This window comes from Xiphophorus maculatus, chromosome 6 (genome assembly GCF_002775205.1).
Source record: "Xiphophorus maculatus strain JP 163 A chromosome 6, X_maculatus-5.0-male, whole genome shotgun sequence".
Classification (NCBI taxonomy): domain Eukaryota; kingdom Metazoa; phylum Chordata; class Actinopteri; order Cyprinodontiformes; family Poeciliidae; genus Xiphophorus; species Xiphophorus maculatus.
The window spans coordinates 7617358-7761536 of NC_036448.1; the positions used below are offsets into that span (position 1 = coordinate 7617358).

The 144179-nt window shown below is 39.9% G+C and overlaps 3 protein-coding genes across 8 annotated transcripts in view; all 3 read left to right on the forward strand.

The window, feature by feature from the left end:
* The first annotated feature begins 1283 nt into the window (after positions 1–1283).
* On the forward strand, positions 1284–80961 carry slc6a9 (solute carrier family 6 member 9). 6 transcript variants are annotated; one of them, XM_023335466.1, is made up of 14 exons: positions 1284–1373; positions 17675–17985; positions 57797–57953; positions 61368–61499; positions 61721–61997; positions 63408–63540; positions 63641–63775; positions 63878–63981; positions 67511–67748; positions 68844–68978; positions 69070–69169; positions 71041–71141; positions 72309–72479; positions 73418–80961. In XM_023335466.1, the coding sequence occupies exons 2-14, from the start codon at positions 17956–17958 to the stop codon at positions 73679–73681; spliced, it is 1977 nt and encodes a 658-aa protein (XP_023191234.1). In that variant the 5' UTR covers positions 1284–1373; positions 17675–17955; the 3' UTR covers positions 73682–80961. The 6 variants fall into 6 exon arrangements, with proteins under 6 accessions (XP_023191234.1, XP_023191233.1, XP_023191235.1 ...); XM_023335465.1 differs by lacking the exon at positions 1284–1373 and adding an exon at positions 3970–4069; XM_023335467.1 differs by lacking the exon at positions 1284–1373 and adding an exon at positions 4119–4228.
* Positions 80962–91209: 10248 nt separating this feature from the next.
* Positions 91210–93763, forward strand: LOC111608843. Its single transcript, XM_023335221.1, has 6 exons — positions 91210–91400; positions 92209–92254; positions 92337–92428; positions 92859–92969; positions 93099–93381; positions 93511–93763. The coding sequence occupies exons 1-6, from the start codon at positions 91210–91212 to the stop codon at positions 93721–93723; spliced, it is 936 nt and encodes a 311-aa protein (XP_023190989.1). The 3' UTR covers positions 93724–93763.
* Positions 93764–131036: 37273 nt separating this feature from the next.
* Positions 131037–144179, forward strand: part of LOC102237300 (leucine-rich repeat-containing protein 24-like) — a 22739-nt gene continuing 9596 nt past the window's right edge. Inside the window, exon 1 of the mRNA XM_023334896.1 lies at positions 131037–131130. The gene's annotated coding sequence lies outside the window, so the exon portion shown is untranslated. The remainder of the gene's footprint in view (positions 131131–144179) is intronic.

Here is a 144179-nt window from a genome sequence, read left to right on the forward strand (position 1 = left end):
TTACGAATTTTATTCACTGCAAAGTAACAATAGACTCAATACAGACTCTAAACAGTTGTAAAAACAACAACAACTATTGACCTGTGTTACATGGTCAATAGTTTCATGACATAATCCTTTATTGTGAAGTTTTGCTTGTTTTTTTTTCAGATCAGAGGTTAGTGATAATGTGTATTCCTCTTTATTAACCCCACATTTCTTTATCATCATTATCATCATAAATTTCATGTTTCCATTAACTGTAAGCAGAAAAATCACCATTAACTGAGATAAAGGCTTGAGTACATGAGTATGTTCATATTTAAAGTATAAAACATGTTTTACTCAGCATATTAACTAAACTACATTAATCTTTGAACAACACTCTTATTTATTGAATATGTCCAAACATAGTCTTTACCTAAACTAGATAAACCTATTATGAACATAAATCAGAAATATTTTTATTTTATTTGGAATAACAAGCGAGATCTAATAAGAAAATTAATATTTGTAATTCTCAGGTATTTTATTTCGTATTTTGTATCACTATTTTTTGTTTGGTTACAAAATGTATTGTTAAAATGTCACCTTTTTAATATTTAAATGCTATTTAAGTGCAGTAGGTGAATAAAGATCACATTTCACTTTCACAGGTCTGTGGTACCATATCTGGTCTGTCACTTGTGTTGGAGCATCTTGATTATTAGCAATGTAACGGATAGTGAACTATTTAAAAATAAATTGCCCAAATAATTTATATTTGTAGACTATTTATTGTAAATTATTCAAAGTGAATTTTTTTTGTCGCAGATTGTTTATGGATGTCTGTCTGTTCTGATTAGCATTTTTGTTGTTTTTTTTTTTTTATTTTGTTTTGTTTAATGGTATTTACACTTTGTAATGTTTTTGGGGTTTTGTATGTACCTCACGGGCTGCCGTAGGTAATGAGGGCAGGCCCTATAAAAGCTGGTAGGATCATTGTGTCAATCAATGACTTGAACTGTCAAGTTGTTTGGTATGAAGAAATCAACACTTAGTGTTCCCCAGTGAAAGCAGCGAGGTACGTTTTGTTTTGCTGTTTGTACTGTAAGTTTATGTTTGTATTCTAATATTTGTATATGTTTTAATTTTCACGGTGATTGAGGTGATTCTGAATCACCCGTAAAAGAAAAATAAAAACGCCAAATTCACCCGTCGAGACTGGCTGACTAATTCAAGTGCTGGGGAGCTGCTACAAGCAATTAATCTGAATTGTTTTTATTTCAACAGGCACTTCTTCAGTTAAATCTTTCATTCCGGCTGCAACAAAGTCAAGTGTCGAGATCAGCTGCATTTCTCTCTGGATAAAAAAAAATAAAAAAATCGACAGGTGGCATCCTTTTAGTGGAAGAGTGAGTATTCTTCTCAATACTTAGTTTGTCCACTAGATGTCCCTCTTGATTTATTTCCCGCCACTGCAGCTGCTGTTGTAAGCTTCATTGACGTGCGTCATGTTTCGTATAAATCAATCAGTAACGAGGACAAGTTCTGATGTTTAATTGGGTTACACCGAAGAACAACTTGGTCCTGAGTTTGTTTGTTTTTTTAAGTCAATCGCTTGCATCATATGTCAACTTTTTTTTGGTGACTATTCGTCATGATTGATGAATAGTCAGAGTGTTTCAAATCTGGACTGTACAGAGAGTTTGTGGCAAAGGAAGTCACACAAAATCACTCATTTTCTGAATGAAGTGTAAAGATTTTTGCTCACATTTTTCAGTAAATGTGGCCTTTTAAACTTATTCCCATTCCCAGATGATATTCAGATTGTTTTCCATGTTACTTTCTACTTTGCTCATTTGCATCTCTTTGAACAAGATGATCCAGGTAAAGTTGAAAGTTTGTGGAGAAGTCAGGAGACTCCTGCTGTTTTGGAGCAATTAATATATATATGTATATTAATAATGGCAGTAAAAGGTGACTCAGCAGTGAAACTGGGCTTAATGGGACTTTATGCCTTTTAGTTTTCTAATTTAATGCTGAATCCTGAAGGCACCATTCCAAGATCAGCTGCTTGGAATGTGGGACTTTCAATTATTAATATCATGGGGAACAGACAACCTCCTTCTGTCATGTCATGTTTGCCAAAGAGGTCAGACTCTGGTCCGGGCAACAGTTCAGCAGGCAAAACGGGAGCGATTTCACAGATTTATCAACTAGTTAACATGTACAAAGTAAATGATGTAACCTTGGATCTGGACCCCCAGGAAGCCAGCTGAAGAATCCAGTTGAATAAGTGACTCCTGAGAGCTGTCTCACTTAAATCAATCAAGGACGTTTATTTGGTGAGCACATTTCAGCAACAGGCCAGTTCCATCATGAAAGCAACATAAACACAGTAACAAATGTCGCGTCGTTAGAATCACCAGTATGTTGGTCAATGTTCCAGTGATTATGGTTCAAGGGCAACTCTAGACAGGTGGGCTTTTACTCCCAACCTCAGGACATTGTCCGTCAGTGTCAGGACTTCACATCTGGGATTATGTGCTCCGACTTCCTGGTTTTAGTGAGAATGTGAGCAGCAGCGTTTTGGATCAGCTGCCGCTGACTTTTCAGGCAGAACTGTGAAGGTACTACTGCGCTCATCAAGGAAGCTAAAGATGAATGCATGTAGGCATGCAGCGCAGTAAAACCAACTACTTTCGACTTCTATAAAGCTTCGGTAACGACGTAAAGCATTGAAACCGTGAAATCAAACCATCATTTGCATGTCCACTGCGTTTCTCACTGACACCAGTTTAGAATTACATTTTTAAGTCCTTCTTTAAATCAAGACATTTTCGTCCTTGTCATGGCAAAAAAAGAAATATGAGGGAACATTTCAACTGATAGGCATCAAAACACGTTCCTAATTATGTATATATATTTCCTCGTATTTATTCTCATAGAGTTTAAGTACAAAATAAATGTAACTCCATATTTAGGGCTCCTTTGTTATTTCCATGGCTTTGCTGTGAAAAAAATGCCCTCCTGCCCTCTCAGCCTCTCCAACAGTTGTTATGCCGACGCATGTCTCCTCCTCCTCATCATCTTCTTCCTCCTCTGCGCTCCCCCTCATCCCTCCAACCTGATCGGTCCTGACAAAAAAAAAAAAAGGTAAAGTCCCCGTCTGCATGCCAGAACCTCCGAACTGTCTCCGTCCATTCCAGTACAGTTTTTATCATCATCATTATTATCATTACTCACAAAACCACTATTGTTTTCTCCACTTTTCTTTCTTTCTTTATATATATATATATATATATATATATATATATATATATATATATTTGTATCATTATTATTATTTATTTCCTTCCTCATCTGGAAGTCCCGAAGCTTCCACATCTCCCCACCGCACTGAGCTACCACACCTGTCTGGAAGCATCGCGTTGGCTCACAGAGAGCTGAATTCGCATCGTGGTTAAAGCGGATGTGATTTTATATATGGCCTATATATATATTTATTTTTTGTAGTAAGGATTGAGAAAAAAACAAACAAACAAGCAAACTAAAAAATAAAAAATCACCGGGGCGACGGGAGAGGAATGGTCGCGGCATGCTCTCGTCCTCTCGTGACAAAAGAACGAGCAGCGCGTGCATTTTGAACACGTGCGGCTCCACTCTTATTGCTGTCTGATGACGGTCGGGGTCTCGGCATCGTCAACGCGGCGCGGCTGCAGAAACGCCGGCGCAATTAACCCCCCTTCCCCCCCCCCTGTTTATTTTTATTTATTGAATAAATTTTCTTTGACATTCCGTCTCGCAAAGACACATGGAGGAGTTTTGTTAGCATTTACGAGGGTGTGGGAGGGAAAGGAAACTGACATCCTGGTTACTGCAGATCGATACCAGGCAACTTGACAACATTTGTCCTGGTTATTAGGAGCGTTCAGGTAAAGCGACGCAGACGCATCAGTTGGACGGAGAGCCCTCACATGTTGCTGACCCCCCGCCACGGCTGGTTTGGATTAGAGAAAGAAATGGGAGGGGTCTATAGCAGGAGGAGGTTTTCTTTTTTCTTTTCAAAGGAGGCTTGACGTTGACCGGGTAGGAACCGAAGACCAAGGTGATGCAACTTCCATCTTCCGTTTCTTTTTTTTTGTTTTACCGGCGGGAAAAAAAAAAACACAAAACGCCGGTTCCGCGTGTTTGAGCAGAAGTGAAGGGCGCGCCGCTCCTCCGCACACAATAACGCATCTCTGATCAGAAAAAGAGATAAAGGGGGGTAAGGTTGGACTTCAGCTCTGGTGTGTGTGTAGCTTTGTGGGTATGTCTGCACCAGTAACCGTAGCGTGTTAAAATCAGATCAGCATCGTGCTCGGATCACGTCTGTGTTGTCATTATTTGCAGGGTTCATGTTTAAGGAGGAAACACGTGGCGCTGTTATAGTGAGACCCCATTCATGATCACTGTGTTCACTATGCAGAAAGTGAGGGAGCTCTGAGGAGGGGGGTTAGTGATGAAGGGAGGGGCTTGATGGAAGATTTGTCTTTCCACGCTTCCTGTCTTGTCAAACACTTTGCTTAAACATCGAGTTCTGGCATAAGCGACACCGTTTTCTTCTGTGATTAACTACCAATCAGACTAACAGCATGGAATAAGTAGGGAATTAGCGCTATAGCAATTCCATATTAAAGTTACATTTATGCACTTATCACTGCTTTACTATGTGCACATTGCTAGAACCGAGTTTTTTTGTTTTGTTTTTGCCATTAGAAGATCCTTAACCTTCAACAATGAGTCTGTTTGAGATTACTGGAGCTTTCTGTATTTAGATGGTGGCACACTGTAGTCATGAAGTCACAGGTATGGCCAGCAACAATATTCTGGGAAGTTGTGGTGGTTAAACACCACACCCACATCAGAAACCCATCATCGGCCTGACCCAGTGATTGAGTGCCGTCGAAAATTCTGACCTTACTGTCTGAAGTCGAGAATTGACGGACCAGACAACATTTTGCCCATCTATCACTGTCATTCTTGGTGACCGTAGGCAAACCACAGCCTCAGTTTTCTGTTCTCAGCCGAGTGTTCAAGGTTTGCTGTGTTGTTCATTCAGCATATCTTAGTTGTGATAAGTAGCTATTTCAGCTACATGGTTTCATGTCGCGCTTGGTCGCCCGTTCTCCTCTGATCGTCAAACAAAGCGTTGTTGTCCACACAACTGCTTCCCATTGGATGTTTACCGCATTTGGACTATAGAGTGCACCTTACTATAAGCTGCACACACAAAGTTTTTTTTTTTTTTTTTTAAAAACTGGAAACATACATATATAAGCCTGGGCTATAAGCCGCTGGTATCTCCGCCGCTCTCGGTTGGTTTTCCACAAGGACGCAGCAGAGGGCTGCCTCCTTAAAAAAATCTACTATCAAGGATGCAGCCCTGCGTCTCCACACCATGGATTTGTTTCTTGAACTTAGATGCAGCCACTATCAATCTGTACTACCAGATGGATAGTCTTCAACTTAAAAGCGGCATCATATGGACTTCTTTGTGTTGTTTCCATGATGAGGGGGTATGAGTTTGAAGAAATTTCTCAGTCTTGCCTGCTGCTAGCATGTGCTTGTTTTAAATGAAAATGAGAACTTTCTTCTTTGATTTCTAATTTTGACTTCCAATGATTCACTTCCTCCTATATGCCCCCTGATGGTGGAAGAAAAATCCACAGAAAAGCAGCACAGTTCAAATGTGGCTTATAGCGGCTTATAGTCTGAAAATACGATACTCTTTTTCTGGCCGTTTTTATTTGTTTTACCTAGACATCGTTGTGCATTGAGAAAATCCAATAGATCAAAAAATTTCTGAAACATATTGGCCAACTGCTCTGGCACCAACAACCAGTGAAAGTTCAAAGAAGTGAAAGTGATTATTCAAAGTCACTTAAGTCTCCTTGTCTTTTTCTTTCTGTCGCTGAGTTTCATCTACCATGTTACTGGTTGATTTGGTATGTGTGGAAAGCAATTGAGCAAGTGTTTTTCTCAACGTTGGTGACGTTTTTGTGTTTTTTTTTTTGTTTTTTTTTAATGACCATAAAGCTCGAATGTGGGGAAGTAGTTTTGTTGGGGACACAAACAAAAGTTTGAGTATTTCCCTGCCGTTTCTATTTCAAGAACTCAATAGGTAAAAATTTAGTTCTAATTAAATTATAAATTTCCACCTGCGTTAACCGCCTGTACCAGACATGAACCATTTTTTAATGCAGTCAGGTGCCGCAAAAGTTGCAGGGGTGAAGATTTATTGGCATAAAAATTTCCAGTTCTCTAGTTAAAGTCCAAATTTTCTTCTGTCAATACATCAACCCAGAAGGGATTATCGCTGCCTCTGACGGTCGTCAATTTAACAAGCGGAGTTAATTCTTAATTCCTCTGAAAGTGTTCAGGACTGGATGTCACCCAGTGTACTTTTTTCCCATGACCTGGATCAGGACAGTTTTCACAGCATGGCTCTCAGACATTTCAGTGTTGTTTTTTTGCCCAGCGTTTGTCCAGACACGTCTGGACGTCTGGCATTCCCAAATGCTGCGGCATTTAGAGCGTTAGGAGGGAGGAGGAAGGGAGTCGTGTGGACAGCAAAGCAGAAGATAATTAAAAAGGACAGTTTGTGTGTCAGAGGTGTCAACGCGCGGCCCTGTTGTGACGGCCTTCGCCCGGGAGGATGTCGCTTTAATCTTCAGATTTAAGTGGTTTTCATTTAAAGTGACACTGCTGCTAGGTTATATACGGAAGATCTTAGTTTATAATAAACAGAGAAAGAGATGTGAGTGCAGTCACAGACAAGTGGTGGCTGGCGTTTTATCTCCAGCCACCACTAGAGGGCAAGAATGTACAGCTTAGCTTTGCCATTTGGTTTGCGCTCTGGACTGCAATGGCTCAAGGATGTTTTATAGTCTTAGCAAAGCTGCTGTCTTGTCAGACAAGATGCAGAAGTTTTTTTTTTTTTTTTTTTTTTTTTTTTACAGCCAAAAGGCACACCTGGTCTGAGCCACAGATGCAAATGTGAAGTGAAATAAGGCAGAGCTTTAAGTTATTTAGTAGTTTTGTTTTAAAGAAATGTGGAGTAGATTATGTGTATGGGTTAGACTCATTAATATGATTAATAGAAATGTTTTTCCCCAACTTCTTTTCATTAATCCATCCATCCATTCATTCATTCAAATAAAGTCCTGAAATCCCTGCTCGTATTTGACATATGTGTTGATCTTATGCAAAGTAGGGTGGGACTTTTAAGTTGAGACAAATGTGGGAAATATATATATTTTTAGCAATATGTGGCATTTAAAGAAATGAGACTGTCTATATTTGCAATCATCTATAATGTCTGTGATCTTGTCTATAAAGATGTAATAAACATCTCCATTTACTTTACAAACAGATAGAAAATATTTCTATTTGGTAGGTTGAGTGGAAAATGCCTCTAGTTCTGTCTGATGTTGTCATGCGTTTATAGTCTATGGGTTTTCTTTAGTTCGTACTTTTTAATCCTGTGTTTGGAATTTCCTTGTTCCCGTTTTAAATTTTGGTCGCGTTTCTTTTTCTAAATTTGCTTTTGCATCTGGATTCAGTTTCTTGTCGTCTTTCACTTTTACTTCATCTGTTCATCATTTTCTGCAGTGTTTAGGCTTTGCATTTTTTCTCTTGTTGACAAATATTTTTCTTATATCTAGATAATTTAGAATAATACTGAAAGGTACTTCAGCTAGTAAACAGATCCTCATATATTGCACAGATTTATTACACATAGGGGATATAGTTCAAGCTTGTTTTTTGTAAAAAAATAAAAAGGGTATCATTATGGCGTACAGGTAATCAAAACCCAAAATTGAGTTAATCTGATTGATGGGACAAAGAAAACAATTATTTTTATGTCAAGCACTTGCCCTCTGAAAACCCTGACTTACACAATCAAGAAACTGGTGGCTGTTCACAGAGTGCAGTATCGAATCAAGTTAATGGAAAGTCAAGTGGAAGGAAAGAGTGTGATAGAAAAAAGATGGCCAAGCAACAGAAATGACCACAGTATTGGAAAGATTGTTTAGGAGTTCAGGGAGATTCACGAAGTGTAGACGACAACTGAGGTGTGGTATTGTATGTGTTATATCATGAACCAAAGGCAATTTCATAATCTCCTTACCTGGGCTAAGGACAAAAGAGACTTTGTATTCAACTGTCCAAAGTCCTTTAGGTTCAGTGTGAAGTTTACTTAGTCCTTGATGATTCTGGATCAAATTCCGTTTCTAAGCTGCTTCATTAGATCCTACCACATCCACGTTTGGACAGGTTTTGGTAAGTTTTAGCCAGATTTAGTGTTTCCTTTACAAACATTTCCTTCTCTACTGTTTTGTCCAGACACATAGAATACATCCAACCAGTATTAACCATTATTCCTGCAACTTCTTTAACGTTACTGTCTGACTCTGAGAAGCTCTCCTGACCAGTTTTTTTTTTCTTCTTCTTCTTTTCCTTCTTTTAGTTTAAGGGTCTGCACACCTATGCAGTCAAGGAACTGGCTGGTATTTTTCCATGATGTCTTCAGTTGAACAATTCAGGAACTAGTTCATTTCAAAGGTGGTAAGGTAGATTTCTATTGGCGTTATTTTAGCAAGAGTTAGCAGTCGTACCAGGATATATATATATTTTTAATGACTCAAACAATTATATTTGGAGTTGTTTGAGTTGTACTTGTATTTGCCTGTCAGTCATTCACAGATTCCTTCTCTGACCACTGAAACTATGACTTGTTCTGTACGCTCTGATTGCCGCAGGAATTGGTTTCCAACCCCAATTTGTCTGATCGTTCTTCCTCCGGTGACTCAATTCTCAATGCAAGATATTTTTAGTTCCTCTTGTTTTCTGGTAAGTGCTCAGAGTGAAAGCAAAAGTTGCAAGCTTTGGAACTCGTGCAACAAGTTATGCATCTCATCAAGACAAATTTCTCCATATCTACTGTCAGAGAATTATATATACACTGTATATAAAGTAAAGCTTTGATAAACAAGATTGGATGATGCTGGCACTAAGCATAGAGAGAAAGATGTTTTCAGTGGCACTCTGTTTTGAATTAATTTGACTTTGATCGTGACAGTTCTGTTGTTCTGGTCTGGTTACTGTTTCAGGGCAAAGGGTTATTTTTGGTTGACATATGCTTGTGTTTTTGTAATAGCTCTATAGATCAGGTAGATTGTGCTACATGATTGCTTGTGATTTGAAACACCACACCTCCTGTTGTCTAAATGACATCTATCTCATTCGCTCTATCCAGTTGTTTTGTCCGCATGTGGAGATTGTTTGGATATATGAAAGGAATTAGGCTGACCAAACATCATTTAGTGGCGTAAGCACTGAAGAACCTAGCTAAACCGTAAAATGATTGTGCAAGTACTTTTTGTGACTTGGTAGAAATTGAAGTGTTGAGAGAGTGACAGAACAGATAGAAAGGATTTGCAAAAACTGGGGAGATACTCTGTCTAAAAACACAATACTCTGTCTGGCTAATCCCCTTAAGCCAATGCAGCTGAAGTTAGCATCTTCCTTGGAGCATTTTGACATTGCTAAGCTACAATGCATTTCAGTTTTGTGTTGAATCTGTGTGGTGTTTAAACATGCCAGTCCAAAAATATGTGTGTGTGTGTGTATATATATATATACACACAGTATATCCACCATATATAGTGGTGGAGAAAGTACTCAAAAATGTACTTAAGTAAATGTACAAATACACAGACAAAAATGTACTCTAGTAAAAGTACAACATTAACATTTTTACTTGAGTAAAAGTAAAAAAGTACTGGCTTTTAAAAATACTTGAGTATTTAAAGTACTTGCTGAATGCATTACCTAATCGCTAATACAATACCATTAAGTGTACCCATCGTATTTAATTTTAATACATCAGAAATGTGCCATTTTAATGAACAACGCCACAGATAAAGCATGTTTTTATTGTGTTTACTCTCTGTGGCAGTTTAGACTTGGATATGTGATTCTATGCATAATATTTCCAGGGACGGAAACATCTCGTCTCCTGAACATGGCATGACCTTCACTTTTTTTGCCACTAGTGGCATTTATTTTTTTTTTTTACCCCTCCAGGGGGTCTTTTGTGGGCTCTAGTGTCCCTTTTTACAAAAGTACGCTGACAGGAATGGGGAAGGAGAGGAGGGAAGACATGCGGCAAATGTCGCCGGGTCCGGGAGTCGAACCCGCAACGGCCGCATCGAGGACTCAAGGCCTCCAAATATTGGTCGAGCTAACCCCTACGCCATCACGGCACGCCACAAAAAGGGGATGGAAAGAAGGTGGGTGGGAGAGGACATGCAACCAAGGAGCCATGTAGCAGTGTTGTAGTCAAGACCAAGACCAGCGCCCCGTGCTACATGACACAATAAAATTAAGTGTACCTATCAAAATTGCTTCTCAAATTGGTCTGAAAGATCCACATTCCCATAAAAAACCTAGATATTAAATACTTAGAGCTGAAATAAATTTAACCAGTATCATTATCAATTCAAACTATTCTTCATTCTGCTTTGTTTCCATCTCTGTGCCACAATCCACAGAGGTCTCCTGCCATCCCTAAACAGATAACGCCCTGGGCAGTTGCCCATATCGCCCACGTCAGAAACCACAACTGTCTGCACCATTAAACATAGCAATTAAGGCAATGCATTAATAATAAACACTCAACTATGAACACTGTTCAAGGCGCAACAAGCAAGAAGTAACCAAGCAGAAGGACCATGACTGTTCTCACCCTGTCTGCCACCATGGCAGGTGACGAATCAAGTTTTTATTAAATAAAATAATAACAGTTACTGCAGTGTACGCAGAGCATTACAAGAACAAAGAACGGCTCTCAATGAGGCTTCAGTCCTATAGGACTTAGTAAAGATCCGTCCGGAAGAATTGGATCGTTCGTGAATGTTATATGACTATATAGCAAACTTTGGTCACAACGTTGTCCCATATAAGCGACACCTCAGTCAACACCTCCACACAATAATTCAGCGCATGAGTGGCAACTTTTTTTCATCGCAGATGCAACATATGTGTCTCTGTGTTAGCTTTGCTAACATCACGTCCACAGAGCTTACCTTTCTTTAAGCTTCCTTTCCAAGTGACGCTAAAAGTTGGACGAAGCGCTGCTGAATTTACATGTCGCCAAATCTTATGATTTATGTAGCGGGATTCTATTTCTGACGATTAGACAGACATCTTCTCCCGCTCAGAGGAAGCCACTGCGCATGATGGGTAACATCAGATCACGTAATTAGTAAATCACGTTACTGCTTGGTTTTTACAGCCCCACGTCAAGTCCCTGAACTTCACATTTTAACGAGAAAAAAAAAAGCGCAAAGCGACTTGAATCTAACGAGTAACTCGATGGTTTTGTAGAAATGTAGTGGAAAAGTAGAAAGTACAGATACTTACTGTAAAATGTAGTGGAGTAAAAGTCGAAAGTACCCATTATTAAATCTACTTAAGTAAAGTACAGATACACGAAAATTGTACAGTAACGAAGTACTTGTACTTTGTTACTTCCCACCACTGTATATACATCTTTTCTGCCACTCTCTCAACATTTCAATTTCTACCAAGTCCCAAAAACAAAACAGAGGGTTATAGATTTCCCTAGAAATATTGTTAAAATTCTGTTAAACCCCGTTCTCTTGAACCCAGTGCTGTGTGTCGTTTTATGCAGTCAGCTGGAATGCTCACTGTCCTCATTTAGTTTTCCAAAAGGCTGTCCTTATTGTAATTTTACAATTTTAAAATTAATTTATTTTTGCAACGGACTGCTGAAAATAAGCCTCACGTTGGCAGCCCTACTGATGTACACAAACAGCTTCTGCATTTTTCTGGTGGCTTCCCGGAGGTACAAAAATCATTACAATTTTACTTTAACGTCATTTTTATCTTTACAATGCAATGCATTTTTACAGTGCAATCCCGTAAGTTTCCCATTTCCGCTGTGCTGTTGACGGAATTAGTCCGTGGTTGTTTTTATTTATTTATTTATTTTTTGTCAGCTTTCCCAAAGTGATTCCAGCTTTGCCGCCTCTGTTTCACATGGTCCTGAACAAAGGCTCGAGCTTAGTTAGGGCCGCTTTGAGTGCCGCGTTAGTTGTACTTGGCGTCACGTACGTATACGGCTAAGGCCGTCTATCGCAACCAAACAGAACTTGTGGAGTCCCAATCTTGCTGCCTCATATTGACCTCATTGATAACAGACACAGCTGCTTTGTGAGGCCAACAATATGACGCATTGTAAACATGGCTAGCAATAAAAGGTGGCCGCTTTGTTTTCTGGAGGCTGCTTTGTTGCACATTGTGTCGGGGCCGGGAACCAGAGGCTCTCACACTGACTGACACAGTTCATATGCAGATTGCAAGAACAGAATGTATGACTGTCAGTACATTGAGAGCCACGTTGGATCTCTCTGGGAGACAAGTGCTATATTTAGCTTCACTTGCATGTCTCTTCGTTATTGTTGGCCTTGATTATCGAGCAGCAGAAATTAAAAATAGCAACAATGCTGTCTATCGTTCTGCTGTATACTTCTCCTTATTTACATAAAGTTACACTTGTTCAACTTTATCTTTTCTACAATTGCATTGATGTATTTCTGTTGTTTTTGTCATCTTCTGCAGGAGTTTAAGAAAGTACATAACTATTTCCAGCAGATTAATGAAAAATATGGCTTTCCCTGCCTTGCCTACAGTGTTGATTTCTGGTTTTGTCACCGTTTCTACAAGATTTATTCCATAAAGTTTCAACGGAAATGATGATGTATGTGGAAAGAAGAAGGTGTTGGAGTCGACTGTAATTTCTTTTTTTCTTGTACAGACTTTTTTTTTTTTTTGCATATTCTGCTTAAGTCAGCACATTGCATGGTTTAAACTCAGACAAAAATTAATGTGTTTCAAAAACGAAATGTTAATCCTTCCAGGAATGTTTTAGATATGTGTATACCAAAAGTACAGAGTATATTAAAAGTATTCACTTGTCTGCCTTCATACATATGAAGTGGAGTGCTATCCCTTTCTTAATTCATGGGTTTTATTATGTCAGCCCACTCTAGTACTTATTCTGAACTCTTGTGGAAAGCCTTTCTGTAATGTTTATGGGAGTTTTCGAGCATGTTTCTGAGGTCAGACACTGATGTTGGACAAGAAAAGGGCTACCTTGATGTTCAGCTCTAGTTCATCCCACCATAGGGTTGAACCATAGTTTACTTTCCAACACCGGACTTGCTCTTTCATGTCCGTCTGAGCCTTGGTTTGCACATTAAAGCAGAGGTCTGGTCAAATCAAGAAGACACCATCAACAAATGGCCCCCACTTTCCTATAATAGTTCAAAAGTAACCTGAAGCATTGGCTTTTCTTTTCGATGAAACTAAGAGACGAACCCAAAGATCCGTCCACCGTAATACCCTCTGCAACAAACATTACACCCGACACGATTCAGACAGCCAAGTGACTTAAGTTAACATAAGACGAGGTAACAAATTGTTTGGATTATTTTCAGTGGATCCAAATTTACAGCTATTTGAGTTTTCTTTTTTCTGTTCAAGTAAAACCAATGCAATTAGAAATAATCACTGAAGTCTAAGCATAAAACTCAATTTAAATTGACACCGTAAGTTATTTTTACTTAATCTAAGTTATTGTAAATCATTGATTTTTATTAAAATGTAACCTTGTTTTTTCAACTACAACATTTGACCCTAGATACATCAGTCAACATGACATAAGGTAGAATAAATGTTTAACTCAGTTTATGTCTTCTTAAATAGTTTAATACACAGTGGCAGCAAAATATATATATATTGAAGTACTCTTATTTTTTTCACTGTCTTTTGGTCAAATTTGACATTATTTTGAAGGTCCAGCCCTTTTCAGTCTTGAAGGATTTCTCTGTAGCTGGTTTAGACGTTTTCCTCCGCAGGTGAAAGATTCTGTCATTTCTTTGGTGGGAAATGCTTCCTATTAAATAGACAGGACTGTCTAAGCCTTAGAATCATTTTTATACTTTAGAATTTCATTTATGATGTTGAGATAGTAGGAGACAGAGAAAAAAGGGACAGTGTAGCTGGAAACTTTAAGCTAAAATATGAAACTTTTTATAAAAAAAAAAGATTAAAATTTTTTTGCCAGGTTGTGATGGTGTGCACCGAGTCAGATAATTAGACTCTGTGTGCACTGGGTACTGATCATTTGATCAGCACCGAGTAACTGATCAAATGATCAATCATTTAATACTTAAAAATATAAGGCTAAGTGGAAATTTTGGTATTTTAAGGAGCTAAATGACAATAATTCATACAAGTAACAAAATCAGGCAAAATAACCTTTTCATTCAATATAAAACTTTTGAAACTTTAACAGAAACTGCAGGCGTGTGTCTGTGTCTGGTAAATTTGCTGTTTAAATGTTTGTTTTTCATTCAGTGGGTAGAGAACCCAGAAGGTTTACTTTTAAGTAAAAGCAGCGATACTTCATGATAACATTTCTCAAGTAAAAGTGAACGGAACAACATAGCAAAAATACTCCTCAAAAAGTACATTCTTTCAAAACAAAGTTTCTGAAGTAAATGTAATTGAGTACTAGTTACTACCCAACTCTGCCTGGGTCAGTATTAATTGTGTATTTATGTTGGTGCCAACATTACATAATCTTCCTTGTCTGTCTTCTGCAACTTTCCTCACGAGTTCACTGAGGCGTCTTGATGTTACTTCCTGCTGCCACTCCTTCCAGGATTGCCCAATCGGCGTTCCCCGGTTCTTCACGTACATACGTTAGTGGAGTTTCTCAGTGGGATGAAGCCAGAGCTGTGTACTTTAATCACAGCATTCAGCCCTGGCCCCTGATCATTCCTGAGAGCCTGAGCCAGCTGCCCTCTGCTGATGTTGTCTTTCTCTCCCCAGCATCTCTTTGTGGACGGTAGGGCCCAAGTTTATAACCTAGTTTTCTTTCTTTCTGCCATCTTTTATCCATGTGCTGGGTGCTGGGTGTGATGCGTGTCGCTGGGCGTTTTGGAGTTTCCATGGGCTCCTGTATGTGAAGCAGGCGTACTGTTTGTATGTGGTGGAGTTTTTTTTTTTTTTTTTTTATGCGAGTGACCCTGAACGGTGGCTATATTTGGCCCCTTTTCATTGCTCATGCTGAAATTCTTCTTTTTTTTTTTTTTAATGACCTTTTTATAGAGTCAGATTAAGCAGGACATGCTAACCAGCCACTGTGCATCATTTACAGCCTGTTCAGCTGACATGAAACTTTTTCCTCTTACTATAAGGCGTAGTTTGATACTTTTCCCTTTTGGTGTTATTGGACATGTTGGATGCTGTATTTTTTGGTGTTGGGACCTCCATTGATGTGCCTTGTTCTTGTCCTTGTTCCTGTCTAATTTAGTCCGAATCGTAATCTTAACGTTTGGTATAAAAGTTTTTTTTAGCATTGAATTTGGGTATAGTTTGGCTGGTAAAGTGTAAAAAAAAAATAATAATAATTCTTGGCGTATTAGCTTGATGCAATCTGTGTCCGTCCTTTTGAAAGTCTACTGAGACTAAAAATGATCAAGACTTCAGCCACGAAGTCCCAATCAGAGCTGAAGTGACAGATTGTGGTCCAGACATTTTGTAGAGATCGCCGTTACCGGAACATACGAGATTCCTACAAAATTCAAACGTCTAATTGTTAATATTTACCACATTTTCACTGTACAAACACATTTACAATGCAATGCAGTTTGCACGGACTCACTGCTTTTATTTAAAATTAGAAAGCAACAGTTATTCCAGTTGCTGCTAAATTATTGTCACATTATCAGCATTATGTTATATATGACATTTGTTCAGATCTATTTAATTTAACTTGGAATTGGATGAGCACCGGTTGGGTTTTGTTTTGAGGCAGAGTGACTGTGATGTCGTTTATTTATTTTTTAAAGTTTCACTTTGGACTTTGGCTGCGTTTTCACTCTTCTGACCATTTTCAGACTAAATGTTTTGAATGGCTTGTCTAAACTTGACTCTAACTTATGAATCAATGAGCTAAAAAAGTTCCCTAAACTTTAGATATGAATGTGCGATAATCAGTAAGTTATACCTCACATAGTAGCGCTTCAATATACCTTACATACCTTCAAGGCTGCTTATAAAGATTATCAAAAGAAAAGAACACAATAAATTAGCTCTGCACTTGATTTTTTTTTTACCATATATTTCTTTTGATGTTTTTTGTTATTTATTTAAAAATGTATCCAGTTTTTCACTATCTAGATTACATACATATTGCTATTTTTATCTGGATTAATGCATGAGGAGTTTTTTTGTATTATTATTTATTTATTTTCAGAAATGAGGCACAGTTGTTCAGAAAACCTGGTGAGGCAAGAGAGCCTTGATGGGCTGGAGATTATGTCAAATTGATAATGCAGATTCAAAACACTTTTATAGATGTGATCATGTTTTAAGGAAACAGTTTCGGTAACATGAAATGCCTTTTTCACAAGCTTTTATTTCCCTGCTCTAACTGAAATGAATTGACAGATGAGACACTGAAGTTGGTGTTGTATTTGGAGCTTGAGTAAAGGGCCATTTCGCTGTTTTTGAAGCTTAGCTCAGGTGTTCTGATGTAACTAAAGAAAATGTCATTTTAAAGCCTTCTGTGCTGTTTTTTTGTAAACCTTTATTGGATTTCAACTTTATTTTTTTTTTTTTTTTTTTGATTTCCGAAATGGAATAAAGCTTTCAGAGTTTTAGATTGTGTTTGGAAGAATTTGTATTTAGTTTTAAATAATCCAGTCCAGTTTTGAGAACTTTAGAGCTTACTCTTGATTAAAGGCAGCCCGCATTTCATTTACTGAAGATAAAATCCTGATTCTAACTTCAGTGTTGTTCAACAGAAGCAAAAAAGTAAGGGAGGAAAATAAGTTTATAAAGACTTTTTGATGTCTGGCATTCCACTTGAGAAAAAAAACCCCCAAAAGAATTTCAATTACTATATTTAATCTTTAGTTGCAAAAAAAAATAAAATAAAAATTAGAGAAGATCTTTTCCGATCTAAAAAAAACAAACAAACGTGACTGCGTCTTTTATCTGCTTTAGTGTAACCAAATAGTTAGCCTTTCACTTCATGTTTTTCATGAGTTTTTTGTTTGTTTTATTTCCACTAAAATCTCATGAAAAGACATTTCGGACAGGCTCGGACTACAAAAAAATGTTTTGTTGGACCATAAATATTTTCCGCCACCTGCCCTCAAATCCGGGATCGGAGCCGTTTTCCCACTTTGGCCGTCTTACAGCCGTCTGAACGTTTCCCTAACAGTTAATCTCTGAACACAAAAGGCCACTTTGTCGTGCCAGCTGCTTTGCTACAGTATGCAAATATCTCGCTACATGCTTTAGAAATTCTTTGCATCCGCTGTCATTGATTTATATTTTTTTAGTTAAAATTCTTTTAGACGTTTTAAGACATTCGGATTTACACACACACACACAAAAACAACAAACATTGGCGCCATGTTAGATTTGTTTTACACATCCCGGAGAAAGATGGATCTGAATATTCACAAAAGGGGAGGGAACCTTACTAAAAAGTGTCTCTTTTTCCCCTCCACCCCTCTCCTCCCTCCTCCTACCCCTCTCTGCCTGTCACGTGTTCTTTTCACAGCTTAGAAAAGTTTCTGGATTAAGGCAGAATTGACACAAAGCGGCAACGCCACTCCAAGCAACACTTGCGAGCGGCACAGAAGCGGTGGGGGGAAACCGAGACGGAGAGAGAGAGAGAGAGATAGAGATAGAGCCCGACGCGACGGGGTGAAGGCAACAACCCGGGGGCCCCTCAGAAGACGCCGAGAGCTCTGGTAGCCAGAAGGCGGACGAGTCCATTCCAGGCAGTGAGTGAGAAAGCAGCAGAGAGGCAGAGGATCTTTGCCGACGAGGTCCCGAAGGATGGAAGAGAAGCCGCTCTCTGGGATCCTGGTGAGTTCTCCTCTCGCGCGGCGACACTCAGAACTTTGAAAGCACAAAAGGCACAGGGATGCGGGGCCGCGTCTCGCCGGCGTCACGCTGCCGAGATGCAGCTGCTGGACCACCAGTTGAGTTGCTCTCCGCTTCACTTTTTTTCAGACCTTTCTGTTTAGTTGTGATATTTGGGTACTTTCGACACATATTTCAAACTTTTCACACACTTATTAGACCTCTAGAGACTTTCTGAAATCATTCTGCTGCATTTTTCTTTTTTTTCCCCCACCAGAGGACTGATAAGTAATTTCTTGTTCCTGCTCATACTGAGGTGTTTAAAAGTAAAAAAGAAAAAGCTTGTTTCAATTCAAAGAAGAAAAGTTTTCCTAGGTTGCTGTTCTTGTTCCCTTCATATCTGATATTTCTCTTTTTTTGAGAGAGAGAGAAGGCCAGAGGCTGATAAGACATTGGGCCAAGAGGTAAATGTGTCGGTATTGGGCCTGCTCTGAAGCAGAGCGTCAGTAATGTGGCGTCATTGACAGTCAGGTCACTTCTCCCTCCACCTCTCCCTTCGGTCCAAGTCCTCCAGTCAGTCTTAAGACGGCGATAAACACAAACCCCCAGCTCTCCTCTCTGACGTTCTCGCTTGTTTGAACCGTTGCCTTTCTCCCCGGTGACACTTTTCCAACCGACTCTGTTGCGTCCTTTTAAGATGTTCCTCCGCGTTGAGGTGCACACCAACCGTTCCAACCTACCGGTCTTGCCCGCTCTCTCCCATCCTGCTCTCTGTTGGGGGGGGGTGAAGATTAGACTTTTTTTATTTTTTACAACTTTTTTGTATGTGTGGTGTCGCTGTCATGTTTCCATTTTAGTCTCAGTAAAGCCAGTTAGTGCTTTGACTTCTGAGCCACAGCTGGAGAAGCGCTGGCATTCATACACAATGGAGATATGAAGAGGTTTTAATGCATGCGTTTGAATTAAAAGTGCTGGCAGAAAAGTGACCAGATGAAGCAGTTATTCGCTACGATTGACAATTTTAGGAAATGTTCCATATTCCACGGCATATGGTGTGTGGAATAATCATAATTTAGCTAATCAACATTGATTTAAGGAGTTCTGGAAGATTTTGCTTTTGATTTTACTTGTTTCGTCAACTGTAAAGTTTATTAACGTTGCAAAAATGATCCACCAGTCAGGAAGCCCTGACTTTGACCATCCAATAACAAGCCAAGTTGATTTCTCTTTACGAAATGTAACAAAAGAAGACATAAATACGGTATGCAAAATAACTGCCGCCAGCATTTATTCATTCCTTATTTTGGGCAGCAGCAGGGAGAGAATGGTTGCTGTTAAAGTTTTCATATATTCTGTAAAAGCAAACTGTTCATGGAGAGCAGTGTCTTTTATTAGCAGTTAGCATGATTAGCATGAGTGGCATATGCGTATTCCTTGAAAACGTAGACCCCTTAGAGTTCTAAAAAACCTGCCAACATTTCCAAATCCTGTTTGTTTTATGACCAGGAGAGGTCAGAAGCTCCAGAAGACCAAACTTTGTGGAGCCTTTCTGCTGTCTGCTGAATGTCTTGCTTCTTCTTGCTCTTTGGCGCATGATGTCAATAATTCATAGAAAATAGAGCGTTCTTTAAAACGTCTTCTTACACTGCTGTGGTTAAATGCAGTTCAGTTTGAAGCGTCGCATTGAGACAGAAAATAGAGAAATGTGAGTCTTCTTCACTCGGTAACACAGAAGACGGTTACTGTCAGAGCAACATGGCGAAACCGAGATGGGTTCATTCATTTGTTGGTTGGTTGCCAATTATCAGCAAATAACTTAGTGCATCTGTACCAAAGTCTTATGGTAGAGATGCATTATTGCACAGTGGCGCAGTTGGTAGCACTGTTGCCTTGCAGCAAGAAGGTCCTGGGTACGATTCCCGGCCCGGGGTCTTTCTGCATGTTTGCATGTTCTCCCTGTGCATGCGTAGGTTTTCTCTGGGTACTCCGGCTTCTTCCCACAGTCCAAAAACATGACTGTCAGGTTAATTGGTCTCTCTCTAAATTCTCCCTAGGTGTGGGTGTGTGTGTGCATGGTTGTTTGTCCTGTCTGTCTTTGTGTTGCCTGTCCAGGGTGAACCCCACCTCTCACCCGGAATGTAGCTGGATATAGGCACCAGCACCCCTCCCGACCCCATTAGGGACAAAGGGTGAACAGAAAATGGATGGATGGAGGGGCATTGTTGTATATCTTCGATAGTATTTAAAAACCAATTTGTCTTCGTGTTTCAAGAGAAATTGTGGTAAGATGTGCAAGTTGTTGCCACTTTGCGGTAGTGGAAGGTACACAGCCAAGAAATCTAAATCTTAGCAAGTATTATTTTTGTCAAGCGTCTAATGTAAATATCTCAAAACTTTAACTATGGCAAAATGACCTTACAAGTAACTCATCAGCAAGAAATAAGCTTGTTTCAAATCAATAATTACTGATTGATGAAAAAGTTCAAGTTCCATTGGCAGTTTTTTTTCACCTATTACAAGACATTTTTCCCAGGTAATGAGTGAAATAATATGCCAATGGAATGAATACTTTTTCACCAATATTAAGGGTTTATTTACTTTAAAAAGTTGCTATATCTTACTGAAAAGTTATCTGAAAGTGAGTTTTGTCTTACTAAAGGTTTTCTAAAATATTTTTACAAGAACCTTGTCAGAAAATACTCTGTAAGATTTTGGATTTTTGCAGTGTAGGAGATTACTACCAGATCATAAGCAAATAAGAGTGTATACATTAAATGCATGTATATTTGTATATTTTTGTGATGCCAAGTTAACCAGAAATTCTTCACAGTCCAGTCTGGTCTACTGTCACCCAGTTCAAAAGGGAAAACCACAATCGGATGCCATCCACACTCGACCGTAGTCCCTTATCTAAACAACACTTGACTTCTCTTTACAAATTAAAGTGCAGATTTCTCAACTCAAAAGCCAAAAGTTCTAAAATGCCTTCCCAAAAATGTCCCATGAGAAAACGGAGAGGAGCGAGACACAAAAGTATGTCATCTCCTTCAAACACTGGCTCCAGCATCTTTTTCGAAAACTGTTGCACCACAAACATGGCTGCTAAACCCTGGAAAACATGGACTTTTGTAGTTCGCAGATTCCATCCAAATTTAGTCTAAGCAAGTATGTTGAAAGTCGGGCTTTGTCAGTCTGCTTGACACCCACTTACCACTTTTCAAGCCCTCTTAGATATCAGCTGGCGACAAACACTCAGCTTTGAGTTTTAAACGCAGCTTTAGAGAGAAGGCAATCTGATCTTTTCTTTCTTTACTTCTTGGAGTGTCTGACTTGGTGGGTCAAACACAAAGCTTTCTCTAATTTCTCCCTGCCGATGGCCGAGGCCGCTGTTCCCCCAGAAAGGATTGCACAGTGATGTTTGCCCAGTGGTGTCAGCTGTGGCTTCAAGTCATCAGCAACCAATCAAAGAAAGAAAGTGTGTGTGTTGCTCCCATTGCCAATCGCCTCTTTGTTTCCTCTTCCTCCGAGTGCGCCCACTCTAACTCCACCCTCTCCTTAAGTACTTTTGTCGGCCGTATCCTCCTCTCGCATTGTCTGACATCCACAAGGACAATTTGTAATTGTGATTTATTTGTCTAACCTTTTAGATGTAAACTACTCACCCAAACTGCCGTTTGAAGAGGGGAACATTGCCTTTTTCTAAAAAAGTTCCTGCTCTTTTGGTCAAGTTAGATTTATCTGTACTAGCCCAGATGGTTGGTGGATGAACCGGTCACCGTAAATCTCGCCACACACTAGGCGGTAGCTTCCTGCTACCATTTGGCTCGGCCTATAGCCTTCTGTCAGGACTCTCTCTCTCTTTCTGTCCAAACTTAAATCTCCTGCCACCGCTCACGGCTCTCAAAAAGAACCCCATGTCCCTCAATCTCCCCGTTTGTCTTTGACTGCCCTGGAAGTGGCGACTTCCACCAAGCGGATGAGCAGATGGTGCCCTGGCATTAGGCTTTTCACCGGATAAACGGAGAGCTGTCTCTTTGTTTTCACTCCTTGGTGACTTCTTTTTGCAGTCGCAGTCTTTAAAGTGTCCGCGCTTCGAGATGTATGTCGCGGGATGTGAGGGTAGGAGGAGGAGTTGGGACTGTGGCGTTGCTGATTTGTTGCATTCATATGTCAGGCGGTGTGGACCACTGCTGCAGCTCCATCAACCTCCGAGGCAAAACGGGCGGAGGAGGTCACCCAAGTTTGGACGATGATCAAAGCACACGAGGAAACGGGGCGGGGGAGGGCCGCAAGATTTTAGTTGACTTGATAATCACGTTTAAACTTCTTTCGTCGCCTCGTAACTCCAATTGATCCTGCGCATTTCGTACCAATAAAAGTGTAGGAAGTCTCTTGTTCTGAATTGCAGTTTGACTTCTGCTTTTACTGATGCACTGCGTGTCCGTCATCACACCCAGATGTGCAGTGGTGCATTTCCTCAAGTGTGGCTTGTTCATTCGCCGCTGTGCAAGTGGGGTTTGTCTCTTCCTCTAAGCTGACTGGTAACTGTCAGCGCACTGCCTGGCTGAACTCGCGTCAGAGAGCTTTTAGGATCACAAGCTCCTCTTGTACCGTTGAGTCATCTCTCAGCTTTCCTTGAGAATTAGTCTCTGTTATTTAGCAAAACGATAGAAATTAGAATTTTTGTTCTAATTCCTCAATAAATTGTCTTAGACAGAGAAATCTCAATGACAGGAATATATGAAATCTTGGGTATTTGGCATGGCAAAAATCGGAACAGGAAGAGAGAGGAACCAATAATGTGGTGCTTCCTGAAAGAGAGAACACTTCTGAGACATTAGATGTTTATGCAGTACAGAAATGTCCAATTTTATATCAAGTTCCTGTACAATATCGTTCAACATTTGCGTGTTTTGTCACATCATAACTACAAATGTCACTGTATTTTTTTTTTTTGTGATTTTAGGTGATAAACCAGCACGAAACACTGCATTATCACAAAGTAGAATACAAAATCTCCAAAGATCTGTTATTTATGGGTAGGCCTGTCACAATAACAAAATTTGCTGGATGATAAATTGTCCCCGAAGTTATTGCGATTGTCGATAATATTGTTGTTTTGAGATCATTTTAAAGTAATAATAATGCAAGAACACATTCTTACAGATCAATAAACTTTACATTTTGATCAACATTTACCACTGGAACTGGAAGGTCATATTGTTGATGTGCTCGAATTCATTTTGATGTTGTGTGTGTGTGTTGGCGTGCGTGTGGGGGTGTGTGCTCCATTTCCCAGGGGTTGTGGGACTAATGTGTGCTGTAAGCTGTGAACTGGAAACTAAACAGGAAGAAATGGTGGATCCTACAGCCAACACCTCCATGGGGTCAGGACCCGCACACACCTGCAGGACACATTAGAATGTAATGCAAACTCAAACTCTACAAAACAAACTTTCTTTTTTAGTTACATGGTTTAAATATCACCCCAGTGTCAGAGAATAATTATTCAGTGGCTTGTGTTGAGTCAGAAATTGTTCTTCTGACGCCCGACTTTGTTAGCAGTCACTCTGCGTGTGCTGACAGATGCTTTCCTCCTCGGCGTGCTCTGCACCGCGTGCTCCATGCCGACCTACAGGTGAAAGACAGACATTTCATCTCTCTCTCTCTTTTTTTTTTTTTTTTTTCTGCAGTTATGTAAGAAACATATTGAGTTGCCAGTCAGTCCGTTTAGCTAGCAGCAGTGCTCAGCAACCGTGTTGACTGCCTCTGAGGCAGAAAGCGCCGACAAGCAGACGTGAACCGAGCGCTAGAGATGAAGACGGAGCTTAGAGGGCAGGTGGAGGAGGATGAAGTCAGATATGATTTGGTCTCTTATTTCACTCCGCCTCCCGACTGGCCAGCTCGCTGAAGAAGATGGAAAAAAAAAACAAACAAAAAAATGATTTCTTTCAACCGTACACAGAGTCAGTCGAACCGCCGCAACGGTGGTGAGCGTACAATTGAGACACAAGTGCCACAAGTGCCAAACACGTCCACTGCTGGGCCATGTTGAATAGGTAGCTCTCACCACCCACTGACTTTCAATGTATGCTCACACAATGCAGATACACACACATGCTTCGCAAGAGGGAAATGGGGGCCTTTATTGTGTTTGGGACCTCCAGGTTTCATTAAGAGGGCCCTTTCAGGCTCAAAATTCTGTTTTCTGATGTTTCTGTCTTTTCCACTTTTATGTGACTACTAATGGGCCGTCCCTTGGCGTTCAGACGCAACAAAGAAATAAGACAAGCACGTTAAACAGAGGGGACTTCTCTTCCTTAATTCCACTTTCGTCCTCAGAAGTCAGAGAAATTATGGACAGCGTCTGGACACAAAAAAGGTCGTTTTTTTTTGGGGGGGGGGGGAAATTATCGTTTTTGGTGGTTTCCAGTTGAACTCTTTTCAAAAGCCTTTTCAGAGGTAATTTTAGGTGATTTGTTGCACTTGAACTGAACCTGCTCTCTGGCCATGCGGCCGTTGAATGGCAGCTGTGAGCCCCTTCGGACGAGGGCGGTCGTTTTCTTTTCTCGGAACAGTTTGTCCCGCCTGTCAGCGTGTCCTGCACGTTATTTATCACATTTTTTCATCTGAAGCCAACTTCAACTCAAGAAACTAGAAACGGGCCGATCGGATAGAATGAGGGCAGTTTTGCACCACCAATTTTGGGAAGTTAGTTGAGTTCCTTCGAAGATCTGCTAGTAACTAAATGCGTTTCTCTATTTTCTAGATCGGTTAGAAATTCAACAGAGTTTTCTTTCTTGTTTACAAACTTCAAATATCAGGTCCGGGTAAGTCGAGCTGAAAACCATCTGATTTCGTTCACCAGCTGATTTTTCTCTGCATTTCCTTTGCAGCTCGTGTAAAATTAAGCTTCTTTTGGCTTTTGCTGAACGATGGAAGATTCTGTTGATTCTGTTCAAACAGGACGGATTCGGGTGAAGTGCAGTTGGAGAAAAAAAAACAATAAGCAAACAGTCCTTAGAAGGAAAATCTTACTAAAATAAGCAAAACCCTCCAGATTACAGGACAGATGTTTCTCTACAGAGGTGTTTTTATATGGCTCAGGAGTTAGAAGTTTGTCCGGTAACCAGCAGTTTGCCGCCTTAAACTCCCTCTATGTTCGTCTCAGTCGTTTTACCTGGTGCTGATTGAGTTCTTCAAAGTCCTCTGGACTTGATAAAGTGCTGTACAAGCAAAGGCCACTTACAAAATCGAACACTGTGCGTTGCAGGAAGAAAAATAGTGTCATTTCTGAACTGCTGGTCACCGATCCGAGTCTACTAAACCATAAAACATGTAAGTTTAGACATAAATAGGCTTGTTTAAATTTTTATTTAAAAAAAATAAAATGGGCCGTGTTTATGACGTTGAAAGATGATGGAGCAGATTTTCCGACGCTGCATCACATTCATCGTCTCAGAAAAACTAGTGTTCAGATTTTCAGTTATAGTCAACTACAGATGATATAATGACGAAAATGTAATCCGTTTCAAAACCATGTTTTGCTTCTTTTTTTTTTTTTTTTCAACAAAAGCTTGAAAAATTGCTTCCTCTATCTCACCAGCTTTGTCATTTTAGAGATTCTCTTCTTCGCTGTGAACAGATTTTCACTCACAGGCTTTAATATCTTTGCATATAACGGAGAGCGGATTAGCCTCTGATCACGACGCAGCAGCAGCACCTTGGACAGTGCTTTGTCTGCTCAGGGCCTGTTTTCTCTTTTTTTTTTTTCTCCACTTTTTTTTCCTTCTTCGTCTTCTTCCTTTAACTTCTGTCACATTTTCAGCGCGACTGCGACTTTTGCCACGTGAGGCCAACTTTGCTCACGTGTTCCCCACTTTTTCATCCCCAGCAAATGGTCCCATATGTTTGTAAAATAAAAAAAATAAAAATAAAAAAACGTGTGTGCCGTGTGCTTTTCCAGCCCGATTTGTTCCCATGCCTTCTCTCCGATGAGCCCCGCTCTCCCCGGGGGTCCGAGCCGAAGCCTCACGCTATTTATACAGACTGAACAGCTGGGGCCCTCCCAGCCAAAACAGTGAGGGATGGGGGTGGGGGTCGAAGGGGTTGGTGGAGAAACTAACATGGAGAACTTCAGGTTTAACCAAGCGTTGGAAATGTCTCTCTGTTCTCTCTCTCTTTTTTTTTTCTTCTTTTTTTGCTTCTGTCATTTGTTTTGCTCTCCCCCCAGAGAGGCCAGGTCGTGTTCAGTTCAAGGCTGCTTGACCCGCGGACAAACATCACTCTGTGTCTGAGTCTTCATTGTCCCGCTTTCCATTCATCTTCAATGCGTCTTTCTTCTTGTTTGTAAGTGAGATCGTTGAACGCTACAAAACGTCTGTTTTCCTCTCCTATGTGACTTTGCTTGGTGCTCATCTCGTCCAGAAGTCCGGTGAAGTTTCGCCGACGCGAGGCTCTGTGATTTCAGTGCTTCCTCGCACGAAAAGCTCAGGGAGAATAGTGTGCACTCTAAGCGTGCTTCCTTCACTTCGAAGCCTCTCTCCCACAGTCAGGCGTCCCGTCGCAGGCATGCTGAGCTAATGAGAGGTGAAGAGAAATTAACCAAATTGCCGTAAGGGACAGATATATAAATTGTATTGGATGTAATGAGTGCAGATACATCCATTGGCTCTCTTCGAAGTTGGCTAATTGAAACAGATGAAGCCACACTGCGATTTTGTTTTTCCTTATTCATGTTCAGATGAAACCAAAAATTTACCATCCTTTTTAAAACATTTTTTTACCATAGCTGAAGCACGACAGCTTTACAAAGATCTACATGTGTTTGCAACTGTGTGCAGTGTTTGTTGTCCGCTGAACGTATCGTCATCTGTAACGGTCAAAAAGCTCCGGTTTCGTCTCCTTCTGCCTGACCATGGCTTTTCCCACATGCCTTTTGACAAATTCTACTCCAACCTTGATATGAAGTGCATTTCTCACAGGCACTGTTCACCGGTGAAGAATCCAGTCAACAGGTGTCGTATGCAGAGTCTCTCCCCTCTCGGCCGATGAAGTTTGTAACTCCTTTGGCGGAGTCATAGGTCTTCTTTAGCCATTTTCCACATGTAGCCTTTCATTTCTTGATTTAGTGGACTCCAGGAGGATGTTCAGATCCTTAGAGTTTCTTTTAGATGGCGCACATGTACAGCTAAAATCCGGTCATACTCTTGCTGATAACTTCATGTAGAAGTACTTATTAAAGTGTGAGGCTAAACATTTAGGGATGGATGATATTGGATTTTTGGGCGATATTCGATATACTGATACACTAAAACTCATTCGGTCGATAGCCGATACTAATACCAATATTTTTTGCCTATAATTCTCTACTGTGGGATTAAAATACTGTTATCTTTGTCACTTTAGCCTGCTACCAAAGGCAAATGCTAAAAAAGTAAAAAAGGAGGCTGAAAATTATGTAACACTTTCAACTTGCATTATGTTTAGTGTCAAATGTATTCATGACCTTTGCTCTCTCTAAGACAATGACAACACCCAAACAGTGCAAATTTGTAAACCTTCACAAAACTAAACTCAACCTGTTCACAAGCAGCAAGTGAAAAGTCCATCAGTTGTTTCTCTAATACTTAAGTTTCTTATGACATTGTGCTGTGCCGCAGGCATCGTCACTGGTTTGTCCTATAAAAAGAACAGCTTTTACATTGGTGGATTATTTTGACGGAATGACCGATGTCCCTAATGCCGGCTGATAATATTGTGCATTCTTATGAATATTAGCATGTTTGCTTTCTGTTTTCGAAGCAAATTTAAGTTTGGTAAGATTTTGGTTCCACTTTTCTGTGTTAGGTTTTGATCGAAACTTAAAACAGAAAGTTGGCTTCCTGTTCAAACTTTGCGCCTCGGTTTGAACGTCGCAAATTTTAATGACTCATGATTCAGCTGCTCTCTGCACATCTTCTGAGGGACATTTAGGAATATCTGACCAACCCAGAGCAGGTTGGATGACTTCCACAAGAGAGAGCCTCTTGTTCCTCATCGATGCCATTGCCAAGGATAAAATAAAAAAATCACTTGAACTCTTAAGAAAAAGTATTGGGAGTTGAGATGAGTTTTGCGACACATCAACAGATAGTCTAGCATGCCAAATATCCAACACTGCGATAGAAAACCTGCTTCAGCTGTAAAGCCATAAATAAACATTCATGTTTAAGTGGTGAATTGTAGTCATAGAGTTTTTCCTTCCCACTGAGCAGTGAGAAAAAAATGCTTAGACTGACAGCTGTACACACACACACACGCAGCAACCTCCAGTTATAGCAAGAAACACAAGTCACAATTTGAATATTTGCAATTTATCGCTCAACGTTGTTTATACTTTTTGCCCTTTAAAATCACAAAGCTCCTTTTCAGCAAAAAAAGACTTTAGAGAGATACTGTGTATCTGTGTCAATTATGCAGTGATATTTGAAACTGTTTGTTAATCCAGATAGGAATACTTTGAAAGTTAGCGAAAAACCACAAAAGTGGAGATGAAAGAGACAGAAAGAAAAAACAAACTGGAAGTGAGGCGTTTTCCTCCCTGCTTGTCCAAAGTGGTTCATGTTTGCCTTACCCTTTCCTCTGGCACTGAAATGTTAATCTGATATGAAATGTGCAATATAAGTCATTGACTTACAAGTTATTCAAATCTTGACAGTAACTTGAGCAAAGAGAAAAGGATGATGATTGATGTACATTTCGTCACTTCTTTATATTTTATGTAGTGCAATCAGTTACTGACGCAGAGAGTGGTCATATGTATTTGTTACTGTATAATCAAGAACAGTCCCAGAAAATAAATAGTCTTTTCAGTATGCCAATAGGTTCTTATAAAATTGCGCAACATCCATTGATATTTTTTTTTTTAGGAAGTGGAGGTTTGACTGGATTTACTTTCGTGTAAGTCAAACAGTCATTACCACTTTACTAATCGGATCAATAGTTGCCTTTTGGTAAAAAATTATAGTTATTATTTGTAGAGTTTAGTCATTACTTTTGTCAATGAAAAAACATGATCTATAACGAATTAAGTGGTTGCAACAGATGAGGGAATGACGGCCAAGGCATTTGCTTCGTGTTTCAGATATGTATAATATAGATTATGATACAGGATGCATGTTCAATAACTTTTTTTTTCAGCATTATTAAGAAAAGTAGTTTCTTAACTACTTTTAAGAAACTAAAGTAGTTTTGATAGAGCAACCAGCAAATACTGGTTGCTCTATCAAAACAAACGTCGTCATCTAAAATTAGTTTTTTTTTGGGGGGGGGTTAAATTAGACAACATAACCTCCTCTTGCTTTCTCTGACTGCTAGTAGTTTGAAACAAAGTGTTTGTGTCAGCACTATTTTTTGTCATCTTTAAACAGCAAGAAAAAGAAAATCCTTATTGTGCACATTATCATTCATGTCCCAGAAACTCTACGACCGTAACAAGAAATAATAGAAGTGGAAAGAAAAAAATCACTTGTTAGCAACAGCATCTGTGCATCTTTAATTGGAGGTAAATGACTCAACGCAATTAGACATTGGCTAACTAAACACCCTCGCAGCCCCTTCGCTAGAAACCAGCTTTAGTCTCACTTATTTTAGTAATAGATTCTCATTAGTTTAGCACAAAGTGAATTTTCCGTGACTCCTCCGATATGTAACGCCACAATAAATGAAGTGGTATGTATTGCATGCATGTGTGTGCTGAGGTTCAAGCACTTTGAAAACATTTCATCCATTTGACCTAATCTTGGCAATTGAACCTTAACAAAAACAAGTTTAAATGAGTCTTTCCTTGTAGAGGAAGTGATGGTCTGCTGTGAAGTGTTATACAAATGTTTCTTTTTAACATACTTCTTTACTTCATTGTCACATTTGACTGGTCACATCATCAAACGCATCGAAATATCAAGCAACGATAAAATGAACAAATAATTAAAAAATTCAAATGCTAACTTCATTTATCAAGGGAGAAAAACCCTTTCTAAGCCAGCCTGGTTATCATGAATGAACTGTTCATTTTCTCTGAACTTGTAGACAAACATGAAATACGCCTAAAGATTTTAAAAAGTTAGTCATTTTAACTCAAGCTAGACAAATTCAACAACAGATGAGAAACAAAGTTATTGATATCTATCAGTCTGAAAACGTCTTCAAAGCCTTTTTATGCCAGTTTGGCAGATGTAGTTTGTTCTTGTTTTAGAAAGATGTCGCTACTGCTCAGACCGCCTCAATTTTTTTTGTTTTTAAGAAATCGTAATAATTTTCTTAACTGTAACCAAAAGGAAATAGCAAAACCACAGCCGGTGCTGCTTCAAAAGCTAAATAAACAGACAACCTACTTTTTGTTCTGTAAAAAGAGAAAGTAACACAGCTAATGACACTTTTGATGTTGTTCCATCGAAAGCTAACCTACATTAAAGATCGACTTGTCTCCCGAACAGAGATTATAGCTTTATTATTCTGCTAGAATACTTTTGAAAAGCACACACACGCTACGGTAAATTTATTGCCTTAAACAACCAGCAGGGATGAAATACAAGTGACGGCAAAAACGCACAATTTCCTCCTATCAAACAGTTTATGCTTTACAAACGTGTCAACATACGCAGTCGTCTGTCAAGAGCGTTTCCTTTCTTTGCCCTTCAGTGCTTCCCCTCAGCGCCCTGAATGGGGGGGCTAAATGCTAATGAATCTTTTATTGCGTCCCCTGTGAGATTCTGTCGCTTTTAATTGATAGACAAATGAAAAGCATCCGGTCCGTGTTGCTTGTCTCGTGTTGAACATAACGGGAGGGCCTCCACTCAAGCGGCAGCAGCCATTGTCCTCAGCTATCAAACACCCATTAGGCCAGGCGCCAGTTGCTTGTCAACTCTGGACGTCATTCACCACCGCATTCACTCGCACAATTATTGCCAAGCGACTTATTGAGTGACAGCATCTCATACTGATTCTTTTCTCCGTGTTTTGTCAATCTCTCAATCACCCCTCAATTAACGATGCAGTTTTGCCCTTCAGCCACTTTGCTCTTTTTTCTTTTCGTTTTTTTTTTTGTCGTTGTTGTTGTTGTGGGCGGCCATTAGCCATGCGGTGGCAAACAGACACAAAAATGTTGGCATCCAAACGGCAGCCCAGGAGGGGAAGCGCTTAGATTTCAAAGAGTGGTCGACTCTGTGCACGCATTGCTGATGAGGCGAAAGAGGTGGGCTTTCTGGCGTGGGCCGGCCTCTCGGTGTGAAACGGTGGGCGAGTGGAGGGCATTGGCAACGTCAGGGTGTAAAGACGGACGAGGATTTGGAAGAGTCAAGTACCGCTGAAAGGGGAAGTTGTTGGTGGTCTGCGGCGTTGCATGCAGCTGCCCCTGAAAACAAATGGAAGAAATAAGGGAGATGGGGGGGAAGAAAGAGGGGTTGGGTGGTGGGGGGGCAGTAGAGTCCGGTGGAAGGCTTGCAAGCTCCTAACTTTTTTTTTTTTTTGTCTGCTTGCGTTAATCTGTTGAGAAAAAGCGTGAGGAAACTTGGCCGAGGGTCCACCCCCTCTACCCCCACCAGGCTTCCCCCCCCACTTTACTCCGGACAGCTAAACTTGAAGTTGAACACCCCCCCGCCATCACCGCCACCATGGGTCCTCCTCTCTCCCACTTGCTTGCTCTGTATTCTGTCTAGGTGCTGGAGTGACAACGAGCCATTCATTGTGGAGGTAGAGCAAAAAAAGACTCTGGATCTTTCCTGTGTCTTTTTTTGGGAGACGGTGGGAGTCGGAGGGGACGGGGGGGGGGGGGCTGGTAAAGTGGGAGGTGCACTGCTAAACAGGAGGGCAGGAGTATACTCCTGAAATGGAGAAATGTGACAGATAAGAGGAAATGTAATGAGTTAGAATGGGGGGAAAATAAAAGTAAGAGAGGGTTGAGTAAAGAGTAAGGTGCAGAGGGAGCGAGCGATGGAGGGAGGGGAGAGAGGTTGCGATTGAGGTTTGAGGCAGAACTGGAAGCACAGAAGGAAGGGAGAGAGAGAGAGAGAGAGAGAGAGAGAGAGTGGGCTACCATGCCGAATGAGCAGGAGAGGCGGAGAGGAAGCGGAGCTCCATCAGATGAAATGAGGTGAAAGTAATTCAGGCATTAATCAAGCCAGGGCAAAAGGGAGGGTATACTGTTTTCTCGCCCCCCCACCCCCACCCCCTCCCTATTTTTTTTTGCTGCGGAACTGAAAGACAAGGTGTGAATGAAGGAGCCTGCAGTGGCCTGCAGAGAAGCACCACCGGGTCACAGCATCAAATCATGTCCGAGTCGAACATCGTCACGGCTTCCACCGCAGACCAGGTCAGTTAAAGCTGTCTTCCTGATTGTATCTTTGTCTTTTGGCTCGCGAGCGGGCAGATATTCCCCCGCCGTTACAGCTGCAACCCTCACGCCGGCTCGAGGACCGGGAAACGGTCCCCACTTAGGGTCTTTGAAGAAATTCGGACAAAAAAAAGAAGGAAAAAAAAAAGTCCCAAGATCCGGAGAGATGTATATCATCTTTAGATCCTAAATCGGAAGTTGCGAGGGTGAGTCTCCAAGAGCAACTGTGAGTGAGTGTGTTTCTTGGACTTTCAAAGCAATGATTGTTTTTGCTCTGAGCTGCCTGGACAACGGTACAGGGTCCTGAAAGAATTGAATTCATCAAGACGAGCTATTGTCTACGTCGCCTTATTTTTCGGTGATCATTCAGGGGGTCGGTGACGACTCAATACCCCCCACACCACGTGAGGAGGGGAACGCAGCTCTTTAAAAACCCGACCACGTGTGGCGGCCCTGAAAAGTTTTATAAGTAATTGCAGTGGGAAGTCCGGGCAGTGCTGTGAGAGACGGGGTTGGTAAGGAAGTGGGCCGGTCTGCCGTGTGTTTTGGGAAAAAAAAAAAAAGACAGAGTGGGTTTGAAAGAGAGTAGAAAAGGCAGATATTTATCCCTTCCTCCCCTCCACCGCCACTTCCACAGGGAGCTTTAATTGCACGCTTTGGCACATCATCCCCTCGCTCCGCTTTCTTTTATTAACAGTCAACTTGACTGAAACAATTAAATCCTGTGATCTGTGTAAGATAAGACGTACGGTTACTTCCATTATGGCAGGTAAAGACAAAAAAGAAAAAAAAAAGGGGTGGGGGTGTGTTTGTTGGTGTGCGCATGCCGCTGTTGGTGTGTGTGTGAGCATCCGACCTCGCTGCCGGCATACATTGTTAGCCAAGTCCTTGTCTCCTGTTTCCGCCTGATACTCTCAAGGCTGAGTCAGCTTGCTGTAGTTCTGGAGGCACTCACTCACACACACAGATTCATTCTTACCTTCAAGCATTTACACAAATGCTTTGAGCCTTTTTCTGTGCTAGCACAACAAACATTATAGTACAAATAGTTGCCTGCCTGCAAATTGAAGGGATAAGTTGTGGGTGGAGGAATGATTTTTTTTTTCTTTAGATTTCCATAGTGTGTGTGCACATTGTACACATTGGGGGGTGGGCATGCGTGTGTTGGGGTGTGCTAATCCAGCAAATCTGGACAGTTTAGATTCGCTAACAAGCGGGCACCATATTTCTCCACAAGCGTTGAGTGGCAGGATCCTAAGTCTTTGAGACTGACAGGTAGTGCTGCCTGTCCATATGGATCCACATTTATATTCATAATTACTGACTCTTCCTATTCTTAATTTACCATTTAAAAAATAATCTAAAAGAAGTGTTTTGGGCACTAGCTAATCGCTGAGTGGGCAGTTATTCATGGCTTTTAAGATGACATTTACTCCTGCCTTCCTCAACTCTTTACATCAGTTTTATTTTTTTAATCATTCCAGTCTTTGAAAGCTTTAGAACAGTCATTCCCCCTCCATTTGTGTTTCACGCTTTAACTACAATTGAGTTGGTTCTCCACATAAGAAATGCTCATTAAACATTAAATCTGTAAGATGTAACTTTCAAAATTGGATGTAGCTGTTAGCGTGGTTAGCACAGCGAGCAGCATTTCCTAGAGAACCTAGATCCTTACTTGTGGGTTTTCTAGCAGACACATGCTGAAAGCTCAGATGTGTAAAGCAGAACATGTTTGCCGTGTTCTGCTCAGCCTCCGTGTTATCTGCTGATCGTCTTGCTCTCGCTCGCTTCACGGACGTCTCAACGTATCTCCTGTTGAAGTGGGGAATATATCACGTGTTTCTCAGGCACGTGGTTCCATTTTAAAGCAGAATGTCAACAATCTCAACGTTAGTTGTTATAATGTTGTTGTTGTATATATCAAACATAACCTAAAAGAATTTCGACTTCCCAATTTGGCGCATTGAAATCGGCTTTTCTAAGTCAAAATATCAAGTCTCCGCCGTAAAAAGTCGTTTTTATGTAATATCCTAGATTTAAGTATTTTGTTAAATGTCTGTTTGCATGTAGTGATACTATAAATAATTATTTTCCTTTAAAAGGTTCAGTCTTTGAACATTGCACTTCAAATGAAACTATTTAATATGTCCAAAATGCTTCACTCGACCGCCACATTTTAAACTGTTACGAAAAACTTAGTTTGATTTCTGACGCTCACCGATCAAGGCTGAAGTCTGGTTTTGGCCGTCATACAGTTTCTTGGTGTCTCTTTTATTTTAGCTTCATTTCCCTGCACATTATTTAAAATACATCAACACTGTCGAAACATTAAAAAAAACCAAAATACAATGTGTTTATCAATTGATTTGTTTAGCCAGATCCTAAACTCATCGCATTTTTAAAAAAAATTTTGTGTACATCTGTTCCATAAAGTATCAACCAGCTACACGCACAAATCATTTGACTTTCATTTGTTCAGTTTTGCCTTACGACATCTTCATGTTTACGTCAAGAATTAACAGATGCCCCTTTTTTTTTTTTTTTTTTTTTTTTTAAATGCAGAGTCAAAACATGCTTTGCTAAATTGCTTATGTTCTCTGCTTTGGGTGAATTTGTTGCATGGATGCAACACGGCTGGACTTGAAAGCGTCGTTTTTGCAGAGGAGTTGAGTTGGCATGAAGAGAAAATTGTGGAATTACGTATTATTGAGGAAAACCAAACTGCAACTCTGACTACCGGGCATTTCCTCCAACCTGAGGGAGTTTACAACATTTATCTCAGGCGGTGCGACATGGAGTAAGTCTGTCGTGTTTGAGTTTTACATATATATAGCTGTGTCGGTACTGAACGATGATTTAGCATCAAATAAAGATTGCTTTTCATTTGTCACCTTTATAGGTCGCTATATTCGGTGCTGCAGGTTGGGTTGGACGCAGAAAGCGTTGAATTGGAAAATATTTTTCGGTAGAAGTCTCCACTGGATCCAAAGATCACTGCGATCTCGCTTCATTTCCTGTCATCTGTCTTTGCCTGTCACGGTGCCACGCCAGGCTCCGAGGTTGCTGATTTTAAAGAACATCAAATCATTAAAAAGGGACGGTGTAAAAAAAAAAAAGAGCAGTCAGTCAGCAGTGGGTTTTAAAAATAAAAACACTTTTTACAGCACATTGTACTTAATTGGTGCTCCGCTGTGTTTAAATAGTGAAAAAGAAAATCTGATGTTGTCACGTAATTATCGTTTGGACATCGCCTTTTTTCTTATTACATTCCACTGGACTGATGAATGTAATCACGTTTTCTGCAGGTTTGTGCCGCCTGAGTTGATTAGGTCGAGTCAAGAGCAGATGGAGCAGATGAAGCTGATTGCTTGTGTGCACACATTCAGGCAATTAAAATCCAAACAAAGTGCGGCAGTGCTTCCTTGGTTTTTGCCGGAGATCATTTGATAGCATTTAACTGAACACCGACGATAAAAAAACGAAGATAAACTACTCCGTCCCGTCGGCAGCTTGGTGCGTCTAAGCTAAATGCTCTTTTGCTCTCGTCGTCACACGTGTTGCTCCATCTTATCAAAAGCAACGAGTGTTGCCGTGACGCATTTAACAAACGTGGGTCCAATATTCATAGTTTTACTTCATATTCCAGTGATTACAGCTTAATTTGTAATAATTGATTGGTACTGATTGATTTTTTTTTTTTTCTTTTGATAAACGGGCGTCAGTCGGTTTTAATCTCTGAGATGATGAAAGTATTGAAATTAAGAAAAAACCTTTTTTAACAGTCTCTTTTTGCAAATTTTTTTATTGGTTTTACAACAATCAAATGAATGACTGTGCATGGTAGTAACCCTTGCCACCAATGATTGTTTTTCTGCACAGCAACAGCAAGCCAAGACTCTTGAGCAGCGCGTACACGAGGTTGATTGGCAGTGTCGAGACCATCTGCTTGGCTCTGATTGATTCTCAACAGGAGGTTTTTTGAGGTTATGTATTCCTGCAGATGGCACAGGGAGAAGACAGGGAAGCTCAATTTTATTTATTCATTTAAAAAACAAAAAAACTTTCTGTCAGGACATTGTGAGAATTTGTAAAACTTTGTTGTTTTTTTTAACAAAAATTGCCTTCTGCAGCTTTAAAATATGAATTTAAATACAAATCCACAAGGGATATGCATAGCATTATGCTTGACTGTATATTTATTACTATACATTTTATTTGTTATTTTGCTAGTTCGTTGATTCATGCTTCAGTACTGAAAAGGCATCCATTAAGTGCTGATTGCTCACAATATAAGGATGATATGAAGTAAAACTGAGAAAATAAAAATACTCATAGACAAGTTTTAAAATAGTTTTACGGTGATGATTGATGAGAACTGGTTTCCATGCCAATTCTGAACTCATCTTCCATACTTTCTGTCGATGGATCGTAGAGAACCATTTAAATCCACGTTGTCAGTCAGAACTCCTTAGCCATTTACTTTCTCATGTGGTGAAAGCTGCTGGTGGATAAAATATCAAGAAATGTTTCCATTTTAATTACGTCATCACATAATTTTAAGCCTTTTTTAGGAGGAGCTAATGGATGAAGCAACGAGTTACCCATTACATTTAAAACTGACCTGAATCTATTATGAGGACCAGAGAAGATAATTACATATTTAAGACTTGTTAAACCTCAAAAATGAGTTAGACTTTTTTTTTTTAAAACTTAGCAGCAACCTCAAAAAGTAGATTTATTGATTTTTTTTAAAAAAATTAAAAGTATATAATTCGCTCAGTTTTCTCTACAACGCTTTTCCAACACGTCTAAAGCCATTAGGATTCGTGTCTCAGTAAGAGTCTGTTGACCAGGCTCTGATCAAAAACATGTTCCAGCGTCTCTTTTGTCATTTCGCAGCAGTAGCTGGACCTCAGCACGTCGGGACAATAGTCTGAGGTCATGTGTATGATTTTCAATATATGCTTGACTGGTAATTGGAGTAATAAGAAGCTCGGATGGCTCCGGTAATTGCTGAGCGAACGCCGGTGATTGGCTTTGACGTGCTTTATGCTGGGGGAAAAAAAGGAATGGAGGGGGGTGGGAGGTGGAAATAAAAAATAAAAAAAAATTAAATAAAATCGGACAAGCTGTAATTACCCTGTCATTAATTTGGAGCGGTGTCGTTTTTGAAAAGTCGCCATCAAAGCTACACGTGAACTTTCTTACACTCCGTTGTGTTTGAATTTCTGACTGACGCACATGTTTGATGCATTACGCCTCAAAGGAAAATAGTTTCAGCAACGAAACTGGTTGTTGTTTTAAACTGATTTTCAAACAGACGCATTAATGTAGGCCGTTGCTGCACTCCAGCGCTCGCCTTTGTGGTTAATCCTTATCCATACCAGTGTACCCTGGACGCATTTAGCCTCTCGGTGCCGCAGGCTGTCACAGTTTTAGCGAGGTGCGCTATAGCTTCTCCTATGTTTCCTTCCAGCCTAAACTGAATAGAGCAGAGACTGATGATCTGGCAGGAACGTTTGAAATAAACACGGCCATAAAAGTGACATGACTAATCAAATGCGAAGCATCCACGAACATCACACACACACACACACACAACGCTTACTCTAGCTTGCCGCTCATTCTCTGCTCAGCACATTACATCTGTCCTGGGAAGCCAGCAGCAGGGGCCAGCGCCCGGACAGACGCACAGAAAACACTCGGCTCATCTGGGGGCAGGTGTTGGCAGTTCATGGAGCGCAGCAAAGTAGCTCGCATTTACTCTGAGCCAAGGTTTGGCGAGCGGGGATAACCAACACATGTGGAAAAGGGAGACGGAAATAGACTGAATATAAAGCGGTTGTGTGTGGATGGATGTGCGTGTAGGGGTCCCCGCGGTGGCTTCCACCTCGGGTCTGCCTCCGTACTTCGCTTTAGTTTGGTTTCTGGGCTCGCAGCTGCCCTGCCGAAGCGTTCACTCTCACTGCGCAACACAAGGCAAACGATAAAGACTTGCGCTCTGTGGAGGGAGCACTAAAACTTTGATTTCAGGTTTAATTTGAGTCATAACCTACGGAGTCCCCTAGGGGACAAGGTGATTTTTTTTTTTCTTTTGCGTTCCCTCGACAAAGAGCAACTATTAAACTTCAGACTACCATCACAAAAAAGACACATAAAACTGTCAGATATGAGTTTATTACCCCGTGAACATTACTCAGAAATAGTCCAAATAGTTTGGATGTATTTCTTTCTTTCCTTCTTACGGAAACTTTGTTTTACATCTTAGCAGGGAGGTGGAAAGGCCGTGCTTGGCCTGTTCTGCTTTTGCACTTTGTACATAGGTTTGTGGTGCATTTCTTGCCTCAAGAAAAAGCTATAAAACTTCAGATATCTCTCAAACAAGATATTAACACATATGGAAAAAACTTACAAAAACCTTATATTATAGCAGGAAGGTCAGTGGCCACCAAAAGAAAGACTTTCAGTATTTAATTATGTCGAATGAACTTATCAGTACATTATTGCGAGAGAACGCAAAACCTCATGCGAGGTAACGTAAAATAAACTTTTTTCCCATGTTTCCTTGGGTGCTCCGTAATAATCTGCAGGGAGGATGAAGGGAGTTTTTTGGGGTTTTTTTACCCCATAAGATTTGGATTGTGATGGACTTTAAAGCGGATGGACTTGATTGTACTGTAGAATTGTAATAAAAATGTTCAATTTAAATGAGTTTTTTTTTGTCCGGTAAGCAATGATTTCTTACCGGCATCGCCAATAAAGTTAAATAAATATTTTATTATTATTATGGCAGTAGCATGTTCTTTTTTTCTAGGTTTTGTTGGCTCTAGTGGCAAATGTTGCCAGGGCAGGAATCGAACCTGCGACCACCGGCACTAAGGCCTCGATACTTGGGTTGTGCTTTCCCCCTGCGCCACCACAGCACCCCCGCTGTAGCATTTTCTTACACAAAGAAATGATTGTTTGAAAGAAATCAGTGGTACAACAGGTTGAGACGTCCAGGAAATGGACCAATGTCTTTTTTGTTTTTGTTAGAATTTGCTATTTTTGTATTAATTAGAGTATCTAGGTTATTACTTATTGCTTCTCTTGGTCATAAATATACAGAAGCCAATTTCTTGTCGGCACATTTCAGCATGGATTAAGCAGAAATAGCTACTGATCTGAACTTGCCCTTATAATAATATGAAGTCAGAGCAATAATTAAGACGTTTAAAGCAACTGGAGCCGGGACAGAGAAGGTAATTTTCCCATCACGCGCACTGAGAACGATGGTAAATTTACTGTTAAGAGAACGGCAGCAAACACTGGGATCCGGCGGTTGCCAAGTCTCCATAGCAACAATTGGCAACAATTTAAATTGAGGCTTTTTGTACACGTCAGCAGCGCCGCTGTATATGTTTTACACTAGCCAGCCTAAATTATCTTATAATAATGAACAAGTTTGTTTAGAATAAAACACACAGGCAGGAGCAAAGAGGTCAAAGGTAATAATGTATTTTCTCCACGTTTACCTTCTGAAAAAGCCTTTGCCTCAAGCGAAGGCATTTTGTAACCAGGTAACTTTACTGCTCAAGGAGCCCGAGACCTTTGACTATACCGCACTGTTGTGTGCACCCTTTTATGCTGATTCCTGGAACGCTTTATTCCAAACCAGAACTAACGAGGCCATTGTGGAGAGTTCACTTCTGTCTCGCTCTGTGAGACACTTCAGGCTCATGATGCCCAACATTACGAGACTTCCACTGTGGGAAATTGGTGGGGAAGGTCGGTGTCGCTAATTGCACCCTCTCTGGTTTAAAACCAGGTTTAATAGAGAGACTTTGGAGTCGTGGGTATGGTGGATATGGTACTTGCCCAAAAAACGATTGAAAGAGAAGGTGGTTTGAACGTCTCCCTCCTCTGCCTCCATGTAGTTCAGGTATTATTTGAGATGCTAACCAGCTGCTCCCAGTTTTGAAAACAATACCATGTTGGTACGGTTACACATAATAATCGTTGCCACCATGAGTGGTGAAAACCTTGTCTGTTTCAGGTCAGGAAGGATTAATACAATTAATCCAGAAGTTTACATCCACTAAGACTTCCAGTTGAGAAAATCCAGATGATGATGCTTGTTTGCTAGTTAAGAATCTAATCTAATAGGTAAATTTACGACATTTGAGTTAGTTGGAGGCACAGGTGTTGGTGTGTTTCTGGGCTAAAACACAATCAAAGGAATCAGAGAGAATCGCAAAAGTGTGGCCCGTCCTTGGGTATAATTTCCAATCGGCTGTACATACTAAGTTAATCTGTTGTAAAAAGTAGCAAGTACGCACCAACGAAACGTTCAGCCGTCTTATTCAGGTAAGAGTGTTGTAGGTGAACATGCCTTGGTGCAAAATGTTGATCACAAACCTAAAGCAGAAGGTAACAGGAGACAAGCTGGTAAGGGAATGTCAGTATCTCCATGGAAACAAGACCTGCACAGAAACAGACTAAAACGCTTCTTATTGAGGAACAAACCACAGCTCCAAAACAAAGATCTTTATTGGGGGTGTATGATGAAACTAAAATGTAAGTGTTTGGCCATAATGATCACTGTCACATTTGGAGGAAAGCGTAAAACGATATACCTGGGAAGTACCCAGGTAGCATCATGTTGTTTAGCAGTTTTGCTACAGGCCCCCACTTGCAGCACGTACACTGGTTCACTTTACAAAATGCTAATCTAAAATTTCCTATTAGAGCTACAGTAAGGACTGCGGGAGGGGGAGGAGCTTGATGCTTTCAAAACTGCCTCATATTATACTGCTGCAGCACAGTTTTAAGACGCATCTAAAAAGAAACATATAAAAGTTACATATTCCATCTTTAATTTGGAGAGACACTTCTACAGTGGGTGGATGTTTATGTGAAATGTATGCTATTTAAAACTTGATAGAGGGAAAAAAATTTGATAAATGAATATTAAATTGTTGTAAAACTTCAAAATAAATCCACTTTGGATGATGCCATTTGCAGTGCAATCAGGAATTTTATTATCGTATCGATTTTTACATGCAGACCAAGCTTTAAACTCAGCATTTTGCAATAAGGAGTAAACCAAAGCAAAGAACAAACTCGCATCAGCGTTTAAATGTGGTGGCTGTTTGCGTCTAATGAACCCTGCGGGTCTCCACAGAGCAAAGCTTAAATCGATCCCAATTACGTCGACGTCGCGACCGACTCTCCTCCTCAGCTGCCCTGATCTGGATGCATCACATTTACATTTCGTTGCGCTGCGAGTTTTTGAAACGGGGGGCGAAGAAGTTTAGGCAGAACTCTGAAACTGGGTGAGGAGAAAAGGCTGATGAGGCTTATTCATCAGCTTTGTCATGGATTTACAGCAGGCAAACGCCAGGGGAGAAAAGGAGCTGATGACGAGGCTCGGCGAGGCGGCATGTTCACCGTGTTAGCAAGGAAATACAGAGGGGGTTAGGGCTGATAATGCTTGTTGAGTCTGCATGTGTGTGGTGTGTGTGTGTGTGTGTGTGGATGTGTGTGTTCTCGGTGAAGCAGCACACTTGCTTTGCAGTATGAGGGATTAGCGGCGGCTCCATAGAGAGGATGTTTGTTAACACTGGCTCCAATGGAGAGTGCTGGGAGGAGAGCTAACAAGCGGGACGGTACAATGCTGTAAATTAATTAGCCAGGATGTCAGCTGCAGGGAAAGATCACTTTGATTAACTCTCTTTCGCCGTTTTCCTGTAGAAACTCAAATAAGTTGAGTTGGTAAAAACAACAGAAATTATTTTTGCCTGGATTCCCTTTTTTTCTTTTTTGGAATAATTGTTTGATCTTGGATCTAAAAGTTACGGTTATGTTTGCTGTTTGTTTCTTTCTTCTAGATTTGCTCAAATACATCTTCCTAACCTAACACAGTAAAAAACTAGCAGCATTTATACAATGTGAAGTTTTTTTTTTTGTTTGTTTGTTTTTTACATTTTTCTAACTTCAAACATTCGATAGGATTTTTAGTCACAAACCAACACAAAGTAGCATGTAATTTTGAAGTGGAAGGAAAAATGTGGCTGGATTTCTAACTTAAACAAAATCAGCATGATGCAGCCACCGCCATACCTCACAGTGGGGATAGTGTGCTTTGGGAGATGCACATTGTAAGTTTCTTTTCATGTTTTGAGCAAAAAGTGACCTTTTGATTACACCTTACAAAGCACCTTCTCCTGCATGTCTGCTTTTCCCACCGCATAGATTGACTGAATCTCAGTTCCATGTCATATTAAAAGCTTTTTCTTTGAGTTTGAGTTGTTTGGCTTCTTCTTCCTGGTTGGTAAAGAGTGTATCTACAGGTTGAGATTCCTGACGACAGCCTCATTGGGCTTCATCACGTTTTGTATTAGTTGTTATTTGGCAGCCATTTTGTCTTACACCTTGTGTGTCCATATGCTTTAGTTAAACCGGCAGTTAAGTTTCCCTATGCGCCATTTCAGCAGCTCAGTTTGTCTTTTGTTTGTTTGAGGTTTGGTTGGTTCTGATTTTTGAGTCTCGTTTCTGGAGTTGGGTCGCCTGATTAAATGTTGGCTTTGTTAGTCGTGTTTTCATATTTTTGGGGGTAAATGAAAAATCCACATTTTGACTTAAACGCCTGTGTCCTCCATGCTTTACTCCTTGGTCCCTGATAGGTCCACAATATCACATTAAATGCACAGCTAAAAAGTTACTTTTAAGTTTGTTTTGTCTTATTTCGAATATACTGAAATATTTGCACTAGAAACAAAGCCAAAAATACTTGGTAACAGTTTTTTTTTGTTTCTCCAATGCAAATTAAAAGATTTGGTGAAATGATCTGTGGTTTAATAACAATCAGGTATATTTAGTGGGGAAAGGAATGATATAAATCTTTTTTTTTTCTTCAATAGCTGAAAAGGTTGCACATGTCATCTAGCTCATGGTCATTTTCTTATAGTACTGCAACGCTCCATCCTCGTTTGGATTCGAGTCGGAGTCAAAGCCAGGTGGTAAAAGCCATTTGTTGCAACCTAAAAGAGACTGGCCGTTCTTAAGAAAAAAAAAGACCTTTTCCTTGATTTTTGCGACAAAGACTCCAGCTCTAAAAACGCAGGAAAATGCGCAGAAAATCACCAGAAGCTTCCATGATGATTTCTAAAGCAGTCAGTCGTCATTGCACGAACCGACGCTTTAATCAGCTAAGCATGTCAGCGCTACGATCAACAAAAACAAGTCTGTGAGCCTCCTTCAATTCTGACTCTACAGCCGATGTTGTGGAAACACTACAACTTGAAGACGACTCACACAGCACTTGCTCAGGCTCTTGGCAGTTCTGGATGCGGTATCTAACATAAACACCCTGCTTATGTCTGTGTGTGTTTGCGAGTGGAGGGGTGCAGGTGAACAGCTTGCGAGGGCCAACAGTTCCGCGGGCCAGTCTCGCGCATCACTTGACTCGCCATACCCCGATGGAGGCCTACACACATATGAACTTGTTAAGCAAAATCGAGAGAATACGAAACGGAGAGAGAGAGAGAGAAAGGATGTAGCAGCTCCCACTAAACCTGCCTGCTGTTCTGCACAAAATCAGGCCTAACCCCGAGCCCCCCTGACCTTTGGCCAATCCGTCCAGAACTCTCTTTCTGTGACATCTTCTCTGACCCTCTCAGTGTCTGTCTCTGTTTCAGTCAGCCGCTGCAGGTCTCCCAATCTCTCCTGCCGAGGCTCATGTAATGCCATTGTTTAATCCGAGAACATCCTATCTGTGAAGCGTCACGATGCCCCGACAGGCCGCCGTCGTCCCACACTTGTAGAAAAAGAGGAACGGAGCAAAAAGATTCGGTGTCTGCAGGCAGTCGTAGTTACTAAAAATTCAAGGGATAAAAGTCTTTTCAAAAAATGTTTCTCTTGTGCAATTTGTTAAACACAAAAAATGAAAAACTTTTCAGTGGTAAGAAATGACTATTGGTTATATATAGGTAGATAGACAAAGATTCTCATGGCACAGAAATGCTTCAAGATCTTGAGAAACGGATCCATGCATTGGTCTTTAGTAATAGTTTTTTCTTGCACTGCAAGATGAAAGCTATACAATTCATACCTTTCTTTTAATCCAGGGAGACCAATTATGATTAATCTGCATGAATTATGGTTTTTAATTGAACTGCTTCACATATAAACTACATCTTGTCTCATACTGTGAACATTTGGATAGCTGATTTTGAAATCTGGTTTTATTAATGCTAATGTGAATTTGTTCTTAGCATTAGTTGGTTCCTTATTACAGAATACTGAGTTTAAACCATTGTCTGCATGTAAAAAGCAAATCTTAATATGATAGTAGAGTGCCTCATTCCACTGCAGATTACTTTTTTTTACTCAATTTGCTGCTGCTGTTGACACCCGTTTCTAAAAACTATTTACAAAAACATTAAATCAGGACATATTACTGCGAATAAATTATGCAGTACTGATACTGAGAGTTCTGGTGTATTAAACTAAGTTTTGGATTCATATAAAGGTTTTTGTTTCTTGTTAAAGAGTTTCGTAACAGTTGGTTTAGTCTTTGTGTTTCATTAAGCATAAAATTACCTGGATTTATATATTTCAATATCACAGTTGTTTTTGTCAGTTTGTTCATAACTTAATATAATTTTGCAGCTTATATTCAATCCCCGCTTGTTTTGCTGCTACAGATTTAATCCGATTCCGATCGCTCCCAAACGTTCTTCTTCTCTCAGTAGCGACTTTCACACTGCAGATTGTTGTTGTTGTGATGGTGCATTGTTGATTAACTGATCAAATTGGGTTTTCGGGTTTCCAACTGACCAGTCATCAGTTTGGGCCATTCGACTGAAAATCACTTCAGTCACCTCCAGCCAAAACGTTTTGAACTGTCTGCATTAAAAGTCGATTCAGCCATGAAACAGATCGGTGTTGGATTGCGCAGGTATTTGGAGACGAGGTAGAATTTAAACTGGTGCTGTCGTTCACAAACCCATACTGACACTTCTCCTCGTTTTGATACAAAGATTAAGCCTGATGCCTTGGAGCAGTAAAATGAACAGATACCTGTACTTAGAAGTTATGCTAGATTTAAATGTGACAACATTTCAAGATGCTTTCTATGACCATGAGCTGGAAATGATTTACTTGGCGCGTGAAGAGGTGCGTCGTGTAAGTGACCCTTGGCCGAGCGACCATTCATTTTTCCCACCTTTTATCTAACAAGCACCCGAATCCCTCTCATCTTGCTCCTGACACCCAAGCTATTGGACTCAATTAATCAGCCATGGAGGGGGATTTATTCAATCCCTGCCCAATGGGATCCTTTGGTATGTGGCCCCAGTGGTAGCAGGTTGAGAAGCTACGGTCTACACTGTCTTTAGGCCCATTACTCACACCTCACAGCCCGCCGATAAAAGACGCTTTGAGCTGCCCGGTTTCGGGGGGGATCCGGTAGGCTTTTTGTGCCACAATAGCCAAGAGGGTTCAGTCGGCACAGACAGACATGTTTACTAAACTCTGCATAGGTGCAGCAGGGGAGATTACGTGTGCCATTTGGAATAAGTGGAAGGGTGACCATTGGCTGGGAATCCTGGACTAAATGGCAACATGTTTCCTGTTTCACGGGAATCTTTTCAGCAATTTTGGACCGGCTGGGTTTTACCAAAGAGCAGGAAGAGAGATTCACACAAGAGAGTAACAGGGAGAGCTTCACATTTATTGTCTGCAACATTTACATCTGCGCTGTTGAGGTTTAAGCACAACTTTATGGGAAGGACTTCACTAAGTTGACCTTATCTTGGATAAGCAGAAAACAATGGATGGATGGATTGATGGATGTTTTAGTAAGTGCTGAAATGGACATAAACTGCTGGATTTTTCACTGGCCCTGTTTGCTGCTAGGAATGATCAGACCTGCAAAGCATATTCCTATAGAGAAGATGTTGAGACTGAAAAATCAGATTTTCTTCCATTTATCAAATGCACCGCGCCTAAGCCTGCTTACTGCATGTCAACTAACGACAGTCTTGGAAGCATGGAGATTTATGAGACTATTTTAAAGCTGAGTTATTTCCACAGTCCATTCATGTTGTGAGAGAGAGCAGACACTATGAAGGCTGAATGTTTATAGCATTTTTAGTTTTTAAGTTAAAGTACAAATCTGCATCTTCCATAACGCTAACCGTGCTTTCTGCTAGCATAAGTGCAAATCCACTGCCGATATTGTTGCTTTCAGATTGTTTTATGGCAAGAGAAAGCAAAGAAATATATATTTAACTGACGATTTAGCTTAGATCATTCAGCTAGGAACAGCTGCACACGAGCCACATATCAAAAGTCGTGCACAAAAAGTCCGATTGCTGCGTCTCTCCAAGCCTCCAGACACTGTACAACCTTCATTGTCATTGCATGAGGTATGCAAACGCTACAAATCATCCAAACAGAAAATAAAATAAAAGCAACATAACAATGGAAACCACAAGTCATTTTAGGTTTTCCGTGCAAGCTATTCTTCTGAAGGCACACCCAGTATTAATTTTAGTTGTGTGACCTTTCTGCTTTCAACGTCAAGCTGATGTCGACGGTGACGACGTAGTTTCTTCACCTCCTTTCCGCATCCCCCTTTCCCTTTCAAGCTGACAGTTTGCCTGAGCAGCTCCTGACTTCTTAGTGCTCACAACTCTTGTGTAATTTTGTCTCAGAGTTAAAGATGGTGTAGCCTTGACAAATGATAGCTGTGAACCAGCCAGCACCTCTTTCACAGAAACGGGTAGCACACATGCTACATAACCCCAGATCAGATATATATGTATATATACTGTTTATCTCATAGATTATGGAGGATTCTTAACTTACGTTATACATTAGAAATGTGATGTATTCTGATACCAGGTTAGGTTTCTAACATTCCAAAAGCATCCCTACATTCCTACATAATTTGAGAAAAACAATTTTCTAACCAGAAAATTAACAACACTTACAGTTTAAGATAATACTTTTTTAAAGTTTTATGAATCCTTCCGGTCGTAAGTTCATCCATCCATGACAGAAATGTCCAGAAATTTGAGTGTGGAAAGAATTAGAGGTGCCTTCAGAAAGGCTCATGAAACTTTGGTTAAGTCTTTATAAGCAATTTGAAAATGCAAGCGGTTAACCCATGCTGGACTACGTCCAAAAGCTGTAGCAGATTTTTTGACCGAATTTTCTTATTTAATCTGTATATTTAGAATTTGAACCGGTGAGTTAAGCCCAACGGATGTTTGTTTTCAATAACGTCTTAATTAAAAAAAAGTCTGATACTGAGTATTAAGGATGGGTCAGAGTTGCATGACGGTCTGTCCCGTCATAACGTAAAATTTGTCCCTGGTTTAAATTTCCCAAAACAATGAAATGAACTTGAGGGTGAACAACACACTGTGGGCTGTAAGTCTGTGCTGAGAGAATGTCCTGAGTTCACAGGCCACAGCTGTGTAGTCAGGAGGCGACGGCAAAAATATCTGCGGCAACAAGCAATAAAAACAAAAACAGTTCCACAAGACAATCTTCTCACATGTTGATAAGAAAAATCTGATGGTTTTTGAAACAAAGGGTTTGGGTATTACTCAAGTTGCAGCTGCTTTTTTATGCACCTGGAGAAAAGCTTGTACTGTTATCCCTACGTGTTGGATACACCGTGTATGTTAACGTAGATTAACAGCAAGCCAAACTCAATTTTCATGAGCCAGGAAGCCGAGCGTCTTGCTCCTTTATTACGTTTTCTTACAATTTTCGACAATTGTGTAGGAAGCTCAATAGAAGCGTTGAGTGAAACTAGAAACAGAAAATAAATATGTATCAGCTCTAAATGCACAGAATAAACTTCTAATATCAGAAAACATAAATTACAATTAACCTTAGCTGTTGTTAAGAAACAGTCACGAACATTACTATGCAAAAAACTAGTGGGACATGGCTAATTACTGGAGTAAACACATATGAAAAACGATCTCTAAATAAATTCTTATAAAACATATAACACCAAACAGAACACAAATTAAACTTACAGCCATTGCTTTCGGAGGTGTTGGAAAAGATTAACGACACAGGAGACGAAGTTTGTACATTAATAGGCAGGCTTTCTTTCTGCAAACACCTGTTCCTAGCTGCCGCTGCCTCTGCTACACACAATGCACTGCCACCTCAAAATTCCCCTTCAAAATAAAATACAGATAAACCAATACTGTAGAAATTTACTAAACAAAATTATTAAGGCATATTTCTAACTTCTAGCCTTGGGCAGAACAAAGCTGATTACATTCCATTGTGCATTTTTATTTGCTGAACATTTGTTGTACCTCCAGTGAATGTATTGACTTCCAGAGAAGAAGAACAAATTGTTTTCACTGCAAAAACACACAATTTTATCAAGTATTTTTGTCTCACTTCTAGTGCAAATATCTTAGTAAACTTGAATTAAGACACAATTCACTTTAAAGTAACTTAGTAGCAAAATATAGAAGCTTGTTTCAGGTAAATAATTCCTTGATATTGACTAAAAAGTACGAGTTCCATTTAAAGATTATTTCACTTACAACAAGGGAAAATTTTCTTGTTATATGTAAATTTATCTCCTAATGGAACTAGCACTTTCTTGCCAACATTAAGGAATTATTGACTTAAAACAAGCTTCTGTATCTCAGCGAACATACACATGTAAGTCAGTTTTGTCTTATTTCAAGTGTAGTAAGATATTTGCACTATAAACAACAGTAAAATTACTTGGTAAGATTTGGTGCTTTTGCAGTGTTGAGATAAATGCAACTGAACATGCACTTAAGACTTTGAATCTACCAAAAATATTCCTATAGATGTATCGTAAAATTGTATTTCTAACCTTAAAATTCAAATACGTTTCTGACCATGTTTAAGCACGTCCACTTTTTAGTGTGAATGCTGTTACCGAGTGAAGACGACCAAAGCGGCTTCTCCACTAGCTGGTTTTAAAAATTAGATTTGGAGAACTAAAACGGGGCGGAAAATTCGGACTCTACAAACAACACAAACCTACATTCGTTTGCCTAAACCAGCAGTGTGAACCTTCACTGCAACAACCGTAGCTTCTTCAGAGAGAGAGAGAGAGAGAGAGAGAGAGAGAAAAAAGGCTTTGAGCAATCGGTAAAATGTCATCGCTCCACAGTGGGAACGTCTAAATAAAATTCTTTCAGACAGCAAATGACACGCACAGGGTGCAGTAGCAAATCACTTTTCTGTTGCAGAGATTATCAGGCCCGTGCAGAGCTCTGCGCGTTACTGACTGCTTCGTTGCAATTGTAGAAGAAGATGGGACTAATGGGTCGGAGTGAAAGCGGAAGTATTAGAAGAATCAGTTAAATAGGAAAAAGAAGTGCAAATAAGAGTGCTGTGTTTTAATATTGTCTGAACCGACAGTGTTGTGAGGTGCATGTGATTTTTTGTTTTTGTCGCTGTTTTTTACTAGGTGAAAGGAATCTTTCTGGTCCTGCTAGAATCAATCTTCTTCCACGTTAGAGTTGGCTTCAGCTGACTGGGAACTAAAGTGTCCAAAGTGTGTTCTGGTCTCTCTAAAACTGCCTTCCAGGGTTCTTGTCGACCCCTTTAGAACATTTTTTTTCATTTTTTTAGTTTGTAAGATTTAAATCTTGAAATATGGTAAATGTAGTGCATTTTTTGCTTGTTTGGGAAATTTGTATAAAATGTACAAAACAGCGTAAAAAGTATTTTAGAAACTTGGATACATTACAGCTGCAGCAGTGGTCTCTGGACTGTTAACTTAACGGGAGCGCATCTAACTAAAGCTGAGCCCGCAATCAGAAACAGGAGGCAGACTTATAGCAGGAGAGGAAACGAAGACGAAACGTTAACACTGATCTAAAGAAAGTAGATGGAGATGCACAAAGATCAAAATGAAGACTAAAAAGCTAAGAAAGAAAATACGAAGAGATGAATATATATGGCAAGACCTATCGAGCAATAATCAATAGAGGAGACTGCACAGAAATGTGGCAAGACCTGAACTGAGGCAAAAGCGCTGCAGGTCATGATAGGATAAAATGGAAAGGAATAGATTATCAGTAAAGGGAATACAACAACAAACTATGAAAACAGACATAATGGAACAAACTAATACGGCCAAAACTATGAAGCACAAATTACTCATAAAAAAGCGATCAAACCAAAAACCCAAACATCCAAGAACTGAGCACCGTGAAAGCATCACGAGGCTCAACGGTAACATGAGTGGCTCCGTGATGCTTTAAATATGTCTTGTGGATTTGATTTAGAACTTCCTCTGTTTTGTTTTGGGGGATTTTTTTGTTGTCATGTTTCTACAAAAAATCTGTGATCTATTGGTCGATAGACAGATCTGTGTAAAAATTATTACCCATGTTTCTGTCCTGCATTTGTAAGAGATTAGGAGAGTACCGGCACTTAATGCACTGGGTAGACAGTAAAAATACCTTGAGATGACTTTTGTCAGAATTTCAGTGCTTCATAAATAAACTGAACTGAATTCAATTTGTGGTTGACCTTTTCCCAGCCTGCTCACAGTTACTCCGAGCCAGACTGAAGATTTAAATGGGAGTAGTACGTGATCTAAATCAAATATCCAAAATCCCTGGGAAGCTAGGACAGCTGAAAACTCAAAAGACTAGCACTGACAACACTACGTTAGACATCCGTCATGAGCTTCAACGCTTCAGCTGCGAATCAGGGAAGAAAGTCTGAAAATGAACGAGCACTTAACTTTGTTACTGCGACCAAAGGAGCTTTAGCTGTGTATTTACTGAATGCTGCCATGAGACTAGTGAGAATTCAGTTTGAAGAGACAAAAACATGAGAAATTAAACATGAGGATTTAAACATTTCTTAACACTTTTTTTTTCAAACAGTGGATTGAATTTTGCTGAAAGAGGAAAAAAAAGACAAAAAAGCAGCTAAAACTATCTAACTAACTCAATCACTGCATCCTTATGTGACCAACCAGTTGAACTTTTAAGAAGCCGAGTTAAAAGTCCTGCAGTGGCTATTGAAAGCAAGCTACCCGAACGTTAACAGTGATCTTTAAGAGTGTGCAATAAGCACCTAATCTACCTGGATGGAAGAATTTGCATTACAACTGCAGATATTTGGAAAATGGCGTCCTTCTGGATAAACCGCTGTGATCCCAACTTATGTCACACCCTGCGCTCGGCGGCTGAGTCTGCACAGAGCCGATCAGCGGCTTTGCTGGCATTTCCATCCGAGGCACTGAGCCGGCATTCTTTACGAGATCAGCTCAGCGGAGGGAACGGTTCGTAACAGGACGCTTTGACGGAGTGCTGATCTCAAACCTGTGTGAATGCCCTGGCAGGATATTTAATGACAACAATCTGTTTAGCTTCTTTGGGGACTCGAGTCTAATTTTAGCGCTCAGAAATCAGTTTAGGAGGGGGACGAATCGCTTCTTTGAACGGCAGTTCGTGTTTGCAACATCACTTTCAGGATTTGTCTAGTAGGTGCTGGTGTTACAGCGCTTTGTGAAAGTTTTAACAGCCCCTTTGATATTTATACAATTTGTGAGTAGGCGGAAGAAAGTTGTTTGTTAGAATATCCCAGTTAAAGCCTAAACTTAAATCCGATTGAAACTCTATGATAAGACTTGATGGGGTTTTTTTTTTATTATCACCGTATTTTTCGGACTATAAGGCGCACCGGATTCCTCGTCTTCGGTGTCGGAATTCAACAGTTGGGCGATGGCGGCATCAAGCAAGCCCGGATGCCTCTCGTCATCATCCGATTCAGTCTCATTGCTGTTGCTTGGCTGTTCATTGATGATTCGTGAAAGCTCGGACCACACTTGAGACCCATACCTTAGCCCGGGTATTGATGATCCATTGGCAGATAGTAGCGTAACTAGCCCGGCGCACGCATCAAGAAAAGTGGTTCGCCACCCCAAAACAAGTCTGTCTAGCATAGAAAACTGATTCCACGAGGTTTCTAACCAGCAGCGATTATTCTTCGTCGCTTATCAAAGTCGTAATAAGACATACGGTACACTGTTCATACATAAGGCGCACCGGAATATAAGGCGCATTACCGATTTTTCTTTTTTGCAAATATAGGGATTTGATGTGCGCCTTATGGTCTGAAAAATACGGTACTTAAAAATGATTAACCTCTAAAAGTAGAAGTCATGGAAATACCACAAAAGATGTGCAGTTGTAATTACAAAGTAAAGATGCCAAAAGAAAGAAAAGGTTTCATCTGTATCTTGAAAACATTATCACTTCACGACGATGCTCCGCTTTGTGTCGACCTGGCAGATAAAAAGATCCTTATTAAAACATTCATGTCTGTAGCTCCAGCATAACAAAAATATTGTATAGTTGATGTTGATGTTTTTATTAATTAGCGAGGGACTGCAGACGATAATAAACGAAGCAGAAATTTGTCCAGAAAAAATTCTGCTGGTTATTCCTGAACTTTGTCCTATTAGCTGCTCTTAAGTTTTATCCGTTTTGCTCTTGTACGACGGAAGAAATGTCCAAAAGTGACATGGGTTTGAGCAAGGTCAGAGCGGTTATTTTAAAAAGAATCTGGTGAAAGCTACGGATTAAGACGAAGGACAGAAGAGAGGGGACTGATGGTTACATAAAGCCCATATGGTCCTGGAGAACCATGTGATGGAGGAGTGGATGGATGGAGGGAAGAAGAGCGTCTGCATGTCTGACAAGGAGGTCCAGGGAGCTAACGCCGCAGGCTAGTAACACCTGGGCACAGAGATGCTCCGTGGTCAGATACCGATGTCGCCCTCAGGGTTCAGCTAGTCGTCGTAGCTCAGAGTTAGTCATCACTTTGGGTCCGTCTTAATGAGATCCCTGTTCAACATGTGCCGCTTTTCATTTCATAGCAGTTAAGTAAAAATGAGTCATTGGCTCTTTATCGCCAGAGAATGAGTCAGACATATTTAAAGGCTCTTCAGGGTTTGTCAGCTGCACAACTTAAAGCCGTCTGCTTCAAAACAATCTGATGAATATTCTCTTTTCTCCTCTTTTCTCTTTTTTTTGTGTCAGACCCAATTATAGTATTGCCTTAAATACATTTATTTATTAACAAAAAGGTCCCAGTCAGGATTATGTCTCCCTGAGTTAAAATCTCAGTCATTAATCAAGAGGCATTTGCTAAAGTCCCAGTTCGATATTTCAATCAAGTCCATCTTTACTTCACTTTACCAGATTAGTCCACCTATGCTTTCAGACTAACTCAAAAGTTCAGTAAAAATAATGCAGTTGTGTTCTGAACGGATTTGTCTTTAAAGAAGCAGCTGCTTTGTCCCAAGTGGAATTTCTGCAAGTCACTGAATATGCTGCTCTAACTTAACTTGGGCATAATATCCAATATGACATTTTATAAAGCATCACCGAACACTTTGCCATCTATTTCCAAACTTTAAAAAATTAATTTAATGTCTTACTAAACTCACATCTTGTTTTCAGGTGAAGCCGTTCGTTTTAGCACTATGCTAATGTTAGCATGCCTGCTCTTTGCTTTGACATCATTTTGTGATAATGTTGGCTTGTAGCAGATTTTTACAGCTAAAAGTTCAATTTCGCCATAAGCAGACAAAACCTGCAGAAAAAAAAAAAATAGTTGTCTTGAACGTTACAAAACTGTCTAGTGTTTCAGCAGCTCTTTGTTGCAGCTAGCTTTCCTTCACCATCACTTTTTTGAAGACATCTGAGTGCAGGAACGTGATTGTAAAGGGGAAAAAAGGATTTGGATATCTTGATTTAGCTGTGTTGCAGTATTGTGGGCCCTCTACATTTAAACAGGCAGTAACTGATAAAAAAAAAAAAAAAAAAAAGACTGTATTACACAGCTCTATGTATTGCTGGAGATGGGCAGAGATATGGTCAGACTGGAGACCAACAACAGATAAATGGAGTGTAAAGACGTCCTACAGCGATCATTCAACTCTAGCTTGATGAAGGTTCCAGAAGGTTCTATTTGTACGGTCAGGTTGGAGTTTCACAATTCATCTTCTGACCAAATGGTGTCTCAGTTTTCCAAACAGTGTGCCAGTGAAGATGAGCGTTTCTAATATATAGCTTGTGTTCATGTTATGAAGCAAAAATGTTTCGCATACGACATCATGGCTGTTTGGAGAAACAACAGTGCAGTCACCAGATTAAATTGATGTAATATTCAGCACAACTGTCGGCCATTTTTGGCCGATTTGCTGATTGTGCGTCAGATTTACGGGAGTACCAGAAACGCGCCAACACGAAGGTTCCACCTGGAACGTATGATTTAATTAAACTTCTGATTAATTGATGCAGGAATAGCTTACGTCAAATATTACAGATTAAGAAAAACTTATTTCCCTGTTTTTCTAGCTGCTTTTCCTTTTCTGTCGCATGTTTCAGATCAACAAGCAAACTTTACCCTCAAATACAATTGGTAGGTTTCCACTCTGGAAGAGTTCTGGCCAACTGTTCTTTGCAAATCTGTCTAACATACAGTCACATCACACAGGTTTTTCAGCCAGCATGAATTTTTAAGGTCGCATTGGAATAACTGAAATGGATTTAAGTCCAGATTTTGATTTGGCCTTGAAAAGCCTTTATTTTAAGTCAACCATTCACGCTACAATTTGAATTTCTTCAAGAAAATAGAGCGGAGTTCATTGTTTTGTCAATTAGAAAACGTTGTCCAAGTCCTGGAGCATCAGAGCAGCCCCAGACCATCATACCACCTCCTCCATGTTTGATGGTCTTTTCAATGTTTTTTTAGTTTTATGCCAGATGTAGCGCAACTTTGCCCTTCCAAAAAGTTTCATTTGAAGTGGTGGTTTATTACATATTTAAGTCTACTTCATCTTGTAAGACTCTTGTCTGATTCTATATGCCTTCCAGAAATCAAACTTTTGTTTGGTTTGTGAAACGGAACTAAATGTAATGAGGGTAATCGCAGTAAACTCAAAATTCTACAGGTGGGGCAATTGCCAGATTGGTTTGGATTGAAGGAAATTCTTGTTTGAAAATTTGAAGTTTTTACTCAACTTTCCATTGTCTGTTAGTAGTATTAGTTTGATGACATGAAACATCTAAGAAGAAATATTTCAGAATTTTCTTGAAAGCACTTTTATGACTTTTAGTCATGAAAGTGTAAGTAAAAGATGTTTGCTTCAGAATTTATAAGCTGAAATGTCACTGTGTAGCATAAAATGCCCACCGATACTCAACATTTTCTTTCTGTTCTGTCCCTGTGGTACTAGTTTCAGATTCTAGACGCACACTGTGTGTGTGTGTGTGTGTGTGTGTGTGTGTGTGTGTGTGTGTGTGTGTGTGTGTGTGTGTGAGTGTGAGTGTGCGCCTGTCTTGGGCACATCAAGTTGAGCTTTTGTAGAACAAACACCAGAGATCTAAGGATCATTGCTATTCCCCGAGTTTCGTCTCCCGCTCTTGTTTGTCTTGTCGCAGAGTCGAGCGCAACCTGCCACGGCGCGTGTTTGCACATCTGCGTGTGTTTTCCGTGCACGCCCACACCTGGTTGCTCGCGGTACGGCACAAGAAGAAGCACTGCCGACATGTTGACGGGAGCGCGCACACAGCTGCGCACTTGTGCTCCGCCGCTTCTTGCTCTTCCAAAGTCAACTCCGGGGACGGAGATGCTGTAATGCGCCACCCGCTGCGACGGCGGCGTCTCTGCTGGCGGTCTCCACCCACGCACCGCTGCAGCCGCCAGCTCGCTCGGAGGCTCCCCCGAGCGACGGGGCTTGTTTTGCTGATCTTTTCTGTCTGTCGCACCTGCAGTACGAAGACCTGTGGAAACGGAGGTCAAGGAAGCCGGAGAAATTGCGTTTGTTTTCCCTCCAAACATGCCCGCACATCTGGACTCGCAGACAAGAGGGGGGTTTTTTTCCCCCCCAGAAAATATGGCAGCTGTTTATGTGGTGGTTGCCATTTTGTCTAATTATTATTTTCATGCTCATGAACATGATGTGTCTGTAGGAGCTGTGTTTGTTGGGAAAAGGTCTTTATCAGCAAAAATGTACTACTTCTGCGTTATGTGTGAGCATGCTCTACAATAACACTGACTATATGAAACCACAGTTTCAAGGTATCTCTGTGTTTTCACAGAAAATGTGAAACAATGACCTCTAACTGTGTTACTTAGCAAAGAAAGACAGCATATCCTAACTGATAGAACATTCTGATTATTACACTTACGTTAACTTTTAATGTTTTTTTTAACAAGACAAAGATATGAGCAGAAATGCAGAATAAACGTACATGTAGTCGTCAGTACTTGCTGTGGAGAAGCAAAAAGTATTTTGTTAATCTTCTAGCACTGCTGCTACTGTTTTGCTAAGTTATTCTTTAGCAACTGCAGCAACAGTTCCTCCTTTTCTATCTTAAAAAGTTAAATGATTTTATGAATATATGCGTAAATACTATTATAGTGGGTTATTTTTACCCCAGTGATATGATACCTTGACAACACCGACACCTCCGCATTGCAGCTGCAGCCTGACAACGGCTCTGCGCTCACATCGGTTTTCTTTGACACGTCGTCGAGCCTGAACACCGTGAAACTGAAAAGCTGAAATTAGTGTTTAAAAATGATGGGAGGAGGAAGCAGAGATATTCGAACATGTTTTAAGCTCTTCCCCACCTAAAGTACTAAAGTCAAAAAATTTCGCTCATGTACTCCGGCCCACCGTTTGGATAATTTCACCTTTTTTTTTTTGCCGTTTCGCCGCTGCTTTTGCTCAACTGAATCGGCAGAACTCAGTCAGTCGAATGTCGGATTACTTCCAGTCCGTGCGCGACACCTCGAGCTCTACCTCGGCGATCTGAGTTAGCAGTATTTATCTGTCATGCAGCAGCGGCACAAGTGCCTTCATGTGAGCAGCGCGCAGACACAAACAGGGCCGACAAGACACACAGCTGAGGGTCTGGGGCGTAGGGGTCACGGGAGAGCGGCCATCTGATGCCAGCAGATGGAGCGATGGAGGGAGGAGAGCAGAGGAGAAGTTGGAAATCAGGGCGGCACAAAGTGAATGCTGGGAGGCTTTTCTAAAGGCACTGATTTCACTTCCCATCCTTTCTGCTCCAGCGAGCCCACCTTATGCTCCACTTCGGGGCAGAGGAGATAATAATAACTGATGATAACCATGACACTTGAATAACCGAACTTCACATTCAGCTGAACAATCCAGAGAAAAAGATAACTCCTTCAGATGCTCCCAGCAGAGTCTTGGAGCTCTTAGAAGTGAGGCTGAGGCCAATTTACGGGATCAGTAAGGTGGGTTTTTTTTTTCTTATGTGGAATGTGAAACTGCTGGTCTCACTGTAGCAACACTATCTCGGAAAGCCACTCGCGTTCGCTGCAACCTGTAGTCACCTGTGTGCCTCTCCCTCTCTCTCTCTTTCTTTGTTACAGAATGGAGCCGTTCCAGGGGAGCCCGTGAAGAAGGATGAAAACTCCCGGCGGGGGAACTGGGGCAACCAGATCGAGTTTGTCCTCACAAGTGTGGGCTATGCAGTGGGCCTGGGCAACGTCTGGAGGTTTCCCTATCTCTGCTACAGAAATGGAGGAGGTACGCGTTCCAGCTGCCTTTGGATAAAGACTGTAGTGGCGTTACAGAGGATGCCCGTGCGTCCTTAAAAGGTCTTAAAAGCATCAAGACCTTAAAATGTCTTAAATTCATTTTTAAATGAATTTAAGACATTTTAAGGTCTTGATGAATTTAAGACAAAGTATTTGCCCTTTATATATAAGTATAAGAGGTCTTAAATTTTGTGGTGGCAGGAATATTTAATCTTGTACATCATATGTAATTTATTTTTGCTCTTGAGACTTTTCTGTCAGGCAAAAGTTTAGCCATGGCCGACTTTGTAAAAATGGCTACCCTTCTTGGGGTCCACATCATAAAAACAACATTTATTACAAAAGCAGTTTCACACACATAACACGTTATTAGAAACATCTTCATTTTGCTCTGTTAACTAGGTGGCGTGTTTTTTTCTTTGTTTGTTTTTTGCGGGGGTTTTACCACTAACTAGCTGCTGAAAAAACCCATTGCTAGCTAGTTAGCTTTTTTTTAGAGAGAATTTCTTTGGCTTTAAAGTTTAGAAATACCTTTTTTTTTTCAACCCCTCCAGGGGGTCTTTTGTGGGCTCTAGTGTCCCTTATATGAAAGTGGGCTGACAGGAAAGGGAGAAAGATATCGTCGGGTCCGGGAGTCGAACCTGTGACAACCACGTCGAGGACTCAAGGCCTCCAAACATGGGTCACACTATCCTCTACGCCACCACGGCACGCCCCAGAAATACCTTTTTTGAAATTATTTTTTAAAGACGTTTTCAGTGCCAGTGGCTTCTACTGGACAGAAATCTGTCAGGAATGTTGCACAGAGAAGAGGAGAAGGACCAAACTGTGGAGTAAATCTATGGCAGAAGATTGAAAGACATTTAATAAAATTTGCCTAATTTCATTTAATCTGTTTTCATCCTTTACAATTTAATCAAACATGCCCAGTGTGTCAACACTATTGCATAAGCATTGCCTTATAAAAAAATATATACACTTTCTTTCTTTTTCTTTTTACGAAGCATGCCAAATAAACCCCACAAGCTTTGGATTTAATATTTTGTTTGGATTTTCTTGCTTGACCAACACACATTTGTTTTTAAAGTGGAAGTAATACTGCTTGATATTCTTTTTTTTTTTTTTTACATAAAAAAAAAAAAAAAATCTGAAAAGTGTGGTGTACATGTGTAAGTAGCTCCCTTTACTCCGATAACAGTAAACAAAACCCAGCAGAACCAGTTCAGAAGTCAACTAAGTGGTGAATAAAGTGAATTGAATCACAGTTACAGCCACAAAATGTCACTCCTAGATTGTTTAGCGGTTCTACTTCATGTGTCTGACGCACAGGTGGGATCCTGGTAGAGAGCTGCATTCACACGCCGTGACTCTGCATCCGTCGGTAGATGTTGTGTAGCATGCAGAAGATGGCTGACTCTTTAGCCGTAGTGACGAGGTCTCTAACTTTGCCCTGGATCAGCTGGTACGACAAATTACGCCCGGAAACACACATGCAGATGTTTCTCACGGTTGGCCGTCTAATTTCTGCTTGAGCACGGCTGGACGGCCTCAGCTGGACGTTTACTGACCCCTCAGCGAACACATGACATGTTCTCACCACAGATGAGGTTTATCTTTGCTTACTTGTTCTTTTTTTCCTTTACTTGGAGTGCTATGTATTCCTGCTAAGTCGAAGATGCAGGTTTGATTTCTTTTCAAAAGTAAAACCAGCCAACAGAAATTCAGAAATAGGATTAAAAATAATAAATATATACTGTATATATACTGTATGTGTATATATATGTTTTTTTTGGTTCCTGTTTGGATTCTGTTTTTGAATTTGGATCCTGTTGAATTTGTTGTCACAAACATATCTCAGAAATGTTTCCAGGGAGATGCATGTCAAGAATAGTGCTTGAGACCAACAATGAATTTTATTATTCATAAAGTGGACAAAGCATTCACATTCGGACATGTAGCTCTTAATCCACTAAAATATGCTATTAACTCCACATTTCACTATTTAAATATGAGTTCCTCCCACAAATAACCAGCTGCAAATTTGCAAAGACAAAAATATTCCCGACTACAGTCACCATTAAGTCTGCAGGCGTCACTGAACTGTGGAGGAATCCTGTCTGGGTTGGTATTTCTAAATCAGCAAGTGATGTGAATGTTTATGCAAAGCTGTTAAGTACAAAAGATGGAGAAATATTCCTCCCCTATTAGTTTTAGTCCAAGAAAAGACTTTGATAAAAATAAAAATTTATCTGATTGCACACAATTATTACATATGTGGATACATATATTCTGTACAAATTGTAATGGGTTGTAAAAATAAGAATGAAGATCTTGCTTTGGTTTACAGTCATTTTCTAAATCATCTTGCACTTGACATGGACGGTTTTTACAGCTGACATGATTAGAGGAAAAATCTAATTTGCAAAAATATCAAACAAATTGATACTTTCTGTCATTTTTTTTTCTTGTTTTTTCACCATTTTACGGTATTTAGTAAATATTTCACACAATCTGTGTTGTAAGCAGCGATGGTCTTGTAGAATCTGACACTTAGGGTGTCATTTATAGAAATATATGTTAACGTGGGGAGGCTAATATCCGATTCGTAGCAAGAATGGATAGACCTCATGTTGTATGACCCTAAAGGATGGATGAAAAATGTGATTCATTGTTGTACAATAGAAACTGTAACTTTTTTAGTGTCTTAAAATTATAATGCTTTCCAATTAGTCCTCTCTGGGACCAATTAAAAATTGATTCCTGTGGTAATTGTTGGTTGGTGGCCTTACAAATCATTATTGGTTTTTCTCTGAAGTCAGAATTGCTCTGTCCTGCAAAGCAAGAAGGAGGCAGCCTATCCATAATCAGCATAAAGTTCTGTGAACTCTACCGTGAAGCTTACAGTTTATGGAGAAACGTATTCTGTTTTCAACTTTATGTTCAGACATGAGCATGGCTCCACCTTTACACAAATAGGCATAGTCATTTTCAGGTCGCTCTGAAGCTTTCTGCTGCAGTTTGATTGAAATCTGCAATTTTTGATATATCTTTGATTCATTCTGGTAACCTAGCAATAAGAAAAATAAATAAATGGAGATTGGGTTTTGTAAAAGTCCCAAACTACCAGACTTCCACCTGCTAATTACGAAGCTTAGATTGACTCATAACTAAATTACTTTATTTTAACAACAGTTTTCCCCTCCCCCCTCTTTCCACTTATGCAATGTTTAATGATGCAGTGCATAATTGCCTCTCACTATTGCCCCCTTCTAGATCCCTCTGCTTTTTGGATAGCAATTAACGTGTAGATGGAAAATTCCCTCGCAGCATTTAGTTCTTTTTAATTACCTGTGAAATCAGATGAAACGTCGTACCTTGAGTTTTTGCCCGTGTGTCTCCCCAGGTGCCTTCATGCTGCCATACTTCATCATGTTGGTATTCTGCGGCATCCCTCTCTTCTTTCTCGAGTTATCCTTCGGTCAGTTCGCCAGCCTCGGGTGTCTGGGTGTCTGGAAGATCAGCCCTATGTTCAAAGGTAAGCGTTCAAATGTGTTTTCGTCCAACTTTTGGTTTGGTGAATGGACTAAGCAAACGGCATGAAAGAAAAGTTGTGAACACACAACATTTCTAGTCGGTAATAAACCGACGGTGCCTGTTTTTTCTTGCAAAAATGTCGAGCGAAACGTTTGCAGGACATTTCACGCCTTTATTATTATTATTTTGGGGGGTTCTTCTTCTTCTCTTCTCCCCGTTCAGGTGTTGGTTACGGCATGATGGTGGTGTCCACCTACATCGGGATCTACTACAACGTGGTCATATGCATCGCCTTCTACTACTTCTTCATGTCCATGACGAACCTGCTGCCCTGGACGTACTGCAACAACCCCTGGAACACGCCGGACTGCAGCGGGGTGGTCGGCAGCGGCGCCCAGCTGAACGGCAGCCTGGTGAACGCCACCGCCAGCCTGGTAGCCGGGGTGACGGAGGTGGTCAACCGCACCAAGAGGACCAGCCCCAGCGAGGAGTACTGGAAGTAAGATCAAGTTGCTGCGAATTCAAACTAAGCTTGCAAAGTCTTTTTCTGAGGCAGAGAGAGAAATTACGTTTTTCTTTCTTGTCTGTGCAAATGTAATTGCACACAGCCTTGCTAAGCAACACACAGTTGGTATGCCAAAGACGTCTTGCTGACTGAACAACTTTTATCTGTACACATCACTACAGTAAAAGACATCGACCAGCTAACCTCAGTCGACTGAGCCCTACAGGATGATTCTACTTACGCTGGCCGAAATGAAATTGGCAAGATAAGCTTGCATTAAACATGGCTGGTGTTTGCGGACAGCCGTCAAATATTTGAACAAGATGTGACTGAAGGTGCGACGGCATTTGAACAGTGTTGGATTGCACCAGCACAAGTGGCATGCAGCATCTCACGAAAGTATTGAGACCCTTAGAAATTATTTCCCACTGCTTCAGGCTACAGCCACAAATCATGTGAACACAAACTGAAAGTGGCGCATTATGTTGAATTGCAATTGCAAATTAAAGTATGAAATGTTAGGCGGTGGATTTGTATTCAGACTCACCAGCACTCAAACAATTTTATTTACATTATAAGTAATCAGTAATAATACATCTATGTGATTTTAATCCTTATAGGATAAAGACAAGAAGGCCGTTGAGTAAAGAAATAAAGTTTTATTAGAGTTAACTGCAGGGTCTGTACTTAATTAATTAATCAAAATTAATCACCTTTTCATCAAAAACTTAAAAGAAGCAATGCTTTAGAAATGTGTACTGTTGCAACATTAACATTGTAACATTAGCATCGGGGACATCTGTGTTGCTGCAATACGTTTTGTATTGAGATGTGATTTTAGCCTTGATTTTAGCCAAACTTCTTTTTCCACAACTTGCACACAACAATAATTCTTCTCCAGCATCCCATCAGAAAGTTTTTCGTAGCAAAGGTGAACGCCCAGCGGACCAAGAGAAGCGACTTTGTCGTCAATCGCCGTTTGTGCGTCGGGTTTACAGGAGCACCAGAAACACGCAAATACAGAGGTTCCAGCAAAAAAAGGGGGGAAAAAATGATAGTGTTGAAAACATTTTAACATGTTCAAATCTATGTTAATAATCCATTGAAATTAATGCATTAAACTGCTGGCTCTAGTTTATATATAAACATTAACTCGGGGGCCTGGGTAGACAGCCATGCCTAGTACCAGGCAATAAAACAATTACAATATTCTGTTGAGAAACAGAAAATGTCAGTAAAAAGTGCATAAACACATTGAAGATTCTGGTTGTTGAGTAACAAAATGTGAGAAGACATGGGTGAAGAAATGCTAATTTGTGGTAGCTTCCTTTCTTATTTTACAATATAAAGATTTGGGGAATAGTAAATGAAACTGTTTGATCATTCGTTGGCTTTTCCTTTCAGGCACTACGTACTGAACATCTCCGATGACATAGGAAACTTCGGGGAGGTCCGCCTCCCCATCCTGGGCTGCCTGGCTGTTTCCTGGTTCGTGGTTTTCCTCTGCCTCATCAGGGGCGTGAAGTCTTCAGGAAAGGTCAGGTCGCAAGTACACATTCACAGCGTTTCCCGTCTTTGCAGGTGAAGCGTTTCAACCGATTTCAGCAGCTTTCTGTGTTGACTGTGTCCGTGTGCAGGTGGTGTATTTCACAGCCACGTTCCCTTATGTCGTTTTGACTATTCTGTTCATCCGTGGGATCACATTGGACGGCGCTATAAACGGCATTAAGTACTACCTGACTCCACAGTGGCAGAAGGTTCTTGATGCAAAGGTATGTACTGATCTAACTTGGAAAATATTTATTTAAAAGTTGAAGTGTTTTATTTTTTTCCCCTGGCATTGCCTCTGTTTCTTTGTGGTTTTGTCCCTGCAGGTGTGGGGAGACGCCGCCTCGCAGATCTTCTACTCCCTGGGCTGTGCCTGGGGCGGTCTCATCACGATGGCTTCTTATAACAAGTTCCACAACAACTGTTTCAGGTAAAGACTGACGAAACATGTGATTTGAAGGAGTGGTGCTGTAGTAATTAAAAAAAAAAAATTATTCAAAGTCCACCACAAGTGCGAAAACGGTCCAAGGAGACTTTACCTGAAGTACTAAAAATGCACTTGCAACTGCGTTAAAGGGACATTTCAGGATTTTGAAGGTTCTCATTTCCTTTTGAGCTTGGATTTTTACCGTCCCAAAATAACCATAATTGGTTGATTATAATTTAAACAGGAAATGGAGGTTGGAGGTGGTGTACCGCCAATCATCTTCCTGAGTGAAACGCCTACTCGGTATGAAAAACATCTCCTGTTGTCCTGCCGTGGTGTGAAAAAGTGTTTGCCGCTTTCTTGATGGACTATTTTTTTTCTCACGTTTGTCACACTTCCTTATTTCAGAACATCAAACCAGTTTGCATGTTATTCAGCGACAACACAAGTAAACACAAAAGTCAGTTTTTAAATGTATGTGTTTTATTATTAAGGTAGGAAAACAATCCAAACCTGCATGGCGCCACTGCCCCACAAACCTTATAAATGTCTGGGCCACCCTTAGCAGCAGGTTTAAATATTTTGTAGTATATAAATGTATTTATTTTGTAACGCAAACCAGCTAAGCTCCATTTAAAAAAATGGATTCCATCTAATTAGATACAGGACACCCGTAAAAACTACCAGACTGGATCTGAGGATTTGTAGACGTTCTCCATTCAGAGTCTCGCTGTGGAAGAATGACCAAAGCAGAGGATGACACGATAAGTGGCGGCCCACGTCTCTCCTCATTATGCAGGGTGACATGTGCATCTTTTCTCTACGAGTCTGGAGTGTTTCTCTTTTGTGCTCTGCGCGCTAAGTTGTTAGTGATGTTGCCGTGGCAACATGTACATTTAGGGAATATAGCTTCTGGTAATCATTGTGGGAAGGGATGGATTTATTCAGCTTTTCAGTTTAATGTTGGAGGGTTTTTGTTTCTCTAAAATAAGACCTTCCCACTTTAATTACTTACATTCTGATACTTGTATTAATAATTTTTCTACCAAAGGCTCACTGATTATTATCAATGTTTAATCTTATAAAAAATATTCATACACATTGAATATATATTTTTTAATTTTTACACATTTTGGCATTCTTCAACCACAACCTTAAATGTATTCTATATGGCCCAACAAAAATATTAAATTGAATGGTAATAATTCATAAAAGGTATTATTACAAATGCACATTTGAAAAGTTTTGCGTGCATTTGTGTTAATATCCCTTCACTCCCAGTTGAACCAGCTGTCGTTACTTAATTAGTAAATAGGATCTACTTATGTGTATTTTTAGCTAAGAATGCTGGGAAAAAGGTTTGATGGAAAATGTCCGGTGATTCTGAAACCGTTCTATACTGAATGCTCTAGTTACATTTATTCAATTACATTTACTTGAGTACGTTTTTTTGGAAAAATCTACGTTTAGGAATATTTTACTACCCTGTTCTTTTTACTTTTACTTCACTAATTCTATTATTAAGAATCGCTACTCTTACTTGAGTACAATTTTTGGTTTCTCTAACCACTGAGTGAAAAACAAACATGTTTTAACCAAACATTCACCAGACACTCATCTGCAGTTTTTATTAGTTTCATATGTTTTTATTATTATTATTATTATTATTATTATTGAAAGAAACTGATTTGGAACATTTTTAATTTGCCTGATTTTGTTATTTTTCATTACTTATGGGAATTATTTTCAAAATACCAACATTTTCACTTAACTTTGTATTACGGTTTATTTGATAATGTCATTCTTAAACATTAAAAGATGGATAATTTGATCAGTTACTCAGTACTTGAGTAGACTTTTTACCAAATACATTTTTACTCCTACTTGAGTATTTCTCGGCTGGTTACTTTTTACTTTTACTTGAGCAAAAACATGTTAAAGTAGTGATATTTTTACTTGAGTCCGGGTTTCAGGTACTCCACCCACCTCTGCTCTATCCAGCGTAAGTAAGTAAGAATAACTTTAAAACTATTTGACTGAGCAAGGTAATTTTTTGGCCTGTGCTTAGAGACGGTTTGCTCTGTGCTTGGTCAACAGAGGAGAGAGAGCAAGCAGCGTTGGAAAAGGTTCAAACATAGGAAATGGGCAATAAAAGGATCGGACTTGTCATTTATTTCCAAAGGTTCTCCCCACATGTTGACAGTGACGGTGCCAACAGGCTCCAGAGGGCAAAGAGGACGGTTGAAGATATAATTTGTTCCTCCTCTAGCAGCTTGAGATAGCATTATCTGCCCAGGCAGCTGCACGGAGGTGCCAACGAGCTTCTGTTCTGCAGCTCCGGCCCCATAGAGACACACACCACCAGTAAGCACATGAGCAGAAGTGCAAAGTGAAGGAGAGGGCAGTCGCAGGGGTGGAAAATAAACAAATAAATAAAACGGGCATTTATGTTCTGAAAGACATCCTCTTCAATAACCTTAGTGGAAAATAGAAGGGGAAAAAAAATCTCCCTGTTGGACCTGAACTGCCGGAAATTTTGAGTAAATGCACTACAGAGAATGGATGAAACGAAGAAGAAGTCGGTGAGCTGTCACCAGGCGTCCATCCTGACTCCTGTCTCGTTTCATCTCACTACACGTTTACACAGAGGAAACTCAACTCTGGCATTTAGGATGAAAGAATTGTTAAACTTAAAAAGTTATGATCGATCCCTACCAGCTCAGCTTACTCCAAATTAGGGACGCACCATGTTATTGGCACGATATCGGCCGATATTAGCTGTAAAATGTAATATCGGACATCGACCATTCTGTCAAAAGAAGTCACCGATATAAAAGGCGTGGCAATGGTGCCTGCAGCACAGCATAATGTCAAATGTGCACTGCTTTAGTGCTGTCATTGTCTAGACAGAGTAAACGTCATGCACAAATTTGACATTAAACTTAATGCAAGTTGAAAGTCTTACATCATTTTCAGACTCATTTTTACCATTTGCATTTGGCAGCAGGCTAAATTGACAAAGATAATACAGTATTTTAATTCCACAGTAGAAAAAACCATATAGTTTCAGTAAGCAGGTTTAGGGAAAAAACGGTATCGGCATTGGTACTGGTTATCGGCCAACTGAGTTTTAGTACATCGGCATATCGACTCCGACATTGTGCATCCCTACTCCAAATTTCTTTCCAAGAGTATGCACAAATCGGGCCTTACCTGCTATCTGTCATTTTTTGATTCAACTCAAAAGGTTCATCAAAGCAAAAGCTGTTGGTGTGTTTTGTTTGTAGATTAAAAATGGTGGAAGTTTTTCGATTTGATCCATTTAAGGAAACTGAAAAATGATTGGACAATTCGGAGCTTCTCTAGTTGTTTTGTATTTGCTTTACAACCAAATAAGACCGTTTCTTGATTCACCCTTAGTGTTTGGCATGGACACTGAACTGCAAAATAGTGTTATCACCATCAGAACAACATGTTCCCCTGCGGTTTACCAAAAGTCTCTGCGTCTTTTCCTCCCTTTTCCGACACACAGAGACAGCATCATCATCAGCATAACTAACTGTGCCACCAGCGTGTACGCCGGCTTCGTCATTTTCTCCATCCTGGGCTTCATGGCGCACCACTTGAATGTCCCGGTGTCTGAAGTGGCTGATCACGGACCTGGCCTGGCCTTCGTGGCGTACCCTGAAGCCCTCACCCTGCTGCCAATCTCACCTCTGTGGTCGCTGCTGTTCTTCTTCATGCTCATCCTCCTGGGGCTGGGAACTCAGGTGAGAACAGGCTAAGGTTTTTTATTATTATTATGAAAATATGAATGAAACTTAAACAGAACTGAAAGGTAACGATGGAGTCGAGGACAACACTGGTAAACCAGCAGATTAGTATTTTTGTTTGAGTCTCCATTTTTCTTTTTGGAAGATTTACTTTGGCCTAAAGCATTTGCAGAACCTTTCCTCATACAATAACAACAGTGTTTATTTTCGCCCATTAATATCTTATTTCTTATGATGATTAAAGTAAATATAAGGTGAGATAAAGTCTCTTTCAAAATGGGAAAGATAGAAGAACAAGAGAAAACACCAAATGTAGATCTTAGTTTATAGAGATTTCATTTCAGGGTATTTTTATTAGTGGAAGTTGGAACTTTAACAGAATAGAAAAGATGTTATTTATTTATTTATTTATTACAAAACCTCATAGTTTACAGTTTTATACAAACTAGTTGGATTATTGTCCAGTTTTACCACTAGTTGTGTCCAGCATCGCTAACTTCTTCACTGATGGTTTAGCTGGAAAGTCCTGAAACATTATTTATTTGATTTGTGTGAAAACTATCCCCCAACATAAGACGTTCACTGCCTCTCACTGCACTGATTCTTATAATATTAATCATATGTTAGTCTTTAATTGGATTTATACATTTTTATATTTATTTTTTTTTACAATTATCAAACTCATAATTGTGAAATTTTGAACACAGTATCAGGATATATAAACATGCATTTTTAATAAAGTTGGTTTTCTTAAGTGTTTTTATACATTTAGAGCTTATAATTAGGTTGTTTTTTTTTATGTAGACAAAATACTGGTATTATAAATCTCCATAGTCAAACTCACATATTTAACATTAACATTATTCCCCCACCAAAATGTCAAAGTCTGAATGACATTCTCCTGCTCAGCGGGCGCAGAAAAAGCCAGCGTGTGAGGACCGTCCATGAACTGTCCAGGATCAGTTTGCTCTCCTCTCAGTCTGTTGGGGATGAATTTGAGCAGGAGCTTTTCCAGTTCTAATCCACAGTTTGAACTCACTCCCTAAACCTTGTTCTTGTATTTTTTTGTTATTTCTTTTTTTCTTGCAACAGTTCTGCCTGCTGGAGACGCTGGTGACGGCCATCGTGGACGAGATCGGCACAGACTGGATTATCAGAAACAAGACCGTGGTCACACTCTCGGTGGCCGTCGTGGGTTTCCTGCTGGGCGTCCCGCTCACCACGCAGGTGAGACATGCCGCCGCCGCAATGTTTTTAAACATTTTCTCCTGTTTGGGACGCGTTTCAGCGAAGTCTTGCTTTTTGGTTTTTTTTGCAGGCAGGAATCTATTGGTTGTTGCTGATGGACAACTACGCTGCCAGTTTCTCTCTGGTCATCATCTCCTGCATCATGTGTATCTGCATCATGTATATCTATGGTAAGTAGGGTGACAATCAAGCCTATAATGTCCAGCATGTTACTGTTAGCAATATATTTTTTTGTTGTTGTTATGCAAACCAACCAAAATCTGACTGAAACGGACCAATTTTCTTTCTATTTAGTTATGCTAGGCTAATTGTTGCTACTCAGGTCTCACGTTTCAGAACAGACGAGAACTCGTCAGCACAAGCATGGAAGGTTTTAAAGGATGCCGTTTATTGTGTATATAAGGTCATCCTATAAAAATGTCTAGTGTATTTTGTGTTTTTGTTATTTTTTGTAGTTCGGTGGACTTCTAAAATATTTCAGCAGAAAATTATATATTATTTTATATATAGTTATATATTAAACCCTTAACTGTTATATTAGGGATTTGTCACAACACACAATATATTTGACAATACCTGAGCAACCTGAAAATCCACTGTTAATCTGTCCTAGTGTTACACAAATTGGAAAACCGACGTAACATGAATTTTCCAATTTTGGACAAATTGGCTCATTAAGACATACTGACTCACTAGCAAAGAGACAGTGTGGCTGATGGGGACCGAAAAATAGGAAAAGAATGGCACAACTGGAAACCTACCAAGACACGGCCGTCCACCTCAACCAAGTTAAGAAAGCATAATTATGAAGTTTCGCTAAGACTTTATTTGAAGTGGTGTGCATAAGACTTTCATGATACTTTCATAAACATAACACAACTCCTGTTGTGAACATGAAGGAGTTGTGAGGAATGTCTGACCGTTGTCATATAGTGTCATTGTGAATAATGAGACTTTTAATGCAACGTTGTACTAAGACGTGCATTATTTATTATTTACTGAATGACATTTCACGTCAACAGTCGTAAACATTTGTGAAGACTCCTTAATAACAAGTGTTATATCATGATTATGACAGTATTATGTCAGTATTATGCACACCCCTTCCAATAAAGTGTTACCAAAGTTTCTAAGAAATTCATTAGGAGGAGCTGCAGAAGTCTAAAGCTGAAAGAAAAATTATGTTTTTTTGTTTTCTTCTTGGTGTTTTTGTTGCTACAGGCCATGTAGGACACGGCAAACATTTTTAATAAGCTGCTCTAGTCCCCTAAGTCCAAATCAGAACATTTTGCCCTGCATGCAAAACACACACTTTGTTGTTCAAATGGGAGGAAGTTCAAGGTGTAAAAGTATTTTTGCAAGACACTATAAGAGCAGAACCACTGTGCTGAAATTGTAAGAGAGGACTATACAACAAAGAAGCTAGTGAGGTATTCTCTTTTCTGCTTAAAACACACAGACAGCAAACATCTGACTCCTCGTTGTAATTTTGACCATGAACAATAGTGTGATTCCTGGAACAAAAGCTCTAATTCAGCACACACACAAGTTCCAACTCATGAACTGATCCGGCCTATTCAAACATTCCAGATTTCTGAAACAATTAATCGCCTCATCAGAGCCCTTGTTCGCGTAAATTAACCTGCAGTCACTGTTCGGTTGTTTTTGAAGATGACTCATCCGCCGGTTTCCAGCGGGGGCATTTCCCCTCTAATTAGGACTGTGATTCCACCACTAAACCTGTCAGCTGAGCTAAGCAGAAGCGTCAGGAGAATCGTTGTTATTCTGAGCAAAGGCACCGAGGGTTTGAAACGCTTTCAGCAATATACAGTAGATCAGTTAAAGTCAGAGTATCAACAGGCAGGAAAAAAAAGGATCGATGCATCAAGATTTTGTTCCCTGAAAAACCTTTAAAAAAAACCCCACAAAACACACAAATGGATGTTAAGAATTTTGTAAAAAAAAAAAAAACAGGATGAAGGACAGGAGTCTTTGTAAGACTTGTCTTCCTGGATGAACATTTATTTCCTCTTCTTTCCAGGTCACAGGAACTACTTCAAGGATGTTGAGATGATGCTGGGCTTCCCTCCTCCTCTCTTCTTCAAAGTCTGCTGGAGATTCATCTCACCTGTCATTATCTCTGTAAGTTCACGCACACATACACACCCCCGCACACACACAGTGTGATGTGAAGCCAGGAACGCTGTGGTTCAGTAGAGTGGATGGTTTTTAAAAAATAAAAAAAAAGCGAGAGAGAGAGAAACGTTTCTTGACTTGTTGACCAGTTGTTGGGGACCTGGCCTACATTCCGGATAATCTCCTCGCTCACTGCCTTTCTTTGCAGTCTAAATCTCTCAAAGCATGGAGCTACAGTCAATAGTATTTCCCAAACAGCCAAATTAGTCCTTTCATTCCCACTCTGTCAGCTCAGAAATGTGTTGTTGTTAAAGCTTCCTCTGACCTCGGGTGTTGGGTTTGTGATTTTTTTAAGTTCCTGCAAACTGCGAGAGAATGAAATGCTTTCTCTTGCTTGTTCTTGTGTGTTTTTGTGTTACGCAGCAGGTGAAATAAGTATTGAGGTATTGAATGTGTCACAATTTTTCATAGGACATCAGGTGTTGGTAAAAAACCAACAACAAAAAAACAAAGTGAAACAGTTTGTTACAGAAATGATTCATGGCAGAGTTAAGTTTCATGCATTTACGTCTATTTGATTTTATGTAAAAACTCATATTGTATACATGTGCCTTTAAATTAATTATTATATACATGATCTAATCAATTCTAGAACATATTGAATGTAATTAGCTAATATATACTAACAAAGTCTAAATTATTAAAGTTGTAAAACAAACAAGATTCTGGTATTTAAACTTTATGTGAATGGTTTTCATTGACGTGAAATGGGGAATCGGACACAATGTTCATCACCAGTAGGACTTAAAAGTCCCTTTAAGTTGGCTGCCATCTGTCTTAAGTCGGTAAAAGAAGAAGAGGATGTACTTTCCCCAACACTCATTACCAACAAAGGCTTTTCTAGAAAGTATTGAATGAGCATCAAGTGAACGTGTTCGTTACGTTTTCAGCGCTGAAAATCAATTGAACAGTAAAGTTCCTGCACTTCTAAATCCAAATGAAAAATCATATTGGCGTAATATGTAATTGTGTGTATATATTTCTAAGGACATTTTACAAAAAAGAAACAACATTCATGTGCAGTTTATGTTGCGTTCCTTTAAAACTCCTTGAAATGTGAAGGTGCTGCTATAAGATGTTGTTAAATGTGTTTTTCTTTCCGTGTGTCTGCAGTTCATCCTGATCTTCACGGTCATCCAGTACAAGCCCATCACTTACAATGACTACGTGTATCCCGGCTGGTCCCTGGCTATTGGCTTCGCCATGGCCCTGTCCTCAGTGATTTGCATACCCATATATGGCCTGTACAAGATTTCCAGGTCTCCAGGGGCCACCTTTAGAGAGGTATAGTATGAAACCTGTGCTCAAACATAAATAAAAATTTTTTTTTTTTTTTTTTAAACATATTTTTTTCAAGTTAATACGTTTGTAAAAGTCATCAGAGTGCTATTTTCTTCAGCTTCAATCGGAAAGTTGTCAAACCTAAAATTTTATCATGTGCGAAGCAAAAAGTTAATGGAAATACACAATTTAAATTTTAAAAGGAAAAAAATAAAACCTCCAACAGTTTTGGTGCCGTGTGATGCCTTGTAGCTGCAGAGGTTTTGCAGTCCAGAATTGGCCAAATAAATTATTATTTTTTTGCTTGGGGGAATGCTGTGATCTTCTACTGCATCAGCTTGGTGTGTTGATGACAGCAGGAAGCCTCGGTTCTTGCCGGTGAGGCCAGCGGAGGCTTTTCCTGAATAGTGATGTAACGTTGTTGGAAAACAGAGGTTTTAATCTAGTTTGTTTTTTAAAAAAAGTAAGAACAAAATGTGCTCAACAAAACCTAGAGTAAAGCCCTCTGCAAAATCTTTTGCACTCTTCAAACTCTTTCCAACTTGTAAATATTTTATCGCAATTCTATAGGCCAACAACACAAAGTAACCACAGACTGATGTGATAAGACATGATGTTTTTGGATTTTTATGCCTAAGAAGACGGTAAAATGTCATGGATGTACAGCTGCCCTAGAGTTACCATGATCTTCATAGCTGTTTCTCTGATTAACGCTCTCCTCGTCCAGCCTGTCGGCGTACATAGACGGGGTATCTGAGTAAAAGGGGAAAAAAAGACAAAGCTACATTTGAGGTTCTTATTCGTAAACAATCTGTCACTTTCCTTACTGTTCTCGATTGTAGACTATTTTGTGTTGCACAGACTAAAAGCGATGCGCTAAAGTTTGCGGTTTCAACTTGACGTTTGACGTGTACGTCCCTCTCCACCTTTTTTCCTCCCAGCGGTTGAAGCACGCCTGCCAAGCACATCCGAAGTGGGGCCCGGCCCTGGCCGAGCACAGAACAGGCCGCTACGCCCCCACGGCCCCCGCTGACACCATCGAGGCCCGGCCCATGATGGAGAAGAAGGAGAAGGAGGAGCTAAGAGAAGAGCACAAGGAGGAGGAGAAAGCGAAGGAGACGGAGAAAAAGGATGAGATCAGCCTCACCATCCAGGGAAGCAACGGCTCCACCAACACACACAACAACCCCAACCCCAGTGCATAGACGCCGCCTCTCTCTGTCAGCGCTACTGGGCCACCGTCTCCTCCTTCTCTTCCTCCCTTCTCCTCACTTCTCCTCCATCCTCTCCCTACTTTCCCACAGTCCTCTGTGGGGGAGATCCCATTCGCTGGAGACCTTTACATATTGTAAGGGCTTATTATATCTATCCTAACCTCTTCTATCTGTCTGCGTGTTATCTCTAGACAAAAGAAGAAGAAGAAAAAAAATGAAAGGACCAAGGAATTTGGGTCATCATCCAAAAGGTCTGCGTGTAAGCCACAAGCGTGTAAGCGTGCGTTTATGTGGGCCGGGAGTGAGTTGTTGATTTGTACCGCATAATTTAATAATGGAGTTTGTTCTTCCTTTCCTTTCTTTTTTTTCTTTTTGGTGTAAAACTTGTAAATGTCATCCTCATCATCAGCAGTTAGAGGTACAGTAGATCGTGGAGCTGCAATGTGCTCGTTTTGTGCGCGCAGTCGCAAAGAGATGCGCGCCGTTCTCCGGTATTCAGTCGGCCAGGTCCGTTCGGGACGGACGACTTCGTAGTGGCGGCGGTCGGACAGCCGGAGACCTGATGTGGTGCTGTAGCGTAGAGGGGCGAGGGGGGAACAGCGAACCGTGTCGGCACTGGCATCTGACACGGAAAAAATGGAAATAAGCTTCGTTCTGCTGCCAGAAAAAGGACACACCGAATCGCGCTAGTAGACGTGAAGGATCGAACCTGCTTTACTCAAACAGAAAGAAATAAATGGCCCAGTGAATAAACTAATATGGCACCAAATGCACCCAAACATATGATGGCGTAAGAAGTCGCATAAATTGGATTTTTGTATTTTGTTTTTAGCTGTCAAAATATCCAATATTTGTAATAATTCATGTCATTTTATATATATTCATTTACACACTTGTGCGTTGTTTTCATTTCTCGATTCATTTACTTGTTACATGCATTTAGTTTTTCTCTCTAAAATGTTGAGTATGATTACATTTTTTAAAAATATATGGCCACCAATTTTATTCTTCAAAGATTTATCATTAACATATGACCATTTATTTCCTTATTATTTTTTTTCTTTTGTGACCAGTGATAAGAAAAAGCAATCAATGAAAATGGAACCTTTTGAAATTAAATGAACAATAATATAAAACATGAAATAAGCATGTCTTAAAAATACAAATAAATAAACGAATGATAAGGAATAAATAACTAAGAAAATAAGCATAAAGTGAAAATTCTCCTTTTTATTATTCTGTAAAAGAAATGTTTCAAATATCTCAATCGTTTTTGTTGGATTTTTTTCAGTCCAATAATTGCTCTATTGAGCCATTTATCAATTTCTGTTTTCACTGACTATGGCAGGTTTGGCCTTCCGTACGTAGACTCTAAATAGAGCATTTTCCACAGCACACAGTGACCTCAGATTTAGTTGATTTCAGTTTAGGACTAAGCCTCTTGTTCTCTTATGCTGCTTATTCTTCAAATGAACCACACAGAGCACAAATATTTAACTGCACCCAAGAATATGAATAGCACTTGAGACTGATCTTCTGCGGGAATTTCCCCAGTAGTTACTTTGTTTTTCACTAAAGCTGCTTAGATTTAAAAATAATAATAATAATGAACTGTACTGTAACGCTGTCTTTTCATTCTCACAAGCATTTTTGCTTCATTTTTGATAGAAGAGGTCCTATTGCCCCATTTCTCAGGGTCCAAGTGAAGGTAAACTCTGCGGTTCCTTGCCTGTGGAAACTGTTACAGCGACTAAAACCACAGAATTTTACCCGTTGTATGAAAACACCCACATATGCACGCAATGTGAGTGGATGCAACTCTCAGCAGACAAACTGAAGTGCCATCTCTTCTTAAGTCTTCCAGGCATTGTTTTGGAGTGAAGTGCGTGTTAGGATGTGATCTCTGAAGGAAAAACCTGTGTACTATAGTCGGTGTCTAATGGTTCGTAGTCGTCTGCCCCCATCTGGCATGCAACCTGAGTTACATGGGTGTTGCACATTTTACGCTTTAGAAACAGAAGCAGTACGTGTTGGTCCTTTGCCGTCTGTGGAACCCTTAAGTGTATTACGAGACTCTTTGTTTTCGAGCTCTGAGCCAAGCCGTTAGGGAAACAGAAGGCAGAGAGATGCCGCTTGTTTCCACAAGACAACGGACTTAAACCTTTGCAGCGAAATCTGTAGTTTTCTATGTAGCTGCGACGGTTATTGTTCTCTCTGTAGATGTCGTCTTTTTACTTCTCATTGTAAAGTAACTTAGTAAATAATAATAAAGACAGTATATGTTTATTTTGTACAAAACGTAAAAGCTATAGATTTGTGATTAACCATGTTTACCTGGTTTCCTCTTCTTAGACTGGAGAGACCTGCATCAGAAATACCTTTCTGATGCAGGTTGTTGGGCTGAGTGTTGACCGGGAACTGTCCGGTTCAGCGGCGTGTCGCGTGGCGTTTATAAAGACAGAACTGACCCTCGTGGGACTTATAATTATACCCCATCCGCACATCTACATCAGAAACTTTACAATGTCATTTTGTGACTCCGCATGGTGAAATGGTTTTGGTTTCATTGGCAGAGACCACTTTTTTTAAAGATTACATTCACCGTGACGTCGTTTCCTCAGGTTGACACACATGTTTTTATGACTGCGATGCTTCAGCGAGAACATGTTTGAACTTCAAGTGGAGAATTATACTGCACATTCCAACAGTATGTAGAAATAGACTACTTCCTGGTTGGAATTAGCTGCAAACATTGCACTGCCAGTTAGCTGAATTTAGCGGAAGAAGTGAATAGGCTACGGAGCAAAGAACAGAAATTGGGTGACAAAAATTTTGACACTAGCCAGTAACATTTTCGAGCAGTACTGTAGTCTGAATTCCTGAGTTCCTTGTGAGAAAAATCTAACCGAATACTCAAATTGGATTTATGACATTAAATATCATAGATCCCCAGCCAACCTCAGATTTGATTGATTTGGCTGCTGTTCATATGAAACGTTAAATTGCTAGGGTAAATAATTTACATTTCTAACATTCCCTATAAATTCACAGCGCACTTAATACGCGGATTCAGGGATTCACTTACAATCCCTGTAAGTGAATGTGACATTTCAGTACTTAAACGTGTCAAATGGAGAGAGAAATGTTAGTATTAGCTTGCTTTGTTGATAGAAGTTGCCCTAAAACAACTTGCAAAAACAATTTGAAACAGGCCACAAGTTCAGAGCTATATTTCGGCTACTGAGGCGAAAAGAACTCGAACCATTTTGCTCCTTCGCTGTAACGAAGCATGGGCCGGTTTCAAAGTACACCTAGGATTTAAGAAATTATGTTCAAAAACTGTTTAGCATTCCATTCCTGCAGTAAAAAAAAAAAGTTTTTTGTAGTGCCCAAGAAATTCCCAGTGACTGTAGAGTGTATGAAGCAAAAAGTAACACAGAGGTGCACAGTTTTTAGCTAGCTGGGGTAAAAAAGCTACTACCCTTACTTGTAAGGCCAAAAAATTGTCTGGAAATATTTCTGGCTGACAAAACATGAGACTGTTGGGTTGTAGGAACTAAAAGTACACCATTCTTCACTCTTTTTAAAGTTTTAAGCAGCCAACTGCAGGCTAGCTATCAAACGAGATAGCTAATTAACTAGCTAGCTAAGATCAGCTTGCTGTTTTCCTGTTTGTTTGTGGTTCAGTGTTTATAGATTCACATATTTACGGATTATTCTGCTTAAGATATTTTTGGTGCTTAAATAAAAAATAAAAAACAGGCAGTTTTAAGTGGAGGTCCACCATATATAAAGAGCAAAATGCTAAAAAAGTTATAACATTCTTCTCATTAAATAAGTACTACTGCTAAACTTAGTTGGTATGTTTTATATATGTTATGGCTTAAATCTGTGTATCAAAATCAAACTAAATTAATGTTATAAATAATGTTAACGATGCATTAAGAATCAAAGTAATTTTATGTATTTCTTTAGAGAGAAAAATTTTATCTGTTTTAAATGAGAGCGGTTAGGCCATGGTATAAACTTATACTTAAATTAATACCGTGAAACTGTGGCATTTTTAGGTGAAGGTTTTAAATGCCATGAGAATCGCATAAAGGCTCATTCCCAGTCAAACCTTCTTTTATTTTTGTTGTTGCTTAAAAAAAAACTGTGTTGTGAACCGAACCGACAGCCTAGCAGCACTTAAACTACCTAACAGTTTTGCGTAACAAAAATATAGAATGATCCTTTTTAAAGGCGTTTTGGACATAAATTATGTGCCTAGTGTTAATCTTTTTTGCAAAGCTAATACAATCTCCTTATCAGAAAAACATTTATTTTCATCTTTGACTGAGTCTAGCACAACTAAGCACATATCTAGAAACGGTGAACCTCTCTGAGAAAGTTGCTGTTTTGCAACTTCTGGAAGACATCCGAAAGCACTTCTTTGGACTACATTTGCACATACGCATAGTTTTAAATTTGGTAATGCAGTTGCTCCAACAGACCACAAGATGGAGTAATGCTGACAATATTTAAATAGAGGGAGAAACACAAGACCGATATGCCCAAACAGAGGGGAAAAAAGAGAGACCTGTTAATAGAGCAACAATAAGAGAAATAAGAGCGCATAAAGTTAAATGCAAAGAAGCACAGCAGACATTCTGAAACAAGCACACATTGTGATCCAGCCTTTTAACTTGCCTTTGTACAGAAAAGCTTGGAGAAATGCTCTGGATATTTTAACACCAATCATTCCAGCCATATGGGGTATTTTATTACGTTTTTTGTTTTTTTTATATTAAGGCAAAGCAAAAGCAGGTGCCTTTTGACCCCAGGAAGTATCATCCTCTTTCTAAATCTCTTGATTAGCGTCATTATATAAATATAAAAAAAATCATTAAAAAATAGGGTCTTGCTTGCCGAAAGATGAAAGAAGAAGGTATTTTGCTCAGTATCTAGTGGGAAACATGTAGCTCAGGCATCGTCCTGTTCGTTTGTCGGTCTGTCTTCTAGTGAACACCTTACATACCGACCCCCTTACTAACTCTCCTGGACCCTCATCTCCTCCTGCTATTGTACAGCAATGTAAAAAAAAAAAAAAAAAAAGACAAAAAGAAACGACATAATCAGACTGTGTTTGCTTTTGCTTCAGTGCGAGCGGGTTTGTGTTTCCGTGGATCCTAGGGAGAGCGGGCTTTGACTGGCTCTCACTTGTCATGTTTCTGGTAGTGTGATGTAGACGATGTCAGGTGTGTTATGTATTACATGTGTAATAGATTAGCTCTCGCTGCAGAAACCTGCATGTAGAGCAGGCTGCTGTCAGCGTCGATGTCCATGTACCCCGTAATCCACAAGAATTAACTCTGTGCTATTCTACTAACACCCAGTGAAAACCGTTAGTGGGAAAAAAAAAAAAAAAGAGAGAAATGAAACAGATTTTGTGCTAGAAGTTGAGAGAGAAGACTATTGTTATCTTCGGGTTTTAGGAATTGTTTATCCATCTTTCATGACACTTTGTTTTTGAAATTGTTCCCATTGAAATTTTTTTTTTTTTTTTTTTCAAAAAAGCCAGCTGATATTAAAAAAACATTGCCAAACGAAAAAGCTTTGGATTGAAACTTGAACTGCAACAGAGTGGAGACACATGCATCACAATGCTTTTGTTTTCTTGTTGTTGTTTTGTTTTTTTTCCCTTAACAGTATTACATCTTGTAAGCTGTTTTAACAGTGCCAACAATATTTCCTTAGTTTTGAGCCGTCTGGCTGTTCCTGTTGATGGGATTGTGTGAAAAGCAGAACATAAACACCAAAATCACTCTGCAGCCGAGGCTGGATCCGCACTCAGAACTTCACCTTCGCCTTTCTGTGCATGTTGTAGGCGGGAGGTGTTATCTCTTTGGTAACATTGCAGTCAAATGATCCGAGACGTAACGTGTCGGAAACGTAAACTGTCGTGTGTTCAACACGGAGAGTCGCGTTTGCCACGATCAAGAGTAAATGCAGAAATAAATTGAACTAGTTTGACTGCAAAACCACCAACAAATGATTAAAAAAAAGAAGACTTTTAACGATTATCCTCGCAATATGGAATAAACTGACATTTGTATTAAAATTTTTAACTGCACTAGATTATTTATTGTATCCTTCTAAATTTACATATATATTTTTTCTTTCATTTGTATTTACTTATATATGGACATATTTAGTTTTGTATTTCTTTTCTTTGATTTTTTTTTTTCCCTCCCAGCTTTTTCAATATTGTCTTTCTTTTAAGTCTTTTTGTTTATTACGGTCAGTTAAGTAAAAAAAAAATAGAGTAAAGAATTTTTAAAAATTTGAATCTAAAAGTGTCAGCTTTCTGACAAAGGGAAGCACAATATTGAAAGCCTTTGGGAAAATAAAATCAATAAGAGTAAACCGGTACAGAAATAAACATGGAAGTGAGTAAATAAAAGCATCATCAAAAACAAAACAGTAGGGATGATTACTGATTATTTATTCCTCTTCATATGCCAACATAACTATCTAGAGCTCTTTTTTTGTTGTTGTATGTTTTACTTTGCATAAAGGCTGAGTTATTTGTGTATTTCTTTCTGATTGTGGCAGGCTTGGTGCTCCACTGTTCCAAATGTCCTAAACTACTTCTAGAGAAAAACAGAATTGATCCAGGTCTCCAGCTACTATTAAGTAATCGCTGACATCATCTCTCCACAAACACTGTTGATGAAAAATATACACACTTGGGATTTTTTATTTTTCTTGAGCAGACAAACGGAAACGTGGCGATAAGAAAAGCTCTAAACTGTGACCTTCTGCATCTCTGTGGTTTCATGTAAGCGACAGAACTTTACCTCTTGAATTTCTTACTACTCTTCGTACGAGCACATTCGTACTGCAGCACTTTAGTTGGGTTTTTTTTTTTCTCTCTGTAAGAACAGAATATAGAAATTTTCCATTTGTTTTCCTTAAACAAATAAAAGCACAAGAACAGAAAATGATTTGTTTTCCAAGGTTACGGCGGAGAGAAATTGCAGTGTTGCATTTGGTGGGATGGAGAGGTTGAAAAGAGAACACAGTACCTTCTATCATATATATATATATATATATATATATATATGATATATGTATATATATATCTGTCAGTGTATTTATCTAACCATGTGTGTTCTTTCTTGTTCTTCAACCTTTAGGGCCAAAATCCATTGAACTGTCTTAGTCTCGTCACCTGTATATCGTAAACTGTTGAATTACAAAATGGTAAATAAAATCTATTTTAAAGATCACTTTCTGTGTGTGTTTTTAATTAATAGGACACGTGAAGTTAAAATGCGTTTCCTTGTGTTAGCTTTTTTGTTTCAAGTACTGAAATAGCTTAATTTCTTAATAAAGGAGCAGAATGGAAAGGCAGAAACATTTTCCTCCAAAGGAAACATTCGAAATCTCCGTCCTTCTACATTGGTGGAAATAATATTTTTCCACAAAAAATAAGTGTCATACAGTGTAAAACACAGCGTGCTCTCTGTTACGGCGGGGCATCGAGAACTCTTTGACATTTGAGTACTGATGGCCAAAAATTGAAATATCGGTGGAACATGAAGATATCAATTCAAAATGTATACGTTCAACGTGAATCATATTTATTTCCTGGCACAGCTCTACGTGTTACAGAAAACCTGAGTGCTGAGCTGAAGGCAAGCGAGGATAAGAGAGGAATCTGGACATGCGTGCAAATTGTAAAGAGAGGAATGTTCGAAGGTCCCTCTTGAAACACAAGGAAACATAAGAGTCAGTCTGAAGAACGAAAGTTTAAACAAATTGAAGCAAAAGTGACTGTGTCGAAGAAATTCAAAAAGAAAGCAAAAAATGGATTGGCTGGTGGCAACAGAAACGGAAACTCATACGTCGGCTGAACTCTCCTGAGCATCGACGTAATTAAACCACAGCTCACTTCACTTCCATTTCACTTCGGGCCATAAATACTGCTTTTCCGAAGGGCAGCTTCTCTTGATTCCTGCTGTACCTGAGAGAGCTTTGCATGTAAATGAAATATATATTCCTGGACTAAACCTGGATGCAAAAATACAAGCCTTTTTGCTTGTATTACAGCTGTCCAAACATTTCTGCTTTCTGAGGGGAGAAAAACACATTTTTTGAAGGTGTAGATCTTTATGTGTCATGGTTGTAAAACTAGCTTTTAAGAACTAGAAAGTCGTACCAGAAGTCAGAGATGAGGGTGTTAGTGTGATGGTCTGTGGCCGCCTTGCTGTTTTTGGACCTGGACGACTTGCCGTAGTCGACAGAAACATGAATTTTCCTCCTTAGCAGAAAAAACCTCACAGGAGAAGGTTGTTAGTCTATGACCTTAAGCTTAAGTTCAGTTGCAGCAAGATAATGAAACAAAGCACACCAGCAAGTCTACCTCTGGATGGCTCAAAGGGAAAAATATGTAAGTGTTGGAGTGACCTAGTCAAAGTATGAACTCCAATTCAGTGAAATGACCCTAAATAGGCAAGAAAACCCTTCAATGTGGCAAAATAAAAACATAAAAATTCATGTAGTGTACTTTAAAAGACTCAAGGTCACGTTTTAATTGATGTCAGCTGTTATCTTCAAGGATGGCACCACGAGTTATCAGGTTTAGGGTGTAATTACTTTTCCACACAGAGCAAGGTTTGTTTGGAAAGGCTATTTTCTGAATAATAATAATAATTAATAATTAAAACATTATTGAAGAAGTGCTTCATACTTTCTTTGTCAGATATTAACATTTATTTGATGCAGCCATTCTTAACTTTGTCGATGTTCAAAACAAAACAAAACACATATTTATCTTACAAACTTAAAGACTGTCTCAAAACAAGGCTCGTTTTTTAAATGACTGCATTTCATTGCAGTTTGGGAGAGGCATTGAGTTGACTGCAATCCGTCACTTCGACGCTAGGTGTCACTGTAACGCCACACGCTGGTCCGTAAAAGAGGTGGACGCTTCTCACAAATGACTTGCGAGCTAAATTGTGTCTTTCCCCCCACCTCACAATTCATCATATGAATTTAAAGCATTCGGGAAAGTGTTACTAAAACCCCGTTTCATGAAATGGATGCTCGCTGTGTTTCCTCCACCATCAGTGAACCAACTTCTTTCTGGACTGTCCAGGTTTTATCCTCGCAAAACAAGGATTGCAGCACAGGAAGGAAGCTCTACTGCGTGTTGTACTGTGGGTATAAAAGCGTAATGTACGTTTCCGCCCACTGACAGCAATGCAGCAGCATCACCTCTCTGGCCTGTTTGTAATTCTGTGCTGACTTAGCCTCAGGCAGCAACTATACAGGAGGCTGGTGGAGAGCCATCTTATTGTTTTCCCATTAAATGGGGTCGGAGAAGCCTTTTTCTTTCTTTCTAAACGTAAGCACAAAATGTGTAGTCGCGCTCCTAAGCACGGGTTGGTGCTGCAGGTGTTTGCCACAGCAGCTTGCGACTAATTACAATATGCAGAGCAGGCCTGGAGGTCAGCATAGGACGACACTTTCTGTAAACGCAGAGCAATCTGAGCGGGCAATTGAAGACGTTATCACCCTCACACACAAAAACAAAACAAAACGTGAACTGTATCAAAGAAGCTTCCATTTAAGTCAGAACAATACCGGCGAGAGTCAACGGAGGGCAGCATGGCCGTACAGAGAAACTCATCTGCATGCACTGGGATGGAGTAAATTATACACATCTTTAAAATAAAATCCAATCTCATGACTGTTATTATTATTATTATTATGAAATACCTTTTCGGCTTAGATGAAAAAAAAAGAGCAGCAAGGTGTTCCATTTGCTGACGTGAAGATACTAATGTGAACCCTTTGCCACCTAAAAGGAAGAATATTTCTTAAGATCTGCCGTGATGTTTGGCAATTTCTGACTCCAGGGAGTTTGATTTTATCCCCACGGTGCAAATTGGACTCTTTGAAAAGCTGCTTTACTGTTGCTCTGAGTGGTGTTATTCTTCAAAGCAGAGAAAATGGAGCGAAATCATCCATCCATCCATCCATCCATCCATCCATACTATGTGTGTTGTTGATATCAAGATCTTATTGTTGTATACTAAAAAGAAAAAAAAATTCATGACGACAAAAGTCAAAACCGTATGTACTGGAACAGATCGGATATAATGAAAACCATGATGCCACGTCCGATGTGCTTTGACGTTTGGGTTCAGACGTCGAAAGAAATTACAAGTTTTCTCTTTTTTTTTTTTTACAGTAAAACACTTATAATTAAAATGTTTATTTAAAACGTTTATTCAAATGTTATTTTTATGTGAGAATGCCGGGTTCCTTGTCTGGCAAACAGCAGCAGGGTAAATCACTTAGGTTCCGGTTTTTCTCAACAATGTTTTAACTTTAGCTCCACAGGAAGCCCAACCGTCTGTCCTCAAATACGCAGTCACAATCATGAATCATGAGACATTTGTTTGGTTTAATTTCACTTGCCAGGCTTATTCAGTTGTAGAATAGGGGGGAAAGAATCACTTAAACAGGACACGTCTGACAACAGGAAGTAGGCTAAAATATTTTAAAAAGTAACAAATCCTGACCTGACCTATTGAAATCTGATCATCTACTAAGCCATGGAGGATCTCATAGTCTTGTTCGCAACAAGGCGGGTCAAAGTCTGAACGCCTGAAAAAGAAAGTGAACGTTTTTGTAGTGGCCTAGTATGAATAGTTATGGAGATTTATGGATTTGGTGAAAGAGGACATGAGGGTAGTTGGAGTGAGGGGAGAGGATGAAACGAAGATGTGGCAAACACTGGAGGGAAAGGCTGAAAGAGAAGAAGACGAGCTCTGGTGACTTGACCTTAAAAGGGCTCTTCAGGCTGAAAACCTCTTCAATATGGCCGAATCTGAACAACCCTGCAAAGTCAAGTGGCCCGACATTCCTCTACAGCGGTGGAGTGAGATGTACGATAGCGCTGCTCGGTTTTATAAGTTATGTCTGCGACAACAATGGCTCAGTCGGGGGTTAGGGTCACCAGCCTAACCAATGCTAAGCTTGGTTAGCTTTTGTTCTTAATCAACAAAACTATTATTTTAAAACAACTTTTTTGTATTTCTTCTGGTTCTTCCAGACATGACAAAAAGCAAAAAATAGAAGAAATCCATAAAGTGTGAATGACTTTTTCGCAGCACCGTCTCTTTTCCTTTCCCTTCATGTAACGCCACAGACCTCGGGTTTCTGTGCTGCATCCTCGTTTTGCGGAGCGAGTTCGACCCGTCGCTTAACTGGTGTCTCCCAGGTTTCGTCGCCTCTACACACCTCGTTTGAGTTTGATAATGACTTGCACTTAGTTTGGCCCTTTTTGCATGGCTGCTGCGTATACAGTCCCCCAGTGGTCAGTTGTCCTTTCGCCCATCCAGTCGGGCGTTTGTTGTGTGCTTGGAATTCCTGAGCCGTCCGACCCCGGTTCTATTTCCAGAATGTTTTCCTGCCTTGTCTCTCAAGACGCAGGACACCAAAACACGCAACTGTGCACCGCTGCATCCTCAGAGATGGAGATCTGTACGACTCTCTGTGTCTCAAGGACATTTCTTAGAATTCTGTATTTTTATCTCTGAAAAATGACTCATTTTTTGGGGAGGGGAAAGCAAACTTTTATAACCTGAAATGCACTCTTTAATACTGTTTATTTCTGCCTGGTTTGACCAAAAAAATTAAATAAAATAGAAAATGAATGAAAAGTAATAATGAGCTCAGTCCTTCCCGGCCCTGAAAGGTTTGCTGCTTGTCTTTCCAAAACTACCAGGAAATCTAACGAGAGGACAGTGAAACGACAACAGAAAACTACTAAAGAGATTACTAACTACTAAGCAGAAATACTTCATAGCACATACAGGGAAACAAAAACTCTCTAGATCACGATGCCAGCAGTATAATTTCAAAAATACTTACATTTTTCTTGTCGGGAGGCGGGGGGTTAATCTATAATTAATCCTTGTTTAAGCCGGAATCCACTTGTGAATCAGTTATTGAGCTGGTTTACGTTTGAACAAACACCAAAGATAGAAATAATCCAGGAGCCCAGTGATGAATGCAAATCACTGTCCGTCATTAATCATCAGTGTTACATTACAATATTTCTCTCCATATCACTAGATTCTGTTTTATTTCCCTGCGGGGTCCCTTACTGCTTAGATAACCAAAGTTACGCTGTCAACAGTACGGAGGAAATATCGAGCAAATTTGATGCTAAGATAGTTCTGTTGTTGGGAACCGTTAATGGCGAACAAAGTTAAATATACGGGCGTGCTATTTGAGTTAAATGAGGTGAGGAGCTGCTGATGAGAGGCTGGGTGTAGAGCGTTTCACAATCTGTGCAGGAGACATTTACTGTAATTTTCCACAGCAAATCCCAACAATGAACGTGAAACTTAAAGACCCGGGGGAGCCAGAAACAAAAGAGCAGTGACTGTGGGAAGGGGGGGGTTCAAGCTGCGGAGAGTCCAGAAGTCTTTAAACACACAGATACATGTTTTTTTTTTCGCCCCACACACACACACACACAGAAAAAACATGCTACTTTTTTTTTTTTTTACTCTGCAGCATGAGAAAAAGGAATGTCACGCTATAAAATTATGGAGCAGTATCAAAGGAAGGCACACGTCTGGCTTTAATTCACCGTGCAGAGATAAGAAGTCGTGCAGATTTCAACCACCCTAGAAAAACTGAGCTTTTATTTATTTATTTTTTTTAATTTTACTAAAGTGCAGCGAGTATGAATGTACTGGTTATCAACAAAGACCTCTGCAAAAGAAAGAAAAACCCGTAGTATCATCATCCTCCCTATAAAATCCGGTTGGGCGGATGAAGAATTTGTCCAATCCGTACCGAGCTTTTTGAGTCCCAAACATAACCCAAGAGTTACAGCAGAAAGCCACAAAAGTTTGCAGACCTTTTAGCCTTTAAAAGTGGATTTTTTCCTCATAATTACTATTAATGAATGACGTGGCACAAATCTTTTTTCACAAAACTGATAACAGGCAGCAGAAAAACACGTCTATGTCAACATGTGCTGCTCTGTCAGCTGCTAAATCCTTCGTTTCCAGGAAAATGTCTTTTGCCAGTCCTAGAAGTCATTAGAAACTCTTACGAAATTTCATTGAATCATCGTCATCTTGTTCCTCCAATCGTAATGGAGGCTGTAAGAAAGGGAAAAAAAAGTAGTATGCAGTATGCTAAGAACCACAACAATCATTTTCTGTCTTTACTTATTTATTTTTTTCCAGTCGACAATTCAGAAATAAGGCTAGGGTTAGAGTAAGTGTTATGGTCTAGTTTTAACTAACTCATGTTTATCTAGAGACAGTAACAACCTAAATGGACCAAAAAGAGTCAATAGAAAAACAGCCAATAGCATTTGTGATTTTTTTTTTTTTTTTTGCTACCAGGTCAACGTGAGGTCAACATCTCCGTCTCTCACTGCAGCTGGCACACAGACTCAGTCATGAGGACTGGGAGACCTGTGAGTGCTTTCAAAAGAACCAGAATGAAGTTGCTTCCCAGCTCTGAAGAGAATTTGGACCTGAAGAAAGTCCTTGTTACTTTTTCATGCCCTGGCTTAAGGCATACTACTTTGAATAAAGTTATTGTCTTGAACAGTAGATCCATCCATCCATCCATTGTTAAGAAAAAGGATTAATTTTAGTACTTAATACAGTTAATCTTACGCATGTGTAAAAAGGGTAGGTTTGATACTCTTGTTTTGAACCGGACAGACAGGGGTTAGAATGCAGATCACTAAATGGGGCCTTTTGAGGCCCAGCTAGAACACAGAGCCATAAATTCGCATTCCTGCAGGCAGTTGGGGGGAGACCTGCCGGAGGCCAGCATCTGCGATGGTGTAAAACTAATGCAAAATAGAAGATTGAAACCCCGTAACATTTAATTTCTAAGTATTAATACCATGTTTACTGAAGATTGTATTATCTCATTTTAAAACTACTATAGGATGAATGTATTTGAAAAACTGTATTATCTGTGACGATATTAGAAGCAAATGGAAATTGTTTGAATGAAAATGTTTTCTTTACTATTAGAAAATGGCTCAGGAATTATACTTTATCTTGTCCTGTGGATTTTATGTATTATTTTGGCAGAACTCAATCTTTTGGGGGGCTGACTGTGCAAAAGCAAAAACTGGGGTTTGCAAAGATAACATTTCTTGAAAAATTACCAGATGCAAGTCTCTTCGAGAACGTTAGGAGAAATAATGGAAGAGACGTCAGATTCCGAGGGTGTCTGCGAAATCTTATCTTAAGACTCCCGGCGCCGGGGACATTCGTACCTGGTATCCTCCAAGATTAACTGGTCCGCCCTTGTCTCTCGACAGAAACCAGACGCCTTTGGAACTTCGCTGTAAATTAGGAGACTTCTCAAGTTTCCCTTAGTCCCTATGGGAGTTTCTAATTGGTTAAAGAGCGGAACGCCTTAATTGAATATATTAAATTGAAGAAACACCCACTCAGTATAAAAATTTCATGCAAGCGTTAGAAATTCAGAATGCTACCACTGTTTTGCTTTTTGGCATAAAGCTTTCTCCAAAGACGCGTCTTTGCCCCCGTTTTCTTTGTGTTTCTTTTTCTATTTTTCCTGTTACAGGTAATGAATATATATCTCTGTACCTCTGCAGCTTTGTTAATTGATTCATGCGTTGTTTTGTGTGGAATTAAACTCTGTGATCTGTGACGTCAACGCGCAGTGTTGTGGTTTCACTTCCTCCAGCCGCAGCCCGCCTGCCAGAGATCCCGGGACTCTAAGGAAGAAGGAGCCAAACTTTTTGTCCAAAGTTAATGATAATTACTCTTCCTTAATACCATCCATCCATCCATCCATCCATTCATCTTCTTCCGCTTATCCGGGGTCGGGTCGCGGGGGTAGCAGCTTCAGAAGGGAGGCCCAGACTTCCCTCTCCCCGGCCACTTCTTCCAGCTCCTCCGGGGGAATCCCGAGGCGTTCCCAGGCCAGCAGAGAGACATAGTCCCTCCAGCGTGTCCTGGGTCTTCCCCTGGGTCTCCTCCCGGTGGGACGTGCCCAGAGCACCTCACCAGCTGGCTCCTCTTGACGTGAAGCAGCAGCGGCTCTACTCTGAGTCCCTCCCAGATGACTGAGCTTCTCACCCTATCTCTAAAGGAGAGCCCAGCCACCTTATAGAGAAAACCCATTTCGGCCGCTTGTATCCGCGATCTCGTTCTTTCGGTCATGACCCAAAGCTCATGACCATAGATGAGGGTGGGAACGTAGATCGACCGGTAAATCGAGAGCTTCGCTTTTTGGCTCAACTCTCTTCACCACGACGGACTGGTACAGCGCCCGCTTGACAGCAGATGCTGCGCCAATCCGCCTGTCGATCTCCCGCTCCCTTCTTCCCCCATTCGTGAACAAGATCCCGAGATACTTGAACTCCTCCACTTGGGGCAGGACACCCCCCTGACCCTTTTCCGGCTCAAGACCATGGCCTCGGATTTGGAGGCACTGATCCTCATCCCGGCCGCTTCACACTCGGCTGCGAACCACTCCAGCGAGAGCTGCAGAGTTTCTTAAATTTCCAGGTGTAATGAATCAGCAGGTTCTCCTCGGCACGTCTCTCCTTAGTGCTCACGTAGCAGACCTCTCTTCATTTAAGCCACCTGACCTATGGAAGTAAATATGTGCCATCAGAATTTGAATAAAAAATGCCTCTGAAATTTGAATGTTGTATATTAGTGCTTACTTTTTCAGTGTTAAAATAAATTCAGAATATATTTTTAACCTAAAAAAAATTCAGTGTCATTATTTGTACATGAAAAAAAAATTCAGTGTCATTATTTGTACATGGTTGCAATTTTCATTTATTAAAAAAATTCACATTCCTATTTCAAAGTGATCAAATTTTCAATATACATATTTTTCACAGTTTAAATTTTCAGTGTTAAAAAATTCAGCATATAAAAAATTTCAACTTTTCAAAATTCGAATGCAATAATTTCAGTGTCCTCCAATTCAACTTGCTCAAATTCGCTGTCTCAAATTCAACGTCTAAAAATTCGCTGTAAAAATGGCGAGGTTACTTCAGGTCACAGACATTAGCAATGGATGTCAGATTCCAGGACCCAGCTAATCACGTGACACAACCGTCATATTGAAGAAATACCAGCGTCACCGAGGCTGGCGACCATGGAGGCGAACGCAAACCCAACGGTGAGTTTAATGCTTTCATATTTCTGTAGTATATTTTATTTTGCGCATGAAGTTTGATACATTACCTTAAATCTTGATTTAAAACACGGTTTTGGGCCGTTGTTAATCTTACACCATGTAGTGCTAGCATATTACCTCTCGTTACCTACTAGCCCCCCCAGCCCCTCCCCGCTGCCCCACACCCAATTTACCCCGTTTTATTTCAAAAAGAAATACCACTTGCGTCAAGTCTAGAATCTTGAAAGAGAACTGATGGGTGGCGACTTTCTGGGTTGTTTGATGTTGTCTTAGGTGAGACTGAGACAGGCAGTCTTAGTAAAGTGTAATTTTTCAGGAGATGCTACCGCTAATGTACTAAGCTAATATGGCTGCCTTGTGTGCTTCAAGGAGGGGCTGTGAACACTACCGACATTAATTATAACCACAACCCCATTCTGTTCAGCTACTGTATTGTTCAGGTGACTTCATTTATGAATGAATTAAGACATTTATTGTCATTACAACATCATCCAAAATACTGCTTCTCTTATCTGACAAGTGTTGATATACAATATTAATTTACATTCTTTTTACTTTGCGGTATAAAACCTCGTTCTGTTACTTAGCAACACTATAAACAACTCCCTTTGTTTTTTCAATTGATTTTAACTCATTTTCAAGAAAAATATATGCTTGTAAGTACATCTGTTAACTTGTTTTAGACTAAATATCATAATTTAATTTATATTACTGTGATGTCCCAATACTGACCTACTGATTTCAAAATACTTTTTTATTTTACTGACAATTTTTTTGACATGTTTTTTTTTTTCTCTCTTTTCAAGGAACTTTTGCTGGATCACATTTTTGATAGACTCCGTGATCGTTTGGAGCATGTCCTTGACCGTATGCCCCTGGATCTGGATTTCCTGGACTTTATCTGCACTCAAGAACTAGTTTTTTTAAATGCCATGTCTTGTCAGATAGATGTTCCTTCAAATATTTTGGATGCGCTGGCTCATTTGCACAGACTAATTAATTTAGAAAAACAAAGTGAAGAACAACAAACAACTGTTGTGCATATTGAGCAAGGACCAGCTGGGCGACAACGGATGGTCATATCCTCAGACTACCTTTGCAGTCTTTTAGAACTCCATCTCCCTGTCCCATGCATCGCCAAACTCTTGGGTATATCTAGACGGACTGTATATCGACGGATGGCAGAATCTGGTCTTTCAGTGAGGGCATTATACACCACCATGTCAGATGATGACTTAGACCAATGTGTGAGAGACATTAAATCCAGGCAGCCTCACTCAGGGTACCGAATGGTAAAGGCCCTTCTGCAAGCCAGAGGACTGAGGGTGCAGTATGATAGAGTCAGAGCGTCCATGCATCGTGTAGACACCATTGGAATGGCATCACGTATGGTCCAGCTAGGATGCATAGCTCGACGGACGTACTCAGTTCCTGGCCCTCAGTCTTTGATGCACATTGACACCAACCACAAATTAATACGGTAAATCATTTATCTTTTTCAGTGAGGGGCTTCTAACTTTGAAGTGTGCTTGTTAAATAGATTCAACTCATGTAGAATTTTTTTTTTTTCATAGCATGTCTTATACCTTTTGGAAATAAAAGCACAACTTTTTTCAGTATTATATACATTGGTGTATAATGTGTGACCACACCAGCCAGTGTCCTGCATGTTGTGCTTCAATATAGCCAAATATAAGCAGTACCTGATCTTCCTCTGCAGACCTCGCTTCAAATTAAATTCAAATATTTTCTTATTCTAAAGGAAAATTAAATGTTGTAACTCATTAATTTAGGTTATTCAAAGAGTTATTGCAGATGGTGATGACTGCTGGCAGGAAAGATCTCTTGTAGTGTTCTGTATCACAGTCAGTCTAAAGAAGCCTTTGACTGTAAATACTCTATTTTCTCAAGATAGTTTCATGAAGATGTTGTCAGAGTCAGGGTTGCCCAGCATTTTCTATTTATGAAGAATCCTTCTTTGCATAAGTATCTCCAGAGGTTCCACATTTGTCCCCAGAACAGAACCAGCTTCTTTATTAGCCTTTTTAGTTCCCTGGTTCTGATATTGCTGCCCCAACAGATGACGGCTGAAGAGATGAAGCTCTCAACAACAGACTGATAGAAGATCTGCAGCATCTTCCTGCAAACTTTGAAAGAACTTAACTTATTCAATAAGTCCAATTTGCTCTGTCCCTTCTTACAGACATGCGTAATGCAAGAGAAGCAAGCCTTTTTAGTGATGATATTTAATGATGATGATGACATACTGTATTTTCTGTTCTTTTTAGGTACAACATTGTTATCTTTGGTGGCATTGATGGTTTTTCTCGAAAGGTGCAGTATCTTCTATAAATTCATAAATGCAGAATTTCATAAGCTATGAAATTGACTGTTACATTTTTGCTGTGTTGTGCAGATAATGTATCTTGGTACAGCTCCCAACAACCTGGCATCTACCACACTCGCTTTCTTTCAAGGTTCAGTGGAGGAGTTTGGTTTCCCCCTCAGGTAAAGGTTTACAGTCCATCTTAATCCTTTTGAGCCAAGGAAGAAAGATTAAAAGTCAGCATCAACTAACTTTTCTCCAAAATATAGGAGCTTGTTTTATATCAATAGGTTTTGAGTAATGATGAAAAAGTGAAACCTTAGCGTAGAACAAGACATTTTCCAATATTATAACTTAGAATTTTGGAATAATATGTAGTTCCACTGTCAGATTATGTCGCTTATAACTATTACTTTTTCATCAATATTAAGAACTTATAGACTTAAAAAGAGCTTGCTGAAAAGTTACTTGTAAGTTAGTTTTGTCTAATCCCCACTATTTTGTATCTCCAAAATATATTTTTGGTTACAAAGAATGTTTGAGCTATGCTAAAATTTGTCATTAATGTTGTAATTATAGGCAAATTATGAATACGTTACACACTTATTTTAGGGTACGTGCTGATCAAGGGGTGGAAAATGTGGACGTGGCACGACTTATGTTTATGATTCGTGGAACAGGAAGAAGCAGTTTCATATCTGGAAAAAGTGTGCACAATCAAAGGTTTGTACAAATGACAAGTTTCAATATGTGATGCTTTTCAATGTCTATAGTAACATTACCTTTGTGTGGTTTTCAATATGACATGATTTGAAGGGCAGTTTTTAACCATTTATCACTAAATAATTTAAGGATTGAGCGACTGTGGAGAGATCTGTGGACAGCTGTAACGTGCATCTATTATGATGTGCTACACTACCTTGAAGAAGAGGGATACCTGGACATTTCAAATGAAGCACACCTCTTCTGTTGCCATTATGTCTTCCTGCCACGTCTGCAGGATGATCTGGATACTTTCCGCAGTGGCTGGGACAATCACCCACTTCGAACTGAAAGCAACATGACTCCTAACCAGCTCTGGGTTCTTGGTCGTACACATCATCCAATTCCTGAACCCCACGGTGCCTTGACAGAGGTACATTTTAATTTTACAATTTAATGTGTAGCATGTATACTACCATTCACTTAATTTGTAAAATAGTAATCTACAATGTCTTACTAAGTAAATTTTGAGTTCTCTTGATCCCTTCTTTGTGTTTTCCAGGGTGTACAGATTCCCGAAATTGAATGGGAGGACAGCGGGCTTTCTCTTCACGAAGAGTCAAATGTCACAGTACCAAACTCTAATTTGCAACTGACTGACGAACAAATGGCAGCCTTAAGAAATGCAGTAAACCCAAAAGCCACATCACTGTCATCTGGATGTGACATTTATATTGCTGCAATTCAGTTTTGCGAGCAGTTTTTTACTATGTGAAAGTTATCCATTTTACGGAAGCGTATTGCTATCACGCAGGGAAAAAAATTCGAGCTATCACATTGAGACGTGATAGTTATCTTGTTAAAACGTGATAATTTTATGTCCAGGAAGTGGCGGTATTATGCTAGGCTAGTACAGTGGCTAACAGGACTTGGTCAAGTTTCCCTTCATAATAGCATAATACCGCCACTTCCTGGACATAAAATTATCACGTTTATACAAGATGCGTATTATGTTTTAACAAGATAACTATCACGTTTTAATAAGATACGTATGACATTATAACGTGATAGCGCTTGATTTTTTCCCCCTGGATTATAGCAATAAGCTTCCGTACCAGTTTCAAAATTCACCATTTATGAAAGGTAAAGCAAAATGCTGATCATGTTACCACAAAGGTGAATTTTAGTGTCTTTATGTTTAAGAACATGTTTAAGAACTAAAATGTTCTAAATTTGTAATTTGATTGTTTTTTCTTTACTTAAAAGGAACCTAGTAGGTACATTTGTACATTGTTGTAGGACTTTAAATTTCTTGCATTATAAGAATCAGAAAAAGCTTTGTTTGTCTTATGCAATTTATTTTCTAATACTTCAAGCATATATGAACTCATCTAAGTACAATCAATAAAATTTTGCATAAAAAACAATTTCAGTTTCATATTTAAAACTGCCTGTACAAACAGTACTCAGAGAAATGAAATACCTACTCTGAACATTGTCACTCTAGTTCCTCTAGTTTTGAATGTGACAAAACTAGAGGAACTAGACTAACACAACGTTACTCTCAGTAATACATATGATTACTATGTATCATATGTATTACATAGCAATCATTCATTCATATGAATACATACATATGAATACATTCATACTGTATGTATTCAATTCATATTCAATTCAATACATTCATATGTATACATTCATATGTATTGAATCACATGTTGAATTCATATGATATGTAATCATCTGACAAAATCAGAAAATTGAACTGATTCTACATTTCAACAAAACTGTTTCATTTGAACAAAGCTGCTTCACAAAGAACTGCTACAGTTTAAATGTAGATTTTTTTTTTTTAAACAGCATTCAAAGCAAGCCAAAGCCAGTTTGAGTAGAGGAAATGCATGCTAAAAACTCATCACTGAAAGATTTGTAACTCCTGTAGTGACAAGGAATTCTTAGCGTTTCGTAGCATGTGGCAGCTGTTGGGTATTTTCCAGGAACAATCTCCACAGACAGACTTGCTGGCAGATTTTCCCATCCGGTCCAGAATTTCATCATTTCTTTCAGTTCAGGTGGTGTAGCTTTGGAAGAGAACAAAGCCACAATCACATTTTCAATTCTAATTTACCATACGTCCGCAACTTATGGATAACTTTGTATGTTTGTAAGACTAAAGTAACTGGAAATATTCAAGACAGTTTTACTTTTTATTAAAATCCACATCAGTTCTAGAGCCACATGTTGAGATAGAGCTAGACTGCACAGAGAGAACACACAAACATGCATGCAATTCAACTGTTTGAATTTTGAGCTAAGATTAAAACTGAATTGTGAGGTACCACTGCAAGCAAGTAAGAAAAAAATTCTACAGGGATGTTTCATTGAAAAGTTATCTGAAAATCTCCAATCAGACACTGGTAACATTACCATTTGCAATGAACTGTTTCAGATATCCTGAAATGCGGCATCTGGTTTCCTTTGAGCAGTCGTCATCTTCATCACTTCCGTCATCTGTTTCTGGCCAAGTGATATGCTGAAGTACCACCTAAGTTTAGTAGAAAAAACTAATTGTGTTGTGTTTAACAGAAGTTTGCAAAGAAAATCTTTTATATAAAAGGCATTTCATTAAAACAATAACAGATGCAACACCATAATTCCCGTTATTTAAATATACCTCTGGACACAGGGAGGCTTCCTCCCTTGGAAAAAGCAGCGGTACAGCATCAGGCCGCCGAGTTACCAGTGACCATATTGGGGTTTCTTTCAAGCCTCGTCTAAGCTGCTTTATTTGTCTTGCGACGCGTCCAAGAACCTATTTTAGAAAATGGTAATAGTTTATTTCTAAACAACTCATTTCATTACAGTCATTGTGCTGCTCTGGTAATTCAAACTAATAACAGGGAACAAAGCAGTATACAGTAAAACACAATGTGTATAAAAAAAATGTAATTCATGTGACACTGAAGATATGACAATCTTTACAATTAACAACTAATGTAAAAAGATTAATCTTTAAAAGTGAATCACTTGAGTTTTGCAAGACCTCAGAGAAAGTATGAGACTGTTCCTCAGGATAGGAGCTAAAGCTTAAAAAGCTGTCATTTGTCTGAGGCAATCTAAAGAAATTGAAATCTCCACAGACAGACAAGAGGTAGAATCTTCTTCAAAATATTCTACCTCTTACCTTTGATTGTTTATAGAAAACACTTAAGATAAATTGGTGCCAGACTATTTAAAAATGTAAAAACAATGGTAAATCTGCACAATTCTTTATCCTTCTGTGTATCAAAATTGAATTTTAAATAAAATGTAATTAAAAACATAAGTTAAAGAAAAAAATACATGCAGTGGAAATGAATGCTGACTCACTGCATGAAGTAACAGCTTCTCAAAAAGCCACTTCCTATTGTTCTCTGTGGGACAAGGAAGGTCCCATGAATATGCCAAGCTCTGTACTCTTTCCATTTGAGTATCAGAGAGCCTGGATTCTCCTTCGAGCTGCAAAATACATCACAAAGAACTCAGAGGGGAAAAAAAGCAAGAAAGAACTAGAATAGCATAATACACATGAAATTCTATTTTTATTAATTGGGGGGCATACAGGACTGATGGTTTCCCTGATGTCTAGGTCTGGGCAGTCCTCCAGGGTGACAGTTGCTGTTTCTGGACTGCCGCCAAATAGAACATGAATAACAGCAGGACTAAGTCCTGACAGGCGTGGTCCTCCATGAAGGAAAGCGTGGCCTATCATTCTGCCAGCCACTAAGAACATGTCACTTTCAACAAGAAAGTGAGAGGCTGATGGGACCCAGTGGCCAGGTTCTCCTTCGAAAAGTCGTGTAACAATGGAGTTTCCTGTTCAATACATCAACAATATAAGAAAATAAGTAATACAGATGCATAAAGACCAATGTTTAACCCTATACTGCCTCACCTATATTTTGGCTACACAGTGATTTAATTGATTTTTAGAAATATTGTACCTTCTTCATATCAAAATGTACAACAATACATGAAACTGAATGTTTGAATTATCATGATTAACCAACATTGAGCTTTTACACATGACAGATGTTTGTGTAATATAAAGTGAACACAAATGACATACCAAAGTTTATAGAAAAACCCGACTTCAATTTTTCCAGTACGGTTGAAAAAAAAAAGCGGTTTACACCTAGTCCAACAGCAACATCTCCTGCAAGGTAAATGTTTTCACAGGTCAAACATACTTCGAAATGAAAACAAGTTATGTGTAAAACCTGTAACTTTTAATTACTTTACCTTCAAGCCTACAATTAAGGGGGCATGCCCATTGCACATTTGGTCGCTTATAGAAGGAAATCAGAGCCATGTCTTTTTCTGCAGGGCTGTCTCTTAAGTCCATCTTCAACAGCAAGGGGTTCTCCATTGCATGTATTTGGAGGAAATGGTCTGCACAGCGAGAAATGGCCTTTGAAGCATCGCATATGGTATACCAGTCTAAGAGGGAAAAAAAATAAGTTAATGTAGTTACAGAAAAAAGTTTAAATTTGACACAATATTTGAAGAGCTTGGGCATCAAAAACAAAAACCAAAGTAAGGTCAGGGTAAAAAAATAAAAACATAAAATGTAACTTATTTTTTTTCAAAAGTGGTCAATACCAAGTAAGCGTTAGAACACATGCCAAATTGGAAGACAATTTCTGTGTAGCTGAAGTCAATGCTTGTGACTACCATTATTTGTGTCCTAAACAGATCTACATAAGCACTTGCTTTCAACCACACTCACCATCACTGCCTGAAGAATATAATGTAGATGGCCCAGGCATTGTTTCATTCATTTCTTCTGTGGAATGAGGTCCTGTACTTCTGAGACAGTATTTATTATTACACTTGCTTTAGACAAAGAAAACCGTTTTGACAAAATTATTATATAAAGTAAATACATACATTTCTCCACAAGAAGAAGCATGTACTTCTATGTCCTCAGTAGGATATATGTTTGCACACACCGGACACTCTTGCATTGCTGCTGTCACAAAGTAATTGGGATATTGTTGTAGTGAAGCAGACATCTAAAAGGCCACTGTATGATATGCAAACATTTAAACATTTCTTACATATGTCCTTTGCAGGGTTGCAAACATCAACACCAGCCACATCAGAGGGCAAGTCTGTTTCCACACATGACTTTATGTGGTCAGTCAAAAAATGCAAGGGAACATCTACTCTGCATTTCTGACACATGGCCTTTGGCATGTTTGCAAATGCCTCGTCATTCAGCTCAAGAGGATCCGTGCAAAGTTGTTCCTGAATAGGGACTATGAACAGGGTTTTCCCGCCGCGACTCGCAACCTTCAACATTGTCCCGGTATAGCCATCATCTTCAGGACCAATCAAGGTCAAATTGCGTCTTCCCCATCCACCTACAAGAAACTGTGCATTATGACTTTGCTTCAAATCAAAGCACAATATCAATTTGCTTGACAACCACATTCAGAACAACATTTGGTGATGAAAAAAGTATTTCTATAATTACAATCATTTAATTTGTCAATGTTCCATGTTTTGTAAAGTTAATATATCATCTGCCCACTTGCTCTTTTATGGATGCCTTTGTTAACGAGCTGTTCTACTGCAGCAGAGAGTCTATAGATGGCATGTAAAAGAGTTGCCTTTTAGTCCTCCAACGTTGTGCGCCTACACAAAATTTAAGGATATATGCAATAACATGCAGAGGATCCGTAGATATGGGTTAAATACAGCCATTGATGGGACCAGGAGAGCATTTTGGAAGGGGTGAGGGGGGCTCAGATTGTTGCTCTGAGACCAAAAGTGGTGTAACTATTTGAACAGCATAACTTGTCTGCCAGTTGTATTTCTTTAGAAGGAAGAAATATTTTAAAGTCTCACACTAACAAAAATAATGAAAAGAACATTTTTAATAATATTAACCTGATATCAGCCACTTCATCACCCACCTGCAGATTTGTAAAGCAGCCAACCCCCTGTAATAGTTTCCAGCTTTGGAAAAAGAACTTTAAGCGTCTCACCCAGCTGTAAAAGAAATATGTCAAATTAAGACTCATCAAAAATGCAAATATACAGTGATTGTTCATAATACAATATTAATACATGCAATGACAGCCCACTTCATCAGATCAACTTGAAATGTTCAAAAATGCAAAATGACATAGCCAATCAGAGAGCAGCATTATTGTAATCAGGCTTCTAGATGAGCTGCTTATGTTCAAATAGAGAATCAGAATGGAGAATAAATGTTATTGAGGTGAATTTAATGGATCCTGCATTCAAAACATAAGCCTGAGTAATTTAGAAATTACAGGTCACCAGTGATTTTCAACCACATACATCTCCAAGATTTCAGGCTGGTGGAAGACAGACCTGATATTTAATGAGTGGAAGTTCTGAGTGGAAATATCTTGTTGATACCAGAGCCTAGTGCAGACTTGATTGACAAGCATCAGACAATAGAAAGGCAACATGAACTCAGAGAAGAAGTGGTCCCAACCAATGTTCTGCTAAGACGGAGAGCAGAGCTATCTTTAGGGCTGACACAATAGATTTATCAGACTAGTCCACTGTTTAAATAATTGTGGCATTATGAGGAATTACCTCGTTGTGCGTTATGCTCTCATCAATGTGAGCTGTTTTCCGGCCCAATCCCGCTTTCATGTGTATCAGTTGATCATCTTCTTTTGGCGTTTTTTCATAATGTTTTGGTAGTAAATAAAAAACCACATCTAAAGGTTTCATCTTTTTCGCCGGGACCAGGCTTGTTGGAGGAAATCGTCGTTTTCCTCTTCCCCTGTTGTAAAGTCCAGGAAAAGATCTGTTGTACAGAAATTTGAAGATAACCAAATTATATTGTTTATTTCATTTCAAACATCACTTTGAAGACATAAATTATGACAAATTAGACAGTAGATTCAAAGAACCACTGAGTAATTTAGACATACATTGCATAATACAAAATAATAAAATACAAGGATTATTCATATGACCCAGTTCAAGAATTATAATAGTAAGTCAATTTTGATAGAAATTGACTTACTATTTCTATCCCAAGTCCCAAAAATGTAATATCTTTTCTGAGAGATTTACATTGTGATGATTAGTTGGTGCAACAAAAGGTAATAATATTTTATGCCATATCAAGACATACAAGTGGAATTTTGGAAAACAAATAAAGGTCTTTATAATAAATGCTTCAAAATTGAATTTACAATAAATAAAGTTGTCATTTACCTGCTCATTTCCATTTGGACAGATGGTTCAGTTTGAGGTACCCTACGACTGTTGGATGACAGAATATATTAGTATACTGCTATGATCAACATATTCGAAATATACATATTCATTAGGCATAAGGGCAACAGTTGAACCTGGCATTCTGGTTGGTGAGGTCTCCTCTTCCTCCACTTCGTGGTCTTTCAGTTAGTAAATTAAGCAAGTGCCTTGCAGATTCAACAATAGCATCCTGACTACTCTGTAGTCACAAAATGTATAAAAGAGAAAAGTAGCAGTTGAAAAAGGATCACTTAAAAAGGAATTTACACTTTATAAGAATGATCACTTTTACTCAGGAAAACTCTGTGCTGTAGGGTTGCCACCTTTCAGAAATTAAAATAAGGACGCATGCTACGCCCATGTCACCCTTCTTTCATATGGTGGGATGGCCGGTGGAGTGAGACAGCAAGAAATAAAGTTATGTGCAAATATGTATGTGAAGGCTGGTTCCAGATCAAATTTACCACGGGGGCCAGTAGTCAATGTTTTTTCATGGGGTTATTTACAAAAGGATGAAACAAAAAACAGATGTATTAAATGATCCCTGATCTAGCAGATGGAAAGTGTCATTCTATTTCACTAGAGAAGCTAAAACTGCAGTACCATAAGTTTTAAAGAACAAAGAGACAGTATAATTTCTTCAGCTCCCCTCTTAATTTTTTTTTAAAAATTGCTAGCATTCATCCTCACTGACACTGTTCAGCCTGGGATGTGTGTCTTCCCCCCTCAGGTCTGTATCTTTGCTAGGACATGGTAGAGTATCGGTTGAGGACGTTTTAAAAAGACGCAGGTTGAGAGCGGCTCACCACGACTGCTAAGCTCCTTTTGTACTGCACCGCTGGCCGGGTCGACCCAGGTCCAGCGGTGCAGTACAAAAGGGGCTTAGTGTCCGTCTCTAGGCAACCGTGACATCATCATTGGTCCGAAGCGTTCTGGGGTCCTTGCTAGCTCCCGCCACAATTTAGCTGACCTTAACATATCTTGTGCTTTATTTTCGTAATTATTGTTACACTAAATGTTTATATGTGTGTGATAGGCGTTACTGTCGGACATACAGAAATACGGTACAAATAGCGTCTCGTATACGGGGCGATTCGGTACTTTACGAAAAGGATGGCAATCCTACTGTGCTCTTCTCCCATTAAAACTGTAGAAACTATATCAAACACAAGTAAATCCACAGTTTGGTAGGTAACTGGTATTTTGGATGATGTTGTAATGACAATAAATGTCTTAATTCATTCATAAATGAAGTCACCTGAACAATACAGTAGCTGAACAGAATGGGGTTGTGGTTATAATTAATGTCGGTAGTGTTCACAGCCCCTCCTTGAAGCACACAAGGCAGCCATATTAGCTTAGTACATTAGCGGTAGCATCTCCTGAAAAATTACACTTTACTAAGACTGCCTGTCTCAGTCTCACCTAAGACAACATCAAACAACCCAGAAAGTCGCCACCCATCAGTTCTCTTTCAAGATTCTAGACTTGACGCAAGTGGTATTTCTTTTTGAAATAAAACGGGGTAAATTGGGTGTGGGGCAGCGGGGAGGGGCTGGGGGGGCTAGTAGGTAACGAGAGGTAATATGCTAGCACTACATGGTGTAAGATTAACAACGGCCCAAAACCGTGTTTTAAATCAAGATTTAAGGTAATGTATCAAACTTCATGCGCAAAATAAAATATACTACAGAAATATGAAAGCATTAAACTCACCGTTGGGTTTGCGTTCGCCTCCATGGTCGCCAGCCTCGGTGACGCTGGTATTTCTTCAATATGACGGTTGTGTCACGTGATTAGCTGGGTCCTGGAATCTGACATCCATTGCTAATGTCTGTGACCTGAAGTAACCTCGCCATTTTTACAGCGAATTTTTAGACGTTGAATTTGAGACAGCGAATTTGAGCAAGTTGAATTGGAGGACACTGAAATTATTGCATTCGAATTTTGAAAAGTTGAAATTTTTTATATGCTGAATTTTTTAACACTGAAAATTTAAACTGTGAAAAATATGTATATTGAAAATTTGATCACTTTGAAATAGGAATGTGAATTTTTTTAATAAATGAAAATTGCAACCATGTACAAATAATGACACTGAATTTTTTTTTCATGTACAAATAATGACACTGAATTTTTTTTAGGTTAAAAATATATTCTGAATTTATTTTAACACTGAAAAAGTAAGCACTAATATACAACATTCAAATTTCAGAGGCATTTTTTATTCAAATTCTGATGGCACATATTTACTTCCATACCTGACTCTAACTTCCCAGAGGATCCACCACTCTGTGTTTCTGAGGTCTGAGGCCAGGGTCCAGATTTTATCTTTACACATATCTTCCTCCAGAATGTGTCTGGCCCCCCGGCACAGCAAAACAGGACATTACCTGTCCGGATCACTACAAGAAAATTTACAAAAACCAGAAATATAAAATAAAACTGTCCTAATTCAAACATCAAACTGTTCCCCTGCCTAAAGGAACCTCAGACTGAAGAACTTTTGGCCTCAAAAGGCACTTAAACTAGCTCTTTTAAATACCAGATTTCTCTGTGCTAAAGCTCTGTTAATTAATTAATGATTTCATCACTGTTCACGACTGTTCATCACAATGTTATGTTTCTGACAGAAACATGGTTGAATGACAATAATGAACCAGTCATACTAATTGAATCAGGCCACGGTGAGAACCAATGTGCTCCTGGAACGGACACAGAAGACTTTAAAAATTAAAAGATCCATGATGACAACCAGTTTCCTATCGTTCCCGACTCGTATATTTCCAGAAAAGTGCGCCCGATTCTCTGAAACATTGTTCTCTTTGGTGTTTCTTCCAGCAACAGCGTCTCATCCTCTGATTTTTTTGCCATCCTGGATTTGGCTCTGTCCAGCTTCACTTTTAAAGCAACAATCTCTTTGTTTAGTTCCTCATTTTCCGCTTCCAGGAATTCAATCTTTTCTGTCATCTTTCTTAGAGAATCCTGTGCGTTTTCTTTTATAGTTTTCTGTGTCCGTTCCAGGAGCACATTGGTTCTCACCATGGAGTCGTAGTCGGTTTGTAATCGCTGTGCCGTATTCCTAGCTTCGTCCAAATCTGAACTGAGTCGTCTGATTTTTTGTTTGCAATGTTCATTGCGACTTAGAAGCATCTCCTTCACTGTTTCATAGCTTCTCACGTCACTGGTGTTCTGGCTACGTTGGAGACGCTGGATTTTTTTCATCAACGTTGCCACCATGTCTTTGAGCTGCTCGTTTTCGCGCTCGTACTTTATGCAGCTCCTCTCCAAACTGTCTGTTCCTTCCACCAGGAAAACGTTTCCTCCCATTGAAGTGGTTTTTACTTTTGCCAAAAAATAATCCTTCTCTGCCATGATACTTGTCTCTTCGTGTCGAACCTAAAACCGCAAATGAATTTTTCTGTGGAATCTGGGAATACAGAGACAGTGACCAGTGATGTCACAGACAGAATGAGTGACATCACTGCTTCACATCAAAGCCACAAGAAGTCTGTTGCGTGGGCGGGGGGAGAGGGGTGGGGGGGGGGATGTTTTTTTTTAAACTTTATTCTCAGATACACTGTATAATGACAGAGTGAAACATTTGTTATGCCTCAAGAAAAACAAATACAGATAAACATATTAAGAAAAAGCTAAGGGGCTTCGGTTCCCAACTCAAAGCAGTACAGATTTCAATTGTTTTAGTGGCTATTTTTTGTCAGAGTCTTTGATAGTCGGGATATAAAACTTAACTTCATTGTAAAATGCAGCAAGGCATGGCTTTCTCTACCTGGAACAATGAATATGATATTTAGCTAGTGACAATAAAGGATTTATGAGAAACTCGGAATTGTTAAGAATGATTTCAGTGAGGCAAAGTAAGAAATCTTCCCATAACAGAATAAATTGTGCTTCTATGTTGTTGTGGATAAAGTCACACAGATTCTGCCAAAAAGCATCAACAAAGTTACAGCGCCAAAACAAGTGGACAGCAGTTTAAGGATATGAATCACAGAACGTATAATTTATATCAAATTCTTTCTTGAATATAGAGTTCTCATAAAAGGATTAGTGCAAACATCTGCGATAGCTTTTACATAGAACAGTAGATGGCGCTGTAAATGAAATCTCTTTGCATTCATGAACAGGAAGCAGGAGAAAACAATACAACTCCAAACTTTGACCAAAAACTTTTCAACAATTTTTTTTTGACGTCTATTGAACATTTTCAAATTGTTATTCTTACTATTATTTTAGTTCAGTTACACGGTTCTCACCACTTGTTGTTTGCACATCTTAGAAAACACTTTTTCACTTTTTCTTTTTTTTTTTTACAGCAGTAAAAAAATAATCTCCAATAGGCAGACAGGCCGCTGGCACTGGGCTTCAGTGACACACACCACCTGTGTGTTTTAAACTTTAAGCAACCTGGCGAACCTGAAACATCTGCTGAATGTACTATTCACGAGACACTGAGCATATTTTATTTACCCCAAGAATGTGCGGCTCGAAGGTAAAACATTCAGAGTATAATCAGGCAAAACACGACCTGCAGTAAAAAAAAAACAGCACTGTGCCATCTTGAATAGTAGAGGAATCTGTGGCCTCAAACCAAAGAAATCCATCCAAGACCAAAATCATGTTCATTTAGTTAACTCATCAAAACTGAGCAGAAACAACACAAATACACCAAATAGCGCAGTAAATCAGTAGAAATCAACACATCAGAGGTTTTCGCCCAAGTTCTGCTTTGAAACAGGGAACGACAGATTAGGCCTGGTCATTAGTTGCATTTAACTCGGCCATTTTGTATTTATAGTTAGCATCGGACTTGTCTGACGGTGCAGCAGGGCCACACGCCACGGCAGCGAGTGCCTTTTATCATTATCATTCTGTCCATGCCACAGAGAGATTTGAACTTTGTTTGAGCATTATGCAGAATTTGCTTTGTTGGCTGAGCTGAATGTGCGACCGTGAGCCTGTCAGTCACCCAGTAATTGCTTTGCCGCTGCCGCGTTCCTCTTCGGATTACCCAAAAGATAGCGGAGCACGTCAGCTGTTAAATTGGGGGGGGGAACAGTTCCTTGAGCGAGCTAGCAACGCAGACTTTATTAAATTACATGCTGCCGTCTCTGCCGAGGCTTTCACAGCATGTCTGTGTCAGAAGCAGAACGCAACGTAATTCATGCCTCCTGAAGGGTGACTTTGCATGTATTGTGTGAATTAAAAGGATGGCGAGGATTTTTTATTTTATTTTAGCAGAACACATTGTTTCACTTTCCTGAAGGTGTTGTAGGGAGCATCTACTTTGAATTATTTATGACATACACAAAGACCATTTGTTACGGAGTAAAGCTTCTTCTCAAACAAGACGGAGGCTCGTATTTCCTTTACTGAACCTTTCTGTTCAGTATTTATTGAAGAGAAAAAAAGGAACGGCGTCCGCTGATTACGGGCAACCGCAGTTCGTAACCAATGGCAATCAAAAGTCAACAAAGCAAGATAGTGACAAACAGTAACAGATCCTTAAGCATTCTTCAAAATAAAAGACTTCCTCTATTCAAATAAATCATGTCTTGCACTTAAATATATTTCACTTCACCTTTGTAATTATATACAATCATGTTCAATACAATTAATAATAATCATCATGTAAATTATGCTTAACATATAATTGTAAATCAGTCACTTATCATGCAAATATACCGAACAACATAAGTGTAAAAAGGTCACAACACCATTTAGTGTCATTTTATGGCCATTTATCACAGAATCCGAAACAATTTCCTTGTAAAGCTGCACTGAGCGTGTTTTAGAACGATTCTTAAACCTTGGTGTAAAGAATTTTGATTCCATAAACAAAGTAGAATTGACTTCCAAGTTTCTTTTTAACTTTTTTTTTTTTTTTTTTTACGTTTTTAACAACATAAATGGATTTTACAGAGTTTGGGTTTGTTTATTCACCACAACAGTAAATTACTTCATCTTAGTTATGTGTTAATTCTAATAATTTGGGAACATATTTCCCTGAATCTCACTCATCTCAGTGTGCGCTGTACAGTTCATATTTTCATAGTTCATAAATACTGCCTCTTCTCCCTCCCCCCCCCCCCTTTTCATTGCTCGGTTTGCTCTCGTCTTTCTTTTTATGGATTTCTTTTATGTTCCAAGCCTCCAGATAACGACTGCGCTGGCAGACATTTTGTCGGATTTTATGTACAGTTTGTCTGTTGTGTTGGATTTGGGGGTCTGAATATGCTTTGGCTCGTCAAACTCGATGTTCCTCTGTAGTTGTACTTCCAGGGTTTGGCAGCAGCGGAGGAGTTAGGGTGGGTGGGGGTATTCGTCTTGTCAGAGGAGAAGAATATATATATATATATATATATATATATATATATATATATATATATATATATATATATATATATATATATATATATATATATATACACTGCTCAAAAAAATAAAGGGAACACTTAAACAACACAATATAACTCCAAGTAAATCAAACTTCTGTGAAATCAAACTGTCCACTTAGGAAGCAACACTGATTGACAATCAATTTCACCTGCTGTTGTGCAAATGGAATAGACAACAGGTGGAAATTATTGGCTATTAGCAAGACACACTCAATAAAGGAGTGGTTCTGCAGTTGGGACCACAGACCACTTCTCAGTACCTGTGCTGTCCTGGCTGATGTTTTCACTTTAATTTTGTGTGTGGCTCCAAATCCAGGCCTCCATTGGTTAATAAATTTGATTTCCATTGATGATTTTTGTGTGATTTTGTTGTCAGCACATTCAACTTTGTACAGAACAAAGTATTCAATGAGAATATTTCTTTCATTCAGATCTAGGATGTGTTATTTGAGTGTTCCCTTTATTTTTTTGAGCAGTGTATATATATATTTTATCCTAGAGATTAGGTAAGGGTAACGATCAGGACTGAGTGCAGCTAGAGAAACCATACTCATCTTTCAAAATAGTTTTTAATCTCAGATAATTCATGGTTTAACATGGTGGGTGGTTACCTTTTTCAAAGTGAGGTTTAGAGTTGTTTGGGTTTTTTTTAAATTGATGTAAATTATTTGAAAACTGCATGTTGTATTTACTCGGCTTACATTTGTTTGCTAATAATGCTTTCAGAAATGAAGATATTCTGCTCAGGTGTTGTCTAATCTAAGACTGAGATCAGCATCCAGGTTCAGAGTCGTGATGTCATGACTTGCTGTGGCTCTTTAGGAAACCAGCCCTATTGTTTTCACAAAAACCAGTTCTATGCCCAGCTATGAGTCCAAACGTGAACCAGAAACAAAAAGTTGAAAAGGAAGAAGGTGGAAAACAGACGAGATTCACACAAGAAGCGAAATGAAGCTGTTAAATCTACCAAATAAACAATTTTACCTATTTCACAACGGCTTCAGGAAAGGAGACTAAACAGCTGCTGTCGAAAGAATAACTTCTTAAGTGACTTTATTTTGACTGAACGGCGGGACAAAAACATGGCTGATAAAGTTTGAGTCGGAATGCTCGAGCGTCCTCCTCCACCCTGATTCGGAGAGACGAACCCGAAGTAACAAACGAGCCGTTCAGGTGAATCACCGAGGCGCTGTCCGCTCACAAAACTCACCGACACCATAATATCAAAATTTGCCTCCACCGTGAATGTGCAGCCCTGTAGCTGCCATAGAGACTATGAGGTTCAACTTACCAAATTATGAAGCGTCTGTAACACTCACTATGCGTTTACAGTTAATGAACTCGTAATAAAACCAGAGCTAGGTTCGGCTACTGGAGTAGTGACAAGTGTATTTTGAATTAATGACCACAGACCCAAAAAAATTAAGTTAAAAAACAGCCGGCTTATTATTTGTTGAAAGAACAATAAAAGAATAAACAACAACAATGTTACACAATTAACACAAAATGACACAAATTTCAGAAAAAAATAGTTTCCAGTTTCTTTCAGAATATTTTATAAATCTAAATTAAGGATACTATTTATTTTACCTAGGCAAAAAATTTTACCTAGGTTATAGTTCTATTTAAGTTCTAGTTAATACTATTTATCTGTTTTAATTTACAGTTTGTTCTAATCTGTTTAATCTATTTTAGTTCTTTGGTGTTTCCCTTAAGGAGTTAAAAAAAAAACAATAACAGCAAAACAACAACACAGCAGAACAATTTCAGCAAGGACAAGTCAAACTGTGCTTCAGATTTGATGTCTTGTTTCCTCCGATGATCCAACAGTTAATTCTGTTTCAGTGACCCACTGCTAATGCGCACAACAACATAGGCAGGTCTTACCAAGTTGCGGGGTTGGCAATGTCCAGCAGAGGGCGTAGCTCCTACTGGATGGTCATTAAGCTCCCGGGTTGGCTCGCCATCTCGTTCTCCTTAGGAAGATCCAATTCGGTGATGATCCGAGACTCCTTAGTCCAAATCCCAGTCGAACGAAAAAAAAAATAAAAAAACAAAACAACAACTACAACAACAACAACAAAAAAGCCTGTTGCCAACAAAGAGCGACAGTTAGCAACAGTTAGCTCCTCTGCTGATAAGCCGTTAAATTTCTGTCGACAAGAGCGGCTGTTAGCTTCAGCGGATCAGCTGTTACTCCTGCTGACTTTCAGTTGGCTCGCTGTTAGCACCAAGAGCAGCAGCCAACGCCTCCGCTACAGCTTTCAATTTAAATTAAATAAATGTTTACATTATCTAAAAAAAAACAACGCAACAAAATACACTTCCAACTCACCAAGTCCAGTTCCACAACACACAAAAGATGATCCCGAACACAGTCAGGGTGAGGAAAAAAAAAATAATGCGAAAAGCTCCTTCTCAAGAAATAAGACAAAACAAAACAAAAACTCGTCTTAGACAGCAAGTCAGCTACGAGTGGTCAATTTCTCTTATCTGTCTCTCTTTTTCTTTTTTCCAGCACAATCCCGTTTGCTTCTGCGCTCTTCTCTCTCTCACGTCAGAGAGCGCAGCAACCCGATTGGCTGAATTTAGTCGCATGGATTACACATAAATGTAACCCTTCAGAATAAGAGAGTTCGCTGACAAAGCAAAACTGGTTTATACAGTTTCTCTAATCAATTAAAATATCAAAAAATCAAAATACAGCAATTTTAATATATATATATATATATATATATATATATATATATATATATATTAAATTTAAGATCGATTAATTCCCTATTTATTCTCCTATTTATTTATTTCCTATTTATCTAATTTACTATTATTTTTATGAAGAGGCTATTTCAACCTGGGTTACATGTCCAGCTGTATAGACCCTTTTCACATGACGTCACACAACTTCCGTTTTGGCTCGAAGCTGTGTATCCTTAGTTCCGGTGTACATAGTAAGTAATGATAAAGTTGTCTATTTCATATATATATATATATATATATATATATATATATATATATATATATATATATATATATATATATATATATATATATATAGAGAGAGAGAGAGAGAGAGAGAGAGAGAGATGTATAAATCTGACAGCATATGTTGATCAGACAGATCACCGGAGCATGGAGTTTACACAGTCTCTAAAACATTTGCCTAAAATAAGATTTGAAGATATATCACGATTTGCAAACCAGTTCTCTCTGACAAAAAAATCTAAATTAGACAAAGGCTACAAATTCTTCACCGAACAATACCTGTTTGACTATGAAGGTAGGTATTTTTGTTTTGCGTAACCGTTAGCTTAGCATTAGTGAATTTTGTTAGCTAGCTAACTACGTGACATAACTGTTCCTTAACCAGAACTTTTTACTGTTTTTGAACTATAACGTTTTAGGCTCTAATCTTGATCAGAGTATTAAATTATAGACTGGAGTTGCCACTCATCCCATAAAATAGGGATTTGTTTGTTATAAGCAGAGATGTCCGGTGCCGCCGCTGCTTTGTAATGCCACTTTTTCGGTAACGAATAATCTAACGAGTTCGTATTTCAAATCCAGTAATCAGATTAAAGTTATTTATCCAAATCATTGCACATTAATATTTTCTTGTGTATTTATTTTTATTCCTTCTTTGCGTCTTTGGGAGAGACTCTGTGACAGTTAGCAGTGACAGAAACATGAACAGTGCATGGAGATGCGCATTTTGTTGCTGGAAAAACAGAAATATCGTCAAGCCCAACTGTTATTTGTGGCTTTTGTCTTGTTTTTATTTTCCATTAATACAGAAAATGAACCTCTAAACGTTACATCACTGACAGGCGGCGGTGTATATGTTTCCTAACTGTGGCTAAAGCTGCTGCTAGCTGGTTTACTCATGATCGGAAGCTGGTTCCTTTGAATACAGTTGGAGAATGGTAAATTGACAATGACTTATAACGGTTATCTAGCACGTAAACACTGTTTTATAAAACACAGAAAGTGAACCTCTAAACGTTACAGCGCTGACAGAGAGTATATTTTTCCTAAATGTGGCTAAAGCTGCTGCTAGGTGGTTTACTCTCCGATCGGAGGCTGTTTATTTTATACACAGATAGAGAATGGTGAATTTACAATGATTAGTAACAGCTATCTAACACTTAAATGCTGTTATTATTAAACTTACCTTTTATTATATCCTTAAGATTATGAGAATGCGGGAAGTTTACAGCTTGGTTCCCAAGGCAAAATCACACCGGAAGTAAAGATACCCAGTTTTGAGTTATGGCGGCCATTGTCTGACGTCACTGTGAAAAGGGTCTATTGTCACTTCCGGTCCCGTCACAGCGAAGACTGGTCGCTTTTAAGTCCGCGAGACTGAAGCAGTCGGGCCGACGCGTAGCAGCTGCAGCGACACGGTTTTCCACGAAGTGTGGAGAGAGGACGGCTGCTGGGTGGAGTCCGGAGGAATCTGTGAAACACACCCAACACACACCCGCAGAGGGAGCAGCAGGGCCTCATGTTCGGCCCAGGGTCAGCTGCATTAACATTAGCAGGGTTGGTTCAGAGCAGCCCACCCTGGTTTATTCCTTCTTTGACCTCCGGCAGCAGTAACAATATTCTTGACTCTGATTTTTCTACTTTACGCTTCGATCTGAGCCATTTTAAGTATAAACCTGTGAACCTATTATTACTCTAATGTTTATCCCATGTTGTAGTTGGGCTTAAAATCCATCAAATACAACTTAAGGCTTCTGGATATGGGGTAATATGACTCATCACCACCCAGGGTAAACTTCCACTAGGGGGCGGCACAACCACTCCCCAAACAGGCTCTTATAATGCTACTGTAGCATTATAGGGTAAAGATACTGAAATCAGTAAATGATTTGCAGAATCCACATGGCACTTGATTCTATACATATACATAACATTGTTTACATTTGATCATCTGTAGCTTAAAAGGTTAAATTCTTGGACTGGCTTTTAACTCACTTTGGATTAAGACAAACATAATAAAAACATAATTTAAAGACTAGCCTGGGATCAATTGTTTGATCAGAAGGTGATTGAAAACACTGTTGTGGTTTATGAAACTTTTACCCTGCTTACGTCTTAACCTGAGATGTAGCGCTGTATGTGGGAATATGACATGCTCGTTTCAGTGTCTTAAGCAAATGCAGTCGCAAAATCCAAGTGAGACGTCACAGTTGCCATGTCTACAATTTAATACAGTTAATGTAAAGAGAAATGCATGTATTTCAGCAGTTTATGCTTTGTTATTCTCACTGCTTAGCAACTGAGGTTTATATTCAAATTATTGGAACTGTGACATCAGAGTGTGACACCGTGACATCAGAGTGTGAGACTGTGACGTCACAGAGACACTGCGACATCACAGAGACGCTGTGACATCACAGAGACACTGTGACATCACAGACACTGTGACATCACAGAGACGCTGTGACATCACAAAGACGCTGTGACATCACAAAGACGCTGTGACATCACAGAGATACTGTGACATCACAAAGACACTGTGACATCACAGAGACACTGTGACGTCACAGAGACACTGTGACATCACAGAGACGCTGTGACATCACAGAGACACTGTGACATCACAAAGACACTGTGACATCACAGAGACACTGTGACGTCACAGAGACACTGTGACATCACAGAGACGCTGTGACATCACAGAGACACTGCGATGTCACAGAGACACTGTGACATCGCAGTGTCGCATTCTCATGTCAGTGTGACAGTGTGACATCAGACATTACAGTAGAGTGTGACACTGTGACATCACAGTGCCTCCTGTAAAGTCTTGGTTTCCCTCAGAATGCTGTGCAGCAAGGAACAAAAAGTGAAATATCTCACTTTTGAATGGATGTGATCAAAACAGTTTTTATCTTTAACCTAAAATGCTAAACACATCACTTTTGATGAGTACATTCCTGAGACTTTGACATGTTCCACAAACTCTTTGTATCAAATCTTCCTGTAGCAACACACCTGTATTAAAGAGTCCAAGATGGCCACACAAAGCAGCATTTGTAAGCAATGGAAGATCTTTTCCATTGCTACACTGTGTTCGATCAGTGACCAGCACTGCAGTTCTTCTGTGAGAATGAAACAAGTAACACAGATAGACCTTTTTTCATTTTCTTATCGATTTATTTCATACATTTCAAAATATGTGATTCTATGACAACTTTTATGTTTGATTGACCAAAATGCAAAAATTCACCTATCAAACAGAACCATTCAGAAACTCAAAGACTCGTATCCAGACACACTTGTAAACTAGAGTCCAGCGCACATCAGATCATTTAATACGAAGGCACGGTTCCAGACAGTTCAAACAAATCTCAAGACGAGCCTCTTGGTGAGAGTGTATTTGGGCTCTGGCATCTGCCTACTAGGTATCAAATAATGGTTGTTGACCTTCCTGTTCACACGCGTTAAGACGGTGAGTATGTCATCTCTGTTCGGGCTGTGAAGAAAACAAGAAAAAGAAAACAAATAAAAAAATTATGCAACCTGATTTGTACAAACTTAGCAACACAACACCAGAACACAGTAAAGAAGACCAGGGTTGCTCCAAACCAGGAAGACTGGAAACATTTTAAGGTTGATTTTTCCTGCTTCCTGCTTTCTTTGTGCTAACTGGCTAAAATGTTACAAGGGGTCACCAGCTATGTTCAGGGTCAGCAAACGGCAGGTCGGGTTCTGGCCGCCATTTTGCAAATGAATGCATAGCTTAAACCCTGTTATTTTACTTCGTCCCTGACATCTTCTACTTTTCTTTAAGACATATGTTTTTATGTGTAAACTAATGGCTGACTTACAGACTGGTAGGTCACTAACAAACCGTTTCCAGGGGCCTACTTAAGGAGTGTTAGAAAACGATTTTTTAAGAGACGAAAAGAGATTGAACAGAAAATATTAACCAATACATACCAACATGTATTCATGCTAAAATTAGTTTGTTTGGTTGGTGTTTGTCATATTTACATAAATTTTAGATTCACCTGTGGCTTTAAGTGTTGTACATACATATATATATATATATATATATATATATATATATATATATATATATATATATATATATATATATATATATATGTATGACTCGTACTGACGACCGAAATTTTTTCCACTCAACACAAAATCACTTCTTTGAGGTTTCTAAATTCCATCACTTCAGCCCTTAACGGTCACCCTCTAAGCACTTCCATGTAAGTCAATGAGTCCATGAGGACACCGATGTCCTCATGGCAGTTAAGGGTTTTGACTTGGCGGGGGCAACCTGAGTGACCACCACACCCACCACCACCTTCTTCAAATCAAACAAAATTGGTGTCAGTCATCTGTGCTGTGTGTGTGTGTGCTATTGTGCAGAAAAAACGTTTTTTGCTGCACAACACATTGCCAACACATCGATGGCAACGACGTGTTGCCATTGTTTTAGAGATATTAATGAAAGTGTAAAGGTCAAAAGGTCATCCGCCACCCCCACCAAATCAGACGAAATTGGTGTCAAGCATTTGTGCCGCAAAAAAAAAACCCATTCATTTGTGCCGCTATCATTTTGAAGATAGCGGCATAGTAATGTCGCAAGCAAAAAATTTTGCTGCACAAAAGTTTCAGACCAATTTAGTTTGATTTGGGTAACGTGGGGGGACAGGGACCGGTTGACCTTTCATGACCTCTGGAGAGATTTATTCAGAGTGCCACAAACAAAAACAGAATTGCAGCACAAACCAGCACAAATGTTTGACACCAATTTTGCTTAATTTGAAAAAGGTGTGGAGCGGCAACTTTACTCAGGTGGGTACCTGGATGTCATTTCTGGATAACTTTGCACTTATGTGTCTTTGTTTGTTTGTTTGTCTTCCATCCAAGACATAATATCTTTCCTCTGCGCATATCTTCACTGCTAAGCTGAAAAACACAGCTCACGTTGAAAATGAGTTTTAAACGACCCCGGACACTCGACAAATAAAAATACAGGGCCAGTCCAGGTAAAAGAAACGGCCGACTAATGTCTAATGTCTCTGCTGAGGTAAAGGACAACATCCGTTACGCAGCAGGCACCCAAACGTGAGCTGGGGGGGGGTTGTTCAGATGTCCCCCACCCCGTTCAGTCGTTCTCCTTACCCTTCACACCGCCGGGCTGTTGTGCTGTCACGCTGACACTGACTGATTCGGATCAGTGGGTCCTGAGAATTTGTCTTGACTGCAGACGGCTGGGGAAACGGACCGTTCATCACCTTAATGGAAGAGTATTGATTGTGGAGCAGGAGCATGATACCCTACTGCAATAGTAATGGACTTCCTGAAATCACTGATGAAAAGGCACCACAGGGGAGGGATGTCCTGGAAGACGGGAGACGCTGTTCCCCTCATTGTTGGCACCTTGTTATCTGTTTGAATGTGTGCGTGTGCCACACAGGACTCCGCCGTTCTTTTTTGTTTTCAATCTCTGTGCACTTCTTTGACAGATAAACATATTGAAAGTTCCCCCACAGCAAATCACCAAATCAAGATTAATCTGCTCTTGTTTCGATGCGTCAAACTTTGGCTGCAGAGCAATTACCTCCCTCTGCAAAGTTGCGTTCTTCACTCCCTGCAAGCTGCAAGGAAGCCCCTGCATTGCATTTCACTGCATTACATAATTACCAATCAGATGCCCGCTTCTGGAGCCGACGCCTCCTGGGACTGCAAGCAAAGCCTCGGATAAAGTCACTAATCCAGTACAGGAAGACGCGGCGCTGCCAAATTTAACACAAGCGCATATAACTGATGCGATATTTATTGGACTTCCACCCAGGGGGACGGTGGTGTTTACAGCATTTCCTGTTGTTTATCAGGAGTCTGTCTACCCTGTTAAATACGAGGTGTTTGTTTGTCACAAGATATGAGACTATAATCAATCATTTCCAAAATGTTCTACAAATGGAATGGCATTTAATTTGTACAATTTAATCGCAAAACACATTTTGAATAAATGAATAAATAAAAATACAGAAAGTTCGACTTTTCTCCACGGCCGCCTTCAGGTTTGCCCGCAGATTTGTTTTAATTTTTGTCACATTAAGTTTTCTAACATTTGTTTGACATTCTTGAACATATAAGTAGTGAGAAAAGCAAAAACAATAATCTGTAAGGAGAAAATGCCTTTTGTCTCACTAAGCTTTTAGCATATTTCAGGCTCTTATTGTGAAAATCTAAAAGTAAGTTGAGTGTACTCCCATCCCCCCCAAAAATAATAAAAAATTAAAAAAACGTCTTGTAAGATGACCTCAGGCCTTTGTTGATCATTTTGGCAGCACAGACCTGTACGTGTAATCAAAGTATTTCAAGCGAAACAGAAGGCATAAAATCCACATTTTAATATTCTGAACATCAGCTGCAAGCAGAGTGAGTGCAAAGATCTGATGTGGTAGACAGAAAAATATCTACAAAAATATAAAACACCAAACTGGTGTTCCGTAGAGACAAAAAACAACAACAACAAAAAAACATCCCAGCTGTTCTTTCTCATGGAAAGTTTATTTGTTGGATAATCGAAATCTGACCCAGTTTTCTTTAGCAGTAATAAAACTACAGTTTTACTGGTAATTCAGTTTCAGATTGGTAATACTGACCAACACATTGCAAAGTTTACCATGCTAGCTATCAAAAAAACAATAGTTATTTCACTTCTGTCCACCACTTTAATTAAACTGGTGTACCGGTAAGAGTGAGCAAATACAGAAGTAAACATGACATCATGGGCGTAGGTTTGGGTATGGACGGTCGTGACATGTCACGACCAATATTCAAGGGATATAAAATAGTCCCGACCAATTTTTGCCATATTAATAAAAAAAAAAAAACATATGTATTTTTTAACAAAAACAAAATAAATAAACGAAAATCTACATTGATTAGTTTAATGTTTCAATATACTACGCAGTGGTAGCATTCATTTTAAAATTCGCTGTTATGAACTATGACGACCCATGCCGCTATTGGCTCAACGAACGTGGATCTACCGTTGGAACGGAAGCTTGGTCCATGGTGCTGAAAGTGAACGCGTCTCCTTCTGAGTTTGACATTTTTTATGAGTCTCCGAGACCATGTCGCCACCAAAAAAGAAAAGGACGACAGACATTAGAAGTTATTTCGCTACCTCGGCTGTAAGTACAGTGAGGGGACCCATAAGTTAGATATCTATCACGCAATAATATCTCAACAATTGGATCTTTTTCCTGAAGTGCAAGAAATCATTTTTTGTTCTTATCTGCAATTGTGTTTGTTGTATAATCAGTAGATCCAGAGGATATGTCTTTTGATCTTACTTGTAATGTTTGCTGAATTTTGAAAAGGAAAAAGTAAAATGTTCTTGAAGTGATCTGCTGAGTATGACTGTATCTGGTTGTATACACAAGATGTATGATCAAGTTATGGTTATGGTTGGGGGGAGGGGGTTATTAAGCCAATGTGGTGCCCCCCCCCACTGGTCAAAAATGGTCGGTGCGGGGGCGGGGGGCTCAGTAAGTTGTAAGGTCCCACCAAAACTTAGACCAAACCTACGCCCTTGCATGACATCAATCTGTTACAGGAAGATACGAGGAAACGTTCAAGGCTTTAGACGGAAATTATTTAAGGTTATAGAAGAAGCAGTGAATCAGCCACTGGTCACATAACTTAGAAAACTCAACAATAACCTAAAGACAAAGTAGATATCTGTCAGAGTCGGGCTTGATGTTAAAACTCAAATTTCCCCACTCTGATCGTGTTCCAGCTTAACTGGTGTTTTCAGCAGAGAAAAAAGAAAAGAAAGAGTTTTTCATAGAATAAAAAAATAAAATAAAATAAAATAAAATAAAACTACTCAAAACTACTAAATCTCACGCTGTGATGGGAACGGCTCCACATTATACTGGAAAACTAATTTGCTCTGCTGAGACCTCTTCTTGCGTTTTCCTGCCAGCCGGGGTTCGTGACAGAATGAACAGGAACTTCGACGCGGTCCAGTTACCGCGACGTTGTTGCCGCTGCGACAGAAGCAGCTGGTGGCCTACAGTACACACTGACTCACTCACTACCTGCACTCGAAAAGACGCGGGACGAGAGAGGATGTGCACCTTAGAAAGGATGCTCATTTGAACAGAAACACAGACATGCACAGTCCTGGTCGTGGTAAAGCTGTTCAAATGAACAAACCTTTATTACGGTAACTGGATGGTTTATGAAAATCCAACTTTTCATTCCTGTACATTTGGCTTGTGGGGAAAACAAATCCATTGTCGTCAATGTATTTGAACAAAATCACTCACCCATAACATTCCTGTCAAAATAAATATACCGAGCATTGTTGTCATTACTATAATTATTCATTTATTTATTTTAATTTATGCATCTGGTATTTCAAATAGTTTATGATCTCATGCATTCCAACAAAGGTTCCCACAGAATCACAGATCCTCTACGATGCTTACAGTGGGCATGAAATGCATAATTATAATATGATGCAATATAATATAATGTAAAAGCTTTGGCTCTACTAAAAAAAAAAGAGAGAGAGAGAAAAAAAAATCTGCTCCAGTAAACATATTTATTCAGGATCAGATGTTTGAAAGCCTGTGGTACAGAGACAGGAAGTGGCTGATTTAAATAAGCCACCCTACATGAAACACCCGGCGTTGTTTACTTGACGCGAAGCTTACATCCTCTGAAATATTTGATGGAAAGGAGCCTTTTCTTCACAGATCAGTCTAATCCCCTTATCCTGTGATCCTACATGTCAGAATCAGTGACAGCTTGTCAAGGTGTGGGGACCGATCCACAGAGCGCTGGACGACAGCATCATCCCCTGTGTGTGTGCGTGTGCGGGAGGGTGTGTGTGTGTGTGTGTGTGCAATTGCTGCTACAGAGCCTAATAACATAAGTCTCCAGTAGCTCGTGTTCGAATGCATTTGACAATCCCCCCCCAGTGATTAGTGGAACAAATGTCCGCCTGTCGCATTACAGCTGTTGTTTTCTCGGCCATTTGTGCAGCTTTCATGTCCTGCATGCTTTTTATTGGGAGATCATCTCATTACATGGTCTGAACGTGTGGGTGTGCACTGGGTTTGTTTATTGTTTTTTTTGCATTGAATCACTATTATCTTCCCAACTATTTGCTTCTGCATGCTATTGATTTTAAGCCACCAGAGCGCTTCCTCACCTGGTCACGTTTTTTTTTTTTTTTTTACCCCCTACATTCATATGGAAATTACTCTGCTTTATATTGCTATAAAATATGTAAATGGCTATTGTCAGTTTTCCTGTTTCCATCCGACTCTGAATCGTATTGTCCCGTTATGTCTTCTGCCCGCTTGAAAGTCACTCATGCTTGTCAGTTTTAGTAACAAAGAGATGAATGAATCAATTACAATTAGATTTCTCGCCATGACAAAGAGCCTGTGTCAACTTGTGTATCGAGCTTTTTCTCCTTCTCCTGTTTCTTCTTCTCTCTCCTTTGGCCCTCCCGCACACGCCGCGAGAGAAAGGAGAGAAAAACCTCCTTCCCACATGAGGTTTCTGGACTGCAAAGAAAGCAAATGGAAAACAAAGGCACTCTGTTTGAAGATCAGAGGTGGAAAATGCTCAATAGTGAGAACAGAGCTAATGTGCAGCAGTTTTTTTTTTCCTTCTTTTTTTTTGTTACTATTAGGAGATGTTTTCATTTACAAGCCAAGTTTTTTCGAGAGGGAGAGAGAGTGTAAGAAAAATGACTCCTAATTACAGCAAATTCCAACGGGAGTATCTGAAAAAGGATGAAGGGTTTTTATTTAAATAATCTCACAAATTACTCTGACACACTCTCTCTCTCTCACACACACACACACACACACAAACATATATCTACCTGGAAACAGACCATACAGTCTCATTCCTTCACCGTTGGCTTCAGAGAACCTCTGGTGGAACTGGGAGGACAAGTTCAAGCGCACTTCAGCCTGAACTTGGGCAGAAGTGAAAATGTGTAGGAGTGATTTTTCTGCTTTAAATTAGCAACAGCGGCCTTATGAGCCAAACAGAGTGTCTCTGTTTGTAGGGCTGGTTAACGCTATCTGTGTCCACGATGTTACTTGCATGAAAATTGCCCAGACTTTGCTGTTCAACACGTCTTGTTTCTCTGGTGAGCCAAGAGAAACAAAGAATTTCTTTTTATTTAAAAAAAAAAAAAAGAAATAAAATAAAAAAAAATAGGCGAGTTATGAGCAGCGGGGTGTGGGAAAAGCCGGTGAAAAGGAGCCACGCGCTCTTCCAGGGGTTTGAGTGCGATATTAATTATCCTGATGTGAGTCGAAGTAAGCTCACGCTGCGCCAGAGGGGCTGGGAGGAGATCATTCAAATCAGAGCTCAAAACGTGCACGACAGCATCTCACACACACACACACACACACACACAATACACAAACCGATGCGTTTGCTCTCGCAAACTATGCTTCGACATAAAGTCAAACACACACACACACACACACACACATGGGCCGGGCGTGCGGACAGCTGTTAATCAAGCTAAGATAAATGTGGGTCAGTGTGGTTTTAACTGCAGTGTTGTCTGCTCGGTGTGTTGGAGCCATCATCAAAGGGAACAGGCCTGCAGGGGGAGGCGAGTGCGAGCAACTTATGTGTTTCCAAACCGTTTTTTTTTTATATGTCAGGTGAACCACAGCTGTGTTGAAGGAGGCGCACATGAAAGACTTGTTAGGACCTGCTAACAACAGCGACAAAAAATGCTACAACAATGGTCTCCTATTGAGCGATGAGGGTACGGAAGCTAAAGTTAGCACATTAGCACAAAGCGGTCGGCTGAGGCCTTTGAGAGGATCTTATCAATATTTTGAGAGGAATACTCTACGCACACATTTTAAAGGGGCGGTGGCATGTATTTTCCAACCACATCGTGCCCTTAGATAGCACAATCAAGTAACTACGTATTTTACGTTCAGTTGTTATAAAAAATGCTGTATGTATCAAACATGATGGAATTTAAGATGGACTTTGTAATTTGACCCCTTGAAATTGGAGCTCTGTCTCTTTAAGAAGCTCCTGCTCCTCCCGACACGCCGTCTTGAGCGAGTGAAAGCAAAATGCTTCTCATTATGCCGTTTGCAAGCATTTTTTTGCAGTGTTAAACTGCATCTTGAGAACATGGGGGTCTATATATATAGTTGTGCTTCGATACATCAATTTGCTGCCACAGCAGATTCAAGGATTCCTCAAACATGCATGAAAGAATCAAAGCAACACTCCAAGTATGTTTTTATTTTGTTGTTTTTTTTACAAGTGAATAACATTTTAACATGATATTAAGCTCAATAAAGTTGATTTTGCATAATTGAAGAATCTTTATTCAGTGTAAACAATCCCAGTCTGGATTTGCCACATGGAGGTTTCCATGCCCGTCTGACGCGCCGGCGCTTCTTAGCTTTAACAAATCCATTACATTTCCATCCATCCTAAACTGTGTTTCAAAGAACTTACTTTCATGTAACACTTACCCCGATCAGTTTTGATTAGTTTGCGGATCGCAGTCGAATCTCCCAGACACGGGCATCCGATTCTGAAATGAGCTTTCTTTTCCTCACCGGCGGAGGTCAGGCCGGGCCTCAGAGGCAGGCTGAGGAGCCCCGTGATCCAGGAGGCGGGGACGCGTCAGAGCGGCTCTTTCGCATTGATCGAATTCGGTTGAGTCGGCTCGGCCGTCTTATCAGTATGCCTCCTCGGTCCCTCCCTTTGGAGGTTTGCCAAGCGAGTCCCACTGAGAGGAGGCCGAGGAGGCAGAGCCCAGCGGAGGGACGGTTTGGCCTTGGGGAGAAGGGAATGCCTGGCCCTGTGTGTCAGGTCTCTCAGATAATCAGAAGATGGCAAATGAATGAATGAATGAATGAATGAATGAATGACTGATCAAACGCAGTCCGTGATGATTGAAAACTGTCAGAAAAGAAAGACTTTTAGTCTAGGAAGTTTCAAATCAAACACTGTATTTAGCTTGTCGCAGAATTCACATGACTTGTACGGCTCATATCCCGCCTGCCGCTGCTTATGGAAGCATTACTTATTAGCTGACCCAGTCAACAAAGCAGAGCAGCCCAAGAAATACTTCCTTTTTTATTCAAATATATACAAAGATGCAAAAATGCTGAGTTCCTTTCAAATGAGACTAAACACCAATACCAACTAGAAGATGATTGATTAGTTTCAGTCTGGATTGTTACTTCTCTTTATTTTGCCACGGCAGTGCAGCGTTTTCTGTTGGCTTACTGCGTTGTGTTTTGTCATGTAAAGCACTTTGACTTGCCTTGTTGCTGAAATGAGCTGTAGAAACAAACTCGACTTGATTTGATAATTAGGCGTCAAGCTCCGCACTCTCCATAATAGCCGCTTTGTTGAGATTTGGTTTGATGCAGGAGACGAAAAACTCGCAGGCAGCGGTACAAACGCACAGTACAGTTTGGTACCTGGCTGCGTTTCTCCACAGGGATTCTCGTAATTAGATCAGATGCACGTTTTAAAAATGAAGAGCAGAGGGGAGACGAGCTGGATCGATTCATTTTGTGTGAGGTTCACCAACTCAGTGAGTGGAAGAACAAAAAAAAAAATCTAGTTTTGTCAGCTAATCCACTGGTGATGTATTGCTAACAGCTGACAAGTACATTCATTTTTTAAATTTATGTATTTATCTTTTTTTGGTATAACCAGTTAAATCGATTTCTCATTTTGCCTAAGACAAGATTGCAAGTGGCAGTTTGGAGATGAGGGCTGAAGGAACAAAAATAAGAACACGACTTTACATCTTCACCACTTTGTCTTGAAATAGCGTCAACGCTCTTAAAGTTGCTCTTTTTATTCTTCTTCTTTTGATCGCTTTAAATGCGCTAACTGTCTTTTAGACGTCTGCGATCTCTGTAAACCTCCTGATGTGTGCGACCGGGTCGATGTTGAGCTCACCGGGGCCTCAACCTGGTTTAGTGAGGGAGATGGAGGGAAAGACAGGCCGTGCCATCTAAACTGATGGAGTGACCTGAATTAGCCAAATTAAATTAGCCGTCCTCAAAGCCTCTGAACCTTTACTGGCAAATTTCGATGTTGCCGCTCAGGATATGAGAGGACAGCTCTGATATAGTTCATGTCATGGTTTGTTTGCACCAATAGGACAATTAATAATTAAACAAACACTGAACGCTGAGAAAGAAACGTTGGTTGATACGGGGGCAGATCCCACTGTGATTTCTTGTTTATGCAAGATTTAATCTGAAATGGTACAATTTAGGATGAGTTTACAAACCACTAAAACAGTTGCCTATTTCTGACGTTTACCTCTCCGATTGGTTGCTTTGTTGGTTGGTTGCTTTGCTGGATAAGGACAAAGTGGGGCATTCCGGAAGAGCGGGCTTTGACACGGACGATCGGCCTTGTAACATCCCCTCTCCGACGTTCCCCAAGCTCTCCGATTCCGGTGAACCGGAGTCGATAAAGTACAAGTTGCTGCAGCCGTTCCCGTTCCTTCTCCCCGACGGAACCTAACCAACGGCAGCCCGCCAGCATTACCACATAGTGGTTTGCTTGCTTTCTACGATTTAACTTTAAATCGTAGAAAAGGTGCTCAGTGATGGCTGCCCTGGAGTTCCACAGGGTTGAGTGCTTAGAACAGCGCTTTTTATTTTTTTGTTTTGATGATTCCACTAGATAAATGATTCGACGACATAAGATAAATTCCCATTGTTATTCTGTTGACACTCGGATTTACTACACAATTAAAACCAGACATTTGCATAGAGCAAAATTTCACATCTGTTTCTTTTCCCCATTGTGTGACGTACCGTAGGTCTTGTTGTTGCAATGTGCAAATAATCTTCACTGATCGAATGATTGATCTGACTTGTAAGAGAAAATGTGTTGTCTAGTTTGACGTCAGTGGGAGTTATTTCTTTGTATTTTCTTTTTTTTTTTTTTACAGTTTGTACAGCGCTTTCTGTATTTCTTGATGAAACTACACGGATCAAATCAGGTAGTGATGAGACTATAAGCATGTCTGGATTCTTATTTTGTACTCTTGTTTTAGGTTTTGCCACCTTTTCAACTGTCCCATGGGGACAAAATGCTTCTCTTTTTTTTTTTCCTTTTGCGTAGGCTTCAAAGTTTTCTTTTTCACTGAACTTAGTCATGCAATAAATTAGAACGTAAACGTCCCCGCGAGTCTCGCTCGTCAGACAAAAAGGACCTTTAAGAAAATAACAACCTTTATAAAACACGCTTTTCATTAGGCCCAAGTTTGAGTTTTTCAAATGTCACATTGTCTGAAAATCAACGTAATCTTAGAGAGCGGCGTGCATAATTGATCTATATAATGCGTCTCGGGGATAAACTTCCTAAAATAAACGGACTTTTAAATAATATTCAAATTTATTGAATGGGTCTGCGTATAAACGGGTTATTTTGAGCCATCCCTCAGGCATGAGAACCACTTTTCCTCAGTCTGCTGTCTTTACTGCTGCCAGCTGCCTATGTGTGTATTTGCAGTTATTGCTGCCATTCATTTTGTGGCCCTCTCTTTGTTTTTCCTCCTCATATGAAGCACTCTCAACTCCCCAGCTGACGGAGAAAGATGGCTCCATTCCTGAGCGTGTTCTGTCATCCATTCGTTCTCCCCCGTTGTGCGTGATCAGAGCTGAATAGGAACCAAAGTGAATATTTGACACAATTAAATCAACTCATTTCCATATGATTTTATTTTTTGTGATTAATACTTTGTCATTCCCTGAGTAAATGCGCCAGACTGAATGTAACTCGGTTTAAATCTGGACTGAACGGCAACAGGATTGCACTGGCATGAAAATGCACTGGCCGCCTTGGTTCTGTGCCATCCTGTGACCGATCATGGTAAACTGAATCCATGTAAACGAAACTGAATGTGATGAAATGTGCCGTGCTTCTATTCTTTTTCTGCTTCAAGGAAAGAGAAATGAAGCGAGAGACTGTTACAACATGCATTTTCTACCAAAATGACACGTCGAACAAATAAAAAGAAAAACACAAAGCGAAATGTTAAACATTTATACTGTTTTTCTTTTTCAGGCAGCATTCCAGGTGTCCATTAGAAAGGTTGCATAAAGTCTCTCAATACCGTCAAGTCCCGCAATATGAATGCTAACGAGCTCATTAGTGGGCTGCATTGTGACTGGAGACTGATTTGGACAATATATAGCGGAGCGGTCAGAAGCGCCGCCACACGTAACTTATTTGTGCAACATGGATGGAAACCATATTCCAAACGAATGAGCATTAGCTTGAATTACGATTAAATTTGCATGTTTTTGTGTTTTTTTTTTCCTGCCCTTAAGTGACCTTAGCTGTTTATGTAACGCTTCACTTTTTAAAAAAAAAAAAAGTAATTAAAATGCGAAGCGTTTTGGACGGGTTAAGTTGTTCCTGCAGCTCAAGGCAAATGGATGGATGCAGTTTAAATAAAACAGAAGCTTATTTTGAAATAATATGATTACGATTCTCCCACACTGGGAGATATTAAAATTCAACCACAATTACATGTTTGTTTGTATTTTTCCCCCCTGGATTTAGACAATATGTCCTACAAGCAGAAAGGATGATGAACTACTGGTGCCCACTTAAAGGTGTTTGGGTTCATCTGGTCAGTATGGTCATGTAAATCTGCCATTCTGCCGCAACACTTCTGCATAACATCAGCTATTAAGTGCCTGGCTTAAAATCAAGAGCATATGAAACAGACAATTTAAACATATTCAGTAATAGTGCAAATGAATGAGACGTCTGTATGTCCAAGGCCTTCCATGACGCATCATAAAAGCATTGGGTACCACTTTAGCTAATTTTTTCTGACTTTGTCAGATTTTCACTGCAAATTAGATGGGTTTTTTTTCTCTTAATTCATTGCGATAGACCAGATAGAAAAAAAATGTTTGAACAACTAAAATTTTGAAACTTGTGAATTGAGCTGCCTTGAGTCAACCGCCTCTTGGCGTACTTTTCAGCCGTCTGTCGCCAGAACTGAGACGGACATATAGTCCGACCCGTTGCTATTCGTTGAAGACCTCGAGCTTAGTCAAAAGAGCAGGCCTGAAGTCCCGCCGCGGACTCTCACTTTGAGTTACTTTGAGTCCTATGACATGCGCATTCAAACCAACACATTTGATCAAAGGCGTTTTTTCCCGTCGTGTGTTTAAATGTCGGACTGCTGGAATGTGCGTCTCAGCCCCGGTTGCTAAGCTAATTCTCAGCCTCTCTCTTCCCGGATTCTCTTGTATTTCTCCTTCCTGTCAATCAGGATCGAGGAAAAAAAAAAAAAAAAACCCTACCAGAGCATGATGCTTCCACAGCCACGTTTCAGTGTGACGACGCTTCATGCATGTGCATTTCGCACACCATTATTGCCTGCGGGTCAAGAATATTTTACACACCCTTATGTAGGTTGTGATAAACTGCAAATAGGACGACTTCAATAATGGATTTACGTTGCCACTCTTCCATGGACACCAGATTTGCGATGGGAAGACAACATGAACAGATTCTTCCACCTGAGCACCAGAGCTCTGCAGCTCCCTTGTTGTCTGCTTCTCTAGTAAATCCTCTCTGGTATCACTGAGAGAAGGAAGATTAGCTTGTTTTCTTTTGTTTTCCACTGATCATCTGTCACTATGTCATCCTGTCCCAACATAGTGACAGCTTTAGCGAACGTAACGCAACACAGTTTATAAAAGTCACACGCCGCAGCTTTAAGTGGATCTGTTATTCCTAAAAACCCATTGAAAACCATCTAGCACCTTTCCTCCATCCGTGCACTACTGTGCGTCGCTTTAAAATCAAATAAAACACATTAATGCCTAGGCCTGACACTTGATTTATTGTTGAGGGTCGGGGGGAATAGGCCTCTTTCTAAAAATAAAAAAATAAGAAATGACTGTTCGCTGTGGGATTTTCTCCGAGCACATAGAAATAACAAGGAATAGCTTAATTTTCAGTTGCACGTAAACACCTCTGTACTGCCATTAAGCTGTCCAAAGAGTTGCCTGCAGAATTTTAGGTTCTTATGGCAGGCTGTTTTAACATAAATTCAATTTTGTCTGACTTTACATAATTACATTCAGTTGCCTGCAAAATTTTAGGTTTCATGCACAAAATTGTCAGTAAATTCCACAAACTAGAAAGCTTGGCAATGTGGGATCTATAGTGAACTTTATGCTCTGGAAAGCTGCTTCAGAAATCTGCAAATAATTTTCTGTTTATTCACTCCTGAAAAACAAGCAACTTATAAAAAGATTTGAAAAGCGATTTACATGTTTAGTATAATAATTACATTTGCTCTTCCTTACTGTAGGTTCAACAAGAATTTATCATCGATCACACAGGTGAAAAGATCTAACATGAGCCGTTGTTCTGACCATCTGTGCTACCTCGTCGTTTTGCTGTCGTGTCTAAAACTTTTACCGTGATGTTTACAAACCGAAAACTATAGCAGGCTGTGTTAATGTTAAATATTATCATTTCTGATCACGCATTTCTTTATGTGACGAGACTGAAGTGGAAGCTTAGAAGTTATGCTTAGCATAGCATTGGAACAATTTACATGACAAAAACACAAAAATATCACTTCATCAGAATATCCTACCCGTTTAAAATGAAAAGCTATCGCAGATGTTTGCACTAATCCTTTTATGAGAATTAAATATTCAAGAAAGAATTTGATATAAATTGTACATTTTGTGATTCATATCCTTAAACTGCTGTCCACTTGTTTTGGCGCTGTAACTTTGTTGATGCTTTTTGGCAGAATCTGTGTGACTTTATCCACAACAACATAGAAGCACAATTTATGATATTATGGGAAGATTTCTTACTTGGCCTCACTGAAATCATGCTTAACAATTCTGAGTTTCTCATAAATCCTTTATTGCCACTAGCTAAATATCATATTCATTGTTCCAGGTAGAGAAAGCCATGCCTTGCTGCATTTTACAATGAAGTTAAGTTTTATATCCTGACTATGAAAGACTCTGACAAAAAATAGCCACTAAAATAATTAAAATCTGTACTGCTTTGAGTTGGGAACCGAAGCCCCTTCGCTTTTTCTTGAATATGTTTATCTGTATTTGTTTTTCTGGAGGCATAACAAATGTTTCACTCTGTTGTTTTACAGTGTATCTGAGAATAAAGTTTAAAAAAAAACATCCCCCCTCCCCCTCTCCCCCCGCCCACGCAACAGACTTCTTGTGGCTTTGATGTGAAGCAGTGATGTCACTCATTCTGTCTGTGACATCACTGGTCACTGTCTCTGTATTCCCAGATTCCACAGAAAAATTCATTTGCGGTTTTAGGTTCGACACGAAGAGACAAGTATCATGGCAGAGAAGGATTATTTTTTGGCAAAAGTAAAAACCACTTCAATGGGAGGAAACGTTTTCCTGGTGGAAAGAACAAACAGTTTGGAGAGGAACTGCATAAAGTACGAGCGCGAAAACGAGCAGCTCAAAGAAATGGTGGCAACGTTGATGAAGAAAATCCAGCGTCTCCAACGTAGCCAGAACACCAGCGACACGAGCAGCTATGAAACAGTGAAGGAGATGCTTCTAAGTCGCAATGAACATTGCAAACAAAAAATCAGACGACTTAGTTCAGATTTGGACGAAGCCAGGAATACGGCACAAAGATTACAAACCGACTACGAGGCCGTGATGAGAACCAATGTGCTCCTGGAACGGACACAGAAAACTATAAAAGAAAACGCACAGGATTCTCTAAGAAAGATGACAGAAAAGATTGAATTCCTGGAAGCGGAAAATGATGAGCTGAACAAAGAGATTGTTGTTTTAAAAGTGAAGCTGGACAGAGCCAAATCCAGGACAGCAAAAAAATCAGAAGATGAGACGCTGATGCTGGAAGAAACGCCAAAGAGAACAATGTTTCAGAGAATCGGGCGCACTTTTCTGGAAATATACGAGTCGGGAACGATAGGGAACTGGTTCTCATCATGGATCTTTTAATTTTTAAAGTCTTCTGTGTCCGTTCCAGGAGCACATTGGTTCTCACCGTGGCCTGATTCAATTAGTACGACTGGTTCATTATTGTCATTCAACCATGTTTCTGTCAGAAACATAACATTGATGTTAAGCACAGTGATGAAATCATTAATTAATAGAGCTTTAGCACAGAGAAATCTGGTATTTAAAAGTTTAAGTGACTTTTGAGGCCAAAAGTTCTTCAGTCTGAGGTTCCTTTAGGCAGGGGAACAGTCTAAGGTTTGAATTAGGACAGCTGTATTTTATATTTCTGATTTTTGTAAATTTTCTTGTAGTTATCCGGACAGGTAATGTCCTGTTTTGCAGTGCCGGGGGTCCAGACACATTCTGGAGGAAGATATGTGTAAAGATAAAATCTGGACCCCGGCCTCAGACCTCAGAAACACAGAGTGGTGGATCCTCTGGGAAGTTAGAGACAAAGGGCAGTGAAAGCTGCCCTTTGCTAGTTAAATCAGATACAGTGTCACCAGGAAAAGAAATCATTCTCGTTTTCTTGGCATTGCAAACGTGACTGATTCCATTTACTGCCTCATCTCCAACAATAAGCACTTTTGGCAAACCTTTCGTTTTCCTGGTGGTTTACCTGCTTTGTCCTTTGGAGCTTTTCGGGGTGGATGTGTTGGTTTTGCCTCATTGTTGATGTTTGAAGGCAAGGTTTCACTCAGAGGCTCAGGCTGGAGTGCAGAAAATCTGTTTTTCAGTGGGATTCCCACGGAGTCAGAATGTTTTGAGGCCCGGGCTGGTCGCTCTGTCCTTGGGAGCGGGGTCTGTGGAACTGTTTTGGTTGCAGCTGCTTGTTTGTTTTTCTTTGGTGGAGCAGGCGTTGAGGTTGAAGGTGGGTTTCGGCTCAGAGCCGGCCACGCTGATTCGTCCAGGTGAGGGATTTCTCCCTGTTAGTTGTCTCCACGGATCTGCAGTGTGAGGCTTTTGTTTCGGCTTGGCACCCAGAGCGTTCCAGGGTGAGCTGCTTGATGCGAGGCGTACGGCCTCTCCGTTGATTTGAGGAAGAGTTGTCTGATTTCCACAGGTAGCGTTGATTTCAAAGTTCACCTCCAGCAGTTTGATTTTCATTTCTATAGACTGAAGTCATTGTATAATACTGCTAATGTCCCTTGGGGTTAGCTGGAGGCATTTTGTCCTGGTTCTACTTGGAGATGAAGAAAAGTAAGGTAAAAAATAAAAGTAAGAAAATCCCCCAGTCCTTAGGTTTGTAGTAATCCAGTTATGATGTTGATAATGTAAATATAACTATAAAAACGGTCATTATAAAAAGTAACACGAATTCAATCAGTGAATCTGTGTTTATTTCTTAAATACCTTTTCTTGCTGAGACTTAGTTACATCTTCAATCACTGGAAATTAAAGGCAATTAATTATTAAGGTCATAAATCACTCCATTGATTAAATTTTGACATAAGGGTGACTCTATAGTCTCTATTGTTCACTTATTTATGTTGTTGAAGCCTGATCCTAATGCTATGAAGCATTATATTTAGTATCAGGGTTAAGGTGTAGATTAAGTTTAGACTGAGGTTAGGAGTAGTTTTGTGTTCTGGTAACGTCAAGGTTTGGGGTTGTCTAATGGTGCGTTCACACCAAACGTGTTACGTCAAAAACGTGCCCAAAGCTTCAAGTTCAACGCGTGTTCACTTTGCTGCGTTCTTTTTTGTTTAGTGCATATTTCCACGTGTGTTATTCATAGTTTTGATGCCTTCAGTGTGAATCTACAATGTCAATAGTCATGAAAATAAAGGAAACTCATTGAATTAAAAGGTGTGTCCAAACTTTTGGTCTGTACTGTGTGTATATATATATATATATATATATATATATATATATACATACAGTATATATATCCCACTTCTTCATTAACTCCCTCCACCTCTTTATTTTCTGTTTTAATCAAGCTCAGAGATAAAGAGATGGAGAGAGAGAGAGAGATAGAAAGAGAGAGAGAGAGAAAGAGAGAGAAGGGGGCGGGAGTCCATTCAAGCACGGATAATTAGAAGAGCGGGTCATTATTGGTGGAGAGCATCCGGTGGAGGCAGGAAGAAAAAAAAAAAGGAATCAAAAGCCGCATAACAATATCAGAGTCTGAGTGGAGCATCATCGGCGCTGACGTTCCAGTTTTATCCCATCAGCGTCCGCTTCCAGCAGCCGGGCTGTAAGCCGCCGTTCAGACAGGCAGACAGGCAGCAGCGGCGGAGAGGCTCTCCTTGGTGATTTCAAGTGGGGACGCAGCAGCTTTTATTCCTTTTCTCTCTTTTTTTAACCTCTCAGAGGATTGTGGTTTTTTTTTTTTTTTTTTTTTTTTTATCTCTCTCTCCCTCTTTTCAAGTCCTTGGAGCAAGTAGGGACTCCGCTGCGGAGCTCAAGTAAACGGTAGGTAGGTGTCTCTTGAATTGTGGGTAAAAAAAAAAAAAAAGAAAATGAAAAAGAAAACAAAAAACGGAAAAGGAAGCGTGCTTTTGAGGTACCAACACGGAGGGAGTTTTTTTTTTTTTTTTAATTATTATTTTTCATTATTATTGTTAGTAATTTATTTTTAAAAACATCGCGACCCTAGTTGACGCTGATAGGTTTAATCCCTCGATGCGAGAGGAGAACGCCTCCCGGTTGGTGGACGCACGGCTGTCTGGGAGGAAACAAAAACAAAAACAGGCGAGTTGTTTTGTGTCGACAGCAGAAACCGCGTGATTGACGCGACCGAAGTGAGATGATGTTTGTATTATTATCAATATTATTGTTGTTTAGATAAGAATCAGAACTGAACTGCTTGACCTCCTTTGTATGCATTTCGAGTCTTGCTAACTCACACGTGTGATCGCACCTAATGTGTAGTTGCTGGAAGTAATGGATGAAGCATGAATGTGGAAGTTGTTAACAAGACCAAACCTATAGTGTTGCTGCTCAAAATCAAGTCGATATTGATACGTGCTAATGTTTACTAATCAGTTGATATTTTTTTTGTTCGTATGAATCCACTCTGAAAATGTAAATATGTATATATGGAAGCCAATGTTAGGAAATAAGTTATTTGTTTCAAAATGACTGGTGTCATATACAATGCAGACAGAGTTACAGGTTCTCTACTGTACCTAACGATGGACATTTGGTGATTTCTTTTCAGAAAATCCTCCATTTTTTTCTAGTGTTTGTTGTAAAAAACCATCTCAATTTGGCAAATTCTGAAGATCAATACATTAATCAAGTTTATTTGTATAGTTAATTTCAGCAACAACGCAGTTCAAAGTGCTTTACATCATTAAAAAGAAAACACACAAAAATACAAAGTCATCAACAGTTGAAACATTATATAACTACTGAGAGCTCTAACAACTCCTTCAAAATAAACAGAACCAAAGTATTTATTTATTCCTGGTTTACTTTTCGGAGTTCGGGGCTTTTAAGGAACTTTTAAGTAACAATCCGTGACTTTATATTTTCCTGAAGGTATAAATATGACACGACAGAGAGGCCCATTTTCCTCTGGAATAGGGGCCATATATATCCTGCCACCACGCATAGTGAGTGGGATGGTGAGGAAGGTAAAACAATCTATAAAGCTCCCCGTGACAGAACCGCACCAAAACTGTAGAGTGTTGGGGTGGCAGAGTCGCTATAGCAGCCATTAGATATATAGAGAGTGGTTGTCTTTGCCTTCCTGTCCCACCTGAAAATGTAACGGTCACTTATCTTTACCAACTGGCGCTTTCTGTTCTTTGGTGACGTGAGACGAAGACTGAAGTTTTAGGGAGATTTGACGTGAAACAAAATATGGGTACACCGAAAAGGAGCCTAGGTACAGTTAGGCATGGAAGAGGATCTGTGATGTTGTGGGCCTGTTTCTCATCTTGAAACAGCTTAAAACGCAAGGAGGATTTTAAATTAAAACATCAGTGGAACTGAACCGCTGAAACTGAAAATATGACCGAACCAAACTTCTGCAGGCCTAGCGGGTCAACTCTGTCCTTAGAAGTTCATAAAAGACCCACTGAAGATCATTGGGCAAATTGAACAAAGACACCCCCATGGTCCTCATCACCCATAGACTTCGCTCTTATAGAAAACCTTTACGGTAAGCTGCGGAGGGCATTGAGTGAAAAATGCTACAGTAGAAGGTTCAATTATTGTCCAACGGGGGTAAAAAAAAAAAAAGAGGGGGGGATTCTATTGAGCTGTTGCATCAGTCATCATGTTACAAACATTATCTTCTTAATGTAAGAAGATGATGGTTTGTTTTATGCTCTAATTAAAAAGATTGGCGTTTTTTCAAACGTTTTTGCAACAAATGACGATATTTTTACGACCGCTGAGACCCCAAAAGGGTGCCAATATATTTATGGGTGTTTCTCCCCCTCCACCCCCTTTCTAAGAGAAATCGTACATATTTCTCAGAGAAATATGTACGATTTCTCGAGGTATGACAACTCGACTGGCAGATTTTTAAGAGAATCTTACATATGTAGATGGAGGGCAGTGGGCAACAAGGAGACACGAGCTTTGAAGGACAACTACTCCAACTGAGGGCACCTAATTGTTTTTGTAAGCAGACCAAATTAGCCGCTCGCACAATACAAAAAGCCTACAAAGTTACACAAAATGTATCTTCTGTTAGTTTGTGTTCGGGGCCTCACACCCTCTCTGACCATCACAGATTCTGGCTTATTGCAGCAGGGCTGTTGTCTACAGCAGCGTTTGGTCCGGTGAAGTTATTAAACCCAACACCTTGACAATTGGGGTAATCTCATGTTCCGTCCGTCAGGATTTGCTGTCAGGCGCGCTTATTACTCTTATTACTGTAAAGGTCCGGTGAGTGGTTGGTTGGAAAGGCTTGGGGAATGAGTCAGAAGTTAACACCCGCCGTTTGATCTTACGGTTGCACCGCAGACGCAAGTCAAGTCCGGCTGATCTCAAAACGTGCTCCGCAACCGCATCCGACTGCAACGTGAAAAGTGACGCTGTTGTCATTGGCTGAAGGATGCTTAAGTCGCTCTCTGCTGAGCGCAGCACACTCTCCATAGGAATCTGGCAGAAACATTGCAACGACGCCATGGGAGTTGCCAGGAGCGATGTGCTGTGATTAGGTTAGCAGTTGCTTACTGTTAAATATTACATGTCCCCCACAGGGAGGAGGACAGCTACGCATCCTCATCGCCGAGCCTCAGAATCGGGTGTTTCTCCCCCCCTCCGCCCCTCATGTCAAGAGTTGTAAATGCACAGCTCTGCGGTTAATTACTATTCTGCACGGGGGACGCTGTGTGGAGCCAAGCAGCGGGCCACTAGATAGGACCTCGTTTGTTTAACTCTAAGGGTTGTGGGGCGGGGGTTGTGTTTTGTGTCTTGGGATCTGTCTTGCACCGACGGATCTGTATGGACAAGTTGACTCCTTGGGCCTGCGGAGCTTTTTAATTTTTCATCGGCTTCCGCCTGCCAGACAATGATAACTGAAATCTCTCCACGGGCCGTTATTGTATTGTCGTCTCGGTTCCGGTCCCGACCGTGGGCGGATGATTGTAAATACAAGCTGAAATGAGAGATGTATGGAAAAACACACAAACAAACCAAACAAGTTGAGCAAAAATAAATAAATTTTTCACAGCTTCATCATCCCGTCTATATGTGTGGCTGTACACATAACCCCAATATAGGCTCAGTGCCTTGGCGTAATTTGACATCCATCACTTGGAGTCGGCCGATGCTGCCACTTCCATGGCAACAATGAAACATAATTTCTGAGGATTCATTGACTCTTGCAGACACCATTACACAGCCAATATTGCAGAAATGCAATACAGTGGGGTTGATAAGTAATCATTATAGAGGCAATATTCCAATTTCTTTTTTTTTTTGTTTGGGACACACATTTTATCTTTCACTTTTATTGATGTTTCATCTCAACTGCCTTAAAGGAAAGAAAAAAAAGGAAATAAGCAATTTTCTCATTTTCTCCAGATTCATCCATCTGGAACATAGGAGAGAGGGAGAAAAAAGTGTAATATAAACAGAGCAGAATGGAAGACGTTTCCACAAATATCCAAATAGTGGATCTGAGTGGAAGAGGAACGTGGCTGTTGTTTCCGCATCCATCTTCCAACTTGTCGGATCTCGTTCGTTCCTTCGCGCTGCAAAATCCCCAGCTTTTCAGTGAGCAGCCAGTCGCACGTGATCGCCGTATGCAAATGGATGAGTGACTTTGTGGAAGGAAAGGGCTGTGAAAATGGGGCAAAAGACAAAAGTTTAAACAAAACCGCCTTCTCGTTTTTGATCACAGTCAGTCCAGTAACCGAGAAACTTTTAAAAACCCTCTCTGATGGGTTCTGACGGCATTCGCATCCGCTCGGATCAACTCTTCCGACCACCGCCCGGCTTGTGCGACCACGACAGTTGAGACGCTGGAGGAAGTGACACAACAGATCACGAGGAAACGCGACTTTGACAGATGTGCCCTCTGGAAAAGGGGAGAGGAACAGGAAATCGTGGACAGTCGCTGCCAAAAAACATTTATTACTAGGCTGAATGGTGGCTTCCAAAAGCACTCACTACCGTTGGAAGAAATCTCACAGTTGCAGTTTTATCATGTTACAACCACAAACTTCAATCGATTTTTATGGGATTTTTATCTGATAATACAGTACTGAGTGGTTTATAACTACCGTATTTTCCACACAACAAGGCGCACCTAAAATCCGGTGCGCCTTATATATGGACCAACATTGAGCCACAACAGGTCTCGCAACTACGCTAAGCAGCCGCCGACTTCATTTTCCCCCGTAGAAGAAGAAGCGCGCGGTGCACGCTGGGTTTTGTGTAAAGACCCCAAAATGGCTCCTATTAAGAGACACGCTTACGACGCAGAGTTTAAGCTCAAGGCGATCAGTCACGCAGTAGAACACGGGAATAGAGCAGCAGCCAGAGAATTTAACATGAACGAATCAATGGTGCGGAAGTGGATATATATTGTGATTGCACTAACGTTTGATTTACCGTAACAGTATCAGACTGTTTTTTACGTGTTTATTGAATCGAGGAAAAGTTCCCCTCCACTATATGTTATACCTTGCTGTTGTTAAAAGATAAACTGTGTCACGAAAATACCACGTCACTTACTTTACCTCGGGGAAAATAATAAAACAGCTGTTTATTCATTTTGGGAATGAACGGAGTTTTCAGAACGCTGGTTTGTAATCTATTAATAAAGTTTGACTGACCTATCTGACTATTTTGTTGACATTCCCTTTAGCGCAGTTCCATCTAATGGATGCATAACGTAACCCCAGCCTCTACTGTAGCGTCTATTCTATGCGCCTTATAATGTGGTGCGCCTTATATATGAAAAAAGTTTTAAAATAGGCCATTCATTGAAGGTGCGCCTTATAATGTGGTGCGCCTTATAGTGCAGAAAATACGATACATAGTGAGGAGGGAAAGCATATATGGTTTTCAAATTTTTTACAACATACAATCTGAACATTGTGTCATGTATTTGTATTCAGCTCCCGGCAAACTGACAAAAAGGTGCATGAGAGGAGCTGCATAGATCCAAAGCTCAGGTGGGAGAGATTCAACCATTGGTGGTGCATCTAAAACTCTGTCTTTAACCTTAAAAGGCCCAAGTTTCAAATCTCCGCCTGGATGTTTTTGCTTATCTTAATTGTACGCAGTTCTTTAAATGTCCTGTGAGTAAATATATATTTGCCCATTTATTGATAACAGCTGGAGCTTTCAATGTCTAGCAAGTTATTTTTGCAATTTACCCTCCATTGAAAGACCGCCACTCAGATGAATTTCGCTCCCTGCTACGGCGGGGGTGAAATTACCTTAATAACCCGATATTGGCTGGAAAGCGAAACGTCTCCCCCTTTCAGAAACCGTTGGAATTTTTTGCAGATAGCGCAAAATGTGGCATAATTACGGTACTGCAAATTTGTCTCTGTTCGGTCTGGAAGGGTTAATGGAAGAAAGTGTCAAGAAGTTCACTTTTGCCACAAGCCACGTAAAGGACACAGCAAATAAGTGGAAGAAGGCGCTGTGGTCAGATGAGACTAAAGTTGAACTATGTTTTATTGTACATGTAAAACACCATCTGTGGCAGAACACAGCATCCCCATGGTGAAACGTGGTGGTGGCAGCATCATGATGTGGGAATGCTTTTCTCCAGCAGAGGCAAGGGAATCTGGTCAGAGTCGATGAGAAGACGGATGGAGCTAAATATTAAACATTCCTGTAAGAAAACCTGTTGGAGGCTGCACATTGTTAAAGATAACAACATGTAAATGTGTCTTTATGCTAACCACATTTTCTATTCTTTTGGATTTCTTAGCCAAAAATAAGGCAATTGACATTTGCTTGTTTGGCACCACTCATGCACATTGCATTTCAGCGTACTTTGCAGAAAACAGTGACAACTACATTAGTACAAGAAATACAAAATTATTGGAAAGTGTCAAATAAGAAATAAACAATAAAATGCATATTAAAGGGCTCTAAATAGTTAAGACCTGACAGACAACTCTGAACTGAAATGTATTTAGACTTGGGATCATTAGAGTTTAATTCTAAAATATATATTTTTAGAAAGCAGCTGTCCAACGATTTAGAAGCTGGTCTAATATATTGGAGCTCTGGGAGCAACATTTGGAAAAAGCTTTAGCTGCCTGATTGAATTTATGCAGAGACCGGTAAAGACTATCTGCGTTACAATCAGTGCTGTCAGTTACCCCCCCAAAAAAAAATCAAAGAAAAATGTACAAAGAATTCCAGTAGATATACTAACCTAAAAACCTTCAAAGACCAATTGGAATCTATGTGCTGATGAAACTTAGCGGCATTTTTGATGTATGGTTAATGTATTCACTGCAAAAGTGTGCCACGTGCTTAGTTATGCAAGTTAAAACCAGAGCAAACTGCATCACGCATCAGATTTTGGAAAAACAGTGCTACTTGTCTTATAGAGTTATAATAAAAAAACACTGTTTGCTGAAATTTGGTACCATTCGGGAAATGAAAAAGAAAAGATTTCTTTTGGCGATGTCAGAAAAAGGGAAAGTTGTTCATCAACTGAGTGAAATTTTACTAAGTACTCTGATCAAATAAATGGTCTAAAACTGTGTTTAAAACCCTGTTGGTCTTTTGGAGATGTAGAATACCAAAACAAGTGATCTCTTTATTGCTCTTTTGACTAGCAGATGCTAACAGAGAGGATGCGATCTTTATTTAGCCGCAGCTTCTACTGTAGCATGAAGTGGTTTTCGGATAAGCCAGGGTGTCGTAGATATTTTGGACATTACTGGTACTTCACTGTGTTGTCTCTAAAGCACCAAAACTAGTCCACATGAGTACCACGGTGAGGGAATTCACACAAGTGCCACTCAGATGTCTCAGTAATCCCATAATGTTACTTAATATCATGCTACACTATGCACACTTTTTGTGCTACTGTACATTTCCTGATTGTTTCCCAATTACTTCTACTAGCAATTATCTGACCATGGACACTCAAAGACTCTGGACAGAACATTTGAATTTTATCCATAGGTGTTTAGGGGGAAAGAAGGGATAACAACAACCCTGGACAAAGGAAATCCTGTATAGATGCTTGACACGCTATACAACACAAGGGTACTTCAGAAAGGACACACACATACTCCATGGACGTAACAGGGAACATTAATACCCTTGCTACATACCAGTTCCCACACACCAAAGTACATGGAGAGATACTAAACAGTGTCACTGCTTCATAGCCTACATTTTGCTCGTATCAATTGAACTATATACCAGATTTAAGTTGTCACAAATTGCTTTAAAAAAATACTGTTTTTTTTTCCATCTATAAATATAAAGATCTTATCAACAAAACTATACATTTTCTAATACTGTGTGATTATGGTTGTGTCTTTTTGGCTTCTGTGCATCTTTTCTTTGTGGTGGAATTGATTTCTCAGTACATAGCGTGCCCGCCTGCTCCTTTCCTTAAAAAGCGCTCACTCTTCACACTTTCTTTGCCTTGAAGTTGCTCTTGTCTTTGAGCTGTTGTCAAACTGCATCACGCAGATGACCGATTTTAGGATTTATTAGGAAATATAATGCCCCAAGCAGACGCGAGCAATTCCATTTGCATTATAAATACCTTATGATCGCTTCTATCGTATTAGCATGATTGTGGCCCTTCGTAACAAGAACGTCACGAGGCACTGAGGGATTTGTTTTATTGTTGGACATTTAGGGAGCAGCAATTTCATCGATTGTGTTCTCTTATTAAGTGTCCTCATTAGTATAATTATTTTGTATTGTTCTAATTTCATTTTGATCGTTGTATCCGTCTTTGAGAGCGATGCGAGTGTTGTCGGTGCGCTCGCGCTTTCTTGTTCGGAAGTCATGCATTTTTCAAAGAGCTTTTGCAACGTTGCTTCTGTTTCATCAAGCAGATATAGCACTGGATTTAGAAGAAAGGACGCACAGAGGCTTAAATGAGATTTCAAATCTCTTTTTAAGCTCTGAGCAATCACAGTGTGATGTTACAATCACCCCTGTCTGAGCAGCGAGTGCAGAAAAATAAATCTTCCATGGAAAATGGACATTGATTGCGCTGCCATGCGGCTTGCCATTGTGCCTGTCGCTAACAATTATCAGACTCAAATCAAATGGACCCCGATTAAAGCACCGAAACTTGTTGAGAGAGCAAGGAGACAAAACATGCTTGTTAAGTCTGTTTTTTTCCCCCCAGGTATTGTTACAGGAACAGTGCCGCTGCTTGACGCAGTTTAGAGTCTTCTACAAGTTTTTTCTGCTGTATTAACCCTCTGATGCCAAAATTGGTATTTTACTGCACGCTAATCCTGCCAAATCCTGAATTCGCCTTCTGTTGTGCAATGGAAGAGCTGTGCACTGTGAAAAACTAATTGCTCTCTCAAACATTTCTAGTTCTAGTTGAATCGCTCAGATCATTAATGAGATGTACTGTAGATATCAGATGACGATAACCAGAGCAAAGGTGATGGGTTTTTTTGAGTGGAAAAAAAAGATTTACAACTTAACCTGACCCCAAATGTGAAAAAGCATTTGAGCTTTTAATTGGAATATCTGTTTGTGGCGTAAACCTGAAGCGTTTGGGATAACTGGCATAGCTAGCAAGGAATTTTTACCCACTCTTCTTGTTTTACTTCTTTAGAGTGTCTTTGTCAGTATCTAAGGTCAGATAACATTTCAGTTATGTCAGATGTAAGTCTAGAGTTTGAGTAGGCCACTCCAATTTTTTTGTTCATTCTCTAGCTGGATTTGCTAGTGTGAGGCTAAGGCTCATGAATGGACTAAAGTTATCCCTAATAATTTTCAGCAAGAAAGCTAACTGCATGGCTCCAACAATACCACATGTCCCCCAGGAGGGTCAAAGTAACCCCACTAGATGTAATGTTCCACTTTCAACATCTTATTTCCTCAAAAGTCTTGGGGGCTATAATTTCTTTTCTTTGTAATTGTTTGCAGACTGATAGATAATAATGACTTGGTACATTATCTGTCGTTGGATTTCTTTCACACCAGGCACGATGGGCTGCTTTTGGATCACTTAGCCTACTTCATATTGTCAAGTGATTTCTTGATTTTACAGGTCACAGGGTAATTAATCCAAAGTGTGGCTTGTGATATTGAACTCGGTTCTTCAAAAACATGTGGCTAATCACAGTTAATTTATGACTTAACAAGGGGATGGCACCGTTTGTAGCACTATTTCTTTGCAGTAAAAAGGTCTCAGGTCTTTCTCCAAGGAGTTTGCTCTCCTGATGCATTTGTGGGTTCTCACCAGATACTCCAGCTTCCTTGTACAGTCAAACATGACTGTTGCGTCTATTGAATGCCTTTTATCATATTTTCTGTCCTGTGTTGCTCTGTGATTGATTAGCAACCGGTCCAATGGCGACTGGGCACCACCCCACGATGCAGGACAGCTACTTTTTATAATATTTTCCAAACTGTCAGGTTTTTTTTGGTCTTAATTAATGAAGTTATCAATTGAGTAATTACTTGGGGTGTCTTTGTATACAATTACAAATGGGTTTGATGTCCTCAAATGTTTAAGTGGGGCAAAACAGAAGGAATCTTTAAGAGGGCAATTGCTTTTTCATAGCACTTTAGGTCCAAAATGGAAAAATGTGTCCTTTGTTCAGTAAAGATAAGTTATAAGATCATTAAATGTTTACATAAAAAGTGTTGAAAATGTGTGTATGCAAAGTGATACTTTTCAGGAACATCATATGGTCAGTGCATTAGGGATGAGATGCTTTGAGAAATTTGTAAAATGACATGGCAATAAATCCACACAAATGACTAAATCATAAGTCAAAAGAAACAAGTTCTGGTATGTATTTAGAAAACAATAATTATCAGCACCTATTAAATTGTGAGCAATTTGAAATATGGAAATTTAATGTGTACCATTTGTTTTATTGCACATCAGAATTTCATCTATCATTGCTTTTGCCTCAATAAATTAACGCCGGCTCCCAGGAGTAGCCGCATCTATTTGTCAGGACCGAGCATCGTGAGAACTTATATAAAGCTAACATTCATAAAGTTTTTTTTTTTCTGAGCACAAGAGGGAGACGGATGGAGGGTTTTTAGTCTAAACGTTCCACTGGGAGCAGCGGCGGAGTGCTGCTGCTGCTCAGAGGGTGATTCTGCTGGAGGCAGTCTGACAAGCAAGCTGAACACACACACACACACACACGCGCTATTAGAGAGAAAAAAAAAATCCACTGATTTACTCTGTTTCTCTTCAACATAGACATTCGCAAATGCCAACCGACCTTCCCCTCCCCGTCAGCTTTCATGTTGAAAATCGATGGCTGCAGAAGCCAAGAAGGACAGGGCAGTTGTGGAAAAATAAAGAAATCAATGCAGACTTATTAACTGAGCAGAGCTTCCTTTACTATACGCACACGGAAAAAAAAAGAAAAACGTGTGGGCGCGTTTGACTCGTAGGTGAATGATGATGGTGCTGCTGGTTTTAGACACGAACCTTGAGCGTGTGTGTGTGTGTGTGTCCCCTGGATGTAGGTGGCCGGCGTTTGTGCACAACTGCTACTTTGTAGGCGTGTCATGCATGCGCATGAGTGCGAGAGCGCGTGCGCGGTTTTGCGCACCGAGACAATCTCTCAAAGTCGGTGTGTTATTCTTGGGTTAGTGCCGCGCAGTCGGGTTAGTGGCTTGGCCTCGGTCTATTTGTGGACAAAAGAATGCTCTAAGACAAATGATTTAGCACCTGCCAGTCAGAGAAGAAGGATGGGAGATGAGAAAAGGCAGAGGTCAGAGACTCGGGAAGGGAAAATGATCTTTCAGAGAATTGAAAGGGAAAAATAGAGCAGAAAGGGAGCAAAGAGATGACGTTGGGGTGGAGGGAGGAGGGTGGAATAAAATCCTGGAGTGAAAAAGAATTTAGCAATTTAGCTGTGGGTCATCAGATAGCTCGAGTGCTTGGGAGAAATTTTCCGTGGGAAATGACAGCCTCTATCCCTGCAGAGTTGTTTGCCTAACAGCGGCTCGCGGGAGCCCGGGCTGGCCTTCGGGCCCTGTGAACAGACCTTCCCTCATCACAGGAGTTACCATAACAACAGATGAGGTCGACCTGTACGGGTGGCAGCGCAGGGATGTGAACTTTGTTTCAGCCTCCAGCTCTTCAGCTGTCTGCATCGCTTCCGACACACCGACACCCACCTTTTCCTGGATAACAATCATCACGGAAAGCATGTTTTTTTTTGCTTTTTTTTCCTGGGTAATGTTTGGCCGAGAGTGAGGCTGTGATTGCTCAGAGGAGAACGGTTTGTTTGGAGTGAGAAAATAAAACGCCATGTCGAGAATAAGAGTGCCAAATGTAATCTTTGGAAATACCTGAAAAAACAAACCCTGGAGTGAAGTGTTTGCAGAAGCATTTCGGGACTCAGGGTGATGGATGTAAATTTTGACTGGCGCGCACCTTGATTTGATTTCCTTTTGGCATTCGCTGACTGACATCTGGCATCGCAGACCCTTTGCAGCTGCTCGCGTTTGACAGCCTGATCTGTGTACACAACATTAAGCTTTAATCATCCAATTTACACATTTTAAACTCAACCGGCAACAGCGATTTATTGCTGACCTGGTTCGTTCTCCAGTAAACAAAGCACCCGCCTTCTATGAAACCGTCGTTGGCGCCTGGAGCGGCTTAGCTAACAAGCATCTGATTGTGCAGATTAAGGCGTGTTCCACGGAGGACTACTCAGCTTCAAATGAACAAATTGACCTCCCAGTAAAATTCTAAAAGTGGGTCAAGAACAGATACTTGGTGCTTTATCTGAAACATCTGGACCCATTTTGCGCTGGCGAATAACTGCGGGCAGCGTTGTTTAAAGAGAGTCTCCGTTTTCGTTTGCCGATCCTGGTCATGCTGTCAGTCCTGCTATCATCCCATCAGACTGTCATTGCACTTTTTATCAGCAAAGCGATTGTCAATCAGGGGGCTTTTCTTTTTCCTCTAATGAAAGAGCGGAGAAGAGACGTTCTGTTTTCTCTAAATGGCAGGGTGTCATTTGCGTTTGAGTCGGGAGCCAGACATCTGTTATGTGCAACTTTTTACAATCCCTTGCGACACCTTTTCTAATTCTTTTTTCACATTACCGTTACAAATTGTGCCGTTCTGTTTCACTGGATTTGTGACACGAGGTATTCATCTTTTTGATTTTACAATGCCGTAAAGTGTTTACTAGCTGGCTTCCTGAAGTCAAAACTTTGAGATCCGCTACCATGTTCGCCATTCAAACTCAAGCCAGCATCCCTGTCCTTGCCGAAGAAAGGCAGCATGGACTTCAGCATGATGTTGCCATCACCGTGCTTCAACACGTGCACTATTATTTTTCTACTAAAAGAGTCGCTGCGTCTTCTGGTCTCATCTGATCAGAGAACCTCCTCCATGTTATCTTTGTCTCCTAAATTACTTTGCAAAACAGACTTTTAATACGTTTAACAATGACTTTCTTCTTGTCCCTTCTCAATAAAAGCCGTAGCTAGTGAACCCGTCAAAAGGGTATCACAGCTGACAAAACAGGCGTCTCTTTGCCCCTTCTTTCCCAGTCTATCAGATGAGGTGGAGTACATGGGGAACCTATTTTTCCAAAGTTTAGCTGATTGGATCAAAGTGGACTTCGTTACAAGTTGAAAGCTTGCGATACTGTTTTATAACCTAACGCTAATTCACGCATTCTACCTTATCTGAATGCTGTGGTCCTTGGACTCCGTGATTCTGATTGTTCACTAATGTTTCCTAACAAGAACCACTGGTTCTCTGAATTTAGTTCTTGGGAAACTTCTGAAAACTAAGATTTATTTAGCAGCGTCAGGCTAACGGCGGGATAATACCAATGCGCACACTAGAGTATAGATTTATGGCCTGACCCAGA

What these genes read in the sequence shown, in the direction of transcription:
- LOC111608843 (XM_023335221.1), top strand. Translation starts at nt 91,210, where the DNA reads ATGGTAAAGGCCCTTCTGCAAGCCAGAGGACTGAGGGTGCAGTATGAT. An exon ending in TTGATGGTTTTTCTCGAAAG is followed by an intron (nt 92,255 to 92,336) that starts GTGCAGTATCTT and finishes TGTGTTGTGCAG; the next exon opens with ATAATGTATCTTGGTACAGC. An exon ending in AAAAGTGTGCACAATCAAAG is followed by an intron (nt 92,970 to 93,098) that starts GTTTGTACAAAT and finishes AAATAATTTAAG; the next exon opens with GATTGAGCGACTGTGGAGAG.
- slc6a9 (XM_023335464.1), top strand. Translation starts at nt 32,291, where the DNA reads ATGTCCGAGTCGAACATCGTCACGGCTTCCACCGCAGACCAG. An exon ending in CTGCTACAGAAATGGAGGAG is followed by an intron (nt 57,954 to 61,367) that starts GTACGCGTTCCA and finishes GTGTCTCCCCAG; the next exon opens with GTGCCTTCATGCTGCCATAC. An exon ending in GCGTGAAGTCTTCAGGAAAG is followed by an intron (nt 63,541 to 63,640) that starts GTCAGGTCGCAA and finishes GTCCGTGTGCAG; the next exon opens with GTGGTGTATTTCACAGCCAC.